The 144,179-nt window shown below is 44.4% G+C and overlaps 4 protein-coding genes and 1 pseudogene across 6 annotated transcripts; 3 read left to right on the top strand and 2 right to left on the bottom strand.

The window, feature by feature from the left end:
* Positions 1 to 19,538: 19,538 nt before the first annotated feature.
* LOC109784130 (putative receptor-like protein kinase At1g80870) lies at positions 19,539 to 21,995 on the top strand. The gene has a single exon (XM_020342726.3). It carries the CDS (start codon positions 19,859 to 19,861, stop codon positions 21,659 to 21,661), a length of 1,803 nt encoding a protein of 600 aa, XP_020198315.1. The 5' UTR covers positions 19,539 to 19,858; the 3' UTR covers positions 21,662 to 21,995.
* An 8,367-nt stretch (positions 21,996 to 30,362) lies between these two features.
* On the bottom strand, positions 30,363 to 31,055 carry LOC109784125 (putative F-box protein At1g47300). Its single transcript, XM_020342722.1, has one exon. The coding sequence runs from the start codon at positions 31,053 to 31,055 to the stop codon at positions 30,363 to 30,365; it is 693 nt and encodes a 230-aa protein (XP_020198311.1).
* Positions 31,056 to 39,283: 8,228 nt separating this feature from the next.
* LOC109784122 (uncharacterized) lies at positions 39,284 to 40,955 on the top strand. The gene has a single exon (XM_020342719.4). The coding sequence runs from the start codon at positions 39,284 to 39,286 to the stop codon at positions 40,655 to 40,657; it is 1,374 nt and encodes a 457-aa protein (XP_020198308.1). The 3' UTR covers positions 40,658 to 40,955.
* A 33,184-nt stretch (positions 40,956 to 74,139) lies between these two features.
* On the top strand, positions 74,140 to 80,916 carry LOC109784120 (uncharacterized). 3 transcript variants are annotated; one of them, XM_073502027.1, is made up of 8 exons: positions 74,140 to 74,539; positions 74,687 to 74,769; positions 76,717 to 76,767; positions 77,168 to 77,560; positions 77,669 to 78,382; positions 78,558 to 78,695; positions 79,687 to 79,791; positions 80,188 to 80,916. In XM_073502027.1, the coding sequence occupies exons 1-4, from the start codon at positions 74,460 to 74,462 to the stop codon at positions 77,179 to 77,181; spliced, it is 228 nt and encodes a 75-aa protein (XP_073358128.1). In that variant the 5' UTR covers positions 74,140 to 74,459; the 3' UTR covers positions 77,182 to 77,560; positions 77,669 to 78,382; positions 78,558 to 78,695; positions 79,687 to 79,791; positions 80,188 to 80,916. The 3 variants fall into 3 exon arrangements, with proteins under 3 accessions (XP_073358128.1, XP_073358121.1, XP_073358125.1); XM_073502020.1 differs by having other exon boundaries at positions 74,687 to 74,736; positions 80,188 to 80,915; XM_073502024.1 differs by lacking the exons at positions 76,717 to 76,767; positions 77,168 to 77,560; positions 77,669 to 78,382; ... (1 more) ...; positions 79,687 to 79,791; positions 80,188 to 80,916 and adding an exon at positions 74,825 to 76,685 and having other exon boundaries at positions 74,687 to 74,736.
* Positions 80,917 to 82,703: 1,787 nt separating this feature from the next.
* Positions 82,704 to 142,837, bottom strand: LOC120972852 (uncharacterized; annotated as a pseudogene).
* Between the last annotated feature and the right edge of the window lie 1,342 nt (positions 142,838 to 144,179).

The following is a 144,179-nucleotide window of genomic DNA, read 5'->3' as shown; positions in this document are numbered from 1 at the left end:
GAAGGCGTGGTGACGATGATGATGTTCTACCGACGCAGGGCTTCGCCTAAGCACCGCTACATTATTATCGAGGTGGACTATGGTGGAGGGGGACACCGCACACGGCTAAAAGATCAAACGATCAATTGTTGTGTCTCTAGGGTGCCCCCTGCCCCCGTATATAAAGGAGCAAGGGGGGAGGTGCGGCCGGCCAGGAGGGGGGCGCCAGGTGGAGTCCTACTCCCACCGGGAGTAGGACTCCTTCCCTTTTCCTAGTTGGATTAGGAGTGGAGGGGGAAAGAGGAGGGAGAGAGGAAGGAAAGGGGGGGCGCCGCCCCCCTCTCCTTGTCCTATTCGGACTAGGGGGGAGGGGCGCGCGGCCCTGCCCTGGCCGCCTCTCCTCTTCTCCACAAAGGCCCACTATGTCCCATTAAGCCCCCGAGGGGTTCCGGTAACCCCTCGGTACTCCAGTAAAATCCCGATTTCACCCGGAACACTTCCGATATCCAAATATAGGCTTCCAATATATCAATCTTCGTGTCTCGACCATTTCAAGGCTCCTTGTCATGTCCGTGATCACATCCGGGACTCCGAACAACCTTCGGTACATCAAAACATATAAACTCATAATATAAGTGTCATCGAAACGTTAAGCGTGCGGACCCTACGGGTTCGAGAACTATGTAGACATGACCAAGATACGTCTCCGGTCAATAACCAATAGTGGAACCTGGATGCTCATATTGGCTCCCACATATTCTATGAAGATCTTTATCGGTCGGACCGCATAACAACATACGTTGTTCCCTTTGTCATCGATATGTTACTTACCCGAGATTCGATCGTCGGTATCTCAATACCTAGTTCAATCTCATTACCGGCAAGTCTCTTTACTCGTTCTGTAATACATCATCCCGCAACTAACTCATTAGTTGCAATGCTTGCAAGGCTTAAGTGATGTGCATTACCGAGTGGGCCCAGAGATACCTCTCCGACAATCGGAGTGACAAATCCTAATCTCGAAATATGCCAACCCAACAAGTACCTTCGGAGACACCTGTAGAGCACCTTTATAATCACCCAGTTACATTGTGACGTTTGGTAGCACACAAAGTGTTCCTCCGGTAAACGGGAGTTGCATAATCTCATAGTCATAGGAACATGTATAAGTCATGAAGAAAGCAATAGCAGAATACTAAACGATCGTGTGCTAAGATAACGGAATGGGTCAAGTCAATCACATGATTCTCCTAATGATGTGATCCCGTTAATCAAATGACAACTCATGTCTATGGCTAGGAAACATAACCATCTTTGATCAACGAGCTAGTTAAGTAGAGGCATACTAGTGACACTCTGTTTGTCTATGTATTCACACATGTATCATGTTTCCGGTTAATACAATTCTAGCATGAATAATAAACATTTATCATGATGTAAGGAAATAAATAATAACTTTATTATTGCCTCTAGGGCATATTTCCTTCAGTCTCCCACTTGCACTAGAGTCAATAATCTAGAGCACATCGCCATGTGATTTAACATCAATAGTTCACATCACCATGTGATTAACACCCATAGGTCACATCGTCATGTGACCAACACCCAAAGGGTTTACTAGAGTCAATAATCTAGTTCACATCGCTATGTGATTAACTCCCAAAGTGTACTAAGGTGTGATCATGTTTTGCTTGTGAGAGAAGTTTAGTCAATGGGTCTGCCATATTCAGATCCGTATGTATTTTGCAAATTTCTATGTCTACAATGCTCTGCACGGAGCTACTTTAGCTAATTGCTCCCACTTTCAATATGTATCCAGATTAAGACTTAGAGTCATTTGGATCGGTGCCAAAGCTTGCATCGACGTAACCCTTTACAAAGAACCTTTTGTCACTTCCATAATCGAGAACCATATCCTTATTCCACTAAGGATAATTTTGACCGCTGTCCAGTGATCTACTCCTAGATCACTATTGTACTCCCTTGCCAAAATCAGTGTAGGGTATACAATAGATCTGGTACACAGCATGGCATACTTTATAGAACCTATGGCTGAGGCATAGTGAATGACTTTCATTCTCTTTCTATCTTCTGCCGTGGTCGGGCTTTGAGTCTTACTCAATTTCACACCTTGTAACATAGGCAAGAACTCTTTCTTTGACTGTTCCATTTTGAACTACTTCAAATTCTTGTCAAGGTATGTACTCATTGAAAAACTTATCAAGCGTCTTGATCTATCTCTATAGATCTTGATGCTCAATATGTAAGCAGCTTCACCGAGGTCTTTCTTTGAAAAACTCCTTTCAAACACTCCTTTATGCTTTGCAGAATAATTCTACATTATCTTCGATCAACAATATGTCATTCACATATACTTATCAGAAATGTTGTAGTGCTCCCACTCCCTTTCTTGTAAATACAGGCTTCAGCGCAAGTCTGTATAAAACTATATGCTTTGATCAACTTATCAAAGTGTATATTCCAACTCCGAGATGCTTGCACCAGTCCATAGATGGATCGCTGGAGCTTGCATATCTTGTTAGCACCTTTAGGATTGACAAAACCTTCTGGTTGCATCATATACAACTCTTCTTTAATAAATCCATTAAGGAATGCAGTTTTGTTTATCCATTTGCCAGATTTCATAAAATGCGGCAATTGCTACCATGATTCGGACAGACTTAAGCATAGATACGAGTGAGAAACTCTCATCGTAGTCAACACCTTGAACTTGTCGAAAACCTTTTGCGACAATTCTAGCTTTGTAGATAGTAACACTACTATCAGCGTCCGTCTTCCTCTTGAAGATCCATTTAATCTCAATGGCTCGCCGATCATTGGGCAAGTCAATCAAAGTCCATACTTTGTTCTCATACATGGATCTCATCTCAGATTTCATGGCCTCAAGCCATTTCGCGGAATCTGGGCTCATCATCGCTTCCTCATAGTTCGTAGGTTCGTCATGGTCAAGTAACATGACCTCCAGAACAGGATTACCGTACCACTCTGGTGCGGATCTCACTCTAGTTTACCTACGAGGTTCGGTAGTAACTTGATCTGAAGTTACATGATCATCATCATTAGCTTCCTCGCTAATTGGTGTAGTAGTCATAGGAACAGATTTCTGTGATGAACTACTTTCCAATAAGGGAGCAGGTACAGTTACCTCATCAAGTTCTACTTTCCTCCCACTCACTTCTTTCTAGAGAAACTCCTTCTCTAGAAAGGATCCATTCTCAGCAACGAATATCTTGCCTTCGGATTTGTGATAGAAGGTGTACCCAACATTTTCTTTTGGGTATCCTATGAAGACACATTTCTCTGATTTGGGTTCGAGCTTATCAGGTTGAATCTTTTTCACATAAGCATCGCAGCCCCAAACTTTAAGAAACGACAGCTTAGGTTTATTGCTAAACCATAGTTCATAGAGTGTCGTCTCAACAGATTTAGATGGTGCCCTATTTAACGTGAATGCAGCTGTCTCTAATGCCCAAAACGATAGTGGTAAATCGGTAAGAGACATCATAGATCGCACCATATCTAATAAAGTACAGTTATGACGTTCGGACACACCATTACACTGTGGTGTTCCAGGTGGCGTGAGTAGTGAAACTATTTCACATTTGTTTTAACTGAAGGCCAAACTCGTAACTCAAATATTTTACCTTTGCGATCATATCATATAAACTTTTATTTTGTTGTTACGATGATTCCCCACTTCACTCTGAAATTCTTTGAACTTTTCAAATGTTTCAGACTTGTGTTTCATCAAGTAGATGTACCCATATCTGCTCAAATCATCAGTGAAGGTCAGAAAATAACGATACTTGCCGCAAGCCTTAACACTCATCGGACCTCATACATCAGTATGTATTATTTCCAACAAGTCAGTTGCTTGCTCCATTGTTCCGGATAACGGAGTCTTAGTCATCTTGCCCATGAGGCATGGTTCGCAAGTATCAAGTGATTCCAAAAGTCCATCAGCATGGAGTTTCTTCATGCGCTTTACACCAATATGACCTAAACGGCAGTGCCACAAATAAGTTGCACTATCATTATTAACTTTGCACCTTTTGGCTTCAATACTATGAATATGTGTATCACTACGATCGAGATCCAACGAACCATTTTCATTGGGTGTATAACCATAGAAGGTTTTATTCATGTAAACAGAACAACAATTATTCTCTAACTTAAATGAATAACCGTATTGCAATAAACATGATCAAATCATATTCATGCTCAACGCAAACACCAAATAACATTTATTTAGGTTCAACACTAATCCCGAAAGTATAGGGAGTGTGCGATGATGATCATATCAATCTTGGAACCACTTCCAACACACATCGTCACTTCACCCTTAACTAGTCTCTGTTTATTTTGCAACTCCCATTTCGAGTTACTACTCTTAGCAACTGAACCAGTATCAAATACTGAGGGGTTACTATAAACACTAGTAAAGTACACATCAATAACATGTATATCAAATATAGCTTTGTTCACTTTGCCATCCTTCTTATCCGCCAAATACTTGGGGCAGTTCCGCTTCCAGTGACCAGTCCCTTTGCAGTAGAAGCACTTAGTCTCAGGCTTAGGTCCAGACTTGGGCTTCTTCACTTGAGCAGCAACTTGCTTGCGGTTCTTTTTGAAGTTCCTCTTTCTTCCCTTTGCCCTTTTCTTGAAACAAGTGGTATTGTCAACCATCAACACTTGATGTTTTTCTTGATTTCTACCTTTGTTTATTTCAGCATCACGAGAGCTTGGGAATCGTTTCCATTATCCCTTGCATATTATAGTTCATCACGAAGTTCTAGTAACTTGGTGATAGTGACTAGAGAATTCTGTCAATTACTATCTTATCTGGAAGATTAACTCCCACTTGATTCAAGCAATTGTAGTACCCAGACAATCTGAGCACATGCTCACTGGTTGAGCTATTCTCCTCCATCTTGTAGGCAAAGTACTGTCAGAGGTCTCATACCTCTTGACACGGGCATGAGTATGAAATACCAATTTCAACTCTTGGAACATCTTATATGCTCCGTGGCGTTCAAAACCTTTTTGAAGTCCCGATTCTAAGCCGTAAAGCATGGTGCACTTAACTATCAAGTAGTCATCATACCGAGCTTTTGTCAAACGTTCATAATGTTTGCATATGCTCCTGCAATAGGTCCGTCACCTAGCGGTGCATCAAGGACATAATTCTTCTGTGCAGCAATGAGGATAATCCTCAGATCACGAATCCAATCTGCATCATTGCTACTAACATCTTTCAACTTAGTTTTCTCTAGGAACATATAAAAATTAAACGGGGAGCAACATCGCGAGCTATTGATCTACAACATAGATATGCTAATACTACCAGGACTAAGTTCATGATAAATTTAAGTTCAATTAATAATATTACTTAAGAACTCCCACTTAGATAGACATCCCTCTAATCCTCTAAGTGATCACATGATCCATATCAACTAAACCATGTCCAATCATCACGTGAGATGGAGTAGTTTCAATGGTGAACATCACTATGTTGATCATATCTACTATATGATTCACGCTCGACCTTTCGGTCTCCGTGTTCCGAGGCCATATCTATTATATGCTAGGCTCGTCAAGTTTAACCTGAGTATTCCGCGTGTGCAACTGTTTTGCACCCGTTGTACTTGAACATAGAGCCTATCACACCCGATCATCACGTGGTGTCTCAGCACGAAGAACTTTCGCAACGGTGCATACTCAGGGAGAACACTTTATACTTTGATAATTTTGTGAGGGATCATCTTATAATGATACCGTCAATCAAAGCAAGATAAGATGCATAAAGATAAACATCACATGCAATCAATATAAGTGATATGATATGGCCATCATCATCTTGTGCTTGTGATCTCCATCTCTGAAGCACCGTCATGATCACCATCGTCACCGGCGCGACACCTTGATCTGCATCGTAGCATCGTTGTCGTCTCGCCAACTTATGCTTCTACGACTATCGCTACCGCTTAGTGATAAAGTAAAGCATTACAGGGCGATTGCATTGCATACAATAAAGCGACAACCATATGGCTCCTGCCAGTTGCCGATAACTCGGTTACAGAACATGATCATCTCATACAATAAAATTTAGCATCATGCCTTGACCATATCACATCACAACATGCCCTGCAAAAACAAGTTAGACGTCCTCTACTTTGTTGTTGCAAATTTTACCTGGCTGCTACGGGCTTAGCAAGAACCGTTCTTACCTACGCATCAAAACCACAACGATAGTTTGTCAAGTTGGTGTTGTTTTAACCTTCGCAAGGACCGGGCGTAGCCACACTCGGTTCAATTAAAGTTGGAGAAACTGACACCCGCCAGCCACCTGTGTGCAAAGCACGTCGGTAGAACCAGTCTCGCGTAAGCGTACGCATAATGTCGGTCCGGGCCGCTTCATCCAACAATACCGCCGAACCAAAGTGTGACATGCTGGTCAGCAGTATGACTTGTATCGCCCACAACTCACTTGTGTTCTACTCGTGCATATAACAACTACGCATAAAACCATGCTCGGATGCCACTGTTGGGTAACGTAGTAATTTCAAAAAAATTCATTCGCACATGCAAGATCATGGTGATGCATAGCAACGAGAGGGGGAGTGTTGTCCACGTACCCTTGTAGACCGAAAGCGGAAGCGTTAGCACAACGCGATTGATGTAGTCGTACGTCTTCACGATCCGACCGATCAAGTACCGAACGCACGGCACCTCCGAGTTCAGCACACGTTCAGCCCGATGACGTCCCTCGAACTCCGATCCAGCCGAGTGTTGAGGGAGAGTTTCATCAGCATGACGGTGTGGTGACGATGATGATGTTCTACTGACGCAGGGCTTCGCCTAAGCACCGCTACAGTATTATCGAGGTGGACTATGGTGGCGGGGGGCACCGCACACGGCTAAAAGATCAAACGACCAATTGTTGTGTCTCTAGGGTGCCCCCCTGCCCCCGTATATAAAGGAGCAAGGGGGGAGGTGCGGCCGGCCAGGAGGGGCGCGCCAGGTGCAGTCCTACTCCCACCGGGAGTAGGACTCCCTCCCTTTTCCTAGTTGGATTAGGAGTGGAGGGGGAAAGAGGAGGGAGAGAGGAAGGAAAGGGGGGCGCTGCCCCCCTCTCCTTGTCCTATTCGGACTAGGGGGGAGGGGCGTGCGGCCCTGCCCTGGCCGCCTCTCCTCTTCTCCACAAAGGCCCACTATGTCCCATTAAGCCCCCGGGGGGTTCCGGTAACCCCTCGGTACTCCGGTAAAATCCTGATTTCACCCGGAACACTTCCGATATCCAAATATAGGCTTCCAATATATCAATCTTCATGTCTCGACCATTTCGAGACTCCTCGTCATGTCCGTGATCACATCCGGGACTCCGAACAACCTTCGGTACATCAAAACATATAAACTCATAATATAACTGTCATCGAAACGTTAAGCGTGCGGACTATACGGGTTCGAGAACTATGTAGACATGACCGAGATACATCTCCGGTCAATAACCAATAGCGGAACCTGGATGCTCATATTGGATCCCACATATTCTACAAAGATCTTTATCGGTCGGACCGCATAACAACATACGTTGTTCCCTTTGTCATCGGTATGTTACTTACCCGAGATTCGATCATCGGTATCTCAATACCTAGTTCAATCTCATTACCGGCAAGTCTCTTTACTCGTTCTGTAATACATCATCCCGCAACTAACTCATTAGTTGCAATGCTTGCAAGGCTTAAGTGATGTGCATTACCGAGTGGGCCCAGAGATACCTCTCCGACAATCGGAGTGACAAGTCCTAATCTCGAAATACGCCAACCCAACAAGTACCTTCGGAGACACCTGTAGAGCACCTTTAATATCACCCAGTTACGTTGTGACGTTTGGTAGCACACAAAGTGTTCCTCCGGTAAACGGGAGTTGCATAATCTCATAGTCATAGGAACATGTATAAGTCATGAAGAAAGCAATAGAAGAATACTAAACGATCGTGTGCTAAGCTAACGGAATGGGTCAGGTCAATCACATGATTCTCCTAATGATGTGATCCCGTTAATCAAATGACAACTCATGTCTATGGCTAGGAAACATAACCATCTTTGATCAACGAGCTAGTTAAGTAGAGGCATACTAGTGACACTCTGTTTGTCTATGTATTCACACATGTATCATGTTTCCGGTTAATACAATTCTAGCATTAATAATAAACATTTATCATGATATAAGGAAATAAATAATAACTTTATTATTGCCTCTAGGGCATATTTCCTTCACGAGGGTCCAGGGCGCGCCCACCCCTACAGGGTGCGCCCCCTGCCTCGTGGGCCCATGGTGGCCCCCCTCCACTTATTCCTGCACCCACACACTTCTTCTTCCTCCCAAAAAAATCACCATCCATCTCAAGCACGAGTTCTAGCTCATTTTGCTGCGATTTTTGATCTCCTTGCTCAAAGCACCTCTCACAAAACTACTTTGGGTGATTGTTCCTTGGTATGTGACTCCTCCATTGGTCCAATTAGTTTTTGTTCTAGTGCTCTATTCATTGCAAATTTGTGCTGCCTAGGTGACCATGTTCTTGAGCTTGCATGTCAAATTTATATGGTTCCAAGTAGTTCTAATGCATGATATAGGCTCTAGGCACTTGTAGGAGCAGTTGCTATCAATTTTGTTGAGCTTGGTTCACTTTTATTTGAAGTTACTAAAAATTTCAGAATTTTTCAGAAAATAATGAAGAGATTTTTGAGGGGCTCATCGAGCCGAAGCTCGAAGGAAAAGCAAAGTGAAGAAGCACGGAGGCCCAAATATAATTTGCCTCGCACCGCGGAGGTCCGGCCGTGTGAATGGCCTTCCAATGATTTCTTGAGAGCAGCCGGGATTTATGATGATTTTTATGAATTGCCCGAGAATGCAGGCCTCACCGACTTCCTCTGCGACCAACGCGAACAGTATCTCTTACTCACCAATACTTTTGTGCAAAACTTCTACTATTATCCTAAGGAATCACCTCCTTCAGTAGAGTTTCATTTATATAATGTGGTTAAGAAGATGTCACTAGATGAATTTTGCAAGGTTTGCAAAATACCTTTCGAGGGTAGTTTAGATGAACCACATCGTAAAGATGTGGACGGGTTTATTGACACTATTACTGTGGGGGAAACCAGGAAGGTTTCCGATGCAAGAACCACTAGCATACATTTTCCTGTTTTACGCTACTTGCCATATTTGCTAGTCGTTACTTAATTGGTCGCGGAAACTGTGGAAACCTTAGTGTTCCTGATATTATCATTTTGTTCCATGGTTTATTCTGTGATAATACTGTTAGTATGGGCGGTATTGTTGCCAAACGGTTAAGTCTGAACCGAACAAAGGGTCCCATCTTTGGAGGTATCTATGCTTCACGCCTAGCAGCACATTTTAACTTACCCATTAGGCACTATGAAAAAGAAGAAAAATTGCTGCCCATTGTTTATTTAGATTATAAGAGTATGGTAGCGCATGACTTTATTGTTAAGAATAGGGAAGGGGCGCTTAAATACAAATTTTTCTTTGATAAACATCACCCTGAGACTATTACCTTGCCTGCTCCTTCCTTGTTTGATTTATCTGCGGGTCCGTATCTCGTTCCACTGGCGGCCATTCACGCCTACCGGAACCCTACATCAGTCACGGAGCCGGGACCACAATTTGAACCTCCACGGCAGTCTAATTACCAGTGGGATCCGGAGATGATTGCCAACCAGTGGCAATCAGAGTCTTCTTCATCTCAGTACGACCCCGGCTACAACTATGGATATCCGCCAGGCCATCCGTGGCAATAAACCAACTTAGGCCAAAAGCCTAAGCTTTGGGGGAGTACGTATTTCTCACCGACATTATATTTATGTTCACACACACTCATTGCTAGATGTCGGTGCTCATACTTCTTCATTGTAATATCCATGCTAGTTTATTTTATTTTTCCTGCTTTCTTCTTGTGTGTTTGAAAAACCTTAAGAAAAAACCAAAAAAATTAGTAGTAGCTTTTAGCTAGTTTACTTTCTTGCTGTAGTAGTAATAATTAAAAAGAAAACCCAAAAAAATTCCCATTCTTCTTTTGCTTGTTGGGAGCTTTCCCGTGTAAATAGTTTTATTTCTTTTCTTTTCTTTGGGGGTCGATTGGAGAAGACCATGATTAAATTGTTGAAGTGGCTCTTATATGCATTGTTGTTGATTTAACCAAGGGCCCATATTGCCTTGTCTTTTCTGGTTTATTGAATGCTCGCAGATTCCAGCTTAGTCCAATGCGTGCACTCTTATTATTTTCACATCGTTCGGTCGTGCAAGTAAAAGGCAATTATGACGATATATGATGGACTGATTGAGATGAGGGAAGCTGGTATGAACTCGACCTCTCTTGTTTTTGTAAATATGATTAGTTCATCATTCCTGATTCAGCCTATTATGAATAAACATGTTTGCAATGACAATTAGAGATCATAGTTTCTTATGCCATGCTTGATTAGCTATGAGTTATAATGGTTTACCTTGCGTGCCAACATGCTATTAAAATGGTTGTGATGTGGTGTAGTGGGGTGGTATCCTCCTTTGAATGATTTAAGTGACTCGACTTGGCACATGTTCACACATGTAGTTGAAACACATCAACATAGCCTTCACGATATTTATGTTCATGGTGGATTATATCCTACTCATGTTTGCACTCAATGTTCATTAATTTTAATGCATGTTCATGACTGTTGTCGCTCTCTAGTTGGTCGCTTCCCAGTCTTTTGCTAGCCTTCACTTGTACTAAGCGGGAATACTGCTTGTGCATCCAATCCCTTAAACCCCAAAGTTATTCCATATGAGTCCACTATATCTTCCTATATGCGGTATCTACCTACCGTTCCAAGTAAATTTGTATGTGCCAAACTCTAAACCTTCAAATGAAATTCTGTTTTGTATGCTCGAATAGCTCATGTATCAACTAGGGTTGTCCATATCTTCCATGCTAGGCGGGTTATTCTCAAGAGGAGTGGACTCCGCTCCTCACTCACGAGAAAATGGCTGGTTACCGGGATGCCCAGTCCCATGCTTTATGCAAATCAAATCAAAATAATTGCAAACAAAACTCCCCCGGGGCTGTTGCTAGTTGGAGGCACTCGTTGTTTCGAGCAAGCCATGGATTGATGCTTGTTGGTGGAGGGGGAGTATAAACTTTACCATTCTGTTTGGGAACTGCCTATAATGTGTGTAGCATGGAAGATATCGCCATCTCTTGGTTGTTATGTTGACAATGAAAGTATGCCGCTCAAAATATTATTGATCTCTGCTTTAAAACCGAGCTCTGGCACCTCTACAAATCCCTGCTTCCCTCTGCGAAGGGCCTATCTATTTACTTTTATGTTGAGTCATCACCCTCTTATTAAAAGCACTAGCTGGAGAGCGCTGCTGTCATTTGCATCCATTACTATTAATCTATGTTGGGTATGACTATGACTGGATCTCTTTTACCATGAATTACAATGTCTAGTCAGTCCTTGATCTTTAAAGGTGCTCTGCATTTATGTTTTGCGGTCTCAGAAAGGGCTAGCGAGATACCATCTTATTATATCATATTGTGATTGTTTTGAGAAAGTGTTGTCATCCGAGATTTATTATTATTGCTCGCTAGTTGATTATGCCATTGATATGAGTAAACATGAGACCTAAGAGTTATTGTGAATGTGTTTAGTCATAATCTTTGCTGAAAACTTGAATGCTGGCTTTACATATTTACAAGAACAAGTGCAAACAGAGTTTGTAAAAGTTTTTCTTTATCACTTTTAGTTTATCAACTGAATTGCTTGAGGACAAGAAAGGGTTTAAGCTTGGGGGAGTTGATACGTCTCCGTCGTATCTACTTTTCCAAACACTTTTGCCCTTGTTTTGGACTCTAACTTGCATGATTTGAATGGAACTAACCCGGACTGACGCTGTTTTCAGCAGACTTTCCATGGTGTTATTTATGTGCAGAAACAAAAGTTCTCGGAATGACCTGAAACTCCACAGAACATATTTTTGGAAAATATTAAAAATACTGGAAGAAGAATCCACGTCAGGGGGCCCACACCCTGTCCACGAGGGTGGGGGCGCGCCTGCCCCCCTGGGTGCGCCCCCCTGCCTCGTGGGCCCCCTGACGCTCCACCGACCTCAACTCCAACTCCATATATTCACTTTCGGGGAGAAAAAAATCAGAGAGAAGGATTCATCGCGTTTTACGATACGGAGCCGCCGCCAAGCCCTAAAACCTCTCGGGGGGCTGATCTGGAGTCTGTTCGGGGCTCCAGAGAGGGGAATCCGTCGTCGTCGTCATCATCAACCATCCTCCATCACCAATTTCATGATGCTCACCGCCGTGCGTGAGTAATTCCATCGTAGGCTTGCTGGACGGTGATGGGTTGGATGAGATCTATCATGTAATCGAGTTAGTTTTGTTAGGGTTTGATCCCTAGTATCCACTATGTTCTGAGATTGATGTTGCTATGACTTTGCTATGCTTAATGCTTGTCACTAGGGCCCGAGTGCCATGATTTCAGATCTGAACCTATTATGTTTTCATGAATATATGTGAGTTCTTGATCCTATCTTGCAAGTCTATAGTCACCTACTATGTGTTATGATCCGGCAACCCCGAAGTGACAATAATCGGGGCCACTCCCGGTGATGACCGTAGTTTGAGGAGTTCATGTATTCACTATGTGTTAATGCTTTGGTCCGGTACTCTATTAAAAGGAGGCCTTAATATCCCTTAGTCTCCGCTAGGACCCCGCTGCCACGGGAGGGTAGGACAAAAGATGCCATGCAAGTTCTTTTCCATAAGCACGTATGACTATATTCGGAATACATGCCTACATTACATTGATGAATTGGAGCTAGTTCTGTGTCACCCTATGTTATGACTGTTACATGATGAACCACATCCGGCATAATTCTCCATCACCGATCCAATGCCTACGAGCTTTTCACATATTGTTCTTCGCTTATTTACTTTTCCGTTGCTACTGTTACAATCACTACAAAACCCAAAAATATTACTTTTGCTACCGTTATCGTTACTTCCATATTACTTTGCTACTAAATACTTTGCTGCAGATACTAAGTTATCCAGGTGTGGTTGAATTAACAACTCAGCTGCTAATACTTGAGAATATTCTTTGGCTCCCCTTGTGTCGAATCAATAAATTTGGGTTGAATACTCTACCCTCGAAAATTGTTGTGATCCCCTATACTTGTGGGTTTTCACCCCTCTTCAGCAATAAAACTCGCCTGTTCCCAACAAGATCGTGCGTAAGGTGTGCTTGGATTACCCAAACCATATTGATGAGAATTCTGTAATGGGCTGGGCACGATCTCTGTTTTGACAAGACGTGCCAATGGAGGCTAAGTCTCGAAACACGAAGCGAGGAGCGTGAAAACGGTTCGAAGTGTTGAAAGGTCAAGTGTGACGCTTCGCCAAAAAAGTTGTCAGTAAAGACATTGTTCCTATTTGAATGCCCCACCTTCTTGGCTAAGGGTTGTATTGATTATGCAGAGCCAGACACTATCCCTTTATGTAGGAAGTCAACCTAAAGTATTCGGAAGAAGGAACCCACGTTGCAATGCAGAAGACAATTCACATGCAAAACACCTCGTCATTGAAGACTGGTTCAGGGGCTACTGAGGGAGTCCTGGACTAGGGGGTCCTCGGGTGTTCGGACTATTTGATATGGGCCGGACTGATGGGCCGTGAAGACAAAGCAGAAGATTATCCCCTGTGTCCGGGTAGGACTCCTATGTGTGTAGAACGGCAAGTTTGGTGTCCAGGTGTAATATTTCCTTCCTCTACAAGTCAACTCTATACAACCCTAGGCCCCTCCGGTGTGTATATAAACCGAAGGGTTTAGTCTGTAGAGGCTATCAGAATAATCATAGGCTAGATGGCTAGGGTTTAGCCATTACGATCTCGAGATAGATCAACTCTTGTAACCCCTATACTCTTCGAATACAATCAAGCAGGACGTAGGATTTTACCTCCTTTAAGAGGGCCCGGACCTCGGTAAACATCGTGTCCCTATTGTCCCTTAAGCTTGTTACCATCGATCCTTAGACGCATAATTTGGGACCCCCTACCCAAGATCTGCCGGTTTTGACACTAACACCCGGCTCTAGTGAGGGAGGGGCGAAGACGGCGCCGCACCTTCGGCTCGCTCCAGTGCTAGTCATAGTCGTCGCTAGGTGGTCTACGGACCTAGATATATATTTTACTTCTGGTGTTCCTTGTACTATGTTCAAAGTTAAGCGAGCCGAAGGCTAAAACTAAGCCATGCATAGCCAATCTTTTAACGACCAATAGCAAGTGCACACAAAACAACACATCGTGAACCAGTAGCAACATCAACTGCCATCGACAATGCAGGTGAAATCATTTCCAAAATCCTAAAAGTATACATCTACTCATTATCAGGAAATCTCCCTATTTATGTGTATTATGTGGGATGACAGACAACAAGAGAAAGCAGCTACATTCTATACTTATTGGGTAGAGAGTTGGATTATGAGAACACGTGTTAGCTCTCTTGAAAACCTTCAGGTTTGCCTAATATACTAGAAGAGTTGGGCGCGCTTTGCTGCGTCATTAATGTCATTGGGTTTTCATTTTTTTTTACTCCATCTATTTCAAAATATATGGTGTATTAGTTTTTTGAAATGTCAAGCCTCTTTAAGTTTAACAACATTTGTGTGGAAATATATCAATATCCATAATATCAAATCAGATTTTTAGATTCATCATGAAATGAATTATCATATTTCATTTACTTAGTATTGTGGATGTTGATATTTTTGGCTCTGAACTTGGTCGAAGTTAAAAGAATTTGACTTTTCCATAAATTAATACTACCTCCGTCCTGTTTTATTGGTTCCCTTTGTATTTTGTGTAAAATTTGACCGTACATTTAACTAACGAAATATGAATGCATGTGACCAAAAATTATATCCTTGGATTCATATTTGTACATAGTTTTCAATGATGCTATTTTTGGTGACATGCATTAACATTCTGTTAGTTAAATCTAAATTCAAAATTTAGCACAAAATGCGTAGGGGGCCAATAAACCAGGACGATGATGGAGTGTGTGTTTTTTTATTCATATGATGTGGTGTTTTGATGATTCTTTTCGTGGTGTGATTTTGTTTGTCTGCTAATCAACTTATATTTATGTGGAGAAATTTTCTGCGTCGATGACTGCATGTACTATATTGATGCTACAGTATCAAATGTTGGCGCTTCTTTTTTCTAATTGGTGAGGGTGCGCGGGATTGTTATGGTTTTATTGCCCTGTTGCTTTAGATTGATTTGAAAATTGTTGACCAAGTCAAAATCATGAACCAAATTCAATATTGAATTTCTCATTTGAATAAGAGAGGTCCAAAATTATAGAGCATTCTCAATTAAAAGAATTGAGTGAGAGATTGTTGACTTGGTCAAAATCAGTGAGCCAATTTCAAATTGATGACCTCAATTTAATGAGAGGCCTCCAACTCTAGGGAGCTTAGTGATATAGTAGATTTGTTGTCTTCTTGCTTCATCTCCAATTATTTTGTAACTCAAGCCACCTCATTTGGACCCATTGCAATTTAGCCGATATAACTAAGATATCAGGTAATGAGCTTTATCCTCCACAACTCATAATACTATCAGAATGTATCTCTATCATTATATACATGTTGTGGCCATTGTGGGGAAATTTTGATTAAGGAAAAAATAAACAACCAAATGTAATGCTGAAATGGTCTTTCATGAGAATATCTAAAATCTAATTATAATATTGTTGCTGAAAATTTATTTTGTCGTGCATCCTCGTAGAAAGAAGCATTATAAAGACCATGACAACAATTGCTAGTACTGCTTTAGGGGGGAATTTCTTTTGTGCTGCATCCTCGTAAAAAGGGCATTCTAAAGACCATGCTAACAATTAGTACTGCTGGTCACAACAAGAAGTCAACATAAACACCTACATGGCCCTAAAATTGATCCAATATGTTGCCTCCATTTGACATGTAACACGATGGCTCTAAAATCTAAGTTTATGGAGCGTCAAATTCTAAAAAAATGAGACCAACCCAAAAGCTAACCCTTGTTGGCATTTTTTTTATAGGAGAAACTCCGCGAGCACCGTGCGTCTATGCCGGGACTCGAACTCGAGTGGGCTGGCAGCAACCTCAGCTGCCCAGCCAACGGGTCGACGCCCCGTCCTCTGGAGCGTCAAATTTTGAATGTGGATAGCCGGAGTAGGCTTCTGACACATGCTCTAGAACCGCCTGAAGAGGGTTTCGGGGACGGGTCTGGAGTGTCGGAGTCCGACGATGGCGGACGTCCGGACTCCTCTAGAGCTCCATTGATTGCGAATGGGTCCGTGGGATTTCAAACGTTCAGACCGATTTAACCTGGTTTGATGATTGTCATTGGGTGGCTAATAGTGTTCGGGCGCCTCAATCCAAACGTTTGTGGGTGCTTTGATGATCCACGTTGAAGGCGCGCTTAGGAGGTTTAGTGGTTTAAAGCTTTTGATCCATGTGCAAGGCAGGTGGCGCGTGGTACGCTGAAGCTTAACGTGGTGGCCTGTAAAGCTGGACGAACTGACCATTTGTCTGAGGCTTTCGGTGCCGAACTCCATGCAGGATGTGGATCTCGCAGAGACGGGCTGGGGACCATTAGAATATGCATCGAGATAGACAGGCTCCCAGCTTTTGCAGATGGCATCTACTCCCACCGTTTCTAAATATAAGTCTTTGTAGAGATTCCATTAGATGAACTACATATAGAGCAAAATGAATGAATCTACACTTAAAATGCATCTATATACATATGTGATTCATAATGAAAGCTTTACAAAGACTTATATTTAGAAACGGAGGAAGTACAAGAGTACTCAAGATATGCCATTGCCATGGGCCTCAAGGATGATTTGGATGTGCAGACGAGACTCTGGTCTTTTAGGCTAACTCCACCGCACGATCCAAATCGACCCCAAATCGTCCGTTTGTGTCCGTTTGGGGTAAAACGAATAAACCGAATGACCCAACGCATGAGAGCATACGGATGTTTTGTCCTGTCTGTGTCCGCTTTTGCCCTATTTCCAGACCAAAGTTGCTCCCGGTTTGGGGCCAAAGCGGACGTCTTCGCGTCCTCGTCGTCCGTTTGTGTCCGCCCTCGACCCCACCTGTCACTCTCTCTTTTGCTGCTGTTGCGACTGCTCGCCGTCTTGCTTGCCTGCGGCGCCAATGCCGGCTCACTGGAGGGCGACATCGCCGCGCTTGCGGACTTCCGGCTCGCCGCGGATCGCTCCGGCGCGCTGGCCACCTGGAACGCGTCCGCCAGCCCGTCCCCTTGCGGCGGCACGACGGCCTGGCCCGACGCGCTCGGCCTGTCCGGCGCCGACGCGCTCCCGGCGCTGGCCCGGCTCGACGGCCTCCGCATGCTCAGCCTCAAGGGGAACCGGCTCTCCGGCGCCGTCCCGGACCTCTCGCCGCTCCAAGGGCTCAAGCTGCTCTTCCTCTCGCGCAACGCGCTCTCTGGCGCCATCCCGCCCTCGCTGGGCAAGCTCTACCGGCTGTACCGCCTCCTCTCGTCCAACGACCTGTCCGGCGTCATGCGGAGATGCTCGGCAAGGGCGGCTGCGGCACGGCAAGGGAGAGTTCGAGCTGGAGGAGCTGTTGTGCGCGTCCGCGGAGAGGAGCTGCTTCACGGCCACCGCATTCGAGCTGGAGGAGCTGCTGCGCGCGTCCGCGGAGAGGAGCTGCTTCACGGCCACCGCGTTCGAGCTGGAGGAGCTGCTGCGCGCGTCCGCGGAGATGCTCGGCAAGGGCGGCTGCGGCACGGCGTACGGCAGCGTCGTGGCCGTGAAGCGCTCAGCGACGCGGCCCCTGTCCGCGGCGGCGTGCATGAGCACGAGCACGAGCGGCCGCGGCGGCGTCAAGTTCTCTATGCCTGCTACCTGTTCGAAGAAATGACGAGGACGGACAGCTGGTGAAATAGGGTGAAATTGGGGTAGCAGCGTTGGCTGCAGTGAGTTTGTCCGGCCTCTGTCCGGCGTTTGTTCTTCCTATTTCCATCCCATACGGACAAAATCCGGACAAAACGGTTATAAAATTAGGGTCGTGCGGTGGAGTTGGCCTTACCCGCCAACGGTGCAGCTCACACGCCTCTTGCGAAGCTTGGGGTACAATTGTAAGAGCACGGACCATGCGCTCTTTGTATGATCTTTTTGTCCGTTTAAGTCAGCCGGTCGTTCCTTGTCCGTCCTCTTTTGTGTTTGGATTGACCTTGCGTCCAACGCGCAACGCGGACTCATTTTAGCCCTCACGGCCGGCATGCTGTGTTTTTCATACATAATTCAGACAAAATGCAAAACATTTTACATAGTTTCACAACCAAACAAATATGTCACACTTCACAAGCTAAATAAATATATCATAATTTACAAGTTAAATAAAACTAAATTGTCTCAAATAAAATTTTAAAAAGACAGATTTATTGGTTGCCAACGTGAACCCACGTATGTTCAACCAAATCATTTTGCAGCTGAATGTCAGTTTCCCCATCAAGCATTTGATGATGAAATTAGGTGAACTGTACGCTCCGACGTTGAAATGGCCGCTGCGACGTTGCGATTCAACGTCGGAGTGTGCCTCGGGATCAAGCCCCGGAACAACGGCCGCTGCCTACTAAGGTGATTATGGACGATCAACACAGCAGTCACCATCTCCTCGTCGTCGGGTGAAGAATCATCCGAGTCGCAAATGAAATTATGGAAAAAGAACTCGTCGGCGGAGTCCATTTGTACCTTGCGGGCAAACCGTCAAACAGTGTGCGGGCGTCGTCGAAGAAGCAGGCCGGCGAAGAGCCGCGCGCCTCCCTTGGACCAGGTAGCTGAACTGGCAGCGTCAGACGAGCGTGGCTTCGTCGTCAAAGGAGCTGGCCGGGGGTGCCGGGGTGAGGTGGTGCTGACGGCGACGTTGGGGGAAGTTGCGGTGGCCCGGCAGCGAGGCGGTGGTGGCGGCGACGTTGGAAGGTGGCGTGCTGCAGGGTGGTATGCTGGCGATTGGGTGGGGCCGGCCGGGTGCTTGCTGTTGATGGGAGGAAGAGAATGACCTTTGTGCCATGGACTGCCCCCCCCCCCCTCGTATCCCGCCTCGACGCAAATGATGCCCAAATTTGGGCATGAAATGGGTCACCTAATGGATGAAAAGTGAAGGCACGTTTATTTGGATCTTATTTGGATCGGAGGCGTTGGGCTGACTTTTGTGTCCGTCTTGACCCAAAATGAACCGGTGAAATGGGGTTGACGCGTTAGAGTCGCTACCACACTGATGATGAATTACGGACCTTCCGTGGGGGGAGCAGAGTGTGCATCATCATCTGCAAAATACTTGCTCTTTATGACTGTATCAAAATATATATAATAGCGTCGAAAAACATCTTATATTTCGATACAGAGTGAGTACATAGTAGGATACGAGTATCAAAACTGGGGTTGACCGGAACGGAATACAACACCGGTCTCAAAAGCAGAGCAAAAGCAAAAGCAATGGAGAATGTTGGATTGTGTGCTGCCTCGTGCCCTTCCCACCGCGCATGGTGGAAAATTCTCCCTCCGTCCACCCATCCAAGAGGAAGAAGAAGAAGGAGAGAGGAAGGAGCAGAGCAAATAGAAAAATGGCGGACAATTCAAGCCAGCAACCACGGGCCCTCGCTGGCTGGCTGTCTGCCTACTAGACGTCGCACGACGGCACCACCCGTGACCCGCCCCGCCCCGACACAAGCCGCCGCTTGCGCCGGCACAGCGCAGCCATGCCCTCCTCCCGCCACCTCCAGGCCCAGCCACCACCCACCCCCCCTCCCCCTCCCCCACCCCTCCACGCCGCCAGCAACCACCGCCACCTCCTCCTCGCAGCCACCGCCACCGCCGCCACGGCAGGGCTGCTCCTGCTCCTCCTCCTCACGCTCCTCCTGGCGCTCCACCTCCGCCGCCGGCGCCGTCGCCCCACGCTGCCCTTCTCCCCGCCCGCGCGCCCGCTGCGCCGCTACTCCCGCCGCGCGCTGAGCCGCGCCACCGGTGGCTTCCACCCGTCCCGCCTCCTCGGCCGCGGCGCCGCCTCCCCCGTCTACCTCGCCACCTTCCCCGACGCCTCCCTCGCCGCCGTCAAGACCTGCTCCTCGCCGCACGAGCTCCACGTGCTCGCCTCCCTCCCGCCCGACTCCCCGCGCCTCGTGTCCCTCCTCGGGTACGCCGGCTCCGGCGCCGACGGCCGGCCCCTGCTGCTCGTCTTCGAGTACCTGCCGCAGGGGTCCCTCCAGGCCGCGCTCTTCGGGGACGGCCGCTGCCTCGACTGGGCGCAGCGGCGAGGAGTCGTCCGCGACGTGGCGCGCGCGCTCGCGTTCCTCCACGCCGAGTGCCAGCCGCCGGTCGTGCACGGGGACCTCAAGCCCAGCAACGTCCTCCTCGACGCCGACTTCCGCGCCAAGGTCGCGGACTTTGGCCTCGCGCGCTTCAAGACTCCCGACGCCGTCGTTGACACTGGACCCGTCGCCGGCGGGGACGACTTCATGAGCCAAGAACTCGGCGAGGCATGCGACCTGGACCTCTCGACCGCTGCCTCCGCCAAGGATGACCCCGGTCCGCCGGCTAGAGCGCCGGGAAATGAGTGGTGGATGAAGGTGAAGCAGGATGACAGCGGCGAGCTCGACCCACGGGACTACGTGGCCGAGTGGATCGGCAGCCAAATCTGCCCGGAGAGGAACCCGGATTGGGCCGACGACGGCGACCTCAAGAACTCACCCTCCGTCGCCGACGAGGACAATAAGAACGCGGGTAATGCCGACAGCAGCGCCAGCAAAGGAGCCGCAGGCGACAAGAAGGAGGCGACCCAGATGCGGGAGTGGTGGAAGGAAGAGTTCTTCGAGGAGATGAGCAAGAAAGCCGGCGGCACCGTCGTCAAGCAGCGCAAGGGCGGCGCCGGCAAGCCGTGGCTGCGGTCGAGCAGCGTGAACACCAGCAATGTCAACGGGGACGGCAACGCCAAACGGAGCGCCCTGGAGGACATGAGCTTCCGGAGGAGCCGGAAGAGGAGCCGGCGGCGCGGCCAGTCCGCGGGCAGCGGCGACGTGCACCACAGCGGCGACCTGTTCAGCCGGGATCTGAGCACGACGACGAGCATGCGCGGCACGGTGTGCTACGTGGCGCCGGAGGGCGACCCGTTGGAGAAGGCTGACGTGTACAGCTTCGGCGTGCTGGTGCTGGTCATCCTGTCGGGCCGGCGGCCGCTCCACATCCTCTCGTCGCCGATGAAGCTGGAGAAGGCCAACCTGGTGAGCTGGTGCCGGCAGCTCGCGCGCGCCGGCAACGTGCTGGAGCTCATGGACGAGCGGCTGGAGGGCGCCTACGACAGGGGCCAGGCCACGCTCTGCGCGCAGCTCGCGCTCATGTGCCTGCAGCGGCAGCCGGAGCACCGGCCGGACAGCACGGACATTGTCAAGATCCTCGCCGGCGAGATGGAGCTGCCGCCGGCGCCCGTGGAGTTCTCGCCGTCGCCCCAACTCCGGCGGCCGTTCCCGCGGTCGTCGCACCGGGCGCAGCAGGACGCCACTGGGTGACGATGGTAACTTTACTCCCTACGAGGTCACTAATTATGCAAGGAGATTTGGGGTGATTTGATTGTTCTTGCACATAATTTAGGGGCAATTCATTCCTGGCTTAATTCCGTAACAAGGGAATTCTTTGTAGCAATTTGATCTTGCTTCTTGCAAGATGCAAGAACACATTTGACAATAGTTCTAAAAGATTGGTAGTAGGAGTACATTGGATTGGATGTCTTGACAATGTACTGTATCTGACTTGGTTAGAGTTATCCCTAATCTCTATCAAAGAGGAGTTGTTTTATGTCAGGAAAAGAATCAATAACAGTAGTACTTTAGTGTTTGAATTGAAGTCTGGTCTCTATCAATCAATCACTTAAGAGACGGAGACATAAACCAGCCGAGCAATCAAGTGGATTAGATATTTTATCGAGGGGTTTAGCCAGCAATACGTGGGCATCATCATCATCGGTGCGAGTAATGCTACACTTACAAACGATTTACAAGGTTTTACAAAAAGGATTAATTTAATTGGTTAATAGGTGGGGAGGCGGCCCACCCCCTGAAAATCAGAGGGGAGGGGGCAAGTTTATGATTGGTTAGTAGTAGATAGAAAGAATCCTAGTCAGTGTGTAATTGCGTGTAACTCTTTGTATATTTAGCTGCATCATCCAGACCCACCAGATGGCATAGAAAAGGAAGCGCATCGCGTACTCTCTTGGTGCTAAAAATACCAAACAAATGGCCAACTATGATTCGTCTCTATCTCTCTTGATCAGAAAATGACTTCTATCCAGACGGTCAGCTGCAAACATTGGATCAAAGAGGAAGATTGGATTGGATTTGTTTCTCTTGATTTGGACCGAGTTTTTTTTTTCAGTTCAGACCTGGTGCTATCAATTTAATTAGAGTTGAGAATTAGAGTAGAGTTCATACGTGAAGCTTCAGTTTCGAAACTGTGTGCTCATGCACGCGAGAAGTTTCAGCATGCTCATACTGACCGGCACACATCTTTTTTTTTTTCTACTTGACGGGAGTGACCGGCACATATCGTTGCTATCTTGGTGACATAGTTGGTTGGTGTTTCCCTCTTCGATCTTTCCTTTTGGTAAAGTTTATGCTTAATTTTCTCAGAACCTCGAAAAATTAGCACAAGTAGGCTGTGTGAAGTCAAAAGAATCTTCTTCTCGGTACCAACTCTGACCCCTTCCGTTCTTCCTCCCCTGAAAATTAAAGGCAAAAATGCATTTTTGGTACTCAAAATTAAAATCAAAACTAATTATTTCCTTCCTCCATCCATATTCATACACATTTGCTCATGAAAGAATACCCGGTTCTTTCCATTTATTAATTCAATTTCTATAACGAGTGGCAAGCGTAATATTCCAATGCTTTTGAAAGGAGCTTATTATGCAACATACATAATTGATTTTGCTGCAAAATTAACGTCTTGTGTCATAGATAATTTTTACTTCATAGATGCAAGAGAATAGGAGAACAGTAGCCTCACAAGCAGTCGATTTGGTCTGATTCAGGTCCCCAATTAGATATAACCGCACTTTTTGAATAAGAAAAACATGTTTTCTTCCACAGATGTTTGGTGGAAACATCACATATCATATTCCTTAAATATATTTTATTGAAACGGTTTCTTTCATATTATGAAATGAACATCTTACATCATAAATGATTTTTAAAGGCTGGAAAATTAATGTCTTACGTCATAGATTTTTTTTACCTCATAGATGCGAGAGAATAGGAGAACAGCGCCTCACCGGCAGTTGATTTGGTCGCTAATCAGATAGAAATAGAACCCTCTCTTGCTGAATAAAAAAAGTGTTTTTTCCACATGTTTAGTGGAAAGGAAAAACGCCATATTCCTTTCATATTTTTTTTTGAAACGGATTCTTTCGTATTATGAACTAAACGGCGTTGGTATGGACATAGAGTTTAGACGGCCTTTTTGCAGTTGACACTCCAGGCTTCAACTCATAGACTCCAAAAGTGCAAAACTTAGCCTCCAAAGCCTTTAACATAGGCTTTCCCCCCCGAAAAAAAATTAGCCTTTAATCTCCAACATCGGTAGTTTATTGTTTACAGGTGGTGTCGGCGATTAGTATGATGACTTGTGAACTCAAAGTGCTTCCATGTGTACATCGCAAAAAAAAGTGCTTCCATGTGTAGTGTGGTCTGTGGTGCGGCGGGGCACCACTCTACCATTTCGTGGCTGTCATCAACAACGTCAGTCTACCTCCGGCATGACCGCATGAGAGTGATGACAGCGCATATCGGCGGATCGATTTGGCGGCGGCAGTGGTCGTTCAGTGGTGCATGGATCTTGGTGTAATTTTTATTATGATTTGGTGCTATCATATTTCTGATGAACTTTTAGAATAGACCTGAGTCTTTTTTTCGCAAGAAAAGAAGAATAAAAGCTCTCTTTCAACAGGAAGTTATTACGTAAAAGGGGAAAAAAATCTTTATGCTACGAAGGATGCGATAAATTCATAACCACCTTTTCTTATTCTAGCAGACAAAATTAATCTATATGTTGTTCAATAGAGTAGCTCGTGTAACACTGCGCCAATGCATTTTAAATGAGTTGATACTCGCTTATCATAATGGGTCTTATTGCAAACCAATGTCCTACTTCACAGATTCGAGAGAACAGAAAAACAGTAGCCTAGTAGCCTGACAGACAGCCGATTCAGGTGCCTAATCGAATAAAACACTCTCTTGATGAATAAGAAAAAAAACATTTTCCCTCACATGTTTAGGAGAAAGATCACACGTAACATTCCTTACATATTCTGAACTGAACGTCGTTGGTGTGAATAAAATCCAACAATAATGTCCTATTTTTTCGCTGTGCTACAAAGATGTGATAACATTGCGCCAATGCATTTTAAATGAGTTGAATACTTGGTTAACATAATGGGTCTTATTGCAAATCAGTGTCAACCGATTCAGGCGCCTAATCAGATAGAACACTCTATTGATGAATAAACAGAAAAAACAATTTTTTTTCCATTTGATGTTTGGCGGAAAGATCACACGCAACATTCATTTCAAAGTCTGAACTGAACAGCGTTGGCATGAACATAATCCATTAATACGGGTAGGAGCGCACCTGAGTTCAGATGTCCTATTTTGCAGTTCATAGCCCATGCTTCAACTCATGGACTCCAAAAATGCAAAACTTGGCCTAAAAAACCATAAATCTGCAGCATCGGTAGATTATTGTTGGCAAATGGTGTTGGTGATTAGTGTGGTGACTTGTGCACTCCATCCATGTGTAGTGTGGTGCGGCAGTGTGGCACTGCCCTACCATTTCCCTGCCAGCGCCAGCCCACATGACTTTTCCAGCTCGTAGTGCTGCCCATCTCCACTATTTTATGGCCTCCCTTTGGTCGGATTAGGCTGTGAAATGTCCCTGCCATGCACTAGACAAATCTCTCGGTTTGGTGAGGCAATAATCCTTTATTATTGTCTACCAATTATTCTACCGGTTGCTCTGTCTGCAAGATATCAGTATATCATCAGCTCTTCGAGATGATGTCCATCTCCCGTATTTGATTGACCAGCTCCTCTGTAGTTGGCGCTGCTCGGACCGTGGTCAGCGGGGTGTACACGACGGTGGGCCAAAATGCATGCTGCAGCGAGAGAAGGAACATCGTAGGGTGCCCACGCTACCTCTCCCCTTCAATACACTTGAGATCTGCGCCCACAACAGGCCATTTGCAATGAGAAATCACCGCAATCATCTTCCCGCTGCAGGACAAATGCGCTGTGCTTGCGGGACCCGCCAGCGGTCGCGTGCACAAAGTTCTTCCTCCACTATATTTGGTTTTAGTTTGGGCATCTTGACGCAGAACTTTAGAGCATCTCTAGTAGACCCCTCGTATCGCGGACCCTTGTATCACTTTTACAATTCACGGAAAACCGGTTTCACGGGCTAGCGTGGGCGGCGGCCAAACAGACCTCATATAATCAACCTGTAAAAAAGAATATTCTCTAAATATACCTCTTCCTCTTCCGCATGGCAGTTTGAAATCGACCGCTGACCGACGTGCGGACGAGGAAGACACAGCCAGAACAGAGGCCGGCGGACAAACGGACAAGGGAGACACGGGACACCCACGACGCGCGGGCGGCGGCCGGGCGCGCGCGGCCGGACTCCTCAGTTCGGTTCGTCGTAGCTAGCTAGCTTGCTCGCATCGATTCAGCTAGCTAGCGCGGCCGGGGCGGACGGGCCGCGGGCGCGGCGGCCGAGCGGCGGCGGTGCGGTCACTGCAGGCGGCGAGCTTCAAGGCGTTGGCGGGAGCTGAGATTCCTCAACTGCCAACGTTGACCGCTATTCAGGGCCCTGGCAAAATTGCCTTCAAAACTGAAGATTTGAGGGTCTCGGGTTTGTGTTCATAGGACCCTGTAAAAACTTTTAAGGTCGGACAATTTTAAGGGGTCTGTTCGGGTCCGTTTTTTCGACTGAAACTGTAAAAAGCGGTTATTTTACGGGTTTGACCACTTATATGAGATTTGCTAGAGATGCTCTTAGAACATCCTCACACTGAGATGTCCTGACCTAGTTTGTCATCCAACTCCAACGTGGATCTCTACTTATCAACAGACACGTCCGAATGTTTTTTTTGAAAACCGGACGCAAACCAGAGGGAGGTTTTGTGGTTGTCTGTACCGTTGCCAGGTACGCATCTGACACCTGGGTCCCACCCAAAAACACCTCCCTTGCCAACGCCCTCGCCCGCGTGACCGCACTTCTACTCCACACGCCTCATTCATGCCAGTTTAGAGAGCACACAACCGGTCACTGGAGCCAGCATTGAACGACGCATCATCTGTATCATTTACTAGTCATGTCTGTTTAATGCCGGAGAGATGAGGAAGCTAGGCCATGCATTTGCATCCTCTTTTTTAACCATAAAACCCATGTGGTATTATCTATAAATTAGACTGAAATTAACATTTTTTAGTGGAGACTGAAATTAACATTGGAATCAAGTAGTAGACTAATTAATAGTCTAGCTTATATTTAAGATAACAGAGTAGGCGACATTACTATTTGAAGAAGCAAAGATTATTATAGAGCAACAATATTTTTTTATTTACACATGACAATCCCAAATAGAGAGGAAAACAAGTCCTCCCGCCGATCCATATTAATTGACGCTGCTTTAGTACTTTATTAGTACATATATCTCATGGATCATCACCAGACTGAAGCAGATCATCCGTCCAAAGCATCATTTAGATAATACATGTTGATAAATGACTCTTCAAATAACTCCTCAGCTGACTCTTCATGGTTAGGAAGAAGGTCATGTTTGCATGGAGTGTAAATGAACGATTCTTGTATGGTTGCCTCTTGAGAACGACGACATCTTGTTGGAGACATTATTGATCCCAAGTACCGCAGCTCACAAGTATCCAAATAGTAAGCAAATCCATCACAACTGTTGATACCCAAAACGGCAATATCTTTGAATGGATGGTACCCCAACAAGTCTATGTGTGTGTAGATATAATAATATCTTTGACCTTCCCTTGCTTTACCTTCTTGCTCTTCTGAATCATGGACGCTGCCACCAATAAATTCCCATTCGCAATCTCCTCTGATGCATGGCTTGTTGGCCTTTTCTCCTTCATAGTACTGTCTATGGTAGTGTCGTTGAATACAAGGCACAAGGTTGGAGTGATGCTTTAACACCCACTCGGGCATTGGACATGATGCTTCGAGCAGTACCCATACTTGGATTTGACACTGATAAATAGTGGTGTAGTAGACTCCCTCTTCGGATTTCCCGAGATATACTCTAGGCTTGCTACTATCCATATAGTACCACTACTAGAAAAAAAGCTGTTAGTGGCGCACCAGTTTTTGCTATTAATGGTGGCGCACCTCTAGTGCGCCATTAGTATCTCAGATAATAGTGGCGCACCACATAGTGCGCCATTACTATCTGACTTAGTGGTGCGCCATTACAAAAAAATTTAGAAATTTTTTTTTCAATTTTTTTTAGAAATTTTTTCTTAATCTTGGGTCAATATGCTTAATCTCAAGTCAAATCGCACTCCATGGTCAAAATCACCCATCCTCACACTACTCCAGCCCGAGCACGCTTAACTTCTCAGTTCTATCCAACCCCAGCACCAGCTCACTTAACAGGCACTTGTTGATATATGTATCATATCAATCCTATTAAACCTTGTTGATGTCTAGGACTTTGTTCATGTTCATGAGTGTGATGAAATTTTGAAAAAATATTTCAAACTTCCCGGTCATATTACGTATCATATTTTGAACATTTTTTCCAAAAAAAGAATTCGAAACCAATTTTTTTTTGTTACTAGTGGCGCACCTAGCAAATGGTGCGCCATTACTAAGTTTGAATTTTTTCTATTTTTCCCCCTCTAGATCTTAAAAGCCCCGTATCTTTTATTCTGTTAGGTTTTTGGGGATTCTAAAAATCTTCAACGGGGTTCCACGCAACTCATCAGCAGCAATGATCAGCAGCAGTCTCTCCATCATGCAGGTCCATCCTGAGCAAGATCAAAAGGACAACAATGATTAGTAAGTAGTATTAGTAGTACCAAGACAGGAAACAAAATTTGATTCCAGGATGACCAAACAAACTGTCACAAAAGAAATGGTTCAGCTATGAAGAACATTTACTCTCTAGCTGCTATATACTCCCTCCGTCCGGAAATACTTGTCGGAAAAATGGATACAAATGGATGTATCTAGAACTAAAATACACCTACATACATCCATTCCTTGGACAAGTATTTCTGGACGGAGGGAGTACATGTTATCATTCACTAGGAGATCTTGTATATTAATGAAAGGAAGGTGTACATAACTAGGAGCAGAGTTATACTTTGTATATAGGAATCGATGATGATACTGATACTGGGATCACAAAAGCAATGCTGTGTATGATTTAAGAAGATTTACTCTCTAGTCTCCTAGCTGTCCCCAAACAGAGTTATACATTTTGTCCTTGACTGTGAGATCTTGTGTGAATCAAGAATATATTTTGTGTCCATATTTAGGCAGGAGTAGTAACTTTGTAAATATGATTTACTGATAATGATACTGATACTGTGATCACAAAAGTGATGCTGTGCATGATGAATAAGATTTACTCTCTAGTTAGCTCTAACGGAGTAATATTTTCTATCCTTGAACAGGAGAAATTGTATGGAACTAGAAATCAAAACTATACTTTCTGCGCAAAATTACAGGCAGTAATGTTGTAAACAGGAATTAACAATGATGCTGACACTGTGGTCAGAAAAGAAGATATTCCTGAATCCTATGATTTGTCAACCCCAAAAATTGCATCGTCAGATAGGTAGTGAGAGGTGTGATGCCCAATTGGTCACATCACAGACTAGAGAGAGCATTTTGCTTGCTAGGGAAAGAGGGAAGATATGTACTGTAGAGAGAGCACAAAGATTCATGGATAGGGAAGAGAGGAAAGTGATGAAGGACCTTTACATTGAACCATTCAACCTATCCCCGGGAATTGAAAAACGAAACAAAGCAAATAGACGATTTTGTTTGCAAGAAGATGCCTAAACAAAAATAAATAAACCAAAGTAAAGGAAAACCCCAAGGTTGAGAAAGACCACGAAATTGCAGTATATTTCAACCTCCAGAAAACGAAAAGAAAATGGGTGTGCATACCATTTCTTTGCAAGCAGTAGCATCATTTGAGGAACTACAAAAATTTACTCAGATAAGAACCAGACAATTAATTACCTTGGATCGAAGTGAGCTCCTGCGGATTTGACAGGATTTGCTGCGGAGAGGAGGATGGGAGAACGAATGGCCGCGGGAGGAGGAGTGGAGGCGGCCCCGGCGGCACTTGTTAAAGTGTGCCGTCTTGCTCCGATAGCACCGCGCCCTGACACCACAGTGCCACTCTCAGCACGCATCTGCAGCACAGTGCGGACGCAACCGTGCGGACGAGGCGGTGCGGGTGCGAGCTGAGGAGTGGCGGGATGGACATGAGGCCAAGAGCCATCCCGGCAATGAGAACCGGGTCGCCGGGGAAGAGCCACGCGACGAGGAGCACTGGGCCGCCTCCCAGTGCAGCTCCTAGGCTTCCGGCGACGCATTTCCCGGCCACGTTGCGGAAAGAGCCGCCGAGGTGAATCGGCGCAGCAAAACACTCTAGTATGGCCAGGAAGAACGCCCCACGGGGCGTCGCGGCGTGCCGGACCATTAAATTTCATGTTAACATCCTTCAAGTAGCGCTCCACTACTTTGGGATGTCCTAAACATGTATTAAAAAAATATAGTTCGTGATGGGAAGGGGGCCAATGCCCCCCTCCCCCAGCCAGCACATTTTTTTGTCCAATTTAGCTATATGTAAGTATGTGATGGGAAGGGGGCCAATGCTTTAACACCCACTCGGGCATTGGAGATGATGCTTCGAGCAGTACCCATACTTGGAATTGACACTGATAAATAGTGGTGTAGTAGACTCCCTCTTCGGATTTCTCGAGATATACTCTAGGCTTGCTGCTATCCATAGAGTACCCATGACTAGTAGGCATCATCGTTATTTCTGGGATTTTGATGACTAGATAAGTCTTCTTGTCCAATGAAAGCCTAAGCATATTATGAAAAATTGTTTATGAACAATGTGTATGGAGGGATAAAAATAGTCATGAACTAATTGTGCTACTGATCGATTTACTTTGTGAGAAGACCGCTGCAACAATGAAGGTAGAGTGCTCCACGCCAGCACACGGCACCACGGCGCTTCGGATCTCCTAGTTGACCCGACACCATGGTGATCGCAGTAGCATCTCCTTCCCGGATAAAAGGCCACTCCTCCCACTGGTCGGTTTTCGACGAGTACACTGGTATCATGTATGTAGATGGTGGGGTGTTACCCTTGCCCGTATTTCGGAAGATGAACACGTCGTAGTGCAGAGACACGACGGGATCAAAGACGAGGTACGCGGCGCTGGACCAACGAGAGGGCATCGGCGGAAGCTCCGCCCACCGGCATGTCGCGGGGTTGCACACGTATATCTTTAGACCGTTCATGTAGAGTAGGAGGCCGTTGCGGTGGTCGAGGATGGTCTCCCTTTGGTAGCCGCGGCACAGGTGGTGCATGAAGTCGAGCGCGCAGGCGTCGAGGGCGACGCTGGGGTTCACCGTCGGCCCGCGGGAGAAGAGGTAGGGGCGGTCGTGGCGGATGCTGGAGAAGTTGACGAAGATGCCACGCATGGGACGCGGCAGGAGGGGCGCCACGGCCAGCAGCAACCCTGCAGCATCAACGGCATCGCGCCACCCCTTGCAGACGGCCCGGCACGCCGCGATTCCCCGCGGCGGGAGGCGGTGGAGGATGTCAGCGAGCAGCTCATCCGGGAGATCCATGGCCCGAGTCTTTCTGTGTCGGCTTCCTCTAGGATTTGAGTATTTGACGGCTACGGCGGCGAACGTGTTGCATAGAGTCAGAAGTCAGAACTCCTTTCCGGTGATCCTAAAAAAAAAAGAACTCCTTTCCGGTTTGGCTGGCAAGGCTTCCAAAACCTACCATCAATCAGGCCTGGCCCAATAGCACGTACGGCTACGAGCACTCGGATACAAATGTCTAATTGCTGTCGATACTCGATATTACCATAGTCCATACATACATGATAGAAAAACAACACTCTCGTCAGCATCGTCAAAAGAAAATGCAACACTTCCAACCAACGTCCAAAATAGAATTTGTTCTGTATTACATCTCGCGAGATACAACCATGTACTCCCTTCGTTTTTATTTACTCTGCATATTAGAATTGACTGAAGTCAAACTTCGTAAAGTTTGACCAAGTTTATAAAAAATAATATAAAAATTTACCATAATAAATGTACATGATGTGAAGGTACATTCAATAATAAATCTAATGGTATTGATTTGTTATTGCATACGTTCATAGTTTTTTTTATAAACTTTGTCAAAGTTTACAAAGCTTGACTTTGACCAAAACTAATATGTGGACTAAATAAACACGGAGGGAATACGATGAACACCGTCTTCTTGTGCTGTGTTCAACAATGCACCGGCTAGGTGTCAATCGACTGAATTCTAATTTGGGTCAGTCACTTTTTCCTCGCAAAGGGATATACGTCACATAGGCTCTGCTAGTTGCTTCACTTAGCTAGCTACTCCCTCCGTTCGGAATTACTTGTCTCGGAATTGGATGTATCTAGAACTAAAATACGTCTAGATACATCCATTTCTACGACAAGTAATTCCGAACAGAGGGAGTAGATAGGAGTAAACTACTCCCTCCGTCCCATAATATAAGAGCGTTTTTTACACACTAGTGTAAAAAACGCTCTTATATTATGGGACGGAGGGAGGTAGTATAGTAGAACAAACTAATGTATTGAGCGGTAGATACAGAACAACGTGCACATGTATGCATCCGCCATTACGACCCATGCATTGCATTTCGCATGCATGCACTGTCCGTGTCACTGTACATCGGCGCATGCACATGTATGTAGCTAGGAGTACGTTATTTAACAATGCATTAGTTTAACATTTTAAGAATAAAGAAAATGAAATAAACAATAGAACAAAAATAAAATAATGAATATTTTAAAGAAGAATGATTAGTGACTTTGGTATTATCATTAAGAAGAGAAAACATAAACAAAGATAAGAAGACAAACAGTGACAAATATCGTATACAATTTACACAAAAAATTATGATTTTCAATATTATGCAGGAATAAGCATATAATAGTAGAATTGTCACAAAAATGAAGGTTTTAGAAGAAGGAATGCATTATTGGCATTGACATTACCCTTAAATAAAACATAAAATAAAAACAAAAATAATGAAGTTTTCTAACAAAGAATGAATTAGCGGCATTGTTATTGCCCCTAAAAAAGAAATAAAATGAAACAGAAACTATGGAAAATCAAAATAAGAAAGTTTCGTAAGTAAGAATCAATTAGTGGCACCGATATTACCCTTTAAAACAAGGAAAAAAAAAATCAAATTATGAACTTTTCAAAGAAAGAAATAAAAGAAAACAAAATCAAAAGAATAAAGTTTTCTAACAAAGAATGAACTGGCATTGATACTACCCTTCAAGAAGAACAAAATGAGAACAAAATCTAAAACAAACAATGAATTTTTTGGCCCACAATATACAAAAATTGTGCTCTTTTAAAATATGCAAGAATAAGCATACAATAGTGTAAATTTTGCAAAGATGAAACTTCATAAAAAGGAATTAATTACCAGCATTGCTATTACCCACAAGGAAGAAGACAAAAATGAAATAGAAACAAAAAATAACAATAAGAAATTTTTCTACGGAAAAATAAAGTGACATTGATATTACCCTTCAAGAAGAAAGACCATGAAAAAAACCGAAACCAAACAATAAATTTTTTTGCTCATAATTTAGAAAAAATATTTTTTTTATGATAAGCAATAATAAGCATATAGTAGCGAAATTTTCATGAAAATGAAGTTTTTTAAGAAGGAATGAATTAATGGCATTGGTTGTATCCTTCCAAAAGAAAGGAAATGAAATTAAACTAATTTTTTATAAGAATAATGAATTACCGCCGTTTCTATTACCCTTTAAAGAAAGAAAAATGAAATAAAAACTAAAACAAAATCAAATTTGAGATTTGCTAGATAGATTGATAAGACTACATGAGAACATGCATGCTGCATACATAGGCAAAAACACGAGAGACCGAATTTTTTTTGGGCCAATCGATTGCCCGAAAACAAATAATAACCAAATTTGCACATAATTTACACATAAATTGCGCATTTTTATAATATGCAATGATACACATATAATAGTCAAATTTTCACAAAAAGAAGTTTTCTAAGCAGGAATGTATTAGTGGCATTGATATTACCCTTAAAAAAGAAAGAAAAGAAAACCGCTAAACCAAATCAAAATAATAAAGTTTTCTATGAATGAATGAATTAGTGGAATTGGTACTACCCTTTCATAAAAGGAAAATCACATAAAAACTAAAACAAAATCAAAATAATGAAGTTTTCTATTAAATAATTAATTAATGTCATTGTATTACCCTTTCAAAAGAAAGAAAATAAAAAACTAAATAAATCAAAATAATGAAGTTTACTAAGGAAGAATAAATACGGGGCATTGGTAGAACCCTTTCAAAAGAAACAAATGATTAAAAACTAAAATAAAATGAAAATAATCAAGTTTTTAAGGAAGACTGAATTTGTTGCATTGATATTACCTTTAAATAGGAAAATAATGATATAAACAACTTAAACAAAATAATGAAAAAGTTTGCACACAATTTACACATAAACTACGCTTTGTTATAATATGCAAGAGTAAACATTTAATAGTGCATTTCTTTGCAAAAATTGATGTTTTCTAAAGAAAGAATGAATTAGTTGCATTGGTATTTAATCCATGGTGTCTCTATTTCTCCGAATCAGAAAAATGAATGTATCGGTATTACCTTTAAGAAGAAAGAAAAGTAAAACAAATGGCAAAAATTGCACGCATTTGCATAAAATTTGTGCTTTTTTATAATGTACAAAAATAAGCACAAATAGCGAAATTTGAGAAAAAATATGTTCCCAAATAAGAATGAATTAGTGGTATTGGCATTACCCTTAAAGAAGAAAGAAAATTAAATAAAAGTTAAAATAATGAAGTTTGCTATGAAAAAAAATTAGTGTCATTGCTTTTCCTTGAAGAGGAGATGAACTGAAAAATTATACATCAAATACGTAATTTTTTGTAAACAATTTACACAGAAGTTGCGTAATATTTTAAATTTTCAAAAAAAGGAAGTTTCCCGAAGAATGAATGTGGCATTGGTACTATCATTAAAAAGGAAATAAAATGAAACTAAAAATGTCAAAATACCAAAGTTTTCAAGAAAGAATGGATTAGTGGCTTCTGTATTACTCTTTAAGAAAAAAAAAGAACAAAAACTAGAAAAAAATCAAAATAATGTAGTTTTCTAAGAAAGAATGAACTATTGACATTTGTATTACCTCCTAAGAAGAAAGAAAATAAAATAAAAACTAAAACGAATTGAAAATAGTGAGGTTTTCTAAGGAAGAATAAATTAGTGTCATTAGTATTACCCTTTAAGAAGAAACAAAAAAGGATATAATAAATAAATAATAACAAAAAAACTTAAAATAACGAACAATGAATTAGTAGCATTACTGTTACCATTTTAAAAAGAAATATAATGATTTTTTTTACAAAACTTGCATACAACTTCGCTCTTAAGTTGCACTTTTTTTAGTACGCAAATAATAATCATATAATAGTGTAATTTTCGGACATATTGCAAAGTATTACATTACACTCGCCCAACATCCCAAAAAATATCAACAAAATAAAAATAAAACCAACTAACAAAGCAAAACAAAAAAATAGAAGCAAAAATATTTAAAAACATAAAAAAAGAAGGGGGAGAGAAGAGGGCTGGATCACCAAGTTAATTGGCTTCGCCCCAGAAGGAAATCGACTGACCCAAATAAGGAGTGGGTCAATAAAATAAACAAGCCCAGGCAACAAACAACACACGCCAGGAAAAAACGTAGCACGAATATGAAAGGGAAATCAACGAAGAAAAAATCGGCTGATCCAAATATAAAATTCAGTTGACTCGCATATAGCTAAAGTGGTTCAACAACTCTATGACTAGCTGGGCAACTACATTGACTATTTTTTCCTCACGGGAGGCAATCAAAAGAATTGAACATTAGCTTCCCCAGGCCCCGGTTGAAGAGTTCGAACTATCTAGAGGGTCCTCTTGATCGGTGATGCAATACTCATCGTGAACCGTCTAGAGACTTAGCTACTGTGACACCACACCGATCAACTCCTTGGTCACCGTTGTATTCTTCCCTTAATAGCAAAAGAAAATGCATGTGGTCAGAGATCTAGTAGTGTATGGCTTATTCATCATATGTGTTTGAAGAACAAAATTCTGAATGCCATAAAAAGGACAGTACCAAGGCAGTGCAAAAGTTTCACCCACCTTTGTTTACCTACTACTATACTTTGTTGCATTTTGAAGAATTGACTAAACTATTTTATTCTGAATATCGATCTACTATTTGATGTTAACACAAACACTATTTTTTTGTTGTGCGTACCGAATAATACAGGAAGTATCGTGCAACAAAGTTGTTGGGTACCAAGGGCATGTTCAGAGGAAGGAGCTCCTTAACCCTGATGGTTGGGTGACTAAGGCTTGACATGTAGATTAAACATTCAAGTGATGACAATGCTAATTGCCGTATAAGCAATGGTAGTCTCGCAGCTGTGTCAGGAATCACAAGTTAGCCCCATACTTGGAGCAGATGGTGTCGTGGTGGAGGGCAGATTCCACCACAACCTGGATCGATGACCTCTTCACGAAATTGTCCACACAGATGTTGTGCGCGTGACTGACTGATGCTGCCACCCCCGCCCATGGTTTGGACCAACCCATGGGAAGAGAAGAAAATTCGTGAAATAGATACTACTGCAACGATGCATAGTTCACCGTGGTGCACATTCTCCGGTACAATGGTGCTTCCAGGTAGGAGGAGTCTGCACTAGCTGCTGTTATATGGTTATACCAACACTACATATGATAACCTTCGCTTGCTGTTAGTTAGACATGACTTTTGATGCTTGTCCAAGCCATTTTACACATACTATAGAAATCCTATCTAGAGAGGGGACACGGCGCACTCTGGTCTTGATAATCTCACCATCCATTTCTCCGAGTCAGAAACAGGCAAATAAATTGGGAAACATTGCCTAGGGTATCAGATCGCGGGCCATGTCATTTAGTGCTCTGTAGCTAGCTGAATTTCTTTGCAGCATTAACCATGGCATGTGGCTGGTGATACTTGGTAGCTAGGACGTAATGAACATTTTTGTAATGTATATCGACCATTTTTTAGTATGTACTGAACCTTTTTCAAATATGCAATCAACTTTTCTTAATGTGCGGTGAACAAATTTTTAGTATACAATGAACTTTTTAAAAACTTATATTGAACATCTTTTAAAAATATTATATATTTTAATAAGGTTTTAAATATCTAGCTCCATAAAAAGCCTGGTTTATAGAGAAAAAACTACTAAAAGAAACGGAAGGAAATAAAAGACCAGTCGCGCCAGAGTAGCCGGCCATTTACCCTTTTTTGCTTTCAGGTTTTGCTTCCCTGGTTGATCACCAGGACTATTTTTTGCCTACTGCGAGAGCCATGGTATCATCGCCTCTGGTGTGAGGCTAGTGGGCTGGCCTAGTATTGTAGCTGCCTCTAGGGTGAGAATTTTTCTATGTGTTTTTCTTTATCAATTTTCACTGTTTTCATCAGTTTTCTTCAGTCTTTCCTTTTCGTTTTTTCTTCTGTTTTCTATGGTTTTCTTTGATTTTTAATTTTACTACTATTTTTTTTAAGTTTTCTTTGTTTCTTTCTTTGGTTTTCACAAGTTATCTTCGGTTTTTTTTGACACATTTCAACCTTTTTCAATACACATTCTACATTGTTTTTATACACGTGTAACGTTTTTTTATACATGTTGAACAATTTTCAAATAGACGATGCACATTATTTGAAATACATGTTAAATATCCTTTTCCAAATACACGTTAAACATTTTTTTAAACTACACCATCATTTTTTACATTGTATAAACATTTTTCTAATGTATAAACAGACTTTTGAAATGTGTTTACATTTTTAAATGTCACACCTATTTTGTTATTTGCGAGAAACATTCTTTTGCATGCATGAATCGAGATATCATACTTGAAACGTTGGATTATCGGATGAAGTGGATGCATACATGTATGTCAAGTGGCATTTTCCTTGTGGTATAATGTGTTCCCATATGCTATATGTAGGTTATAGAACCTTTTCTAAATGCTATCTTCATTTTTTTCAGTTGCACGAACATTTTTCGACATTGTATAAACATTTTTCCGTATATTGTTGCATCACTATAAGAAAAGACACCATGGCATCGACTTATTACTACGTGCGGCAACGATGACGACATCCACAGAGGGGACAACGATGACCTCAACGTGACACAACGCATTCGACCTGTGGATCTTGGCAATGTATATAAACTAGATGTACAGCCAAACGGCGTGCATGGATGAAATATTTGTATACATGGGTGTCCCGATGTACCGTATAAAATATGGTGTACTTTTCAAACAAAAATATCAAAAAAAAATAGTGGTGTGCTACGTTGGATGGCATGCGGAAATTGCAAATGGTGCACAGACACCATGCCAGTTTCAAAAAGTACATTTTCTACGGCGTGAAAAAACTGAATTTTTTCGTGAACACTCATACACATGTACAGTATGTATGTGCAAAATTTCATAACAGTATACATTCACACGTAGCATATACAAAAAAGACAAATACATATTTCCAAAATGGGCTGATTTTTTGGTTGTTGGGCCCAATTTTTTTTTGTACAGTCTACGAATCACAATTTTTTCAAACAAATTTTCACCTCTTCGTGCTAAACATATATAAATTCCCAAGAAATTTTCACCTCTTTGTGCTAAACATATATAAATTTCCACGAATTTTCTTTCAATTCTTCTAAAACTTTTAAATATGCTTTTTGATTTGTTTTTAATATCAGCTTTTTTTAGAGAAAAGGCATCGGCCGAGCCGGAGATAGGGCTCGAGCCTAGCCGGGCTTCACTCGAGCTCGGTCACCAAAAATCTGCACTCGGACGGCATGCCAATAGTATCGACTAGTGTTATTTTTCTTATTAACAAATAGTTACTAGTGATGTGCCAAATTGGAGGCCACACCCCTAGTATCAACTTGTGACATTTTTTTAAAATCAGCAATTTGCTACTGGTGGCGTATAAATTCACTTACATACCACTAATATTCTTATAACTTGCGGCGTGCGTAAAATGTGGCATATCACTAGTAAAACCAGGTTACTAGTGGTGTGTGAATGTCACACAACTAATAGACTTTCACACGTGCTGTATCACCCATATGTCACTAACCAGAGATCCCTTATTAGTGGCATGTCAAAAAGCTTATTAGTGACATGTTTGATCTCCAGCGACTCATGCAGGCCTATGTAGCTTTTCGGTGACTGCTTCCATATCAACGTGGTGGTTTTATGTGCCCTTCAAAATTCCATTTTTCTATCTAAAATATTAGAAAGAATGAACCCTGCTATCCAAATCCAATTTGCATCGATAAAATAAATCCAAGTTCCAGTATGAATAATTGCAAATTTGTGTGTGTACGAGATTAGAATAACTTCAAAATAACTGACATAATTTTGTATTTTTCCTGATCAGAAAAATACATGAGGGATAAGAAAAAAGCGTGGATTAGCTCGCGCAACCCAAGTTCCTTGGGAGGCAAGCTGGCAACCGCCCTTATTGAACCGAAGAAAAAGCAGCTGAAAAGTTTCATGGAGAGGAAGCACGTCGCTCGTTGCCTTCCCTGGAAAGCAATGGAAAAAAGCTCCGTGGGAGGCACGCAACCGCATATGCATGCTCCAAGCCGCGTCACTCACTCAACTCACCTTATATTTAACTATAAATAAAGATCGTCCACTCAACCAACAGCTTATGAGACCGCGGTCGATGGCGACCAAGGGATCATCACATCGCTCTCGCAGCAACCGCCGGCGCAGCAAGAGAGCGCGGCGGCCTTCCAGGGAAGCAGAGCCTACGCCGTCGGGTCCAACGGGCGTGCACCACATCCCCGACCACCTCCTCGAGCTCGTGCTCCTGCGCGTGGGCACGCCCCTCGCCCTACTCCGCGCCGCCTCCACGTGCAAGCGCTGGCGCCGCCTAATCTTCACGGACGATGCCCCGTTCCCGGACCACCGGTTCCGCCGCTCCCTCCGCGCGGCCCGCGTAGCCGGCCACTACCACGTCGACGGGAACAACCACATCTTCGTGCCGGACCCCTCAGCGGCCGATGGCCTCGATAGGCGCCACTTCTCCCTCGACTTCCTCCCGGCCGTCCCCCACGGCTCCCTGCCCTGGGAGCTCGCCGACAGCCGCGGTGGCCTCCTCCTCTTCTACAGGAGGGACGTTGTCTACTACCGGATGGGTCATGTGTGGGAAGGGGACCCCGAGTACCTCCACTTCCCTGACATGGTCGTCTGCGACCCGCTCAACCGGAGGTACCAGGGGATCCTCTACTGGGAGGAGATGTGGCCCTACCAGTGCCTTGGTCTGTTCCTGCTCGACGCCGCCGCCGCCGACGAGCCTGCTGCAGGTGGTAGCTCCATCGGCATGTCCAACTTTCGGGTGGTCGCCGTGGTCTACGAAAGCGATGTTTTCGAGGATGACCGTGGCGCCCCGCGCGCCTGCGTGTTCTCCTCCGGCGGCGACGGCGGCTGGCGGCAGGAGAGCACGGCCGGCGACGACGTCCCCATCCCAGAGTACCGTTCGATCAGTTTCGCAGGACGCGCACGTTCATCCTTCTTCTGGCGGATGGAGCACGAGGGTGCCGTGCTCGCTCTCGACGATGCCACCATCCAGTTCTCGCTCGTCACGTTCCCGTCTACTGTCGTGGGGACGCCGGAGGAATCTTCAGCCTTCTGGGCTATCGGCGGCGGCGACGGCGCGGCGCGCATTGTACGCGTGATGGCCAACAATGACCTCACGGTGTTTCAACAGCTCCAGAGCAGCGGCGAGTGGGTGGTGGAGAAGCTCGTGAGGCTGCCGGAGGCGACTAGCGGGTTGTCGGGGCGTGAGGAGACGTATTTCCAGCAACCAGCAAAGATTGTGGCGACGACTACGAGGCACGTCCTCGTGACGCCGCAGGAGGAGACCTGGATTTTCTCCGTCGACCTTGAGACGCTGGAGGTGGACCGGGCGCATGAGAGGAACCGGTATGCCGGTGCCGCGTACCCATTCGAGCTGCCATGGGCACCGGCCTTGCGAGTTGACCATCGCCGGCATCGTGGCAGGATGGATTTAACGATTTAATTGCCAGCGCAAAATAAATTAGAAACAATTTTGCTAATTCTCATCTTAATAGAAAATAGTTAAGTCTCAGCTAAGCCCCCATCTTTAGATCTAAGATATAACAAAATAGATAAAAACACAACAAAAACTACGAACAATACAGATGAAAAAGAGTGACAAATCAATGGTTTGCTTCATCAGTGTCTTTCAGAACCTGATCAACGGTGGAAGAAGAGCCATCCATGTCTCCACTTCTGTTCACCACCATTGCGGACGGTGGTCATGTTTTTTTTCATCTATGCATAAGAGCATCTAAAAACGGCCGCATAAAAATTCCGCGCCCAATAAACGTTATAGCGCGCCACTGTAGCACTTTTAATGCGTCGGGACCAACTTTGCTTTAGCAGACGCCCAAAAACGCGCGCCCAAAAAGCAGACAGTGCAAATTGTGAAGCACGCGCAATCCGGCGCCCCAATATGCTGCGCGCGATAGCGTTTTTCAGCGCGCGCCCAAAAACTTTTAGCGCTACAGCTTCTGCTGGAGCTGTCCGGCGCCAAAAAAACAAACTTTTAATGTTGCGGAGCTCTTTTTGGACGCCTGTTGGAGATGCTTTAAAGAACGTGATCAATTGCAAGGCAATGAGCTTGGTTATCATACTTTAGCACTCCGTTTGTCGAGCCCAACCCTGTATTGAGTACTGACTTATTACTCCGCGGGACTCGTAATGATGGTGAACGCCACCCGTGTCTCGTCTACACTTGGTGCATGCACAATCCCCAACACCCTTGCCGCCTAATCAAGATCTACCCGTGTCACAGTTCCTCCTCGCCGGTGATGGTCCCTCCCCACACATACTCGTAATCACTTCTAATTTTTTTTAGAAAAGAAGATTAAGACCCCCGGCCTCTTCATCAATCGATGCATACGGCCATCTTTGTTTATTATTTAACATAAGTCTAACAAGAACATACCTCAAGCCACCCGAAGCCACCACCGACACCTACATAACTCGATAATGTGGAGTGCTCTCACTCCCCAAATCTAAAACCGGTGTCGTCGTCGATCCATCCACATAACGTATCGGAACCCACAGCCGGTGCAGTAGACCTAAAGCGTACACCACATGCACACGTTTTAGATGCCGCCATCATCATCGAACCGCTGACCCATCTTCAGGAGAGAGACTGCATCATTCTTGCCAGTTCGTCCATCCGTCGACGCCACCGCCCCGCGCTCGTCCGTCCAGACGCGAAGATTCTGAAAGATCTGTCGTGCGTAGCACCTACCGACCAGGCATGACACAGCATAGCACCTGTCGGCCAGGCATGACTTGACATCTGCACCGAAAGCTCCGTGCAAGACGAAGCCGCTCCACCTCCCGCCTCTGTCTTCCAGCTCTGCTGCACAAACGACGCTCCCAAGAGAGAAAACGACACCGCAGTACCACCATGGTCTGATTTGGAATACCAGATCCTATGGTTTCCCTCAGAGCAGCACGAGTGGGTCGACAGTAGTTACACGACGATGCCTTCATCAAGGTAATGACGCAGAACGCCGCCATCACCTGCCATCAGCTCAGTTTTCACCGTCAACTATGTCTTCCCCACTCGTAGCCGAAACTAGATGGCGGATCTCGAGATCTGACCATCCAGCCTCAGGCAGACCACCCCCGACGGAGGAGATGGCTACCACTGTCAGTGGCACCAGCCAGATCAGATCTGTCCGGAGGCACCGCCGACCAGTCAACCTGAAGGAAATATGCCCTAGAGGCAATAATAAAGTTATTATTTATTTCCTTATTTCATGATAAATGTTTATTATTCATGCTAGAATTGTATTAACCGGAAACTTGATACATGTGTGAATACATAGACAAAACAATATGTCACTAGTATGCCTCTACTTGACTAGCTCGTTGATCAAAGATGGTTATGTTTCCTAGCCATTGACATGAGTTGTCATTTGATTAACGGGATCATATCATTAGGAGAATGATGTGATTGACTTGACCCATTCCGTTAGCTTAGCACTCGATCGTTTAGTATGTTGCTATTGCTTTCTTCATGACTTATACATGTTCCTATGACTATGAGATTATGCAACTCCCGTTTACCGGAGGAACACTTTGTGTGCTACCAAACGTCACAACGTAACTGGGTGATTATAAAGGTGCTCTACAGGTGTCTCCGAAGGTACTTGTTGGGTTGGCATATTTCGAGATTAGGATTTGTCACTCCGATTATCGGAGAAGTATCTCTGGGCCCACTCGGTAATGCACATCACTATAAGCCTTGCAAGCATTGTAACTAATGAGTTAGTTGCGGGATGATGTATTACGGAACGAGTAAAGAGACTTGCCGGTAACGAGATTGAACTAGGTATTGAGATACCGACGATCGAATCTCGGGCAAGTAACATACCGATGACAAAGGGAACAACGTATGTTGTTATGCGGTCTGACCGATAAAGATCTTCGTAGAATATGTAGGAGCCAATATGGGAATCCAGGTCCCGCTATTGGTTATTGACCAGAGAGGTGTCTCGGTCATGTCTACATAGTTCTCGAACCCGTAGGGTCCACACGCTTAACGTTCGTTGACGATATAGTACTATGAGTTATGTATGTTGGTGACCGAATGTTGTTCGGAGTTTTGGATAAGATCACGGATATGACGAGGAACTTCGGAATGGTCCGGAAGTAAAGATTGATATGTGGATAGTAGTGTTTGATCTCCGGAAAGGTTCCGGAATCCATCGGAAGGGGTTCCGGATGTTTCCCGAAATGTTTGGGCACGAGAACACTTTATCTGGGCCAAAGGGGAAAGCCCACGAGGTTTTTGGAAAGCGCAAAAGGAAGTTTTGCGGAGTCCAGGGGCCAGACGCCAGGGTCCCTGGCGTCTGGGTCCAGACGCCGGGAACCCTGGCATCTGCCCCTGGAGTCCGAGAAGGACTCTTTCCTTTCGGGTGAAACCGACTTTGTGGAAGCTTTTACTCCAAGTTTCGACCCCAAGGCTCAACATATAAATAGAGGGGTAGGGCTAGCACCCAAGACACATCAAGAAACACCAAGCCGTGTGCCGGCAAGCCCGTCTTCTCTAGTTTATCCTCCGTCATAGTTTTCGTAGTGCTTAGGCGAAGCCCTGCGAAGATTGTTCTTCACCAACACCGTCACCACGCCGTCGTGCTGCCGGAACTCATCTACTACTTCCTCCCTCTTGCTGGATCGAGAAGGCGAGGACGTCACCGAGCCGAACGTGTGCAGAACTTGGAGGTGCCGTGCTTTCGGTACTTGGATCGGTCGGATCGTGAAGACGTACGACTACATCAACCGCGTTGATATAACGCTTCCGCTTACGGTCTACGAGGGTACGTAGACAACACTCTCCCCTCTCGTTGCTATGCATCACCATGATCTTGCGTGTGCGTAGGATTTTTTTTGAAATTACTACGTTCCCCAACAGTAGCATCCGAGCCAGGTTTTTTGCGTAGATGTCATATGCACGAGTAGAACACAAGTGAGTTGTGGGCGATATAGGGCATACTGCTTACCAGCATGTCATCCTTTGGTTCCGCGGTATTGTTGGATGAAGCGGCATGGACCGACATTACGCGTACGCTTACGCGAGACTGGTTCTACCGACGTGCTTTGCACACAGGTGGCTGGCGGGTGTCAGTTTCTCCAACTTTAATTGAACCGAGTGTGGCTACGCCCGGTCCTTGCGAAGGTTAAAACAACACCAACTTGACAAACTATCGTTGTGGTTTTGATGCGTAGGTAAGAACGGTTCTTGCTAAGCCCGTAGCAGCCAGGTAAAATTTGCAACAACAAAGTAGAGGACGTCTAACTTGTTTTTGCAGGGCATGTTGTGATGTGATATGGTCAAGGCATGATGCTATATTTTATTGTATGAGATGATCATGTTTTGTAACCGAGTTATCGGCAACTAGCAGGAGCCATATAGTTGTCACTTTATTGTATGCAATGCAATCGCCCTGTAATGCTTTACTTTATCACTAAGCGGTAGCGATAGTCGTAGAAGCATAAGATTGGCGAGACAACAACGATACTACGATGGAGATCAAGGTGTCGCGCCAGTGACGATGGTAATCAGGACGGTGCTTCGGAGATGGAGATCACAAGCACAAGATGATGATGGCCATATCATATCACTTATATTGATTGCATGTGATGTTTATCTTTTATGCATCTTATCTTGCTTTGATTGACGGTAGCATTATAAGATGATCTCTCACTAAATTTCAAGATAAAAGTGTTCTCCCTAAGTATGCATCGTTACCAAAGTTCGTCGTGCCCAGACACCACGTGATGATCGGGTGTGATAAGCTCTACGTCCATCTACAACGGGTGCAAGCCAGTTTTGCACACGCAGAATACTCAGGTTAAACTTGAAGAGCCTAGCATATGCAGATATGGCCTCAGAACACTGAGACCGAAAGGTCGAGCGTGAATCATATAGTAGATATGATCAACATAGTGATGTTCACCATTGAAAGCTACTCCATTTCACGTGATGATCCGTTATGGTTTAGTTGATTTGGATCACGTGATCACTTAGAGGATTAGAGGGATGTCTATCTAAGTTGGATTCTTAAGTAATATGATTAATTGAACTTAAATTTATCATGAACTTAGTCCTGGTAGTATTAGCATATCTATGTTGTAGATCAATAGCTCGCGTTGTTGCTTCCCTATGTTTTATATATGTTCCTAGAGAAAACTAAGTTGAAAGATGATAGTAGCAATGATGCGGACTGGGTCCGTGATCTGAGGTTTATCCTCATTGCTGCACAGAAGAATTATGTCCTTGATGCACCGCTAGGTGACAGACCTATTGCAGGAGCAGATGCAGACGTTACGAACGTTTGGCTAGCTCAATATGATGACTACTTGATAGTTTAGTGCACCATGCTTAACGGCTTAGAATCGGGACTTCAAAGACGTTTTGAACGTCATGGACCATATGAGATGTTCCAGGAGTTGAAGTTAATATTTCAAGCAAATACCCGAGTTGAGAGATATGAAGTCTCCAACAAGTTCTATAGCTAAAAGATGGAGGAGAATAGCTCAAGCAGTGAGCATGTGCTCAGATTGTGTGGGTACTACAATAGCTTGAATCAAGTGGGAGTTAATCTTCCAGATAAGTTAGTGATTGACAGAATTCTCTAGTCACCATCACCAAGTTAGTAAAACTTCGTGATGAACTATAATATGCAAGGGATAACAGAAACAATTCCCAAGCTCTTCGTGATGCTGAAATCGACGAAGGTAGAAATCAAGAAAAACATCAAGTGTTGAGGGTTGACGAGACCACTAGTTTCAAGAAAAGGGCAAAGGGAAGAAGAGGAACTTCAAGAAGAATGGCAAGCAAGTTGCTGCTCAAGTGAAGAAGCCCAAGTCTGGACATAAGCCTGAGACTAAGTGCTTCTACTGCAAAGGACTGGTCACTGGAAGCGGAACTACCCCAAGTATTTGGTGGATAAGAAGGATGGCAAAGTGAACAAAATTATATTTGATATACATGTTATTGATGTGTGCTTTACTAGTGTTTATAGCAACCCCTCGGTATTTGATACTGGTTCAGTTGCTAAAAGTAGTAACTCGAAACGGGAGTTGCAGAATGAACAGAGACTAGTTAAGGGTGAAGTGACGATGTGTATTGGAAGTGGTTCCAAGATTGATATGATCATCATCGCACACTCCCTATACTTTCGGGATTAGTGTTGAACCTAAAATAAATGTTATTTAGTGTTTGCGTTGAGCATGAATATGATTTGATCATGTTTATTGCAATACGATTATTCATTTAAGTTAGAGAATAATTGTTATTCTGTTTACATGAATAAAACCTTCTATGGTCATACACCCAATGAAAATGGTTTGTTGGATCTTGATCGTACTGATACACATATTCATAATATTGAAGCCAAAAGATGCAAAGTTAATAATGATAGTGCAACTTATTTATGGCACTGCCGTTTGGGTCATATTGGTGTAAAGCGCATGAAGAAACTCCATACTGATGGACCTTTGGAATCACTTGATTATGAATCACTTGGTACTTGCGAACCATGCCTCATGGGCAAGATGACTAAAACGCCGTTCTCCAGAACTATGGAGCGAGTAACATATTTGTTGGAAATCATACATACAGATGTATGTGGTCCGATGAATGTTGAGGCTCGCGGCGGATATCGTTATTTTCTCACCTTCACAGATGATTTAAGCAGATATGGGTATATCTACTTAATGAAACATAAGTCTGAAACATTTGAAAAGTTCAAAGAATTTCAGAGTGAAGTTGAAAATCATCGTAACAAGAAAATAAAGTTTCTACGATCTGATCGCGGAGACGAATATTTGAGTTACGAGTTTGGTCTTCAATTAAAACAATGTGGAATAGTTTCACAAATTCGTGCCGCCTGGAACACCACAGCATAATGGTGTGTCCGAACATCATAACCGTACTTTATTAGATATGGTGCGATCTATGATGTCTCTTACCGATCTACCACTATCGTTATGGGGTTATGCATTACAGACAACTACATTCACGTTAAATAGGGCACCATCTAAATCCGTTGAGACGACACCGTATGAACTATGGTTTGGCAAAGAAATATCGTTTCTTAAAGTTCGAGGTTGCAATGCTTATGTGAAAAAGTTTCAACCTGATAAGCTCAAACCCAAATCGGAGAAGTGCATCTTCATAGGATACCCAAAATGTTGGGTACACCTTCTATCACAGATCCGAAGGCAAGATCTTTGTTGCTAAGAATGAATCCTTTCTAGAGAAGGAGTTTCTCTCGAAAGAAGTGAGTGGGAGGAAAGTAGAACTTGATGAGGTAACTGTACCTGCTCCCTTATTGGAAAGTAGTTCATCACAGAAATCTGTTCCTGTGACTACTACACCAATTAGTGAGGAAGCTAATGATGATGATCATGTAACTTCAGATCAAGTTAGTACCGAACCTCGTAGGTAAACCAGAGTGAGATCTGCACCAGAGTGGTACGGTAATCCTGTTCTGGAGGTCATGTTACTTGACCATGACGAACCTACGAACTATGAGGAAGCGATGATTAGCCCAGATCCCGCAAAATGGCTTGAGGCCATGAAATCTGAGATGAGATCCATGTATGAGAACAAAGTATGGACTTTGATTGACTTGCCCAATGATCGGCGAGCCATTGATTAAATGGATCTTCAAGAGGAAGACGGACGCTGATAGTAGTATTACTATCTACAAAGCTAGAATTGTCGCAAAAGGTTTTCGACAAGTTCAAGGTGTTGACTGCGATGAGAGTTTCTCACTCGTATCTACGCTTAAGTCTGTCCGAATCATGTTAGCAATTGCCGCATTTTATGAAATCTGGCAAATGGATAAACAAAACTGCATTCCTTAATGGATTTATTAAAGAAGAGTTGTATATGATGCAACCAGAAGGTTTTGTCAATCCTAAAGGTGCTAACAAAATATGCAAGCTCCAGCGATCCATTTATGGACTGGTGCAAGCATCTCAGAGTTGGAATATACGCTTTGATAAGTTGATCAAAGGATATAGTTTTATACAGACTTGCGGTGAAGCCTGTATTTACAAGAAAGTGAGTGGGAGCACTACAACATTTCTGATAAGTATATGTGTATGACATATTGTTGATCGGAAATAATGTAGAATTATTCTGCAAAGCATGAAGGAGTGTTTGAAAAGAGTTTTTCAAAGAAAGACCTCGGAGAAGCTGCTTACATATTGAGCATCAAGATCTATAGAGATAGATCAAGACGCTTGATAAGTTTTTTCAATGAGTACATACCTTGACAAGATTTTGAAGTAGTTCAAAATGGAACAGTCAAAGAAAGAGTTCTTGCCTGTGTTACAAGGTGTGAAATTGAGTAAGACTCAAAGCCCGGCCACGGCAGAAGATAGAAAGAGAATGAAAGTCATTCCCTATGCCTCAGCCATAGGTTCTATAAAGTATGTCATGCTGTGTACCAAATCTATTGTATACCCTACCACTGAGTTTGGCAAGGGAGTACAATAGTGATCTAGGAGTAGATCACTAGACAGCGGTCAAAATTATCCTTAGTGGAATAAGGATATGTTTCTCGATTATGGAGGTGACAAAAAGGTTCGTCGTAAAGGGTTACGTCGATGCAAATTTTGACACTGATCCAGATGACTCTAAGTCTCCATCTGGATACATATTGAAAGTGGGAGCAATTAGCTAGAGTAGCTCCGTGTAGAGCATTGTTGACATAGAAATTTGCAAAAATACATACGGATCTGAATGTGGCAGACCCGTCGACTAAATTTCTCTCACAAGCAAAACATGATCACACCTTAGTACACTTTGGGTGTTAATCACATAGCGATGTAAACTAGATTATTGACTCTAGTAAACCCTTTGGGTGTTGGTCACATGACGATGTGAACTATGGGTGTTAATCACATGGTGATGTGAACTATTGGTGTTAAATCACATGGCGATGTGAACTAGATTATTGACTCTAGTGCAAGTGGGAGACTGAAGGAAATATGCCCTAGAGGCAATAATAAAGTTATTATTTATTTCCTTATTTCATGATAAATGTTTATTATTCATGCTAGAATTGTATTAACCGGAAACTTGATACATGTGTGAATACATAGACAAAACAATATGTCACTAGTATGCCTCTACTTGATTGGAAATGATGTAGAATTTTTGGATAGCATAAAAGGATACTTGAATAAAAGTTTTTCAATGAAAGACCTCGGTGAAGCTACTTATATATTGGGCATCAAGATCTATAGAGATAGATCAAGACGCTTAATAGGACTTTCACACAGCACATACCTTGACAAAGTTTTGAAGAAGTTCAAAATGGATCAGTCAAAGAGAGGTTTCTTGCCTGTGTTGCAAGGTGTGAAATCGAGTCAGACTCAATGCCTGACCACTACAGAAGATAGAGAGAAAATGAAGGAGGTTTTATCATGTATGCTATGATGTGTACCAGACCTGATGTGTGCCTTGCCATAAGTCTGGCAGGGAGGTACCAAAGTAATCCAGGAGTGGATCACTGGACATCGGTCAAGAACATCCTGAAGTACCTGAAAAGGACCAAGGATATGTTTCTCTTTTATGGAGGTGACAAAGAGCTCGTCGTAAATGGTTATGCCGATGCCAGTTTTGACACTGATCCGGATGACTCTAAGTCACAAACCGGATACGTATTTATTTTGAATGGTGGAGCTGTCAGTTGGTGCAGTTCCAAGCAGAGCATCCTGGCGGGATCTACGTGTGAAGCGGAGTACATAGCTGCTTCGGAAGCAGCAAATGAAGGAGTCTGGATGAAGGATTTCATATCCGATCTAGGTGTAATACCTAGTGCATTGGGTCCAATGATTTTTTTTGTGACAATACTGGAGCAATTGCCTTAGCGAAGGAATCCAGATTTCACAAAAGAACCAAAGACATCAAGAGACGCTTCAACTCCATCCGTGATCAAGTCAAGGAGGGAGACATAGAGATTTACAAAATACATACGGATCTGAATGTAGCAGACCCGTTGACTAAGCCTCTTCCACGAGCAAAACATGATCAGCACCAAAACTCATGGGTGTTAGCATCATTACAATGTAATCTAGATTACTGACTCTAGTGCAAGTGGGAGACTGAAGAAAATATGCCCTAGAGGCAATAATAAAGTTGTTATTTTATATTTCCTTATTCATGATAAATGTTTATTATTCATGCTAGAATTGTATTGATCGGAAACCTAAATACATGTGTGAATACATAGACAAACATTGTGTCCCTAGTGAGCCTCTACTTGACTAGCTTGTTGATCAAAAATGATTAAGGTTTCCTAACCATGGACATGAGTTGTCATTTGATAACGGGATCACATCATTAGGAGAATGATGTGATGGACAAGACCCATCCGTTAGCTTAGCATATTGATCATTCAATTTTATTGCTATTGCTTTCTTCATGTCAAATACATATTCCTTTGACTATGAGATTATGCAACTCCCGGATACCGGAGGAATGCCTTGTGTGCTATAAAACGTCACAACGTAACTGGGTGATTATAAAGATGCTCTATAGGTATCTCCGAAGGTGTTTGTTGAGTTGGCACAGATCGAGATGAGGATTTTTCACTCCGAGTATCGGAGAGGTATCTCTGGGCCCTCTCGGTAATACACATCATAAGAAGCCTTGCAAGCAAAGTGACTAATAAGTTAGTTGCAGGATGATGTATTACGGAACGAGTAAAGAGACTTTCCGGTAACGAGATTCAACTAGGTATGAAGATACCGATGATCGAATCTCGGGCAAATAACATACCGATGGACAAAGGGAATTACGTATGTTGTCATAACGGTTCGACGGATAAAGATCTTCGTAGAATATGTAGGAGCCAATATGGGCATCCAGGTTCCGCTATTGGTTGTTGACCGGAGAGGTGTCTCGGTCATGTCTACATAGTTCTCGAACCCGTAGGGTCTGCACGCTTAACGTTCGTTGACGATATAGTATTATATGAGTTATGTGATTTGGTGACCGAATCTTGTTCGGAGTCCCGGATGAGATCACAGACATGATGTGATTTGTATTTGGACACCGGAAGCGTTTTCGGAAGGTATCGGGTATTTATCGGAGTACCAGAGGGGTTACCGGACACCCCCGGGGGAATATATGGACCATATGGGCCATGAGTTGGGAGCACACCAGCCCACAAGGGGTGGTGCGCCCCCCTATGGCAGGAGGCCGATTGGGAGAAGGAAAAGAGGGGGTTCGGCACCACCCTTCCTTCTCTCTTCCCCCTTCCCTTTTTCTCTCCGGTGTTTTATGGAAGAGGGGGGGGGGGCACTTGGGGAAACCCCAAGTAGGATTCGGATCCTACTTGGGGTGCACCCTGGCTGCCTCCCCTCTCCCTCCCACCTATATATATGTGGGGGCGCCCCTAGCACACCCCAGACAATTTCCTAGCCGTGTGCGGCGCCCCCCTCCACCATTTACACCCCCAGTCATATTTTCGTAGTGCTTAGGCGAAGCTCTGCGAGGATCACTTCGCCATCACCGTCACCACGTCGTCGTGCTGACGGAACTCATCTACTACCTCGACGTCTTGCTGGATCAAGAAGGCGAGGGACGTTACCGAGCTGAACGTGTTCAGATCACTCGGAAGTGTCGTACTCCGGTGCTTGATCGGTCGGAGCTAGAAGAAGTTTGACTACATCAACTGCATTGTCAAACGCTTCCGCTTACGGTCTACGAGGGTACGTAGACATACTCTCCCCCTCGTTGCTATGCATCTCCATGGATAGATCATTGCGTGTGCATAGAATTTTTTTTGTTTTCATGCAACGATTCCCAACACCGGATATGTTACCGCCATGCTAGTTGTGGTGTGCTACGCCGATAGCAGGTCGGCCCAATACTTTCCTTTACCGAGTGGCTTTGTGAAGCTTCTATGGACCGGTTTAGATAGGTATAAAGCTTTTGTGCATTTTTTTTTCTTTCTTTATTACTTCTATATCTATTTTTATTGTTCATTGATTTATTTCCAGTTTTCCTATCTTTTTTCCCTCCTTTTTTCCAAGTACATGTCGACATTTTTTTAATACACGTTGTACATTTTTGAATACACGTCAAACAATTTGCATGCTGAATTTTTTTAATACTTGATGAACATTTTTTCAAATATATGTTTGAATATTTCACTGATACAAGCAATTTTTTTCCAATATACGTTGAACTTTTTTATTCAAGCAATTGTTTTTCCAATATAAATTGACCTTTATTTAATGGTACTAAACAATTTTGAGACGATGTGAACATTTTTTATATTGTATAATCAAGATGTCACGAACATAAGAAATACGTGAATATTTTTTTTAATGTCACATTTTTTTAATGATAAAAGAGTTTTTGAATTAGGCAAAAAATTATTACATTGTAGGATTTGTTTCTAAAAATCTGATGAACATATTTTTGAATGCGTGAACATTTTTTTAATGGCACAAATTTTTTTAAAGATCATGTAATTGCTGTCTAACCATTTTTTGAAATGTCACAAACATTTTTTGAAACACGTGAAGTTTTAATGACCTGAATATTACTTGAGCACTATCAACTTTTCTAAAAAGTTGCGCAATTTACACTGCATGACCATTTTTTAAAATGTGAGCCGAACAATTTTGGAAATTTGATGAAATTATTTCTGTATATTTGTAGTTTTAGTATTTTGAAAATATAATAAAAAAATGAAAAAACAAAAACCACCAAGAAACAAAGCGACATGTTCTTACTGAACCGGCCACTAGAGGCTGCCATGAGAGGTGTGAATGTTCTGTCTCGCTGTAGGGCAGACAAAGCACAGCCCGTGCTTTGCTGCAAGTGCCATGGATGATGATATCTCATGACTGTGAACCTGCAGGGAGCTCTACTCATTTTACGTCGTACAGCAACATGGCGTACACAGAATCAACCAACTGGCCAGCCATTTGTACTATAAACAATAAATGCACCGTAGGTACTAGACTGCACAGATATATTTTTTATATATTTTTTCAGTCGGTTTTAGTTTTTAAACATGAACATGTTTAAAAAAATGTGAACGTATTTTTAAATTTTGGATTCTTTAAAAGTTTTGAAACAATTAAAATTCCAAAGAAAATTTAAATTCCAACATTTTATGAAATTGAAGAATAAATTTTGAATGTCCAAAAAACTTTCTAAATCCCTAATAATTTTATGATTTCCCAATAAATTTGAAATTTCTGAATAAATTTAGCAAATCCCTAACATATTTTGAATTTCGAAAAAAAAATATCCTGAATATTTTTTAATATTCCATTTTTTAAAAAACATTCTGAACAAATTTTCTAAATCCCACAAAAGAATTTGACTTCCGAAATTTTTTTGAATACCCCCAAAATTTTCTGAATCCGAATAACTTTTACTTTTTTTAAATAAGTAGAAAGAAACAAAAATACAAAAACCTAAAAAACCAGACCTTGCCCGGAAATAACTGCGTAAGAGTTGGTCCGGCCCATAAGTATGCTGTCCTTTGTGTTTGGGCGCCTATTTGACGCATAGTTTTTTTCCTTTTTAGCAGGCAGCACGCACGTACTGATAAAATGTTGACAATCAGAGCACGTCAATCTACAGATGGGCCACTAGCCTACTACCTTTTGCAGTCTGTGACAAAGATGGGCCATTAGGAAGTACTCACTTTGTAAAGAAACAGAGGAAGTACTATTGTAGGCCCTTGGCAGAGAGCAATGAGCCACATTCTTCCAGAAAAGAATAGCCACATTGCTCGGGAAGTGCTCTGTGCTCACGAAAGTGCTCTTTTGATCGAAAACCCAATTCGGTGCCCAGGCTCATCTGCACCCGGTGAGAAAAAATTCAAAACAAATACTAAAAAAATTCAACAAAATCCAATTTTTTTATGTGATAGACAATTTTATGCGCGAGGTTCGCTCAAATTTCAACTTATTTGGACATCTGAACAGCTCTCAGCAAAAAAAAAAACAAACGGGTCATAACAGTGTGTGAACAGTAAATTTTTTTACAGACCTTGAATTTGTCCTTTTTGCTGAGAGTTTCTCAGATGTCCAAATGAGTTGAAACTTGGAGCGCACATCACGCATAAATTTATCTACCACACAAAAAATTGGAGTTTTTTGAATTTTTTTAGTATTTGTTTCAATTTTTTCGTTGGGGGGGGGGGGGTGCAAATGAGCTCGGAAACAGAAACGCCGCACTCTCTTTTGATCCCCATCTCACATGCTTCCCGATGAAAAGCAAAATCCTCAAATACTGTATTTTTTTGAAAAAACAATATACTTTTTGTTAAACATTGATGAAAGTTTTAACTTTCTGCAAATTTTCCCGATGAAATAATATTCATGGAGGTCTGGACAAAAAAAACCAAAAATAGTGCTCCAAAATGCTTCCAACAATAGTCTTTTTGGAGCATCGATTCTGTTTTTTTGCCAAGACCTACACGAATTTCATTTCATCACAAAAATTTGCAGGAAATTAAAACATTCATCAATGTTTATCAGAAAGAAATTCAGAATTTTTTTGAATTATTTTAATTTTTTTTTCGGATTTTACTGTTCATCCTGGAGCATGTGAGCTCCGGTTCAAATACTCCGCATACGCTCGCGCTCGACACCATTTCTTCGCTTTGACTGTACTTGCTCATTTTTTTCTTCTCAAAAACAAAATTTACTGTACTGCTAACTTTTGCTTCTGCGGGTAACAAACACTCGTACCTAAGAGTAAGAAAAGAACACTCATTGCCCAGCATGGATACTCCAAATTTGACATGCTTGTCTGACTATTCCAGCCACGAATGGTGAAATCAAAAAGCAACGAGAGATCGATGGATCAGTGGGAAGCAGCACCGTAGCCCAATCACTTAACCCCAATCGATGGATCAGTGGATCAGTGGATCAAAAAGCAACGAGAGATCGATGGATCAGTGGAAATCAAAAAGCAACGAGAGATCGATGGATCAGTGGGAATGCTCTTGGTTCCTCTCCGTCAAACCCAATCACTTAACCCCATTTGCACATGCCCCTCTACTTAATCTGATTTCTTCCTTATAAGCTACACGGTAGTAACCGTGGTATCCTTACCATGCCCCCATCGTCGCGTCCCAAAACACGTACGGACGAATTTGACCGTACTGTCGCTACCATGCATGCATCAAAAAAAGTAAAATGCACTACTGGTACTTGAACTTGCGCCGCGAGCTCGGTTTGGTCACCGTACTTAGCAATACGGTCACTTTATAGATGGGACATGATTATACGGTCACTGTTCCCCGTACTGAGCCGGTACGACGCCGTTTTGACCTGTCCACGAACGCCACGTAGGGGGGGGGGGGGGGGGGATGGGGGGAATTACTTATTTCAACAGCACAATTAGGGGGGGGGGGGTATGTGTAAAAATCCATCCAGCTCACAATCCATAGCTCAGTTCCCGTGTTATCCAAAATACCTAGTTTGGTTCCCCTCGCAGCGCTCGTCGCCGCCGCCGCCCACCGCTCGCCGTCGCCATCGCCCACTGCTCGCCGCCGCCCACCGCGAACTTAACAAAAATTGAACCTTTTATGTGAACCTTAAACCCTACAACAAACCCCCAATTCTTCCTTGAAAACCCTAGCACACATTCTGAACCCTAGTACACGAGCGAGTACACAATTTAGGACAAATTATGTACACCAATAAATAACAAACGTAATTGCATGCGGAATCAAACCTATATTCCACTTTTCAAACCGTGGCAAAAACCCTACCGAAAACCCCCCAAATCGGTTAACAAAACCCTAGATTTTCTTCCAATGCGGCAAGTTCAACAGAAAACTTAGACAAACTGAATCAAATCTCTACATAACTCGATTTGATGTCAAATAGACCAGAAATTTGCACTTGCTGTACTCGGGGGCAGGGGCTCCATCAGGGCGACGAATTACAACCATGGCGGCGCGGCCTTGCCTTCACCACGGTCGCGAGACCCTCCTCCGCGGCCGATCCTTCCGACCCGAGACCGAAAATCACCACCGACCCCTACGCCGGCGATCAACTGCTCCCTCCTCGGCCGCGCTGTTGCCTCCACCCACCAAAACGACGAGACAGGGGAAGCAGAGAGACGGGGGTAGTGGAGAGGTGGGAGGGCGACCAGAGATTGAAACGAAGACGAGAGGTTTTTTTTTTGTAAATTGGCCACCGCTTCGCTTCTCCAAACGACACGTGGCGCGGGGTCTGGTCAACAGGTGGTCAGCCGGCGGCGTACCGGCTCAGTACAGGGAACAGTGACCGCATAATCACGTCCCATCGTACAAAGTGACCGTAGTGACCGTATTCCTAAGTACGGTGACCGAACCGAGCTCGCGGCGCAAGTTCAAGTACCTGTAGTGCATTTTACTCCATAAAAAATGCTAGATGTATTCCTAACCAACTAAACATGCCCCCCCCCCCCCACCTGATTTTCAGGTGGGTGGGGCCCCAATCTCCCCTTCGTCCCGACAATGCTACACGCACGGACTACTTTTCACGGATTCAACGGACGGTAAATAGCTGGCACCTGGCAGGTTTTAATTTGGGGGCTAGGAGTGAGGTGGGCCCCACCCTCATGAAATTCAGAGGGGTGAAGATTAATTAGCTTCGAGATGCCCGTATTGGTCCGTGAGTATAGGATTATTGCCTTAGTCTAATCACAATTTGACAGCTGAAACACACCCTGTAAAATCCTGTAGAAGTCCGTCGATGTAGCATCGCTGATGCATGCATGGCTGCGTTTGACCTCACTTCACCTGTCCTACCGCATCGATCAGGCCCGCTTTGATTTCTCTCAAGTTTTAGCAGACTGTTCTGCTGTCTCTTGCAATGCGATGAACCGTTTTTTTTTTCTTCCTTTGGTTTTGGCACCCAACGCATGCATGTGCTTTGACTCTTGAGAGATGGGTCGACAAGATCGGATCGATACATGTTCAGACGTTCTTGTCCTTCAAAATTCAGAGCGAAATTAACGAAGCGATGCCGAGGAGTTAGCGCAAATCACGTGGAAGCTTGCGACTGTTCTGCTGTCTCGTTCTTTGACTCTTGGGATATGGGTCAACAAGACAAGATGCATGTCCAGACGTTCTTGTCTATTGAAAATTCAGAGCTAAATCAACGAAGCAATGCCGAAGGAGTTGGCGCGCGCCCAAACTCGGAGTAGCAGGGACCGACAGACATCTCCTCTCGTTGATCCCGTGACATGCCATGCATGCCCCCACGCATCAATATTTTACGTACTCGGTCCTGCAATGGCTGTTGACTTATTATTGTATGTGATCCACGATCGAGGTATGTTAATCCTCCTGCGAGGCTGTGACTCGCCGTGTACTCACTTGAGAAAAAAGTTTGCAGCCTAGAGTTGACATCATGCGATGCACGGTTGGCTCCGACGGTCGAGGAAGACTGGAGAGGAATCTATTCTAGGCGGAGAGCAATGCTGACTGACGAGCTGCATGCGCATACCGCAACGCGTTTCTGCTGTGTACCCATCTGTAAAAAAATTCGCTGGAGCCAGTTCGTGTGTTCTCGTCTCATGTCTGAATGGTCCTGTTACCAAGCCAGAAACTAAAGATGGATGGATGGATCATGGAGCTGGTTGCGAGTGTGAACCAAACGGCCTTCGTGTAGCCGATGCAGTGCAGGGCTTGACCAGAGCTAGAGTGTGCCAGTGCATTGCCCTGTCACTCTCAGTGCAGCTTGGCTTGGTAGATCAAACAGTGCAGGCTGTAGAGATCGAGTGCAGCACGCGTGCATGTGAGACAGTAATATTCTGAGGTGATATATAGGAACGCCACTCTCTCCACTCACTGAATTTCCTAGCCTCTATATTTTGGTTGGCTCAAGCCATGCTAAATCATTTGGATGCTCCCAGCTAGCAAGATGCAGTGTGAAGTGTGAACCTACACTTGCAGCAATTTCTCTGCATCAGCAAGGCTGCGGTGTGCTGACCCAGAAACGGAGGCGCGTGGTTGGTGCCTACTAAAAAGGTAAAGAACAAGCGGCGGTGTTTGGTGTGCAAGTCAAAAGGGTCCCAGGCGTGGAATGATTATTTGTGAATAAACACCATCCATGCAATGCACAAACTGCTACATATACATACATTTAGAACTCTTGTCTTGTTCTTTGTCTTTGCTTAAACAATCTTAGTCCAAACGGGTAGCTCCCCGGTCCAAGGGTAGGAGATGATCAGCTTAGCTGAAAGGTCTCAATGTGTCACTGGTCCAAACGGCATCTCCTCATAATTGCCACATCCTTTGCACCAGGGTAATCCCTTGACTTCGCACACCAAAGTTCAGCATGCCAGGTACTGATGTACTCCCTCCGTTCACAAATATAAGATGTTCTAACTTTTGTTTTTCTGAATCAAATGTATTGATCATTTACAGTAAGAGAGAAAAATAAGTTCTAAGCATTTGAATGCCACAGTAGATAACATGAGCAACTCTATCTGTATTAATGTGTCCAAGGAAATGCAGCAATTAGGTTCTTAAAATGCCACTACTATTTTAGTAAGTGACATATATCTATACATTAGTTACTACTCACAAGTGACAGTAGCCACTCACTTTACAATTGTTACAATCTTCTCGCAGGAAAAGCATGAGCAATAACCTGGTCCGTGATCCCCAAGATCAAGTCCAAGATAACACCAAATGCAATCCCAATTCACAGAGAACGATAATTCCTCTGACCAGAAAGGAGATCCTTAGACCTTGTCTGTATGTCCGTCAGCACCAACACTTGCTACTCAAATCATTTTCATCACCTCTCAATTTCTCTTATTGCTATCATTGAAATACATCTCTCACCGCTTCAGTTAGCTATATTCTCACCGCCATTAGCCTTAGGTCCAATCTATAGTTTGCTTCCTTTCATGAATCAGAGAGTGACATTGTTTCCTTTAAGGTTAATTTGATTATTCATTTTAGTTTGGACCACTAGCCTGACGTTGCATATTGCAGGGCAGGTTTTTTATATATTGTTCAAACAATGTGCATCCAAAGCAAAGCCCATTGAAGTATTCGACAATAAATTTTGGTTCAACAAAATAGCTGGACCATGAAGTCAGTACAACAATGCTAATTTGCAAAACATGGAAAGCTGGATTCTAGAGCCTGAATAGAATCAATACTGAATGATTAGGCCTGATTATGGAAGTAATCGAGCTGATAGTATAAACAAACACCTGAAGTGAGTTTATGTGTATATTCTTTTGCTCCACAACTTCAGATTAAAAGATTTTAATGTTCACTATACATTTTTTCTAATAACATTTGGCTTAACTTTGCTTTCCTAAATGTCTGCATATTGTTGTGGGCTGGTGTGCTCCCCTCGTTTGGCCCATATGGCCCAATAACCTCCCGGGGCCTCTCGGAACCCCTTCCGGTGATCTGACGACTACCCGATACATTCCGAAACCTTACCGGTGACCAAATAGCATCGTCCTATATATCAATCTTTACCTTCGGACCATTCCGGAGCTCCTCGTCATGTCCGTGATCTCATCCGGGACTTCGAAAAACATTCGGTCACCAAATCACATAACTCATATTATACTATATCGTCAACGAACGTTAAGCGTGCGGACCCTACGGGTTCGAGAATGATGTAGACATGATCGAGACGCCTCTCCGGTCAATAACCAATAGGAGGACTTGGATGCCCATATTGGTTCCTACATATTCTACGAAGATCTTTATCGGTCGAACCTTTATGACAACATACGTAATTCCCTTTGTCTATCGGTATGTTACTTGCCCGAGATTCGATCGTCGGTATCTACATACCTAGTTCAATCTCGTTACCGGCAAGACTCTTTACTCGTTTCGTAATACATCATCTCGTAACTAACTCCTTAGACATTTTGCTTGCAAGCTTCTTATGATGTGTATTACTGAGAGGGCCCAGAGATACCTCTCTGATACAGGAGTGACAAATCCCAATCTCGATCCATGCCAACTCAACAGACACCTTCGGAGATACATGTAGAGCATCTTTATGATCACCCAGTTACGTTGTGACGTTTGATAGCACATAAGGCATTCCTCCGGTATCCGGGAGTTGCATGATCTCATGGTTGAAGGAACACGTCACTAGTAGAAAAAGGGCCATTAGTCCCGGTTCATAAGGGTCGTTACTAAAGCCCCCCCTTTAGTCCCGGTTCTTATACGAACCGGGACTAAAGGCCCTCCACGTGGCCGCTGCCTGGAGCTCCACCTTTAGTCCCGGTTGGTGTAAGGAGATTTTTTTTGAATTTTTTTCCAATTTTTAAAATTTTGAATTATTTTCAATTTAATTTCTAATCACCCCTCATCACTGCTCTATTTAACCTCTAATCTCTAATCACCTCTCATCATTCCAAATTCACTAACTTCCCGGTCGGTCACCCATCCTCTCACTACTCCAGCCTGAGCACGCTTAACTTCCGGGTTCTATTCTCTCTGATTTTCAAGTCTGCACTTGTTGTTTTCCTGACAATAGTAAGATGTCAATACAATTAACCCTCAGGAGTTTAGCTTGAGCATGAAGTCACACGTTTCACTGTTTGAGTTTGAAATTATTATTCTAAAAAACAATAATTATTTAGTAATACTAATATTTCTTGAGTAAGTAGTTTGACCATAGTTTGACCACATTTTGACCAGATTTGACCAAAATTCAAAAAAATTAAAATAATTATTTAGTAACACTAATATTCTTGAATAATTATGTAGTAACACTAATACTTCTTGAATAAGTAGTTTGACCAGATTTAACCAAAATTCAAAAAAACTGAAATTTGAGCATATCTTTTTTTCCTTTTGGAATTTGAGGATTCTAAAAATTTGCAAACAGGCCGTAGGCGGTCAAAATCGGATGCGGATTTTCGTGCTGAACATTTTGATATATTATATTTTTTTTCTGACATCGTATGCAAAAGTTATAGCCGTTTTACATTTTCCCTACACTTTTTGCAAAACATGTCCAAATTTAAGTTTTAAAATTTTCCTAACTAATAGATGTAGTAACATAACTACACTCGAAGGATTTTAATTTTTGAAGTTTTTATCATTTTCTTTTGCTTTTTACAAAACTGGAAAGGCGATCCGCAGGGGGGGGGGGGTAGAGTTTGAAAATGGGACCTTTAGTTCCGGTTTGAGACACGAACCGGGACTAAAGGGCATCACACCCTTTAGTCCCGGTTCGTGTCGCAAACCGGGACTAAAAGGCTCATCTGAACCGGGACTAATGCCTTTAGCCGCACGAACCGGGACCAATGCTCACATTAGTCCCGGTTCGTATAGGAACCGGGACTAATGGGCTTATCTGGCCCGAACGAAAGCCCTGTTTTCTACTAGTGTGTATTTGACATTTAAGAAAGCATTAGCAATAAACTGAACGATCATATGCTAAGCTAACGGATGGGTCTTGTCCATCACATCATTCTCCTAATGATGTGATCCCATTATCAAATGAAAACTCATGTCTATGGTTAGGAAACCTTAACCATCTTTTGATCACCGAGCTAGTCTAGGTAGAGGCTCACTAGGGACACCGTATTTGTTTATGTATTCACACATGTATTTAGTTTCCGGTCAATACAATTCTAGCATGAATAATAAACCTTTATCATGAATAAGGAAATATAATAATAACAACTTTATTATTGCCTCTAGTGCATATTTCCATCACCCATAAGGACATGTGGAGCATAATCAGGAGCAACAACAGTTGCAACACTAAGCTGGCACCGATCCTTGAACAGAAACACTCCATGGTTGAGCATGCGCTCTTAACTTATTGGTTTTCCTGAACAATGATATATATGATATACTTCTGTAGGATTTTGGTTTGATGCAGAAATATAGATACATGGTAAAATTGAATAGAAAATCTATATGTTGTAACTTTTGCATGTTATTACCTCCTTATTAAGAAGTTGTTCAAAGAATAGAGCGAACTGAGCTCTAACTTATATAATATAGTAGTTCTGTATTTGCAGATTAAATCAATAATTTTCTTAGCTTTGTTAGGAGAACATTGCATTATCCTAATGTCAAGAAATGGAAGTCACCTCGCAACATTTCCATATTCATGAGAAGTAGAAACAACTGTCTGCTACATGAGAAACTTACTGCTAAAAACACGTTCACTGATGATAAAGCTTAAATGTTTTAGTTGCACATGATTTGTTTGTTGGATCATCTTATTTAGTCTTTAGTCTACAAAAATACATATTTGTGACTATTCACTGAGATAATTTCCTAGCATGTCTATTGCCCTATCCTGTATGCAGGTTAGCAAGTTCATAACTTCTCTATCGGTCCAGATGTTGCTTCACCTACAATTTATTACTTCTTGTTCAAGTATAATACAATTTTATCAACCATACATTATGAAAAGGCATAATTATATTCGGCAAAAACTAAGTTCTCAACATGATGCACCAAAGTTTATATTCCAATAAATTGTAAGAGGTCCGCAGACTAAATGATCAATAATGTCCTAGGTTATTTTGTGACACACTAAATCAGGATTACCTTTCTAGATTTTCATCGTATATATTTAAAACATAAGGTCAATTTTACAAATCTGATTTATGTTGTATGCACCAATGAGCTAATGTCCATGCCATCCAGGTCACAGTCTGTCAGAGATAAGAATATTTCTTTAGACTACACATGTTCAATTTTTCCGTGTGATTTATATAGCATAGTTTATTATAGTATAATAGATGCATGTTTATGCAAATATATTTTATACGAAACTTTTATACTTCTTAGGAACTTATGTTCATCATAGTGTAATGTTAAGAAGTATAATTTTTTGTAACCTAACTGTCGAGAATTGCTACATCTTTTACAATATTTTTTATCACATAGTTTTATTGTATTACATCATTGAAATTATACTTGTGTCGTACTACAATGAAATTGTATCTATAATAAATTTGTTGCTTGATTTTTTTTATACTTGCATAAATTAAATAATTGTACGCATTTATAGTTGAGATCTTTATAGTATATGGCCTAACAAATATCATAATAGTATTTTTTTTGTGTATGATTAGGTAAGCAGATTTATAGAAACTTCCACATAATTGATATGATTCTTTATCTCTTTTTCGTGGTCAATTGTGTTTGCAAGTTTCAACAATCACTGTTATGTGCCTGACATGATTATTTTTCTGTTTTCAATGTTTAAATAGTAATTTAACAATAAGTGCATGCATTGGGTTCAATATTTAAGTATCATCGCCAAGAGTATTCACCTGCAATGTGATGACTTACTTTATTCTAGACTGAAAATAAAAATTAACTCCAAGTACTCACATATAAAAAATTGACACTCCAGGAACTCACATATAAAAATTATGTGTGTGAAACAAAAGGCCTTCGTGTAGCCGAGGTTGTAGAGATCAAGTGCAGTAGAGCAGAGCATGCAGTTCATGATGCACGCGAGAAATACAACAGAGTAAATAGTTCTTGGTTTGGATGCACGGTTCGAGAGAGAAGAGAGAAAATGTTTTGAAAAAAAATGAATTTAGGAAGAAAAAACACAGACAGAACTCACCCCAGGCTTCCGGTATGTGGGAAGAAATCACATCAAAACTCCTAGATCGCGACACGTGTCGCACATGCAGTGCACCATGTGTCACCACCTAGAGGAAGTGTCACTAACCTTTGCAAACGGTACCCCTTAAATAGTGGTTTTACACTCATTTAGGCTAGAAGAGATTACCTTTAAAAGAACATATTGGGCTATCGGAGACTGGTTTTGGAGTCCAGATCAAGCATGTATTCAGCCATGAACATTTACAGGCCCAATCAAACAAACACCTGCACACCATTCTAGTTGGTGCAGTGAGATGAATTATGAAGCCATCACGTCAGGCCTGGTGTTCTACGTCGACATGGGTAAATCTCGCCCGCAGTGAGATGAACTGCCGTCTCGCCTCTGACATGGGGCTAACGGGCCAACCCAATATTCTAGCTTCATTGAGTGGGTTTGGGAAGCTTCTATAGACCTGTTTCACCAGGTTTAAAAGCATTTGTGTGCCTTATTCTTTCTTTATTTCTATTGGTTTTTATCGCTTTTCATAGATTTTTTTCTTTTTTCAAATACAGGTCAATTATTTTTTAATACACAATGTGCATTTTCATATAAACACGAAACAACTTTTTGATAAATGTCGAACATTTTTACAATATGCGACGAACCTTTTTTTTAAATACATATTTGAACATTCTTTTAGACAAGAAATCGTTTTTCAAATATATGTTGAATTTTTTTATACAAGAAATTGTTTAAAAAAATATACATTCATTTTTTTGAATGGAAAGAAACATGTTTACACTGCATAAATATGTCTTAAAGATACCATTAACATATTTTTGAAATGCATGAACATTTCTTTGAAATGTCCCAAACAGTTATTTTAATGGTACAAAACATTTTTTTGATCTGACAAACATATTCTAGAACGCGTGAATATTTTTTTGAATGGTGCAAACCTTTTTAAAACCTATACAATTTTTCTAACATATTTTGAATGTCACAAACTTCTTTCATAACACGTGAGTCTTTTTAATATTGCACAAACATTACTTTAATAATATCAACATTTTTAGAAAATAGCACGAGCATTATTTTTACACTGCATGCCTATTTTAAATTATTTATATACAAATAAAACTAAAAAAACAAATAAAAACAAACGAACACCAATGAACAAACAAAGTGACGGGTTCCTATTGGACCGGCCCAATAGAGGCTGCCATGAGACGAGCGCATGCTCTGTTTAATTGGAATGAACAGTAAAATCAAACAAAAATGAAAAATATTAAAAATTTCTGATTTTTTTATCAAACCTTGAATTTTTTTTGTATGCTTGAAATATTTCATCACGAAATAAAATTCGTGGAAGTCATGGCAAAAAGAAATCAGCACCCCAAAATGCTTTTGAAAATAGCATTTTTGAGCATCACTTTTGTTTTTTTTTGCCACAACTTCCACGAATGTTATTTTATGGTAAATTTTTTCAAGCACACAAAACATTTGTGAAAGTTTACCAAAAAAATTCAAAATGTTTTAATTTTTTACTATTCATTTTATTTTATTGTTCATCAGGAAGCATTTGAGTTCGCGAGCAGATACTCCACGTCCCGCAACATCGATGGATTTGGAAGCAACACAGTAGCTAGTGCTTGATCTTGGTTCCTCTCGTTCCAACCCAATCAGTCAATCCCATTTCCATATGCGCCTCTACTTAATCTGATATCTTCCTTATTAGGTGCTCCCTTCATTCAGAAATAGGATGTTTTGGATGTTACAATATAGACCGCGTAGGACTGAAAATTTGACCCGTGCTATCAACACCATGCATGGCTGCGTTTGACTGTAGCTGGGCTGCCGCCGTACCTCATCGATCAAAACCGGTTTGATTCACCTCAAGTTTTAGCAGCCTGCTTGAGACTGTTCTGCCGTCTTGTGCAATGCAGTGGAACCATTTTTTCTTCCTTTTGTTTTGGCACGCAGGGCGTGCATGTGTGACTCTTGGGAGATGGGTTAACAAGAACGATGCATGTTGAGATGCTAATGTGCTAAATTAACGAAACAATGCCGAGGAGTTGGCACAAATCTTGCGGGGAGTGACCGACAAACATCTCCTCTCATCCATCCCATAATGCCTATTGTACAAACTCGATCGTGCAACGAACTGTTGACTACTGGGCAGTATACTTTTGTTCTTTTGTGTGATCTGCGAGGTATGTCAACCCTCATGTAACTCGGTGTATGCGTGTTAGTACGGACGTAGTACGTAATTCCAGTTGACATCGGTCGATTCATGCACGGATGGCTCCGACGGTCGAGCAAGACCGGGGAAGAATCTTTCTAGGCGGAGAGCAATGCTGACTGACGAGCAGTCAAGCACGCGCTTGCCTCCATCGTAGGTTTCTGCTGCCCGCTGCGCATACCACAACGCGCTTCTTCTGCTGTGTACCTATCTGTAGCCGTGACCACCAGCAGTACGTACGGTACCGGTAGGGCATGCAGGGATTGGCTGGGCAGTTGGTGAGTTCTTGTCTCATGTCTGAACGGTCCTGATGTTACCTAGCTACAAACTAAAGATGGATGTATCATGGAGCTGGTTGCGAGTGTGAAACAAACGGCCTTCCTGTAGCCGATGCGGTGCAAGGGTGTCTGCTGTGCATGGCCCTGTCACTCTCAATGCAGCTTGGCTTGGTAGATCAAACAGCGGAGGCTGTAGAGATCGGGTGCAACAGAGCAGAGCACGCTGTGCATGCATGCATGCACGCGTGCATGTGAGACAGTAATATTCAGAGGTGATATATACAAAGTTAGAAACGCCACTCTCTCCACTCACTGGATTTCCTAGCCTCCATATTTTCGTTGGCTCAAGCCATGCTAAATCATTTGGATGCAGTGTGAACCTACGTACACTTGCAACAAGATTCGCTGCAACAGCGGTGCGCTGACCCAGAAAAAGAGGCTGATGGTGCCTAATAAAAAGGAAAAGAACAACGGCGGTGTCTGGTGTGCAAGTCAAAAGGGTCCCTGGCATGGCAATGGCATGATTATTTGTGAATAAACACCATCCATGCACCAACTGCTACATATACATACTTACAGAACTCTTGTCTTGTTCTTGGTCTTTGCTTAAACAATCCTAGCTATGGGCAGGAGATGATCAGCTTAGTTGAAAGGTCTCAATGTGGCACTGCTCCAAACGGCATCTCCGCATAATTGCCATCTCCCTTCACTTTGCACACCAAAGTTCAGCATGCCAGGTACTGATGTACTAGTACAAAACATGCACTTTTAGATGTGTTCTGCTGACCAATCGCTTCATCCACCATCAGTATGGTACTTCTCTCTTACTGTATATGGTGAGGAAGAATACACGTTCTCAACATCTGAATGCCTAAGGACGAACATGATCAAGTGTTCTGCACACCCGATTCGTTGCTCGGAGGAGCAAGTGCAGTGGATAGCTGAGGAGCTGGGTTGCCAAGTGACCGGATGGCCTTGCCGGTACCTCGGACTGCCTTTGGGTTTGCGCAAGATATCGGCATCGCAGCTGCAGTACGTGGTGGATAGAATGGCCGGTCGCCTCCCCGCATGGCAAGCAAGACTGCTCTTCCGGGCTGGGCGACTGGAGCTAGTAAAGACCACGCTAGTGTCCATGCCCATACATGCGATGGCGGCGCTGGACCTGCCAGTGAAAACCATCGAAGCTGCAAATAAGATATGTCGTGGTTTCCTGTGGAAGGGACGCCGAGACGTGCATGGCGGTCATTGTCTAGTGGCATGGGATCAGATATGCACGCCAAAGGAATATGGTGGCCTCGGCATTCCGAATTTGTGCATTCTCAACGCCGCACTCCGAGCAAGATGGCCTTGGCTAATGCGAACGGAGCGCGACCGGCCATGGCATGAGTTCAACATTCAAGTTTCGCTGGACTCCTTGAGCATATACAAGGCGGAGACGAAGTGCACGATAGGAAATGGAGAGGTGGCTTTGTTCTGGACAGACTGGTGGCTATGGGATGGAAGAATCCAAGACCTCATGCCAAATCTATTCGCTGCAGTCAAAAGGAGAGCGCAGAAGCGAACAGTGAGACAAGCCATAACCGAAGGCTGGTGGCTAGATGTGTCGCCTAACATGAGTCCCCAAGCCCTCACTGAGTTCCTGCAGCTTGTGGAAAGAACCCAGCACATCCAGCTTGTGGATGGCATGGAAGATAGATTGATCTGGGCTTGGGAACCAAATGGGTCCTTCTCGGCGAGATCGGCCTACAGGGCGTTCTTTGCTGGGAGAGTGGAGGCCGCTGGGGCCGTGCAAATCTGGCGGTCAAGAGCGCCGGGGACCTGCAAATTCTTCGCATGGCTGGCGGCTCGGGAGAGGTGTTGGACGGCTGACAGGCTTGCGCGTCGGCACCTACCGCATCCTCCGGCTTGCCCCTTCTATGATCAGGAGCCGGAGACAATCAACCACATCCTTCTCGGCTGCGTCTTTGCTAGACAAGTGTGGTTCACCATTCTCGACCACTGGGACAAGCTAACTTGGTTGCCAACTGCGGATGACAATCTGGTGGAATGGTGGACCTCCACCAACCCGCAGCCAAAGCTTAGGGAGGAGACTTGGACCGTCATTGCATTGGTGACTTGGATGTTGTGGAAACGCAGAAATGATGTAGTGTTCAATGGAGCGACAGCCTCCACAAGTGAGCTCCTCAGGAAGATTGATCTACAAGGGCAAGACTGGAGGGCAGCAGGGCTACTGCGTGAGGCGGGATCACTCCCGATTAGAGTAGATGAGTGGGTTAGTAGCGAGTAGTCGGCATGTCGAAAACTGGCTTTCATAGCCGTAGCTAAGTTGTAAAATTATCAGCCTTTCTAGGCATCTTCTATCTATGATCTCGATACGTCAGCTTTGACGTATCCTTGAGAAAAAAATGCCACAGTAGCTAGTAGATAACATGGGCAACTCCATCTGTATTAATTTGTCCAATGAAATGCAGCACTTAGGTTCTGACAATGCTACTACTATTTCAGTAAGTGACATATATCCATATATTACTTATTACTTGCTACTTAGTACTCCCTCTATTTCTAAATATAAGTCTTTGTAGAGATTCCACTATGAACCACATACGGATGTATATAGATGCATTAAGTGTAGATTCATTCATTTTGCTCTGTATGTAGTCCACCTAATGGAATCTATACAAAGACTTATATTTAGGAACGGAGGGAGTACAAGTGAAAGTAGCCACTCACTTTAGAATAGCTACAATTTTCTTGGAGAAAAAGCATAAATCCTTATCAGATAACCCAGTCCAAGATCCGCAAGAACAAGTCTAAGAGTACACCAAATGAAATCACAATTCACCGAGAACGATAATTCCTCTGACCATAAAGGGGATTCTTGGACCCTATCTGCATGGCCCCAACACTCGCTACTCAAATCACTTTCAGCATCTATCGACACGACGTGAGCATTCATATTACAAAAACAGGGATTGACGGAGACAAAGCGAGTCCTTCGGATTATATAAAGAGGAAGGCTACACTTTCCAAAGAAAAGAAGTCCAGAAAAAGATTGCTGAAGCCTGCCTTTCTATACCCTGTCTCTCAGTTGAGCGTGATCGTCCCACCCATTATAGTAGCAACTAGCACTTGAAACCTTTGTTAATCAATTATATGTGCGGCTTTGCGACCCGGCCATGATGGTGGTTTAGCCCGGTAAACCAGCGACGGTTGAAAACTTTGGCATTTCTAGCTAGCTTTAGCTTTTGACGGTGATCAGTAACCAGAACGTGCCTGATTTGGACATGTTGTTACAGTGGAATGTATACGGCTCTTGTACTGCACTTCTGCTAGCTGATGGTTCTCTAGTAAGACTGCGGGAGTCTCCGTTTGAACATGGGAAAGATTCCAGCTTTGTCGCCCACTTTTTGTGTGTATCCGGTGCTAATTTGACAGGGCAAGGTAGCAAATGGGATGTTGTTTTCAACATATATATATGCCGGAGCTGTTCAGAGATTCTTGGTTCAGACAAGGAATAGTTTGGAAAATCTCTCTTGGACTATTATTCTTCTGAATGGAACAGTTTTTCGATAAAAAGAGCACTTTTATTGAATTCTGAATGAACCATGTGGTCGAACTAGAAGGGCTAGGATTCTTTCCTCCCCTACATGGTGTGAATTCAAAGATGCTACCAATAAGGGTTCAATATTCTGAATGAACCATGTACTATGAAAATTTTATCCCTTTCTTGGACTGATAAACTAATCAGCGGCTTTGAAGGCAGAGACAAGATGGTCACTGGTCCAAGTTGAACCATGCCGGAGCGCAGTCCAAGGGCTGAACCTTGACTTGGGGTGAGGTTAATTAACTAAGCTAGTAGTCCAACTATTTAACGGGAGGTTAGGCTTTCACAGTGATTGTATCATGATTGCACCATGCCTTGGAAGCATCAACCATCTAGTTTTGAATTTGTGTCTGATATTAGTTCTCCTGCCTTTCTCTCGTCTTCCTATCCTGATCAAAGACTTGTAGTTCTGCGCTGTTGGCCGTGTTTGGCTTTATGATGTAATAGCTAGCGATGTTCCTGGAGTCTAGTTTGCTTTTGGATTTCCTTAGCGTGTTCTTCGTTAGGGGTTTACCAATTATCCTGGCAAGATGATGATGTGGGGGAGACGGAAGGGATGGCTTCCTCTCCAACATATCATCGCCAGGGTGCTGGAGGGGTTCAGTGTGGTTTGTCTGGAGTCTGTGAACGGTTGATTTCTTTATATGAAATCGGAGAGGCAAGCTCTCTTTTATCAAAAAAAAAAAGTTTTGAATTTGTTTTTTCTGCTCCCTGTTTATAGTTCCGATTTGGCAAACTATTCTCTCCTTCCAAAAATACAACACTGCAATAATTTATCTATTTGGAGTTTGATAAGTATTTAAGTGTGTAGAATAATTACACACTTTCTCATTGGGAATCAATTCACTTTATCTCACCTCTCCTCGGTCCCCATCAAGGCGATAAAGTAGAGCCTTCGTTCCTCACCGTCCACTGTCGAGCATATCGGCCCCTGCCCCCTTTGTTTGCCTCTCCGGCGGTGAGTGGTATGGGGAACCCCGGTGCCTCAATGTTGGCTGAGTAGATAGGTTAGGCTTTCACAGTGGCGCGACGTGTAGTTGGTGGTGGGGGCAGCGTGGTTCAACGGATAAGATCCCTTGGAGCCTTCCCATCACAACGGTGTCATGCGCGACAACGTTGATGGCTTGACGATGGGACAAAGAAGACGGTTGGCCATAGAGACTTCGATGTATTTTTTGTATTTTTAGTGGTGTTTCTAGTGCTTGTTTGGTTTATAGCCTTGAGTGCGTTTTTAAGAAAATTATAGAAAAATCAACGTATGCTATTGAAGACCGGATTATACCACTTTTTGGCGGATCCTCTTATGTTTACCAGTCAGTCAAAATTCTGTTTGCCTATGCCCCATGTATTTCAAGGATGAATTGCCGCCACCATGCATGATGAGATGAAATCACTTGAAAAGAATGGCAGTTGGGATTTAGTAAAATTACCTAGAGAGAAGAAATATATTCGTTGCAAGTGGATTTTCAAAAGGAAAGAAGGTATTTCTCCTAATGATGAGGCAAGATATAAAGTAAGGTTAGTTGCTAAAGGTATAGCCAGATTCCAGGTATTGACTATAATGAAGTCTTTTCTCCTGTTGTGAAGCATAGTTTTATTCGCACTTTACTCAGTATTGTTGCTATGAATGATTTTGAGCTTGAACAATTAGATGTTGAAACTGCATTCTTACATGAAGAATTGGAAGAGGATATTTATATGGAACAAACTGAAGGTTTATTATTCTGGAAAAGAAAAGCTTGTCTGTAAGCTAAATAAATCTCTTTATGGATTGAAGCAATCTCCTAGACAGTGGTACAAGAGATTTGACACTTTTATGCTCTCTCAAGGTTTCAAAAGGTCTAATTATGATAGATGTATTTATTTGAAAACTTTCAATGATTCAGCTATTCATTTGCTCTTTTATGTTGATGATATGTTAATTGCTGCAAACACCATGTCAGAGATTACTGATCTAAAGAAGCAATTGAGTAATGAATTTGAGATGAAGGATTTGGGTGCAGCAAAGAAAATACTTGAAAAATATCCAGAGATAGACCATTTGGAAAAGTATATTTAAGTCAGAAGAGATATATTGATAAAGTTCTTCGTTGTTTTAATATGCACAATGCCAAGCAGGTGAGTACTCCGTTAGCTGCACACTTCAAGTTATCATCAACTTTATGTCCTAAATTAGATGTAGATACAGAGTACAAGTCTAGAGTTTCCTATTCGAGTGCAGTTGGTTCACTTATGTATGCCATGGTTATCGTGTTGGACTAGACATAGTACAAACGGTTTGGGCGTTGTGTTGCATTGACGTCGACGCTTACGAGTACAACTCATTTACTTGTCCTCCAAGGACTCTTATGTATTGCCCTCATATATACCATTGTAGTCGCACCTAAAGACGGCATGTCGTCTCGTGCTTGTAACACTTCTCCATCATAGTGAATTGTGCCTTCGTGTATCCGTGGTTCTTCCCGCAAAAATTTTCCACGTTAAATCTATGTCTCTTGTGTCTCGTTGATCTCGTTTTATCTAACAGCTAGGTCAGGAGCGGCGGCCACCGAAGAGGAAGAAAAAACTAATCAATCCGACGAAACAGTTATGCAGTCGGCGGAGGCGTTTCTCCTCGATCCCGGCGACGGCGACAGTGGACGAAGGGCTTGGGCGTCGGGCAGATGGCCGGCGAGGACCAAGGGAGGCAACGCGGTAGCCGGGAGGGGGGAGGGGTGGTCGCTGTCGAAGAGGCAGCAACGAGGGAGAGGCGACAAAGTAGCGCGAGACTTTTGCTCCGAGCCGGCGCGGTGGAGTAAAAATAGGGAGGGGTATGAGACGAAATTAGGGATCGACTAGGTGCGCGTTAGAGGAGAAAAATTGAAATTATCCTCCTCTAACACCGAATAAGGATCGGTTAGAGTTGCCCTTAAGAGTTGGTCAAATTCTGTTTGCGTACGCCCTATCTATTTTGTCGTGATCAAGAATGAATTGCTGCCACCATGCACGGTTGCGTTTGACTTGGTTGGACTTCGTCCAAACTGCTTGATTACTTTCATACTATCACGTCCCTCCGTATCGGTGCATAGTCATCTTATGTTGTACACAGCGATCAAAACGGAGAGGAAATCGATAAAACTTAATGCTTATTTACTAATTAATATTATTTCATGCAATAAACTGGCCCCTACATGCCGTGTTAGGCAGTCTCAAGTCATTAAAAATATATACGTCCCATGTCTTTTATTGGTTGATTCCTTTATTAATGTCAAAAAACAAAAAACAAAGTGAGAGTTAATACATCGCGCCTAAGTATTTTAGAATTATTTAGTTTTCGTAAGATGACTTACGCACTGGCGCGAAGGGAATACTAATTTTTGGAACTATTTTCCTTATTCTTTTTTGCATCCATGCAGGGAATTAACGCGTGGGCTTTGACTTTTGGGAGATTGGCCAGTCGGCATGATGCACGCTCTTGTCCATTAAGACTGGCCACAATGGGTAGTAATATAGACTAGTAACATGCACATGTTACTAGTCTATGTTACTATCTTTATAATGGGGAGTAACATATGTGTGGTAACATGCAACACTTCATTTATTAGGCTATAGACTCATTTTGCCTTGATATGTGTGATGTTACTCATACTTTTTTATTTCATTTCTTCATTTATTACTTGCCACATCATCTATTTTATCTAGATATGTGTGATGTTATTACCTACTATGTTACTTCCATTGTAGGTAGTCTAAAAATTCAGAGTTAAAAAAAAGGCACAAATTACGCGCGCGGGCGCTCAAACTCAGAGGAACGACCGACAGACATCTCCTCGTGATTGTACGTGATCGCTCGTGCAATGACCATTGACTGCCACTTCTTAATGTGATCTACGATGTAACCTATATGCAGTATCTTAATATTCCTCCCGTGGCTCGGTGTAGATGTACTATATTACGCCAGTCCAGTCGCTACTGAGCACTGTCCAATCCAGGAATAAGTATCTAGGGAGCTCCCGAGCTCTCACAGCGATCAGGCACTCTTGGCCGTCGGATCGGTTTGCTTGATGCGATTCTGGGCGTTGGATTGAGAGGTGGAAGGAGCTGGGCCGTCGGAACGAAGATGAGCTCCTGTGGCAATGAATAGTTACCGCCCGCTGTAAAGATCTCGTGCCACCGCCTGTTAATACATCACCCCACTGAGGGCATTTTCGAAATTTCGCTATGTGATATAAAAGCCCAACGCCAGGGTTTGTCCCCAATCGGCTTCCTCTCCTCTCCCCAATCGGCTTCCTCTCCTCCCTGCCGCCTCCACCCAAACCCTAACCCTAGCTGCTCCACGCCGCCGCCATCTCCGTCGCCCAGCCTGCCGGATCCTCGCCGTCTCTCGTCCTCTCCCGTCGCTGCTGCTACCCCTTGCGCCGCCCCCAGCCTCCTCACCCGGACACGGCGACCATGAGCGCCAGCGAGAGCAGGAAGGCTGGCGACTGGGCGCTGCCGTACAAGGGCCTGGCGGCCACCTCTGCGAGTGGGACGACTTGCGCGCGTGCCATCGCCGGGAGGAGCGTCGGCTGCCGAGAACACGGCGGCAATAGGAGGCGACATGAAGATGGCATGTGGAGGATGGCTCTCCGAGATGGCTGCTGCGGCACCGTCGCCGTCGTTCTTTCCATGGACAACCAGGTGAGGTTCCTCCGCCCTTTTTTTCTCTCCCAGTTCTCTTATGTTCTTCCCATCCAATCTCCTTTTGATCCCCACTTTAATGTCTCTAATCGATCCATGTTTTTTCCCTTTCTCCACATCTGAGTTTGATTTCTACAACTGATTCAGATACTCAGGAGTGGCCCGTGCAAACAATGTACAGGAAGCAAGCCAAGCAGGTGACACTGGATCAAGAACCTGTAATTTTTATGGTGTGTTTTGCTTGATCTTATTTTTCCTTTTCTTTTATGTATGTATGATGCTTAGGAAAATGCATTGTATGATATATATTGGAGAAAAAAAGGCATAAAAGCAGCACTACGGGTTCACCTAATAGTACAAGGTTAGATTTCCTATGAAGTTGTTGATTAATGGTAGTTTGAGAACGCTTAAGTACCAATGGTAACTAATTTGCAGTTGCATACATGAAGGTTGGTACATGAGTTTTCGCATCATGTTACTTTTGGTGAAATATCACAACAGCTCAAGATAATTTTGAATTGGATGTGTCCCTTTTATCTATGGTTGCCCATTATAGAAACTGAATTTCAGGTAGTGCTCTGATGAAGCCCCACGAATGCTTATCAACAGAAGGTCCAGAGCATTTTCCACATTTCATGATTGTATTTGAAATATTTCCATGATGCCCCTCTATCGAATAGGCCCTTTCAGTTCTTAAAAGGGTTGCTTTTCAATTGAAAACTAGTGCGGCAGATTTTGTTCATGTCGACATGGTGGCGTTGTAGATGGGGCTACATGCACAACTCCAGTTCCAACATACCTTGCTAGCTAGGACCTTGACGAGGATTAGATGGGCTCTCGGTTGTTGTGTGTTCTATTTCTCATGGGGCAGCAAAGATAAGCCCTGCTGTATAAAATGCCAAAAAAAGTTATACAAGACCTGCTATATAAAATGCCAAAACAGATTCGATTATCCCCTTATAATTGTTGTACACTAATCCTACAGCACAAGCCATCAGATTTTTCTTGCATAGTAGCTTCAAGCTGGCTAACAAACTCAGTATTAAAGGTTAGGTTTTCTCTTTCTTATTCTTTTAATTATAACAAGAGTCCTTAGTTTGTTTATCTGCCATGTCGGTAGTTTGTTTCCAAAAACATGACTGAGATATGAGTCAGATCGTGTCTTCACAAGATGACCAGTGCCTTCAAACTTATATTATGTCCAGTGTATAGTCAAAATCTTCTCTCTTTTTGTCAAAGAAAGCTTCATAGAAAGCTCCATCTACTATTTGTTGCGTATTTGTCGGTGAGAAGAGCAAAGCATATATGTTGCATCTATAGTTTATTTGATGTAAATTGCAGTACATGTCACTCATTTAGTTTCGTTTAATTAGACTGAACTATAATTAACATATCCCCTCTTTATATTGTTCTGTCTCACTAAATGCAATGAACTCTGATGTTTAACTTCTAATGCCAAGACGGATGATAAACAACTAATGCCAATTTTAGCTTTAATGTACCTTTGTTGCGTTGAGGTCTGATGCACTTTCCTACTTAGATATCTGCAAGTGGTTGATTCAACTGCCATGACCTTACCAAAACAGGATAGTGAATCATTTCCTTTGCTGTCAACCCAATTAGCCGACTCATGTGTATATGATCCCAAGTGGAGTCAACGTGGAACTTAGATGGTTCAATTTTATTTGTCTTGTGGTAACGCATACCCTGACGGTGACTGTAATGCTATAGCTGCTTTTATAAGTGTATAAACTGGCATGACATGTACGCAATCAGAGGATTGATTTAGGTTTAATGCTACATTTCTATTCGTAATCAGTGGACAGGAAAACATGTAGAACTCATCTTCCATACCATTTTGCTGTACATAATGACTGAATATAGATGTGTCATGGATGAAGCACATCTTTAAATCAAGCTCGACGCTGTTTTTGACTACCTTGCAGATTTACAACTTTCCTTCACTCGTGGTTAGGCTAGATAAATGCTCTTCTATACTTCTCTTTCCAACTAATGCTACACAACAAAATTAAAATTATGACTTAAGATTGCTCTGTTCACCCATGTTTCTCCATGTTTATGAAGAAAAGATTTGGGTTCAGAGCACCTTTCTGTGTTATTTATTTGATATTTGTGATTTCTGATGTCCACCTTTTGTATGGCCAATCGTTTTGTAGACTTTCAGTATCCGTCATCCGCTGTTGGGTTCATCGAGAGAATACCGAAAGGTAAATGCGGTAACTGAACTGTTATTCCATAGAAGGACAAGATGCTGGAGTTTGACTGAATTTACAGTGTTGCATATGTTTGTGTGTGTCCAACATTTTACTATATAGTGAAATTCAAGTTGTGTCTTCCAGCATTTAATTTTAAATATACTAACTCATGTTGTCGCTGTGTTGTCTAAATTGCCTTCTTGATGCTCTGCCTCTTTGAAATATGATTTTGTACTATTTACTTAACTTAACTCTCTTTTGATTCTAGAAGCCTGATGCTTTGCCTCTTTGAAATAAAACTAATATGTCGTTGCTAGCATGTATATGGTGTTTCTTTGGATTCTTGCGAGCATTTAGGGTTAAAATATATTCTCATTGGAATTGATAAATCAGTGTGCCTTGCATGACACAGCGCTACGGCTATGAAGATGACATGTTGAAGAAGCACCATCGGCGTCAGCTTCACCCTTCTCCTCGGCATGGAGAAGATGTCACTCCCAAGTCGTGTGGAGAGCGGGCTGTCACGCAGCTGCAGCCTCCTCTCGCGCTGCTCCCAGGATGAGGCTGCCGCCTCAATACCCTGCCTAGCCCCCGCTTCGTTACGAGCAGCGAGCCCGGCTTTGACATAGGGTTTGGCGAGCGAGCTCACTGCCAACCCCCTCAGATCTGGTCGACTCGTCGCTGCCCGCCGTCAGATCCGTGGTGCGTGGCATGTTGATGCTAGAAAATGATGTGGGTACAAGAAAATGATGTGAGATATGCCAGGATTAGGCGGAGATGATGAAAGACTTTGTAAAAAAGTCAGGTATAAATTTCGGGCTTCCAGTTCTGAATTATCCTTTTGGTTGCTGGTTGCAGGCCTTCAATATTTTTCTATTATTGCGCGGAGATAATAGTTTATTTTATTCTGCAGATATGTTTTGAGGTTTCCATAGAGCCGGCCAATGAAACAACGCTGGTTTATAGAACACATCGTTTCTTCACAATTTGACTACTATGGTCACCGAATCCTTGGAACAGGTTTCAGCTAAGGGTTGCAGATGTTTTGTTTGGCTTGCATGAATTAAACCATGCTTCCAGTTTTAAAGTACACTTGAGCCACAGTTGCTAATAGTTCCAAGCTGATGTTTGATCCCCTTGCATGAATTGAACATGCTACTCTGAAATCAGAGAGCAGACAACTGTAGGTTTATTTTTTGTTAAAGTATAGTAGCTACTAGCTACTCTATATGCAATGCGAGCAGATTGTAAAATATGCAAACCCCTGATGTATACTAGGAAGTGTTAGTGTCTAGGACCCGCCGGTGAGCTGATCCACCCTTTAGTTTTCCACCTTTTACTTTTAGCGTTTACTTTTCTTGTCCTTTCCTATGGATTTTCATTATTTCTCTTCTTTATATGTTCAAATTGTAAAGGAGGGAAAATGCACATGTATGTCCTTGATGTAGATCTCTGTGATTTATATATGTGCTCACGAGGACATTCCCATTGCATCTGAATTGACAAGTTGAAGAATCTGGTCATTTTGTGCTTGCCTACAGAACTGATATTTGTTAGCCAAACAAAAACGACTGATGGTTGATTATCTCAACCACGAACGAGCATTTCTGGATTGTAGAACAAAGAGGTGCCTTATTTTCCTTTTCTACCATCTACATGTTTGTCTCTACATTTGCACTTTTCCTCGAGCGTATTGGTTTCTAACACCATTTTTAAGCCCCGTGGAACCTTCGACCAGTAAAAAAATAAAGAAACTTGCTCTGAGCTCTGTGTGATCAAGTTTATGCGTTTCTATTGTACAGTGTCCCGGGCAAAAGGATCAAGTTCTGGCGGGTGGGCATCGGGAGTCCAGCTGGTTGGCTTCAGTCTTTGGGGTGCTGCCGGCTAGCGGCGCTGCTTCTGAGTGTCTCCTCATCTCACTCCCGTGGCACCTTCGACCGGTAAGATTTCCCCTTCTCTCTCTCTCTCTCTCTCTCACCATCCGATCGATTTTTGTTTATTAATCTTTCTTATCCATAATGATTATCCCTCTTTGTTTTATTGTATTGTTAGCCAATTAAAAGTATATTATTTTAGGTGTATATTTTCCTGTATGGTATATATTATGCGAGTTATTTCTAACACATCTTGATCATATTTTTAGAATAGCTGCTCTTATGTTTTCTTCAGTGCCTGTTGTACTTTGTTTAAATGTTTCTTCTTGGTAGGATAAGTTGTAAATAGTGGATGAAGAATACCTTTTCGAGCTTAAGCATTTGTTTTCTGGCGATGTGGTGTTTTCTCTTTACAGATGATCCTTCTGCTTTCTTTTTTAATAAATAGACAAGTTGGATCCAGTGTGTATCCATGTGTCCATGTGTGTTGGATCCAGGGTGAATACGCAATGAAACCCGGGAAAGTGGCCTCTATTTGACATTGTCGTGCTGAAAGATTCATTCACATGTCTGTAACTTTGTATCTTGGTTCTGTTTCTATTGTTAGTTCCAAAAGATATATTCACTTCTTGGCGACTTTTAACTTGTAACATATCTACTCTTAGTTTAGATATATTTTTTATTCTAGCTGCATTGCTGTGAATGTACCATATGGTCAAATACGAATAGTTCCCTGAATCTCTCTCATGTACGTCTGGTGTTCCTGTATGTGGGTATGCAACTTGTGCTTGGTCCATGGATCCCTCTCATGTATGTCTGCAAATTAAGTATTTCTTTTAGTTTACAGTAGTATTTGGAGTAGTAGTAATTTTTTTGTTCCTGAATCCCTCTCATGTATGTCTGCAAATTAAGTATTTCTTCAGTACAATAGTAACTGGAGCAGTAGGAGATTTTTTTGTCCCGTGAATCCTTCTCTGTATGTATAAAATTAAGTACTGTATTTCTTTCAGTTTATAGTAGTTATTGGAGCAGTAGTAATTTTTTTTGTTTCCTGTAGGGAAAGGCTGCGTACAATAGACCCAAAGTGGTCGGACCCTTCCCTGGACCCTGCGCAAGCGGGAGCTACATGCACCGGGTTGCCCTTTTTTTGAATACCTCTCATGTATGTCTGCGAATTAATTATTTCTTGCAGTTTACAGTAGTAATTGGAAGATATTTATAGAGTCAGGTACATTTTTGTTGGTTACCAAATGAGCACATATTATTTGGATACATGACGTGATCTGTAGCTATGCAGGTTAATTAGTAATTAGGTTATACCACATCAGTGTATTTTAATCTATAGGGTTGTGAATGATTAAGATTCATTAGAATCTAACTTGTAATCTCGCAGGTCTATCTTATTCCATAAAAGAAGGAAGATAGAAAATTTAATTTAGGTTGGTAGTTACCATTCACTACAATTTAGAGATTACAATATTTTCAAATCTGTACAGTTTAGACATTGTGTACGTTGACTCACTTTAACTGAAACTGAAGACTGTTTTTTTTCATGTAGAGGTCAATAGCTTCTCATGATGGAGCACAAGGCCCTGTTGCAGTTAGCCCTGGAAATGTTAGCTCTGCTAGGAGCCAACATAACAGAAGCATAGAAGATGATGCCTAGAACATTGAGGTGAAGAATGGAAGATGATGCACAGTCGTACATGTGCTTACTTGATGTTGTGCTAAGCCATTTTGTGAGAAATTGAGATTGAGAAATGATGTTATGTTATCGCTATGTCATTCTATGAGGACAGAGAATTGTGTACTTATTTTTATTTGATGTTATGTCATTTTATGGGAATCTGAGAGCTTATTTGGTGATGTGAACTTGTCCTATGTCATTTTGAGAGAATAAGAGCTTATTTGATGTTGTACGCTTTTTCTATGTAATTTTGTGAGAACTTGGGAGCTTATGTGAATGTTGTGCAATGTTTTATGTGTACGCGTTGAGAGAATCCGATGGATATCCATACTTGATAGATATTCACCGGGTTTGGACATGGACATAATTTTTTGCCGATGGATTTTTCCATGGACGGGCACATAATGTCTTCATGGGTTTAATATTGTTCAACCCGAGCCGAACCCGAACCATTGCCATCCTTATTCTTTCCCGTGTGATATAATGTTGTTTTTTCTGCTCAACACCATCTGGACTATGTACCACTGTAACCTGCTTTACGGTTTGGATCTGAGCACCGGAACGTGGTGCTGGACAGGGCAGATGCCCTAAGACCGCTCTCTTTGGAATTCCAATATACTTGGAGATAGAACTGAAAGTTGAGGACCAACAAGTATGTTGTATCGTCGATGCCCACCTTAATAGCATTGTTTTATGAAATGCACTAACGCTCCTAGAAGGTTGTTCTGAGTATATTTGTATTTTTGTTATAACAAGTATGATTTGGTATGTAATTTGCCAATGTTGTGTGATAAACCTTGATATTTAATACTGAATCATTAGTAAGTGTTTAATAACCTCCTTTTTGAGATGTTGCCCTTTGTAGTCAAGTTGTTTTTGGCATAACTTTAGCCTATATTGAGTGGCTGCCTTGCTTATATACGGATGTGCTGCAAACTTAGTTTTAGATTAGGACATTGCTCTCTTATGTTTGTGGTCTTAGTACTGAACTTAGTGATTGCCTTTCGTGGTCTCATGATCGTATTGCCTTATAATCTCACGACGATGTTAAACTCAATGATGTCTTCTATTCGAAGTGAATGTTTCTTCTTTCTTTTATTCTGTTGTCCTATTTCAATACGGACGCTAAATCAGGATTCGTACTAACTTGAGCATTACCTGCTTGACCACGGCGTTGGAACCGGCACCCTCACGCCAAGGCGCGATGCCGATCTAGTGGAGTGTGGTTGACATCGGGGAGCCAGCTACGTCCATGCATGCACGGATGGCCCCGATCGAGGATGACGGGAGAGGTGAGGAATCTAGCCCGATCGACCATGTGGGCGTGTGGTCTGATCTGTGATGCGCCATGCATAATGATCACGACGCACGCCTTCTTGTCTCATCTCGACCCTCAACAGTTCGAAGATGGAACTGGTTGCGAGTGTGAACACATCAAACAATGCAGCAGACAGAGCATGGTACACTTTGAGCACATCAAACAATGCAGCAGACAGAGCATGCACGCGTGCATGCGTGATAAAAACACAATTCAGTGTGTTGGTGACTTGGTGTTCCGTGTCGTCGTGCATATGCATGCGTTTGGGGTTTGTATAGACATGTAACAGATCAATGTAGTACAGTACATTTGAGGCTTTTGATGTACGATGTCTTTTTCTGGAAGATACTACATATAGGAACACCACACCACTCTCCACTCACTGCACTATGCCCCTGCCCCCAGCAAAATGCAGTGTGAACCTAGATGTAAGACCCAGAAAAGGAGGCTTAGAGTCAGATGGTGCAAATAAAAAGAAAAACAATGGTGTGCAAGTCAAAGGGTCCCAGATGTACATAGGCATGATTATTGGTGCAAGCTAGACACCAAGTACATACAAAACTCTCGTCTCGTTCAGCTGCGTACGACCAGGTCGTATATGGTGTGATCAGCCTAGCAAGCTGAAAGGTTAGGCCAACTCCAGCGCACAACCCCAAACGGACGTCCGTTTGATCCGGATTCTGTCCGTTTGGGGCGGGCAACGGGGTCGTGTCCGGGTCATTTCTGGGATGCGGTGGCCGTGCGCCTAACGCACAGATGTATCCTTTGGCCGCCTCCTGTCCGCCTTCTTTTTCAAACGCAAATTTTCGAATAAGCCATGCCCGTAGTTCATGCCAGCGGCCCTAGTTCACGCCGGCAACACAGCCCGCCTACACGTCCTCACCGGCAACACAGCCAGCGGCCGGCAACAGAGCCAGCCTATAAAATGAATAGTTTTGTCACCGGCAACACAGTCTGCTGCCGGCAACACAGCCAGCCTCCAAAATGAATAGGTTTCTCGCCGGCACACAGCCAGCGGCCGGCACCCATGCCATCCTCAGAAAATAACGGCCACGGCCGAACAGACCACCTAGTTCAGGCCGTCGGCGTCGAACATCTCCTTCTGCCTGGCCTTGAACCAGCTCCTCGTTTTCTTGCTCATCTTGGTCAAGTCCACACTCATGATCGCTAGGGCCACCTCCTTTGCTTTGGTTGCGGCATTGGTGGCCTCGATGTCGAGCCGCCTCTGCCTGGCCGTGACATTGGCGGCCTCGATGTCGAGCTGCCTTTGCCGGTATGCCTCCTCCATCTCGATCTTCCTCTTCTTGTCCGCCTCCTCCATCAAAAGCTTCTTCCTTTGAAGCTCTAGGTATTGCTTCATTTGCTCGTCCTCGCTTTGTCGCTTTTTCTCGTCCCTCACATCCTTTTGAGACATCATGCCGTGCAAAGTCTCATGCAAGGCCATGGATGACGCATCACGTATGTCATCCATCTTGGAGTTGGTCTTTCCCCTCGGCCTCTTCAACGCCTCACCATCTCCACCTCTGGCCAACGCGGCCGTTCAGGGAGTCCTGGACTATGGGGTCCTCGGGTGTCCGGGCTATGCGATATGGGTCGGACTGATGGGCTGTGAAGATACAAGGTAGAAGGCCTTTCCCCGTGTCCGGATGGGACTCTCCTTTGCGTGGATGGCAAGCTTGACGCTCGGATGTGTAGTTTCCTTTCTCTGTAAACCGACTCTGTACAACCCTAGGCCCCTCCGTTGTCTATATAAACCGGAGGGTTTAGTCCGTAGAGGCTAAGACAAATCATATAGGCTAGACATCTAGGGTTTAGCCATTATGATCTCGAGGTAGATCAACTCTTGTAACCCCTAGACTCATCAAAGTCAATCAAGCAGGAAGTAGGGTATTACCTCCATTAAGAGGGCCCGAACCTAGGTAAACATCGTGTCTCCCGTCTCCTGTTACCTTCGATCCTCAGACGCGCAGTTTGGGACCCCCTACCCGAGATCGGCCGGTTTTGACACCGACATTGGTGCTTTCATTGAGAGTTCCACTGTGTCATCGGAAGAAGGATCGATGGCTCGTTTGATCATCAACAACGATGCTGTTTCCGGGGAGACCTTCCTCCCCGGTCAACTTTTCGTATTCGGCGGCTTCGCTTTGCGCACCGATTCAGTTGGTCGCCTTGAGCAGATCGACAGCTACGCCCCCGGTCATCAGATCAGATTCGGGAGCCTGAACTACGTCGCTAATATCCGAGGAGACTTAATCTTCGAAGGGCTCACGGTCTCGGCCGCTATTCCTCGTCTCCAAGAAGGCAACCCATCGGATCCGTCATCAGACGCCGCTCAAAGGCCAACTACTATCCCTGCCCTGGCCATAGATCCAGAGCAGGTCACCTCATCCGAAGATAGGATCTTAAATCCCATCGGACCCTCTCCTTCCATGGAGCCCTTTGTCGAAGACCCAGAGGCAACAGTATGTTCGGCGAGCCTGGAATCAAGCAGGACCCTCCTTCTCATCGGAGAGCCGAACTCGCCTCTGGACGCCAACCCCGAACTATTAAGATCTGCGTCTGGTGAACACAACCTGGTAGAATCCACCATGCCCAGCCCCGCAGGTCCTGGGTTCCCTATCCGGCCCGCACTCTTAAGCGAGGCCTTGGACCTAATGCGATCTCTCGCCATCACGGAGGCATTGATACGTCTCCAACGTATCTATAATTTTTGATTGTTCCATGCTATTATATTATCTGTTTTTGATGTTTAATGGGCTTTAATATGCTCTTTTATATTATTTTTGGGACTAACCTATTAACCAAAGGCCCAGTGCCAATTCCTGTTTTTTGCGTATTTCAGTGTTTTGCAGAAAAGGAATACCAAACGAAATCCAAACGGAATGAAACCTTCGCGATGATCTTTCTTGGAACAAACGTAATCCAGAAGACTTGGATTTGAAGTCTGGAACTACGTGAGGCGGTCACGAGGCAGGAGGGCGCGCCCCCACCCTCGTGGGCCCCACAGAGCTCCACCGACCTATTTCTTCCGCCTATATATACTCTTATACCCTAAAAACATCAGGGGGCCACGAAACCACTTTTCCACCACCGCAACCTTCTATACCCGTGAGATCCCATCTTGGGGCCTTTTCCGGCGCTCCGCCGGAGGGGGAATCGATCACGGAGGGCTTCTACATCAACACCATAGCCTCTCCGATGATGTGTGAGTAGTTTACCACAGACCTTCGGGTCCATAGTTATTAGCTAGATGGCTTCTTCTCTCTCTTTGATCCTCAATACAAAGTTCTCCTCGATGTTCTTGGAGATCTATTCGATGTAATACTTTTTGCGGTGTGTTTGCCGAGATCCGATGAATTGTGGGTTTATGGTCAAGTTTATCTATGAATAATATTTGGTTCTTCTCTGAATTCTTATATGCATGATTTGATATCTTTGCAAGTCTCTTTGAATTATCGGTTTAGTTTAGCCTACTAGATTGATCTTTCTTGCAATGGGAGAAGTGCTTAGCTTTGGGTTCAATCTTGCGGTGTCCTTTCCGAGTGACAGCAGGGGCAGCAAGGCACGTATTGTATTGTCTCCATCGAGGATAAAATATGGGTTTATATCATATTGCTTGAGTTTATCCCTCTACATCATGCCATCTTGCTTAATGTGTTACTCCGTTCTTATGAACTTAATACTCTAGATGCATGCTGGATAGCGGTCGATGTGTGGAGTAATAGTAGTAGATGCAGAATCATTTCGATCTACTTGACACAGACGTGATGCCTATATTCATGATCATTGCCTAGATATTCTCAAAAGTATGCGCTTTTCTATCAATTGCTCGGCAGTAATTTGTTCACCCACGGTAATACATGCTATCTCGAGAGAAGCCACTGGTGAAAACTATGGCCCCCGGGTCTCTTTCCTATTATATTACATCTCTTTTATTTACATCGCATCTCGTTTACTATTTTGCAATCTTTACTTTCCAATCTATACAACAAAAATACCAAAAATATTTATCTTATTATCTTTATCAGATCTCACTTCTGCGAGTGACCGTGAAGGGATTGACAACCCCTTTATCGCGTTGGTTGCAAGGTTCTTGATTGTTTGTGTAGGTACTAGGTGACTTGCATGTTAGCTCCTAATGGATTGATACCTTGGTTCTCAAAAACTGAGGGAAATACTTACGCTACTTTGCTGCATCACCCTTTCCTCTTCAAGGGAAAACCAACGCATGGTCACGAGGTAGCAAGAAGGATTTCTGGCGCCGTTGCTGGGGAGATCTACGCCAAGTCAAGACATACCAAGTACCCATCACAAACTCTTCTCCCTCGCATTACATTATTTGCATTCGCCTCTCGTTTTCCTCTCCCCCACTTCTAAAACAATTTTCAAAAACCTTTGCCTTTGCCTTTTCTTCGCCTCTTTCCCGTTCGTCTCTTTTCGCTTGCTTCTTGTGTGCTTGTTTGTTGGATTGATTGCTTGCCACGATGGCTTAAGATAATACTAAATTATGTGACTTTTCCAATACCAACAACAATGATTTTCTTAGCACTCCGATTGCTCCTACTACCGGTGCTGAATCTTGTAAAATTAATACTGCTTTGTTGAATCTTGTTATGAAAGATCAATTTTCTGGCCTTCCTAGTGAAGATGCCGCTACCCATCTAAACAACTTCGTTGATTTGTATGATATGCAAAAGAAGAAAGATGTGGATAATGATATTGTCAAATTGAAGTTATTTCCGTTTTCACTTAGAGATCGTGCTAAAACTTGGTTCTCTTCTTTGCCTAAAAATAGTATTGATTCATGGAATAAGTGCAAAGATGCTTTTTATCTCTAAGTATTTCCTTCCCACTAAGATCATCTCTCTTAGAAACGATATTATGAATTTTAAGCAACTTGATCATGAGCATGTTGCGCAAGCTTGGGAGAGAATGAAATTAATGATACGTAATTGCCCTACACATGGTTTGAATTTATGGATGATTATACAAAAAATTTATGCCGGATTGAATTTTGCTTCTATAAACCTTTTAGATTCGGCCGCGGGAGTCACTTTTATGGAAATCACTTTAGGAGAAGCTACTAAACTCCTAGATAATATTATGGTTAATTATTCTCAATGGCATACCGAAAGATCCACTAGTAAAAAAGTTCATGCGATTGAAGAGATTAATGTTTTGAGTGGAAAGATGGATGAACTTATGAAATTGTTTGCTAATAAGAGTGTTTCTTCTGATCCTAATGATATCCCTTTGTCCACTTTGATTGAGAATAATAATGAATCTATGGATGTGAATTTTGGTGGTAGGAACAATTTTGGTAACAACGCATATAGAGGAAACTTTAATTCAAGACCTTTTCCTAGTAATTCCTCTAATAATTATGGTAATCCCTACAACAACTCTTATGGAAATTTTAATAAGATGCCCTCTGATTTTGATATTAGTGTTCAAGAATTTATGAGTTCGCAAAAGAATTTCAATGCTTTGGTTGAAGAAAAATTGCTTAAGATTGATGAGTTGGCTAGGAACGTGGATAGAATTTCTCTTGATGTTGATTCTTTGAAACTTAGATCTATTCCACCTAAGCATGATATCAATGAGTCTCTCAAGGCCATGAGAATTTCCATTGATGAGTGCAAAGAGAGAACCGCTAGAATGCGTGCTAAAAAAGATTGCTTTGTGAAAGCGTGTTCTTCTAGTTTTCATGATAATAAAGATGAAGATCTAAAAGTGATTGATGTGACTCCTATTAAATCTTTGTTTTCCAATATGAATCTTGATAAATATGGGACTGCAGATGAGTCAACTTTAGTTAAAAGGCGTCCCAATGATTAGGAGTTTTTAGATCTTGATGCTAAAATTAATAAAAGTGGGAATGAAGAGGTCAAACTTTACATAGCAATGAACCCACTATTTTGGATTTCAAGGAATTTAATTATGATAATTGCTCTTTGATAGATTGTATTTCCTTGTTGCAATCCGTGATAAATTCTCCTCATGCTTATAGTCAAAATAAAGCTTTCACTAAACATATCGTTGATACCTTAATGCAATCTTATGAACAAAAGCTTGAACTAGAAGTTTCTATTCATAGAAAACATTATGATGAGTGGGAACCTACTATTAAAATTAAGATTAAAGATTATGAATGCTATGCTTTGTGTGATTTGGGTGCTAGTGTTTCCACGATTCCAAAAACTTTGTGTGATGTGTTAGGTTTCCGTGAATTTGATGATTGTTCTTTAAATTAGTAGCTTGCAGATTCCACCATTAAGAAACCTATGGGAAGGATTAATGATGTTCTTATTGTTGCAAATAGGAATTATGTGCCCGTAGATTTCATCGTTCTTGATATAAATTGCAATCCTACATGTCCTATTATTCTTGGTAGACCTTTCCTTAGAACGATTGGTGCAATTATTGACATGAAAGAACGAAATATTAGTGTAACATCCCAAATTTTCAATTTGGAATGTTATACATAGGTCATCATATGCATCTCATATTTTATTTGCTTTTCGGTTGTGATCCTAAAAATTCTAAGCAACTCAAAGACCCACGGAGAGAGTTGGGATTTCATGTATTTTTTCATATTTGAATTTTCTCAAATATTGAAAATAGGATCATTTTGGTTTTAATCATTTTTCTCTTCAAAATATTTCATATTAAAAATATATGAGAGGAGATAATATGACTTCTCCAAAACAAAAGAAATATTGGAAGAAAAATGTTAAAATCAAATAAATTATTTTATTTGGATTTTATTGCAATTTTATTTAATTACAAAAATATGCATTTTTTAAAATTGCATTTTTAGGCCAAGAAAATGTTCTCCTTGTTCTAAATATTTTATTTAGACGGTAATTGTTTTTGGTTTTATATTTCTTTTGGATTTTTCTTTCGGTGGAATTATATAAAAAAAATCTCCGGACTGACTGGCCCGAAGCCCAGCCGGCCCATCGCGCGCCACCGCCCCCGCGTCGCGAGCCGTGCTCGCGCCGGACTCGCTGGAGTCCAACTCTGCCCTGGCCGCCGTTGCCCCTCCCTCAAGCCGCCAACCCCGCCCCTCCCCTTCTTAAATACCGCCCGCTGCCGCCCCTCCTCACCTAGTCCCGCTCCACCGCCGCACCCCACCGCCGAGTCCGCTCGCCGCCTCGCGCCGCGCGCCGCTTGCCCCGCCGCCCCGTGCAGCCGCGCCGCCGCCCGCCGCCTCGCCGTTCGCCGCCTGCCTCGCCGGAATCCCACCGCCGCCGTCGGATCCGCCGCCGCCAGTTTTTTTCGGTTTAGGTAAAAACCGCCGGTTTTTCTTAAAAACCCTAGTTTGGTTTTTTTATTAGATCGATTCGGTTTTTCTTCGGTTTCGTTATTTAGCGAGCGTCCGCTCGTTAGTTTGTTTTAAACGAACGCGTTCGTCCGTTTGTCTCTGTTAGCGGGCGTTCGTCCGATAGATTTTTCCTTTTATTTTCTTTTTTGGCCAGGGAGCTATCCGCGATTACTTTTATCGCAGATCAGCCCCTGATCTTCAAACCGTCGCAACTTCTAAACCGTTTGTCCAAATCCAGTGAAACCAATGCCAAAATCTTCGTCTCGAGCCCCTCTTTCTGTTTAATCAACTTGAACATTATTTTGACAATTTAAAATTTGGTTTCAATCAGATTTGAATTCGAAGTTCTTTTGACCGTAGTTTCAGTTCCGTAGCTCCGATTCGATTGATTCTTTTTGCAGATCGAATCTCTTCAGTTGAAATTTCAGATTTGATCTTATTATTTGAGTTTTACCCTTGCATCTTTGCTGGAGTGCTTATGTATGCTATTTTTTGTTTGCGATAGAATTCCCGGAGTGCGAAGCGTGCTACTACGAGTCTCTATGGTTTGCGGATCGTCAGCAAGGCAAGAAACTCATTGATCATACTCTTTCCATACCCAGTTTTTATGCATTAGTTACAATCCTCAAACACTGCATGATTAGGATGTGATTAACTTGTGGGTATTGGGAAGTAGATGATGTGGTAGAACCTATTACCTGTTTTATTATCAAACCCTTGGGAGTTACTTCTACGTTATGCTTATATTGCCATGCTATACTCGTAGACGTGGATTGGGTTTGAGTGTATCCATGACAGATGTGAGATTGTTAATTAATGGTTAACTTCAGGTGGCTACTTAAATACACATCTTGGTGGATTGGTTGCGGGCACCTGGAGAATACAGTGTTGTCCTAGGATACCCCGGAGTACCCGTGTGATCATCCTATGGTTCGCCACCCAGGCTCAAAGGGATCATAAGATTATTTATGCTAGAAACTTCCATGTGCAGCCACAAGCTATTATGGGCTCTAGCATAGTTGAGTATGTTGCATGACCTCTTCCAGTGGTAGGCTAGCAGATGTAGGGGATGTAGGTTGGTACTATCTACCCAGGGTTAGAGTTATTGCTTCTGAAAGACTATGTCTCGGTCATCCGTTTCTCAAACACCATGTAGTGCGAGAAATCCAACGGAGGAGATCGAGTCTTGTGGGGAAAAGTGCGCAAACCTCTGCATAGTGTACAAACTAATCATGGTTAACCGTGTCCCCGGTTATGGACATCTTGAGTATCTGGTACTTGAATTATTGATTTGATCTCATCACTCTAAATTAATTTGTTGGGTTATTAATACTGCTTAATTGGGATTGAGTTGGAGGAACCTTCTCAATGCTTCAACCACCATGGTAGTTAAATAAAATATATTCGTTTGTTGTAGGAAAAAATTGGCTTTTCGCAGAACATTATAACCATAGAGCCTCCACCAGTCATATATGCATATAGTGACAGCATTTATCTGTTCATTGCTCTATTGTGTTATATTGCCAGCATATTCCATGTGCTGACCCGTTTCCGGGCTGCAACATATCTTGTTGCAAACTTTTCAGATGAAGAGTAAGGTGCGCTAGGTCATTGTCGTGCACTCAGCTATGCCATTGGAGTTGATGGACTCATTTTATCTTCCAAGCCTTCCGCTGTTATCTTATTTAGATGGCCTTAAGCCATATTATTGTAATAAGATCTCTTTTGAGACATTCGATGTAATAAGTGTGTGATTGCACTCTGTTATAAATCCTTCAAGTACTGTGTGTCAGCATTACCGATCCAGGGATGACACATATACACAGAGATTTGACCGTGTGAGGTCAGATCGCTACAAGATGGTATCAGAGCATACGTTGATTGTAGGACACGACCACTAAGATAAGCCATAGGTCACTCTTCTCTACTCATTTCTGACTCCTCTCCATTTTCCACTCTTTAGGATGGCGGACTCAAGGAACAAGTTTGCACAACCGGATGAAGACACACCCTTTGGTCGACACTTGAAGGAAGTCACTAGGTACCTGAACATCGGAATACCAAGCTTCACCGGGACCTACACCGCCACTTTACCAGAAGAGGAGTGTTGGATGATTCGAGTTCAAGTTCCAGGAAGGACGTTCACGCCAGTTACTGAGCCCATAGAGTTTTCCTTTGATGCACCAACCTGGAGTCTAGGAAAGAGCATGGCAGCCCACATCGCCATGGGATGCATCGGCGAAGTTTATCACAAGGATCTTAAGGAAACTATCTACCAGATATGTGGGCGCCGGGATGAGCAATGGGAGATGATCAGCACCAGGAGGGACAGGTCCATTGCAGCCTTCATCCAGGAGTTAAACCAGGACATTCGTCACCAGGAGAACCAGATGTGCGCAAGCATGATAGATATGAAGAAGGTGATGACCAGGAACATGGAGCTAGAAGAGGAACTCAAGTCTACACGCGACAGATATGAGGAGGAAATCGCAATACTAGTGGAGAAGAATGACGACCTGACGAGGAAGCTAGGAGTATTCATGGGAGACTCCGCGCCAGGAGGAGATGACGACCATCCCGAGGACTACATCATCATCGACGACACCGACTCCGACCCCGACAGTAGTGATGATGATTATGAAGACGAAGCTGGAGCGGATATCATGGAGTCTTCCACCGATCAAAATTTCTAGTAGACCACCATATTATCAGTAGTATTCCCCCATGTATATAGTAGTAGTCCGAGCACTGTAACGATAATTAGATCGATTGTATGCCCTTGCTTGAATTGTTTTGGTGTGATATGATTGTGTTGTCTCATGTGCATATGGGTAGTTCTTTCTCATTAGACCTCATTCTATTCTAATCTCTCCCCTCTAAACCCATCAGATGCCTCTGAGACGTGACACCGGATTTGTCTTTCCACCGGAGCTCACTCAGTTGATCCAACAGCAGAATGCCTTGATGCAGCTACTAGTCCAGAACCAAGGCAACAACAACAACAACAACAACCCACCGCCACCACCTCCAGTTGACAACTTAGCCCGTTTTCTGAGGTTACAGCCGCCGGTGTTTTCCACTAGCACCGAGCCAATAGTTGCCGATGACTGGCTATGCAGGATTGAAAGGGAGTTGACCACCGCAGGTTGCACAGATGCTGAGAAGGTGCGTTTTGCCGCACATCAATTGGATGGACCCGCAGCCTCATGGTGGGAGAATTACACGACCACTTTCCCTATACCCAATATCACTTGGGATCAGTTTCAGCAAGCGTTCCACACCGCACATGTCTCAACTGGAGCTATGAGCATGAAGAAGCATGAGTTTCGCAACTTACGCCAGGGAACCGTACGGTGGGGCAGTACGTGGATGAGTTTAGTAAGTTAGCCCGCTATGCCCAAGATGATGTGGCCACCGATGCCGCGAAACAGGAGAAGTTTATGGAAGGGCTGAATGATGAGATGAGTATGCAGTTAATGGTAGCGACATTCGCTAACTACCAGGAGTTAGTAGATAGGGCTCTTATGATTGAAGGGAAGCAGCAGCAGATTGAGAGCTGCAAAAGGAAGTATGGACAAGGGAAGTACAATTCAGGAGCGCAGCAGAAGCCTCGTTTCACCACGAACTCGGGAGGATTTACCCATAACCATGGAGGCCACACTCATAATGGAGGAAGTTTGCATAACCACAGTGGCCCCAAGAGTGGAAATGGGAATGGAACAAGCAGCAATCAGAACCGCTCTAACCCCTCTACTCCCGCCAAGAAGGATCTAAGTCACATTACTAGTTTCAAGTGCAGGAAGACTGGACATTACGCCACTGAGTGTTCTGAAGCAAAGAATGGTAATGGCAATGGAAGCTCTGGGAAAAAGCCCAACCCTTTCAACAGGGGACAATTGAACCACGTTAACATGGAAGAGGTTGAAGAGCAGCCAGATGCAGTTATAGGTAGTCATTTACTGCAATCGTTCTTTTTGATACTGGTGCATCGCATTCATACATTTCAAGGGGGTTTGTGGACAAGTTCAAGTTACCCACCTTAGCCCTTAGGTCACTCATGTTAGTAGGCTCACCAGGAGCAGAGTATATGGCCAGCCGATGGTGCGATCGGATACCCCTAACCATTGGTAGCCATGTTTTCCCCTCATACCTAATAATTTTGGAGTCACAAGGATTGGATGTGATACTTGGTATGGATTGGCTATCGAAGTATGGAGGAAACATTGACTGTGCTAGTAGGTCAATTCTGCTCACCACCCCGGAGGGAAAAAGGATCAAGTATGTATCCAGGCATGCGCCAAGGAGGATCCAAGTAAATTCTCTCACGGGAGTTGTTCAGGTGGAAGTGCTTGTAGTGGAGGATTACCCAGATGTATTTCCAGAGGAGCTACCAGGCATGCCGCCGGATCGAGACATTGAGTTTTTGATAGAGCTATTGTCAGGCACCGGGCCGATATCGAAGAGACCATACCGGATGCCCGCGAATGATCTGGAGGAGGTTAAGAAGCAGGTCAAGGAGTTATTGGAGAAAGGTTACATTCGACGAAGTTCGTCACCGTGGGGAGCCCCAGTGCTCTTGGTTGAAAAGAAGGATGGATCTTTGAGAATGGTTGTTGATTATCGTGCATTGAACGAAGTGACGATCAAGAACAAGTACCCACTGCCGATGATCAATGATTGTATTGATCAGTTGCAAGGAGCATTTGCGTTTAGTTCTCGAGAAGCTCAGGGAACATCAGTTGTATGCCAAGTTCAGCAAATGTGAGTTTTTGTTGAAGGAAGTTGGATTCCTTGGACATGTTATAACAGGAGAAGGTATGGCAGTAGACCCCACCAAGGTTCAGTCAGTCACTGAGTGGTTGGCACCCACCTCAGTAGGAGAGATCCGTAGTTTTCTAGGACTCGCGGGATATTATCGGAGATTCATTGAGAATTTTTCCAAGATTGCGAAGCCTATGACGGAGTTGTTGAAGAAGGACACCAAGTTTAAATGGACAGATGAATGTGAGGCAAGTTTTCAGGAGCTGAAGAAACGTTTGGTTAGAGCCCCAGTGCTGATTTTGCCGGATATACGCAAGGATTTCCAAGTGTATTGCGACGCTTCTCGCTTAGGACTTGGAGGTGTACTTATGCAAGACGGAAGAGTTGTTTCATATGCCTCACGTCAACTTTGACCGCATGCGTTGAATTATGCTATGCATGATTTGGAGTTAGCAGCTGTAGTTCATGCACTCAAGACGTGGAGACATTTTCTTATTGGAAAAAGTTGTGATGTGTACACGGATCATAAAAGTTTGAAGTACATTTTCACACAGAAGGAGCTGAATCTCAGGCAGAGGAGATGGTTGGAGCTTATTAAGGATTATGATATGAAGTTGCATTATCATCCAGGAAAGGCCAATGTCGTAGCAAACGCTTTGAGCCGGAAGAGTTATGTCAATACCCTCGTAAGCGGAGTATTGCCAAAGGAGTTAGCCGAGGATTTCAGGGAGCTTCGTTTGGAGATAGTCCCTAGAGGTTTTTTTTGCAGTAATGGAGGTTCAGTCGACATTATTGGGAAAGATTCGTGAAGCTCAGAAGGATGACAAAGAGATTGCCGAGATAAAGGAGAAAATGAGTTTTTATGCATTAGTTACAATCCTCAAACACTGCATGATTAGGATGTGATTGACTTGTGGGTATTGGGAAGTAGATGATGAGGTAGAACCTATTACCTGTTTTATTATCAAACCCTTGGGAGTTACTTCTACGTTATGCTTATATTGCCATGCTATGCTCGTAGACGTGGATTGGGTTTGAGTGTATCCATGAGAGATGTGAGATTGTTAATTAATGGTTAACTTAAGGTGGCTAAAATTAGATTCCAATTTCCGTTAAGGAAAGGCATGGAACACTTTCCTAGAAAAAAATCAAATTAGCTTATGAATCTATTATGAGAGCCACTTATGGATTGCATGCCAAAGATGACAATACCTAGATCTATTCTTGTTTTTATGCCTAGCTAGGGGCGTTAAACGATAGCGCTTGTTGGGAGGCAACCCAATTTTATTTTTGTTCTTTGTTTTTTGTTCCTTTTTAGTAATAAATAATTCATCTAGCCTCTGGTTAGATGTGGTTTTGTGTTTTAATTAGTGTTTGTGCCAAGTAGAACCTTTAGGATAACCTACGGTGATAGTTAATTTGATCTTGCTGAAAAATAGAAACTTTTGCGCGCACGAGAATAATTTTCATAAATCACAGGAACGTGCTTTTTAGTTGATTATTTTTTCAGAAGATTAATAAACAAATTTCTTAGGACTTCCTAATTTCTCAGGATTTTTGGAGTGACATAAGTATTCGAAAGTTACAAATTGCTATAGACTGTTCTGCTTTTGACATATTCTGTTTTTCGTGTGTTGTTTGCTTGTTTTGATGAATCTATGAGTAGTATCGGGGGGTATGAATCATAGAGAAGTTGGAATACAGTAGGTTTAACACCAATACAAATAAAGAATGAGTTCATTACAGTACCTTAAAGTGGTGGTTTGTTTTCTTATACTAACGGAGCTCACGAGATTTTCTGTTAAGTTTTGTGTTGTGAAGTTTTCAAGTTTTTGGGTAAAGATTTGATGGATTTTGGAATAAGGAGTGGCAAGAGCCTAAGCTTGGGGATGCCCAGGGCAACCCAAGATAAAATTAAAGGACAACCAAAAGCCTAAGCTTGGGGATGCCTCGGAAGGCATCCCCTCTTTCGTCTTCGTCTATCGGTAACTTTGCTTGAGGCTATATTTTTATTCACCACATGATATGTGTTTTGCTTGGAGCGTCTTGTATGATTTGATTCTTTCCTTTTAGTTTACCATAATCATCCTTGCTGTACACACCTTTTGGGAGAGACACACATGAATCGGAATTTATTAGAATACTCTATGTGCTTCATTATATCTTTTGAGCTAGATAATTTTGCTCTAGTGCTTCACTTATATATTTTTAAAGCACGGAGGTGGTTTTATTTTATAGAAATTATTGATCTCTCGTGCTTCACTTATATTATTTTGACAGTCTTTTAGAACAGCATGGTAATTTGCTTTGGTTATAAAATTAGTCCTAATATGATGGGCATTCAAGACGGGTATAATAAAAACTTTCATATAGAGTGCATTGAATATTTGATGATTGTTTTGAGATATGAAGATGGTGATATTAGAGTTGTGCTAGTTGAGTAATTGTGAAATTGAGAAATACTTGTGTTGAGGTTTGCAAGTCCCGTAGCATGCACGTATGGTAAATGTGGTGTGACAAATTTGAAGCATGAGGTGTTTCGTTGATTGCCTTCCTTATGTGTGGAAGTCGGGATCACGCGATGGTTAACTCCTACCAACCCTTCCCCTAGGAGCATGCGCGTAGTGCTTGGTTTTGATGACTTGTAGATTTTTGCAATAAGTATGTGAGTTCTTTATGACTAATGTTGAGTCCATGGATTATACGCACTCTCACCCTTCCGCCATTGCTGGCCTCTCTTGTGCCACGCAACTTTTGCCGGTGCCATAAACCCATCATTTACCTTCCTCAAAACAGCCACCATACCTACCTATTATGGCATTTCCATAGCCATTCCGAGATATATTGCCATGCAACTTTCCACCGTTCTATTTATTATGACACGCTTCATCATAGTCATATTGCTTTACATGATCATGTAGTTGACATCGTATTTGTGGCATGGCCACCATTCATAATTTTTTCATACATGTCACTCTTGATTCATTGCACATCCCGGTACGCCGCCGGAGGCATTCATACAGAATCGTATTTTGTTCTAAGTATCGAGTTGTAATTCTTGAGTTGTAAGTAAATAAAAGTGTGATGATCTTCATTATTAGAGCATTGTCCCATGTGAGGAAAGGATGATGGAGACTATGATTCCCCCACAAGTCGGGATGAGACTTCGGACTTCATGAAAAATAAAAGAGGCCAAAGAGCCCAAATAAAAAAAGGCCAAAGAAGCCCAAATAAAAAAGGCCAAAGAAGCCCACCAAAAATAAAAATAAAAATGAGAGAAAAAGAGAGAAGGGACAATGTTACTATACTTTTTCCACACTTGTGCTTCAAAGTAGCACCATGATCTTCATGATAGAGAGTCTCTTATGTTGTCACTTTCATATACTAGTGGGAATTTTTCATTATAGAACTTGGCTTGTATATTGCAATGATGGGCTTCCTTAAATTTCCCTAGGTCTTCGTGAGCAAGCAAGTTGGATGCACACCCACTTAGTTTATTTTGTTCAGCTTTCATATACTTATAGCTCTAGTGCATCCGTTGCATGGCAATCCCTACTCACTCACATTGATATCTATTGATGGGCATCTCCATAGCCCATTGATACGCCTAGTTGATGTGAGACTATCTTCTCCTTTTTGTCTTCTCGACAACCACCATTCTATTCCACCTATAGTGCTATGTCCATGGCTCGCGCTCATATATTGCGTGAAAGTGGAAAAAGTTTGAGAATACTAAAGTATGAAACAATTGCTTGGCTGAAACCGAGGTTGTGCATGATTAGAGCATTTTATGTGACGAAGGTGGAGCATAGCCAAACTATATGATTTGGTAGGGATGAGCTTTCTTTGGCTATGTTATTTTGAGAAGACATAATTGCTTGGTTAGTATGCTTGAAGTATTATTATTTTTATGTCAATATTAAACTTTTGTCTTGAATCTTTCGGATCTGAACATTCAAGCCACAATAAAGGAAATTACATTGAAAAATATGTTAGGTAGCATTCCACATCAAAAATTCTGTTTTTATCATTTACCTACTCGAGGACAAGCAGGAATTAAGCTTGGGGATGCTTGATACGTCTCCAACGTATCTATAATTTTTTATTGTTCCATGCTATTATATTATCTGTTTTGGATGTTTAATGGGCTTTAATATGCTCTTTTATATTTTTTGGGACTAACCTATTAACCGAAGGCCCAGTGCCAATTCCTGTTTTTTTGCGTATTTCTGTGTTTTGCAGAAAAGGAATACCAAACGGAATCCAAACGGAATGAAACCTTCGCGATGATCTTTCTTGGAACAAACGCAATCCAGAAGACTTAGAGTTGAAGTCTGGAACTCCGCGAGGCGGTCACGAGGCAGGAGGGCGCGCCCAGGGGGTAGGCGCGCCCCCGACCCTCGTGGGCCCCATGGAGCTCCACCGACCTATTTCTTCCGCCTATATATACTCTTATAACCTAAAAACATCAGGGGAAGCCACGAAACCACTTTTCCACCGCCGCAACCTTCTGTACCCGTGAGATCCCATCTTGGGGCCTTTTCTGGCGCTCCGCCGGAGGGGGAATCGATCACGGAGGGCTTCTACATCAACACCATAGCCTCTCCGATGATGTGTGAGTAGTTTACCACAGACCTTCGTGTCCATAGTTATTAGCTAGATGGCTTCTTCTCTCTCTTTGATTCTCAATACAAAGTTCTCCTCGATGTTCTTGGAGATCTATTAGATGTAATACTTTTTGTGGTGTGTTTGTCGAGATCCGATGAATTGTGGGTTTATGATCAAGTTTATCTATGAATAATATTTGGTTCTTCTCTGAATTCTTATATGCATGATTTGATATCTTTGCAAGTCTCTTCGAATTATTGGTTCAGTTTGGCCTACTAGATTGATCTTTCTTGCAATGGGATAAGTGCTTAGCTTTGGGTTCAATCTTGCGGTGTCCTTTCCCAGTGACAGCAGGGGCAGCAAGGCACGTATTGTATTGTTGCCATCGAGGATAAAAATATGGGGTTTATATCATGTTGCTTGAGTTTATCCCTCTACATCATGTTATCTTGCTTAATGCGTTACTCCGTTCTTATGAACTTAATACTCTAGATGCATGCTGGATAGCGGTCGATGTGTGGAGTAATAGTAGTAGATGCAGAATCGTTTCGGTCTACTTGACACACACGTGATTCCTATATTCATGATCATTGCCTAGATATTCTCATAACTATGCGCTTTTCTATCAATTGCTCGACAGTAATTTGTTCACCCACTGTTATAGATGCTATCTCGAGAGAAGCCACTAGTGAAACCTATGGCCCCCGGGTCTCTTTCCTATTATATTACATCTCTTTTATTTACATCGCATCTCGTTTACAATTTTGCAATCTTTACTTTCCAATCTATACAACAAAAAATACCAAAAATATTTATCTTATTATCTTTATCAGATCTCACTTTTGCGAGTGACCGTGAAGGGATTGACAACCCCTTTATCGCATTGGTTGCAAGGTTCTTGATTGTTTGTGCAGGTACTAGGTGACTTGCGTGTTATCTCTTACTGGATTGATACCTTGGTTCTCAAAAACCAAGGGAAATACTTACGCTACTTTTGCTGCATCACCCTTTCCTCTTCAAGGGAAAACCAACGCATGCTGAAGAGGTAGCATGCATCACATCCGAATCACTCACAGCCCGAACTAGAGGCTGGGTGCGGGGAATTTTACGCCCCACCCACCACCCACTTGATAGCCACTATCGAGGATTTAATCGACATGCTTGACTACGCCTCCGAAGACATCGACGGTATGGACGATGATGCCGGAGCCGAACCAGGCCAAAACCCGCCTATCACCGGATGGTGGACGGCCACTTCAACATACAATGTGTACATGGTGGACACACCCAAAGAGGACGACGACGACAATCAGGATCCGATCGAGGACAAGCCCATTGAGGTACCACCGAAACGTCGACGCCAGCGGCACCGCTCAAAATCACGTCGCAAAAAGACAGCAATACCGGCACCGGAGACAGTAAACTGTGGAGAACGCCGAAGACCCCGAAGCCCCCGTCGAGCTCACATCCGAACATGACGATTGGGAGGAGGGGCAAGTTAACCCCGACGATCCAGTCGGGAATGAGGACTCAGAGGATAGTAACTATCTACCAATCTCTGAGGATGATGTGAGCCTCGGCGACGAAGACTTCATCGTGCCAGAGGAACCCCTCGAGCAAGAGCGCTTTAAGCGCCAGCTAATCGCAACAACGAGAAGCCTAAAAAAGAAGCGGCAGCAGCTTCAAGCCGAACAGGATACGCTCAATGACAGATGGAATAAAGTCCTAGCAGCCGAAGAATACGGCCTTGAACGCCCAACAAAGAGCTACCCGAAGGGCAAGCTACTACCACAATTTGACGACAAGGCCCTTGAGCCAATACCGCCAAAGTATAAAGCTGTTGACGAACCTGACCAACCACCACGTGGGCGGGACAGAGCAGCTACTTACGCCGAACACCAGCCCGCACCACCCCGCCGTAGAGGCAAGGAGGTAGCAGCTCCGGGCTACACCTACGACCTACGCAAGGACCTGGACAATAGAGCTGGTCAAACCAGATCAATTTAAGGATCAAGGGGGCGCGCTCCAACACCGAGAGGTCGGCCATCAGGCCCGGCGCGACCATCATAACCTTACCCGGGCTGAAAACCGAATACGGATGTCGTCCGAACTCCGTCGTGACGTCGCCCAATACAGAGGCGCCGCACACCCTTTATGCTTCACCGATGAAGTAATGGAGCACCAGTTCCTAGAAGGGTTTAAACCCGTTAACATTGAATCATACGATGGAACGACAGATCCCGCAGTATGGATTGAAGATTTTCTTCTCCATATTCACATGGCTCGCGGTGATGATCTCCATGCCATCAAGTACCTCCCATTAAAACTAAAGGGACCAGCTCGGCACTGGCTAAACAGCCTCCCAGAAAACTCCATTGGCTGCTGGGAAGATTTGGAGGATGCCTTTCGAGAGAACTTCCAAGGTACCTATGTCCGGCCTCCGGACGCCGATGACCTAAGTCACATAGTCCAGCAACCCGGAGAGTCAGCCTGCAAGCTATGGACTAGATTCTTAATTAAAAAGAACCAAATCCTCGATTGTCCGGATGCCGAAGCCCTCGCGGCCTTTAAACATAGCGTAGGCGACGAATGGCTTGCCCGACACCTCGGCCAAGAAAAGCCGAAGTCCATGGCAGCCCTTACCGCACTCATGACCCGCTTTTGCGCGGGGGAGGATAGCTGGTTAGCTCGTAGAAGCAACAGTACCAGCGACCCTGGCACCTCCGTAGCCAGAGATGGCAATGGTAGGCCACGACGCAACAAACACAAGCGTCGAAGCAACAATGATGATACCAAAGACAAGGCAGTCAACGCCGGATTCAGCGGCTCTAGATCCGGACAGCGGAAGAAGCCATTCAAAGGAAACAAAGATGGCCCATCCAGTTTGGACAAAATACTCGATCGGCCTTGCCAGATTCATGGCACCCCTGACAGGCCTGCCAATCATTCCAACAGAAATTGTTGGGTCTTTAAACAGGCCGGTAAGTTAAACACCGAACACAAGGGGAAAGGGCCGCCAAACGAGGACGACGAAGAACCTCGCCCACCGAACACAGGGGGACGGAAGAAATTTCCCCCGGAGGTAAAAGCAGTGAATATGATATACGCTACATATATCCCCAAGAGGGAGCGCAAGCGTGCGCTAAGGGACGTCTACGTCGTAGAGCAGGTCGCCCCAAAATTCGGCCTGTCCGATCACCCTTGATCGTAAGGATCACCCGACCAGTATCCGTCCTGGAGGTTCGACAGCCTTGGTCCTTGATCCAATCATCGACGGATTTCATCTGACCCGAGTCCTTATGGACGGCGGCAGCAGTCTTAACTTGATTTATCAAGACACGATCCGCAAAATGGGTATTGACCCATCAAGAATTAAGCCTACTAATACTACCTTTAAATGAGTAATAGCTGGTGTAGAAGCCCACTGCACGGGCTCAATAACATTGGAAGTGGTCTTCGGTTTGCCGGACAACTTCCGGAGCGAAGACTTGATCTTCGACATCGTCCCCTTCCGCAGTGGTTATCACGCACTGCTCAGATGAACCGCCTTCGCTCGCTTAAAAGCGATCCCGCATTATGCTTACTTAAAGATCAAAATGCCCGGACCCCGCGGCGTTAATACAGTTAATGGAAACATGGAGCGCTCCCTCCGTACCGAGCAGCACACCGTGGCCCTCGCGGCCGAGGTACAGAGCGGCCCTGTCAAGACGCACACTTCATCAGCCATCAAGCCCTAGGACAATGCTAAACGAGTCCAGCCCACTCTGCATGATGACAGCTCGGCGACTCCCGAGCTAGACTAGCAGTTTTGCCTTCGTCGATCGCCACACACATCCGCGGCACTTGTACCGCGTCTGCAAAATTACGCACTCAAAATACCTTGGGCAATGACGGAGGCACAATACGGATAGGTCTATAGTATGGTTCAACCCTATATGACCTTGACCTTTTTTCTTTGATCATTTTCTCCTTTTCTTCTTCAATACCATAGGTGCATTAAAACCTAGCTACTCCACGGTCGTACAAGGACTCTTTCCGAGCCCGGTTTCATACGGACAACCGTGGGCCGTTCCTCTCAAGGAATCTCTCCCTCAAAGGCGAAAGCGACGCTAACATGCGGCAGGGTATCGAAAGGATCTTCAAGACCACCTTTTCTTTTTAGGACCCGTATACAGCTTTCCCTTGTTCACAAATTCTCGGCATGTAAAATAGCCTTGACGCTTATGGCATCCTCTGTAAGAACACATTTTGACGTCTCAATCAGTCTATAATGGAAACAGTTTCGCCCAACCCTATTTGGTATTGGCTTATTTCCTAATTTGTATTCCCTCTTCACGTCAGATTGGCATATACACTTCACAATGGCTTACAATGCCAGGGGCTCTATTCGGCCTCATATATTTTTTCAAAAAGTCCAAACACTTTTATAGTATACTTCGGCATCTCAAATATGGCATTATATGCATCAGCTCCGAATCATGTCTTTGGTCAATAGTTGGGTTGCCCGGCTCCTGTGGTTACCACCTTATGTTCCACTTGTTCGGCTAAGGTAGTAAAGGGAGAACTATTGCGATTGTGTTTCTGGCTCGTCCGGTCAAACACCTCAGTAGAGAAAGCCGAAAACTGACTGTCATGATATGGCGAGAGCTGGTCAGCTATTCAGCGACTTAATATAAATCTCTTGCGATTTCTTCCGTATTATACGAAGGACTGACTTCGGTTCAGTCACGCGCTCAAGGCATCCCAGTACGGACAGCCGCATACGCACCAGGGGCTAGTACTTAGCTCCACTGTCAAACTCCTATGGCTAAGTGAAAGTGCTAAAGCCGCATAGTCTGATTGCCTGGTTCGCTACGTAGTCACCTCCTTTACGGACCAAGACGTTGGGTCAAGAGTGATTATACGTTATTCCGAACACCCCCTAGCATCCACGTGGGGGCTGAAGCCGACGACTGGCAAACTTTTAGAATAATACAATACGGCCGCACAGGAGGTAAGTAGTTTAGATAAAGCCATAAGTATATCACAAGGCCTTGGTTCATAATACAACGTCTGAACAGCTCGGATACATTCACTCAAATATGACATCCTTTGAGCATTGGCCCTCTATTAATCGGGCACCCTCCAGGACGTCTTCAAAATACCGCTCCGGCTTGCGGTGGTCCTTGCCTTCGGGTGGGCCCTCTACCACCACGACGGCGGCCTTCATCTTCGCCCAGTGCATCTTGACACGGGCAAAGGCCATCCACGCACCTTCTATGCATGCTGAGCGCTTGACAGAGTCAATGCGGGGCAGTGCGTCAGCGAGTCACTTCACCAGGCCGAAGTAACTGCTAGGAATGGGTTTGGCCGGCCAGAGCCGGACTATGAAGTCCTTCATGGCTAGACCGGACATCCTATGCAGCTTCGCCAGCTGCATCATCTGGTCGTTCAACAGCGCTGGACGCTCTGATGCCAGGTACTATGACCAGAAGAGCTTCTCCGTCGTGTTCCCCTCTTGGGCCCGGAAATACTGTGCGGCGTCGGCAGCGCTCCTCGGGAGATCAGCAAAGGCATATGGAGAACTCCATAGTCGAGTGAGCAAGGATACCTCTGACCGCCGAATTTACTCTGCAAAAGAAAGGGCTTACCAGCCGCTATCTGTCCAGCCTACTTGATCTCCTAGCGAGCCGCCCGGGACTCAGTCCGCGCCTCCTTGGCCCCCTGGAGAGCCCTAGCGAGATCGGCCTCTTGGGCCTTGTTCTTCTCTTCCAAGGCCTCGCACTTGCCGGCGGCATCCTTGAGCACTTGCTCGACTTCGGTCACCCACTCCTAGTATCGGTGGCGGGCAACCTGCTCGGCCTTCAAATCTGCGGCCGCTTGGCTCACCCATGCCTGCTCCTTGGCTCGAGCGAGGTCGCCTTTCAGGGTCTCGACCTCGGCCGCACTACCTGCAATAATGACCAGGGCAACACAGGGGCTTAGACTCCGCATGGGCATATTACTTCAGGTGTGTAAACAATTTTTCCAAACATACCTTGCGCCTGATCGAACCACTTTTTGATGCGGACGAGATCCTCATTGGCCAACTCCAACTTCCGCTTGAGCTCAGATACTTCGGCGGCCTGGACGGTCGCCGCTAACAGTGAAGCCTGTTTCTCAAAATAGAGCAGTACATTATCTCCTGCGAATATTATCGATCCTCTGTTCCTTTTTTTCAAAAGCCGAACAGAGTCTCAGGGGCTACTATCTATACACAGGCATGTTTTCATATGAAAAGCGGCTAAAAATATTACATCGCATACCTCAAAGCCTATTAGTAGGCTGGTGAAGGCTTCGTTCAGCCCGCTTTTGGCGGACTGGACCTTCTCAATCACCGTACCCATCAGGGTACGGTGCTCCTCCACGACGAAAGCACGTTGCAGTGCATCCATCAGAGGGCTCGGCGCCTCCGGATTAGTGGAGACCGCCGTCGGAGTAGGCGCTCGCCCTTCCTTTGAAGGGGGTTGCTCGCTCAATTCCGGAGCCACATTGGTCTCCGGAATGGTGTTCAGTTGGGGGGCGGACTGGTCAGGGCCCCCGTCGTCGGTCTCCATGGGGGTTGCGCCCCCATGTTCTCGGCAGCCGAGGCATTACCCTCTGGTGCTGCCTTGTCGGCCTCCCGCACCTCTTCGTGGCCCGGAGAGGTCCTTTGGGATAACACCTCGGTGTCATCTGCGGTGGGTTGTGGAGAGGTTCCCGGGGGCGTCTCGCTCTGCACCATCTCCGGCGCTAGAGAGTTCCCCGAAGATGACGATTGCTGGGGGAGACCACGGGCTGAACTGAAACACGTAACCAACATGTTATCCTACAACTTGTAAGAGATCGGATGTATGTAAAGCATTCTTAGATACTTACGATTCGGCCAGGGGCTTTGCCCTAGGACGCCGCTTGGGGATGGCTTCAGCATCCGAATCCGAGCCATCCGAGAGGGATATCTTTCCTCTTTTAGACGCCTACGCCTCTGGATCTGCGGAGGCCGCCCTTTTCTTCTTCCTCCCCTTAGGGGGAGAATTGCTTTCTTCCTCCTCCTCCTCCTCCTCGCCTTCATCTCCCTCGTGGGAGGAGTGAGCCTCGGTCTCTTCGGACATAGCGTCCGAAGTACCTTTACGGCGGAGGCCACTTTTGGCCTCCTTGCCCTTCTTCTTTGCCTTCTTCTCCGGCGCCTGGTTCGGCACCGGTGTTGGGGAACGTAGTAATTTCAAAAAAATTCCTACGAACGCGCAAGATCATGGTGATGCATAGCAACGAGAGGGGAGAGTGTGTCCATGTACCCTGGTAGACCGAACGCGGAAGCGTTAGAACAACGCGGTTGATGTAGTCGTATGTCTTCATGATCCGACCGGTCCAAGTACCGAACGCACGGCACCTCCGAGTTCAGCACACGTTCAGCTCGATGACGTCCCACGAACTCCGATCCAGCAGAGCTTCGAGGGAGAGTTCTGTCAGCACGATGGCGTGAAGATGGTGATGATGATGCTACCGACGCAGGGCTTCGTTTAAGCACCGCTACGATATGACCGAGGTGGATTATGGTGGAGGGGGGTACCGCACACGGCTAAAAGATCAATGATCAATTGTTGTGTCTCCAAGGGGTGCCCCATCCTCCGTATATAAAGGAGTAGAGGGGGAGGCGGCCGGTGATGCGTCTCCGTCGTATCTACTTTTCCAAACACTTTTGCCCTTGTTTTGGACTCTAACTTGCATGATTTGAATGGAACTAACCCGGACTGACGTTGTTTTCAGCAGACTTTCCATGGTGTTATTTATGTGTAGAAACAAAAGTTCTTGGAATGACCTGAAACTCCACGGAACGTCTATTTGGAAATAATAAAAAATCCTTGCAAAAGATGAAGACCAGGGGGCCCACACCCTAGCCACGAGGGTGGGGGGGGGGCGCCCTCCCCCCTAGGGCGCGCCCCCTACCTCGTGGCCCCCCTGGAGCTCCTCCGACCTCAACTCCAACTCTATATATTTGCTTTCGGGGAGAAAAAAATCAGAAAGAAGAATTCATCGCGTTTTACGATACGGAGCCGTCGCCAAGCCCTAAAACCTCTCGGGAGGGCTGATCTGGAGTCCGTTCGGGGCTCCGGAGAGGGGGATCCGTCGCCATTGTCATCATCAACCATTCTCCATCACCAATTTCATGATGCTCACCGTCGTGCGTGAGTAATTCCATCGTAGGCTTGCTGGACGGTGATGGGTTGGATGAGATCTATCATGTAATCGAGTTAGTTTTGTTAGGGTTTGATCCCTAGTATCCACTATGTTCTGAGATTGATGTTGCTATGACTTTGCTATGCTTAATGCTTGTCACTAGGGCCCGAGTGCCATGATTTCAGACCTGAACCTATTATGTTTTCATGAATATATGTGAGTTCTTGATCCTATCTTGCAAGTCTATAGTCACCTACTATGTGTTATGATCCGACAACCCCGAAGTGACAATAATCGGGACCACTCCCGCTGATGACCATAGTTTGAGGAGTTCATGTATTCACTATGTGCTAATGCTTTGTTCCGGTACTCTATTAAAAGGAGGCCTTAATATCCCTTAGTTTCCATTAGGACCCCGCTGCCACGGGAGGGTAGGACAAAAGATGTCATGCAAGTTCTTTTCGATAAGCACGTATGACTATATTCGGAATACATGCCTACATTACATTGATGAATTGGAGCTAGTTCTGTGTCACCCTATGTTATGATTGTTACATGATGAACCACATCCGGCATAATTCTCCATCACCGATCCAATGCTTACGAGCTTTTCACATATTGTTCTTCGCTTATTTACTGTTCCGTTGCTACTGTTACAATCACTACAAAACACCAAAAATATTACTTTTGGTACCGTTACTTTTGTTACCGTTACCACTACTATCATATTACTTTGCTACTAAATACTTTGCTGCAGATATTAAGTTATCCAGGAGTGGTTGAATTGACAACTCAACTGCTAATACTTGAGAATATTCTTTGGCTCCCCTTGTGTCGAATCAATAAATTTGGGTTGAATACTCTACCCTCGAAAACTGTTGCGATCCCCTATACTTGTGGGTTATCATCCGGCCAGGAGGAGGGCGCGCCAAGGGGAGTCCTACTCCCACCGGGAGTAGGATTCCCCCCCTTCCAAGTTGGAGTAGGAAAGGGAAAGGAAGGGAAGGAGGGAGGAAGGTAAGGTGGGGCCGGCCCCCCTCCCAATTCGGATTGGGCTTGGGGGGGGGGGCGCCCCCTCCTTTGCTCCTCTTCCCTCTTTTCCACTAAGGCACAATAAGGCCCATATACCTCCCGGGGGGTTCCGGTAACCTCCCGATGCTCTGGTATTTTCCCGATCTCACTCGGAACCATTCCGACGTCCAAATATAGTCATCCAATATATCGATCTTTACGTCTCGACCATTTCGAGACTCCTCGTCATGTCCGTGATCATATCTGGGACTCCGAACTAACTCGGTACATCAAAACATATAAATTCATAATACCGATCGTCACAGAACTTTAAGCGTGCGGACCCTACGGGTTCGAGAACTCTATAGACATGACCGAGACACGTCTCCGGTCAATAACCAATAGCGGAACCTGGATGCTCATATTGGTTCCTACATATTCTACGAAGATCTTTATCGGTCAAACCGCATAACAACATACGTTGTTCCCTTTGTCATCGGTATGTTACTTGCCTGAGATTCGCTCGTTGCTATCTCAATACCGAGCTCAATCTCGTTACCGGCAAGTCTCTTTACTCGTTCTGTAGTGCATCATCCCGTAACTAACTCATTAGTCACATTGCTTGCAAGGCTTATAGTGATGTGCATTACCGAGAGGGCCCAGAGATACCTCTCCGACAATCGGAGTGACAAATCCTAATCTCGATCTATGCCAACTCAACAAGTACCATCGGAGACACCTATAGAGCACCTTTATAATCACCCAATTACGTTGTGACGTTTGGTAGCACACAAAGTGTTCCTTCGATAATCGGGAGTTGCATAATCTCATAGTCATAGGAACATGTATAAGTCATGAAGAAAGCAATAGCAGTAAACTAAACGATCAAGTGCTAAGCTAACGGAATGGGTCAAGTCAATCACATCATTCTTCTAATGATGTGATCCCGTTTATCAAATGACAACTCATGTCTATGGTTAGGAAACATAACCATCTTTGATCAACGAGCTAGTCAAGTAGAGGCATACTAGTGACACTCTGTTTGTCTATGTATTCACACATGTATTATGTTTCCGGTTAATACAATTCTAGCATGAATAATACACATTTATCATGAAATAAGGAAATAAATAATAACTTTATTATTGCCTCTGGGGCATATTTCCTTCAATCTCCCACTTGCACTAGAGTCAATAATCTAGATTACACAGTAATGATTCTAACACCCATGGAGTCTTGGTGCTGATCATGTTTTGCTCGTGGAAGAGGCTTAGTCAATGGGTCTGCAACATTTAGATCCGTATGTATCTTGCAAATCTCTATGTCTCCCACCTAGACTTGATCCCGGATGGAATTGAAGCGTCTCTTGATGTGCTTGGTTCTCTTGTAAAATCTGGATTCCTTTGCCAAGGCAATTGCACCAGTATTGTCAGAAAAGATTTTCATTGGACCCGATGCACTAGGTATGACACCTAGATCGGATATGAACTCCTTCATCCAGATTCCTTCATTTGTTGCTTCCGAAGCAACTATGTACACTCCGCTTCACACGTAGATCCTCCCATGATGCTTTGTTTAGAACTGCACCACCTGACAGCTCCACCGTTCAATATAAACACGTATCCGGTTTGCGATTTAGAATCGTCCGGATCAGTGTTAAAGCTTGCATCGACGTAACCATTTACGACGAGCTCTTTGTCACCTCCATAAATGAGAAACATATCCTTAGTCCTTTTCAGGTATTTCAGGATGTTCTTGACCGCTGTCCAGTGATCCACTCCTGGATTACTTTGGTACCTCCCTGCTAAACTAATAGCAAGGCACACATCAGGTCTGGTACATAGCATTGCATACATGATAAAGCCTATGGATGAAGCATACGGAACATCTTTCATTTTCTATCTATCTTCTGCAGTGGTCGGGCATTGAGTCTGACTCAACTTCACACCTTGTAACACATGCAAGAACCCTTTCTTTGCTTGATCCATTTTGAACTTTTTCAAAACTTTATCAAGGTATGTGCTTTGTGAAAGTCCAATTAAGCGTCTTGATCTAACTCTATAGATCTTGATGCCCAATATATAAGCAGCTTCACCGAGGTCTTTCATTGAAAAACTCTTATTCAAGTATCCTTTTGTGCTATCCAGAAATTCTATATCATTTCCAATCAACAATATGTCATCCACATATAATATTAGAAATGCTACAGAGCTCCCACTCACTTTCTTGTAAACACAGGCTTCTCCAAAAGTCTGTATAAAACCATATGCTTTGATCACACTATCAAAACGTTTATTCCAACTCCGAGAGGCTTGCACCAGTCCATAAATGGATCGCTGGAGCTTGCACACTTTGTTAGCTCCCTTTGGATCGACAAAACCTTCTGGATGTATCATATACAACTCTTCTTCCAGAAATCCATTCAGGAATGCAGTTTTGACATCCATTTGCCAAATTTCATAATCATAAAATGCGGCAATTGCTAAGATGATTCAGACAGACTTAAGCATCACTACGGGTGAGAAAGTCTCGTCGTAGTCAACCCCTTGAACTTGTCGAAAACCTTTCGCAACAAGTCAAGCTTTGTAGACAGTAACATTACCGTCAGCATTAGTCTTCTTCTTGAAGATCCATTTATTCTCTATGGCTTGCCGATCATTGGGCAAGTCAACCAAAGTCCACACTTTGTTCTCATACATGGATCCCATCTCAGATTTCATGGCCTCAAGCCATTTTGCGGAATCTGGGCTCACCATCGCTTCTTCATAGTTCGTAGGTTCGCCTTGGTCAAGTAACATGACCTCCAGAATAGGATTACCGTACCACTCTGGTACGGATCTTACTCTGGTTGACCTACGAGGTTCGGTAGTAACTTGATCTGAAGTTTCATGATCAATATCATTATCTTCCTCACTAATTGGTGTAGGTGTCACAGGAACCGGTTTCTGTGATGAACTACTTTCCAATAAGGGAGCAGGTACAGTTACCTCATCAAGTTCTACTTTCCTCCCACTCACTTCTTTCGAGAGAAACTCCTTCTCTAGAAAGGATCCATTCTTAGCAACAAATGTCTTGCCTTTGGATCTGTGATAGAAGGTGTACCCAACAGTTTCCTTTGGGTATCCTATGAAAACACATTTCTCCGATTTGGGTTCGAGCTTATCAGGTTGAAGCTTTTTTCACATAAGCACCGCAGCCCCAAACTTTAAGAAACGACAACTTTGGTTTCTTGCCAAACCACGGTTCATAAGGCATCGTCTCAACGGATTTCGATGGTGCCCTATTTAACGTGAATGCAGCCGTCTCTAAAGCATAACCCCAAAACGATAGCGGTAAATCAGTAAGAGACATCATAGATCGCACCATATCTAGAAAAGTACGATTACGACGTTCGGACACACCATTACGCTGTGGTGTTCCGGGTGGCGTGAGTTGCGAAACTATTCCGCATTGTTTCAAATGTAGACCAAACTCGTAACTCAAATATTCTCCTCCACAATCAGATCGTAGAAACTTTATTTTCTTGTTACAATGATTTTCCACTTCACTCTGAAATTCTTTGAACTTTTCAAATGTTTCAGACTTATGTTTCATTAAGTAGATATACCCATATCTGCTCAAATCATCTGTGAAGGTGAGAAAATAATGATACCCGCCGCGAGCCTCAATATTCACCTGTTGCTCGCTCCATTGTTCCGGAGAACGGCGTTTTAGTCATCTTGCCCATGAGGCATGGTTTGCAGGTACCAAGAGATTCATAATCAAGTGATTCCAGAAGTCCATCAGTATGGAGTTTCTTCATGCGTTTTACACCAATATGACCTAAACGGCAGTGCCACAAATAAGTTGCACTATCATTATCAACTCTACATCTTTTGGCTTCAATATTATGAATATGTGTATCACTACTATCGAGATTCAACACAAATAGACCACTCTTCAAGGGTGCATGACCATAAAAGATATTACTCATATAAATAGAACAACCATTATTCTCATATTTAAATGAATAACCGTCTCACATCAATCAAGATCCAGATATAATGTTCATGCTTAACGCTGGCACCAAATAACAATTATTCAGGTCTAAAACTAATCCCGAAGGTAGATGTAGAGGTAGCATGCCGACGGCGATCACATCGACTTTGGAACCATTTCCCACGCGCATCGTCACCTCGTCCTTAGCCAGTCCTCGCTTAATCTGTAGTCCCTGTTTCGAGTTGCAAATATTAGCAACAGAACCAGTATCAAATACCCAGGTGCTACTGCGAGCTCTAGTAAGTTACACATCAATAACATGTATATCACATATACCTTTGTTCACCTTGCCATCCTTCTTATCCGCCAAATACTTGGGGCAGTTCCGCTTCGAGTGACCAGTCTGTTTGCAGTAGAAGCACTCAGTCTCAGGCTTAGGTCCAGACTTAGGTTTCTTCTCTTGAGCAGCAACTTGTTTGCCGTTCTTCTTGAAGTTCCCCTTCTTCTTCCCTTTACCATTTTTCTTGAAACTGGTGGTGTTGTTGACCATCAACTTGATGCTCCTTCTTGATTTCTACCTCCGCAGCCTTTAGCATTGCGAAGAGCTCGGGAATTGTCTTATCCATCCCTTGCATATTATAGTTCATCACGAAGCTCTTATAGCTTGGTGGCAGTGATTGCAGAATTCTGTCAATGACACTATCATCCGGAAGATTAACTCCCAGTTGAATCAAGTGATTGTTATCCCCAGACATTTTGAGTATATGTTCACTGACAGAACTATTCTCCTCCATCTTGCAGGTGTAGAACTTATTGGAGGCTTCATATCTCTCAATCCGGGCATTTGCTTGAAATATTAACTTCAACTCCTGGAACATCTCATATGCTCCATGACGTTCAAAACATCGTTGAAGTCCCGGTTCTAAGCCGTAAAGCATGGCACACTGAACTATCGAGTAGTCATCAGCTTTGCTCTGCCAGACGTTCTTAACGTCGTCAGTTGCATCTGCAGCAGGCCTGGCACCTAGCGGTGCTTCCAGGACATAATTTTTCTGTGCAGCAATGAGGATAATCCTCAAGTTACGGACCCAGTCCGTGTAATTGCTATCATCATCTTTCAACTTTGCTTTCTCAAGGAACGCATTAAAATTCAATGGAACAACAGCATGAGCCATCTATATACAACAACATAGACAAGCAAAATACTATCAGGTACTAAGTTCATGATAAATTTAAGTTCAATTAATCATATTACTTAAGAACTCCCACTTAGATAGACATCTCTCTAATCATCTAAGTGATCACGTGATCCATATCAACTAAACCATAACCGATCATCACGTGAGATGGAGTAGTTTTCAATGGTGAACATCACTATGTTGATCATATCTACTATATGATTCATGCTCGACCTTTCGGTCTCAGTGTTCTGAGGGCATATCTGCATATGCTAGGCTCGTCAAGTTTAACCCGAGTATTCTGTGTGTGCAAAACTGTCTTACACCTGTTGTAGATGAACGTTGAGCTTATCACACCCGATCCTCACGTGGTGTCTCGGCACGACAAACTTTGGCAACGGTGCATACTCAGGGAGAACACTTTTACCTTGAAATTTAGCAAGAGATCATCTTATAATGCTACCATCAATCAAAGCAGAATAAGATGCATAAAGGATAAACATCACATGCAATCAATATAAGTGATATGATATGGCCATCACCATCTTGTGCCTTTGATCTCCATCTCCAAAGCACCGTCATGATCACCATCGTCACCGGCGCGACACCTTGATCTCCATCGTAGTATCGTTGTCGTCTCGCCAACTATTGCTTCTACGACTATCGCTGCCGCTTAGTGATAAAGTAAAGCAATTACAGGGTGATTGCATTGCATACAATAAAGCGACAACCATATGGCTCCTGCCAGTTGCCGATAACTCCGTTACAAAAGATGATCATCTCATACAATAGAATATAGCATCATGCCTTGACCATATCACATCACAGCATGCCCTGCAAAAACAAGTTAGACGTCCTCTACTCTGTTCTTGCAAATTTTACGTGGCTGCTACGGGCTGAGCAAGAACCGTTCTTACCTACGCATCAAAAACACAACGATATTTCATCAAGTTAGTGCTATTTAAACCTTCACAAGGACCGGGCGTAGCCACATTCGGTTCAACTAAAGTTGGAGAAACAGACACCCGCCAGATACCTGTGTGCAAAGCACGTCGGTAGAACCAGTCTCGCGTAAACGTACGCGTAATGTCGGTCCGGGCCGCTTCATCCAACAATACCGCTGAACCAAAGTATGACAAGCTGGTAAGCAGTATGACTTGTATCGCCCACAACTCACTTGTGTTCTACTCGTGCATATAACATCTACGCATAAACCTGGTTCTGATACCACTGTTGGGGAACGTAGGAATTTCAAAAAAAATCCTACGAACGCGCAAGATCATGGTGATGCATAGAAACGAGAAGGGAGAGTGTGTCCACGTACCCTCGTAGACCGAAGGCGTTAGAACAACGCGGTTGATGTAGTCGTATGTCTTCACGATCCGACCGATCCAAGTACCGAACGCACGGCAGCTCGGAGTTCAGCACACGTTCAGCTCGATGACGTCCCACGAACTCTGATCCAGCAGAGCTTCGAGTGAGAGTTCCGTCAGCACGACGGCGTGAGGACGGTGATGATGATGCTACCGGCGTAGGGCTTCGCTTAAGCACTGCTACGATATGACCGAGGTGGATTATGGTGGAGGGGGCACCGCACACGGCTAAAAGATTAATGATCAATTGTTGTGTCTCCAAGGGGTGCCCCTTCCTCCGTATATAAAGGAGTAGAGGAGGGGGAGGCAGCCGGCCCGGAGGAGGGCGCGCCAAGGGGAGTCCTACTCCCATCGGGAGTAGGATTCCCCCCTTCCAAGTTGGAGTAGGAAAGGGAAAGGAAGGGAAGGAGGGAGGAAGGAAAGGGGGGTGTGGGCGCCCCACCTCCCAATTCGGATTGGGCATGGGGGGCGCGCCCCCTCCTTTGCTCCTCTTCCCTCTTTTCCACCAAGGCCCAATAAGGCCCATATACCTCCCGGGGGGTTCCGGTAACCTCCCGGTGCTCCAGTATTTTCCCGATCTCACTCGGAACCATTCCGACGTCCAAATATAGTCGTCCAATATATCGATCTTTACGTCTCGAACATTTCGAGACTCCTCGTCATGTTCGTGGTCATATCTGGGACTCCGAACTAACTTCGGTACAACAAAACATATAAACTCATAAAACCGATCGTCACAGAACTTTAAGCGTGCGGACCCTACGGGTTCGAGAACTATGTAGACATGACCGAGACACGTCTCCGGTCAATAACTAATAGCGGAACCTGGATGCTCATATTGGTTCCTACATATTCTACGAAGATCTTTATCGGTCAAACCGCATAACAACATACGTTGTTCCCTTTGTCATCGGTATGTTACTTGCCTGAGATTCGCTCGTTGGTATTTCAATACCTAGCTCAATCACGTTACCGGCAAGTCTCTTTACTCGTTCTATAGTGCATCAACCCATAACTAACTCATTAGTCACATTGCTTGCAAGGCTTATAGTGATGTGCATTACCGAGAGGGCCCAGAGATACCTCTCCGACAATCGGAATGACAAATCCTAATCTCAATCTATGCCAACTCAACAAGTACCATCGGAGACACCTGTAGAGCACCTTTATAATCACCCAGTTACATTGTGACGTTTGGTAGCACACAAAGTATTCCTCCGGTAATCAGGAGTTGCATAATCTCATAGTCATAGGAACATGTATAAGTCATGAAGAAAGCAATAGCAGTAAACTAAACGATCAAGTGCTAAGCTAACGGAATGGGTCAAGTCAATCACATCGTTCTTCTAATGATGTGATCCCGTTTATCAAATGACAACTCATGTCTATGGTTAGGAAACATAACCATCTTTGATCAACGAGCTAGTCAAGTAGAGGCATACTAGTGACACTCTGTTTGTCTATGTATTCACACATGTATTATGTTTCCGGTTAATACAATTCTAGCATGAATAATAAACATTTATAATGAAATAAGGAAATAAATAATAACTTTATTATTGCCTCTAGGGCATATTTCCTTCAGCCGGGACCAGCATCCTCGTGAGCAGAGGATCAGCTGGGTCTTCGGGCAGCGGAGCCAGACACTTGATCCGCTCCGCCTTCTTTGTCCAGCCCTGATTAAAGGATGGAAGTTTCAGCATACCCCTTTGATTTGTGAACTGAGTTATGTTCGGAAACTGAACACTTACCTTGGTGGCTGGATGATTGCAGTCGAGGCCGATGTCATCGGTATTCTTTGGCCACGAATTCTGGGCCTTGAAGAGCAGCTTCCAGATCTCTCCGTGCATCGTGCTGAAGAATCGCTGCAGGGTCCGTGGTCCTTCCGGATTGAACTCCCACATGTGGAGAGGCCGACGCTGGCAGGGAAGGATCCAGCGGAACAGCATCACTTGGATCACGTTAGTGAGGCTGGTGTTCTTTTCAATAATATTCTTGATGCGCTTTTGCAGCATCATCACTTCGTCAGTTGACCCCCAGTCCAGACCCTTGTTGGTCCACGACTCGAGCCGCATTGGGGGTCCGGACCTAAACTTAGGAGTGGCCGCCCAGTTGGCGCCACGAGGTTCGGTGATGTAGAACCACTCCTGCTGCCATATCTTGACCGTCTCCACAAAGACCCCTTTGGGCCAGGTGACGTTGGGGAGCTTGCTCACCACGGCGCCGCCGCAGTCCGCGTGCTGCCTGTCGACCACCTTCGGCTTCACGTTGAAGACCTTGAGCCATAGGCCGTAGTGTGGGGGGATGCTGAGGAGCGCCTCGCACAAGACGATGAATGCCGAGATGTGGAGAAAGGAATTCGGGGCTAGATTCTGGAAATCTAGCCCGTAATAGAACATGAGACCTCGAACAAAGGGATGGAGGGGAAACCCTAGTACGCGGAGGAAGTGGGGGATAAAAACCACCCTTTTGCCAGGCTTCGGGATGGGGATGACCTGCTTCTTGACAGGGATCCTGTGCGCGACGTCCGTGCTCAGGTACCCCGCCCCCCGGAGCTCCTTGATGTCCTTCTGCGTCATAGAGGAGGCCACCCACTTGCCTTGAGAACCAGATCCGAACATGACTGAAAAGGTTGGTGGCGGTGGGGAAGATCGAAACTTGGGCGCTGGAGCTCGAGGATGGAGAGGCTGGGGAAGGGAGAAGGCGTGGGCTGAAAAGAAGGGATTTTTATCCATTTATATAGGCCGTGAATATCAAGCGACTCCCCCCCTCAAGACATAAAACTCGCCTGTTCCCAAGGGGTCGTGTGAATGTCACAGTTGGATTACCCAAACTGAAAGTGCTAGTTATCGACTAGAGGGGGGTGAATAGGCGATTTTTATGAAAGTCTTCAAAACATGAGAGTTTCGAAGACAAACAATAGAAATGAACCTATTGATATGCAGCGGAAGGTAGACTACACTAAGCAAGCCATAGTCAAGTATTCAATGAAGTGAAAGCAAGAAGACTAATAGCAGCTAGGTAGTAAAGATCAGGATGGAAGATAGTATGAAGCCAAACAACGAAAGTAGTCACACATTGAATTCAAATAGGTAGTGCAAGCAGGCAATGACTTCACGAAGACAAACTGTAAGTAAAGATAGGGAGAGGATAGAACCAGTCACTTGGTGAGGACAAAGGATTTTTTGGACCAGTTCCAGTTGCTGTGACAACTCTATGTCTGGTTAGGGAGGCTGAGATTCAACTCAGAAGACCGTGTCTTCACCTTATTCCCCTTGAGCTAAAGACACCCAGTCCTTGCCCAATCACTCTGGTAAGTCTTCAAGGTAGACTTACAAACCTTCACAGACTTCGTTCACCGGCGATCCACAATGACTCTTGGATGCTCAGAACGCAACGCCTAACCGGCTGGAGGATTCACAGTCCTCAAGTGTAACAAGTCTTTAGGTCACACGGACAAGTCTTTAGGTCAAAAGCTCCGGAGGTGGGTTGCTCTCAAACGACAAAAGCCGTGCACTAACTCTGAGCTGCCACCAATTTATGGTGTAGGGGGTGGGCTATTTATAGCCACTAGGCAACCCGACCTGATTTGTCTGAAATGACCCTAGGTCACTAAGGAATTGACACGTGTTCCAACGGTCAGATTTCAAACACACGCGGCAGCTTGACTTGGGCTACAAGTAAAGCTAACTCATCCAGCTCTGGATAAGATTTGCTCTCATTGTCTTCGCTCGAAGACATAGGATTTTGGTTGAGCAACACTTCAGTCACTCTGACTTTGTTCACTGGGACCCCACTTAACAGTACGGTGGTTCCTATGACTCAACAAAGAAGAAAAGGAAACAACGAAACAACTAAGTCTTCGCGCTCCATAGTCTTCACACGATGTCTTCTTATGTCATAGTCTTCAATGTGAATATCTTCACATACCACCATTGTCTTCAATGTCTTCATACATTTTTAGGGGTCATCTCCGGTAGGTAAACCAAATCAATGAGGGACTACTACCTGTGTTATCCTGCAATTCTCACAAACACATTAGTCCCTCATCCAGGTTTGTCATTAATACTCCAAAACCAACTAGGGGTGGCACTAGATGCACTTACAATCTCCCCCTTTTTGGTGATTGATGACAAACTGGTTGAAGTTTTCAATGGGGATAAATATGTGGAATTGTAAAGGATAAAGGTATCATCTTCATAAGTAGCAAAAGGCTCCCCCTGAAGATGTGCATATAAGTAATTTGCTTTTGGAATGCAAATGCACATGGCAGGTTGTACTTATGGAGATCCTCTTCAACTTATGAAGAAAATTCATCATGCATGATTTGATATAACGAGGATAATGACAAGCATAATGAAAAATGGACGTCTGCAATATGACTTAGTGCGGGATTTATCATCGCAGCGGAATTTATCATCGCATCACAGAATAGCAGAAAACGTAGCAGACGACCATCAAGTTTAAGTGTTACATCTCAAAGAACCAAATGTATCAAAAGCGAGAGTTGTAAACAGTAGGCAAAATATAAAGCAACCGCCCATATGGACCCGCTTGAAGACTATCAACTCATATGCTTCTCCCCCTTTTGTCAGTAAGGACCAAAAAGGGTTGAAGACATAGAGCCTCTACTCATTCCCAGAAGGAGTAGGTGAAGCAGCAGGGACGTCGTTGGCGTTTGGCGGTGCAGAAGAACTTGGTGCAGTGTCTACACGCGCTGAGGTTGGAGGTGGTGAAGTAGCATCATCTTGGTCATCTATGACTCTGGCATACACCGTTGCAGCCGAGGAGGAATAGTCAGAGTCTTCAAGAGAGGGAGTTCGACGCAAGACAACATTCCTTGGAGGAGTGGAGTCAAACTTGAATCTTTCAGCGAAGCCATCGTCTTGAAGATCTGCTTCAGCACTTAGCAATGTCAAACTCTTCCATGACCTCCGAGAGGTTTCATGAGTGACAAAGGCATTCTTGGTGGCAAGGTTGCGAATGCGATTGACATCCACCAAGAGGCTTTGCATCTGTCGCTTCAGCCAGTAGTGATGCTTATCCTGTTCCTGATGCAGGGCGACGAGAAGCTCTCGGTCATTGAGAACACGAGATCGCTTTCGAGGCCACGTGTATTGCCAGCCAAAGGATAAACACGAGTGACTGCCTGGCTCCTGCAATGGGCTGTGTGAAGCTTTGGTGATCAGCATTGTGAAGATAAATGGGCTCCTTGGCAGGCTCTGGGTATATGGCTTCAACTGACATATCAACCTCTGGCAAAAATATCAGATGGTTGCGAGCAGAAAGCTGATAGTTGATAGTTGAGTGAAGCTTGATAAGGCGCATAACCCATGGAGCGTAGAACTTCAGACCAAAGAGATCAGAGCCTGATGCAGCCAATTGCCTGATAAAGAAGTCTTGAGCATTGAAGCTGATGCCATTGAAGATATAGAAGACCAATGTCTTCATCGCTCCTTCAAGCTTCGCTGCAGAAGAATGTCCCTTGATGAGCCATAGAGTTCGCCTTATGATATGATAGATTGTTTGGGGCAGATACTCTAGGTCTTCAACAAAGAACTCTCTTGGGTATTCAGTGTCGCGTCGCAGAGGCTTCATCATGCTTAGCATTTGGCTCATGTTGGGCTCGGGCTTCTGAAAAATGCTCTCCAATGCATAGCGGTGAAGCTGACAACCAATCTCGAAGAGTTCACCTGGAGTGGGCAGGCCAGTTAGCTCAATGATATCAAGAGCTTTGGCTTCATGATGGACATTGCCTGCCATCCACTCAATGACCCAAGTCTTCGGATCCCTGTTGTAGTCGCGAATGTGGTGGGTAGCATAAAATTGTAGCAGAAGCTCTTCATTCCAATGCTCCTTATCAGTCACAAAGTTCAGAAGACCAGCATCACGGAAGCAGTCTAGGGCTTCTTCTAGGCAGGGCAGTCCAGCAATGGCTTCACAGTCTAGACGCATATGTGGGAAGATGCGCCCTTGGTCATAGAGAACACAAGAATAGTAATTGCGCTGCTGATAGCTCCAGAACCGATCAGATGAGATCCTTGGCTTGGAATAGGGGTTCTTGGCACTATCGAAGAAAGTGTTGTGCGTAATGAAGCCATTAGCATTTAACGACCCTGGTGAAGTTGTAGTACCTGGAAACCTTGGCGGTCTTGGCTTAGGCTTCTGGACCTGAGGCCTGTTCTCGACATGATAGTCAAATTGTGGACCGGCAGCAGGTGGAGGAACCAGAATGGGCCATCTGACAGTAACCAACTGACCACGATCAAATGCTTGCTCGATGGTGTGTGGCCTTGGAGGCGGTCCAGGAGCAGTGGCAGTGGTTGTGGTAGTGACTTCAGACTGCAGATTTGCATCAGGTGCAGCATTGACTTCAGGTGCAATCACTTCGGGCACCACATTAACTTCAGGAGCCACATGAGCGTCAGCCATGACAACGTTATTGGCTTCAGTGTTGGTGTTGGTGGTCGCCTCAATGTTATCAACCTCCACTCGAGTAGCTGGAGGGTCGAACACGTTCTCCTCGAGAACAACTTCAGGGTTGGTTGGCGGTGTAGCAACATGTTCTTCTTCAATTCTTGGCTCTTCTTGTTCATCGGCTGATGCAGCCGGAATGTCTTCAGCCGCTTTGGCTTCAGACGTGGAGATGTTCGCAGTAGGAGAGGCTTCAGGAAAAACTTGGCGTGATACTGATTGGTGCTCTTCTCCTTCTGGAACACTCGACAGAGTGACTTGTGGCCTTGGTCCTTTACGAAGCCTGCGGAATGCTAGCGACGCTTGTGGAGATGGAGTAGGTTGGGCCTCAAAGTCATCATCTTGAAGCACCGGAGTGGTGACTTGAGTTGGGGGAGTAGCTGGTGTTTCTTCTTGTCGGGAGGAGTCTTGAGGGTGATCAGCCCATGAATCATCCTGAGCGATTGGCGTCAAAGGACGACCAATGCTGATGAGTTTGCTGTTCGTGAGAACAGGCGATGATACCACATTGTGCTCGATCTGAGGAAGGACTTCATCATCTTGTACATTGTCTTGGGGACCAATGTCTTCAGCTGCGATGGGGTTGACAGCTGGAATGTCTTCAGCTTCAGGAGCCTCTGGGAAGCAGGCTCATGAACTATCAAACGACGCTCTTGTTGTGCAGATGTAGGACGAGCAACAAAAATTGGCTCGACGACAAGGGGCTCTGTGGGAGCAGCCCGATCTTTCTTCTTGGTTTTACGCTTCTTGGCAGGTGGAGCCTCGTTAGTGGTGTTCTTGGTCTTGCGTTTTCTGGCTTTGGCTTCAGCTGCCCTTGTTTTCTGAAGCTCTGAAGCCACTGTGGGGACCTTAGGCTTCACGCCTGTCATACTAGCAGGGAAGACAATGCGAGGTTCTTCCCACCTGGATGTATCAGCTTGGTCCACAGCAGGCTTCTTCTGCTTGGCAGCCATCTTGGGGTCGATGCCAGGACGCCCAAGTGCCTTGCGCTTCTCAGCTTCATTGTAAGCTTGAACACACTTTGCCGCCAGATGCTTCATTCTCTCTCGAGAACCTTTGGCTTCGTTACGTTTCTTGTGAAATGCCTCCTTGAGCTCATGCAGCATTGTCTTGAAGTTTTGGACGTCTGTCACACTGAGCTTGGCCATATGCTTCTTGAACTGAGCCTTTTCATAGTCGATCTTGTGCTTCATTTCAACAATTTTCTGAGCTAGAGCCAGCTCAGGAGCAATGGCTCCATGGAAGGAGACGCTGAAGCCAATGGGGAGTTGCAGATCATCAAAGCTGAGATTGGGGGTGTCAAACCACTCGTCAATGAAATTGTTCAACACATCCACGTCAAAGAGAGGCAAATCATTGAAGATTTCCGCCTCTTGCGTGCTCTTTATCAGCAGTTCAAGAGCATCATTAGCAAGATCGTCATCACTCGACAGATCAATGGCGTCGTTCTCATTTCTTAGAACAGCAGCAGGGGTCAGTGCTTGACCAGTGGTGTGCATGGGCTTTTTCTTCTTCTTCTCAGACTTGGAGATGCGTGAGAGATCTTCAGACTGCACACTCGGTAAAGGAGGAGCAGTGGCCAGAGGCTTCGCTCGTGAAGCTTTTGGTGCAGTGGAAGGCTTCGAAGCCTTGGGTTTCTTCAGCTTCTTAAGCTTCGGTGGTGCAGGCGCTTCGTCAGAATCAGCGTCATCTGCGGAGTGATCCACGGCAGTCCCTTGAACCATAATGTGAGTGATGAGACCTTCTAGGTTGTAGAAGGGCCCAACAAGATTGTGTTGGAAATATGCCCTAGAGGCAATAATAAAAATGGTTATTATTATATTTCCTTGTTCATGATAATTGTCTATTGTTCATGCTATAATTGTGTTATCCGGAAATCGTAATACATGTGTGAACAAATAGACCATAACATGTCCCTAGTGAGCCTCTAGTTGACTAGCTCGTTGATCAATAGATGGTTACTGTTTCCTGAGCATGGACATTGGATGTCATTGATAACGGGATCACATCATTAGGAGAATGATGTGATGGACAAGACCCAATCCTAAGCATAGCACTAGATCGTGTAGTTCGTTTGCTGAGGCTTTTCTAATGTCAAGTATCATTTCCTTAGACCATGAGATCGTGCAACTCCCGGATACCGTAGGAATGCTTTGGGTGTACCAAACGTCACAACGTAACTGGGTGACCATAAAGGTGCACTACAGGTATCTCCGAAAGTGTCTGTTGGGTTGGCACAGATCGAGACTTGGATTTGTCTCTGGGCCCACTCGGTAATGCATCATCATAATGAGCTCAATGTGACCAAGTGATTGGTCATGGGATCATGCATTACGGTACGAGTAAAGTGACTTGTCGGTAACGAGATTGAACGAGGTATTGGGATACCGACGATCGAATCTCGGGCAAGTAACGTACCGATTGACAAAGGGAATTGTATACGGGATTACTTGAATCCTCGACATCGTGGTTCATCCGATGAGATCATCGAGGAGCATGTGGGAGCCAACATGGGTATCCAGATCCCGCTGTTGGTTATTGACCGGAGAGTCGTCTCGGTCATGTCTGCGTGTCTCCCGAACCCGTAGGGTCTACACAATTAAGGTTCGGTGACGCTAGGGTTGTAGAGATATTAGTATGCGGTGACCCGAAAGTTGTTCGGAGTCCCGGATGAGATCTCGGACATCACGAGGAGTTCCAGAATGGTCCGGAGGTAAAGATTTGTATATAGGAAGTCCAGTTTCGGCCACCGGGAAAGTTTCGGGGGTCACCGATATTGTACCGGGACCACCGGAAGGGTCCCGGGGGTCCACAGGGTGGGGCCACCTATCCCAGAGGGCCCCATGGGCTGAAGTGGGAAGGGAACCAGCCCCTGGTGGGCTGGTGCGCACCCCATGGGCCTCCCCTTGCGCCTAGGGTTGGAAACCCTGGGGGTGGGGGGTGCCCCACCTGACTTGGGGGGCAAGTCCCCCCCTTGGCCGCCGCCCCCCCTTGAGATGGGATCTCCAGGGGCCGGCGCCCCCCCAGGGCCCCTATATAAAGGGGGGAGGGAGGGCTGCGCACCCAAGCCCCTGGCGCCTCCCTCTCCCCCCGTAACACCTCTCCCTCTCGCTGAGCTTGGCGAAGCCCTGCCGAGATCCCCGCTGCTTCCACCACCACGCCGTTGTGCTGCTGGATCTCCATCAACCTCTCCTTCCCCCTTGCTGGATCAAGAAGGAGGAGACGTCTCTCCCAACCGTACGTGTGTTGAACGCGGAGGTGCCGTCCGTTCGGCGCTAGGATCATCGGTGATTTGGATCACGACGAGTACGACTCCATCAACCCCGTTCTCTTGAACGCTTCCGCTCGCGATCTACAAGGGTATGTAGATGCACTCCTTCCCTCTCTTTGCTAGTAAACTCCATAGATTGATCTTGGTGATGCGTAGAAAATTTTAAATTTCTGCTACGATCCCCAACACTGGCATCATGAGCTAGGTCTATGCGTAGTTTCTATGCACGAGTAGAACACAAGTTGTTGTGGGCGTTGATTTTGTCAATTTACTTGCCGTTAATAGTCTTATCTTGATTCGGCGGCATCGTGGGATGAAGCGGCCCGAACCGACCTTACACGTACGCTTACGTGAGACAGGTTCCACCGACTGACATGCACTAGTTGCATAAGGTGGCTAGCGGGTGTCTGTCTCTCCCACTTTAGTCGGATCGGATTCGATGAAAAGGGTCCTTATGAAGGGTAAATAGAAATTGGCATATCACGTTGTGGTTTTGGCGTACGTAAGAATCGTTCTTGCTAGAAACCTATAGCAGCCACGTAAAAGTTTGCAACAACAATTAGAGGACGTCTAACTTGTTTTTGCAGCAAGTGTCATGTGATGTGATATGGCCAGAAGGATGTGATGAATGATATATGTGATGTATGAGATTGATCATGTTCTTGTAATAGGAATCACGATTTGCATGTCGATGAGTATGACAACCGGCAGGAGCCTAGGAGTTGTCTTAATTTATTTATGACCTGCGTGTCAACTGAAACGTCATGTAATTACTTTACTTTATTGCTAACCGTTAGCCATAGTAGTAGCAGTAATAATTGGCGAGACAACTTCATGAAGACACGATGATGGAGATCATGATGATGGAGATCATGGTGTCATGCCGGTGACGATGATGAACATGGCGCCCCGAAGATGGAGATCAAAAGGAGCAAAATGATATTGGCCATATCATGTCACTATTTGATTGCATGTGATGTTTATCATGTTTTACATCTTATTTGCTTAGAACGACGGTAGCATAAATAAGATGATCCCTCGCTAAAATTTCAAGAAAGTGTTCCCCCTAACTGTGCACCGTTGCGAAGGTTCGTTGTTCCGAAGCACCACGTGATGATCGGGTGTGATAGGTTCTAACGTTCGCATACAACGGGTGTAAGCCAGATTTACACACGCAATACACTTAGGTTGACTTGACGAGCCTAGCATGTACAGACATGGCCTCGGAACACAAGAGACCAAAAGGTCGAACATGAGTCGTATAGCAGATACGATCAACATAAAGATGTTCACCGATGATGACTAGTCCGTCTCACGTGATGATCGGACACGGCCTAGTTGACTCGGATCATGTAACACTTAGATGACTAGAGGGATGTCTATCTGAGTGGGAGTTCGTTAATAATTTTATTAGATGAACTTTATTATCATGAACTTAGTCTAAAAATCTTAACAATATGTCTTGTAGATCAAATGTCCCACGCTAATGTTGCCCTCAACTTCAACGCGTTCCTAGAGAAAACCAAGCTGAAAGACGATGGTAGCAACTACACGGACTGGGTCCGTAACCTGAGGATTATCCTCATAGTTGCCAAGAAAGCATATGTCCTTGAAGCACCGCTAGGTGATGCACCTGTTTTCCCAGCAACTCAAGACGTTCTGAACGCCTGGCAGTCGCGTAGTGATGATTACTCCCTGGTTCAGTGCGGCATGCTTTACAGCTTAGAACCGGGGCTCCAAAAGCGTTTTGAGCAGCACGGAGCATATGAGATGTTCCAAGAGCTGAAAATGGTTTTCCAAGCTCATGCCCGGGTCGAGAGATATGAAGTCTCCAACAAGTTCTACAGTTGTAAGATGGAGGAGAATAGTTCCGTCAGCGAACACATACTCCAAATGTCTGGGTTGCACAACCGCTTGTCTCAGCTGGGAGTTAATCTCCCGGATGACGCGGTCGTTGAAAGAATCCTTCAGTCGCTCCCACCTAGCTACAAGAGCTTTGTGATGAACTTAATATGCAGGGGATGGAAAGACCATTCCTGAGGTATATTCAATGCTGAAATCAGCGGAGGTGGAGATCAAAAAGGAACATCAAGTGTTGATGGTGAATAAAACCACTAAGTTCAAGAAAGGCGAGGATAAGAAGAACTTCAAGAAAGACGGCAAGGGAGTTGCCGCGCCCGGTAAGCAAGCTGCCGGGAAGAAGACAAAGAATGGACCTAAGCCTGAGACTGAGTGCTTTTATTGCAAGGGAAACGGTCACTGGAAGCGGAACTGCCCAAGTACTTAGCGGATAAGAAGGCCGGCAATACCGAAGGTATATGTGATATACATGTTATTGATGTGTACCTAACTAGCGCTCGTAGTAGCTCCTGGGTATTTGATACCGGTGCGGTTGCTCATATTTTTAACTCAAAGCAGGAGCTGCGGAATAAGCGGAGACTGGCGAAGGACGAGGTGACGATGCGCGTCGGGAATGGTTCCATGGTCGATGTGATCGCCGTCGGCACGCTACCTCTACATTTACCTACGGGATTAGTTTTAAACCTCAATAATTGTTATTTAGTGCCAGCTTTGAGCATGAACATTGTATCTGGATCTCGTTTAATGCGAGATGGCTACTCATTTAAATCCGAGAATAATGGTTGTTCTATTTATATGAGAGATATGTTTTATGGTCATGCCCCGCTGGTCAATGGTTTATTCTTAATGAATCTCGAACGTGATGTTACACATATTCATAGTGTGAATGCCAAGAAATGTAAGGTTGATAATGATAGTCCCACATACTTGTGGCACTGCCGCCTTGGTCACATTGGTGTCAAACGCATGAAGAAACTCCATGCAGATGGACTTTTGGAGTCTCTTGATTATGAATCATTTGACACGTGCGAACCATGCCTCATGGGTAAAATGACCAAGACTCCATTCTCCGGAACAATGGAGCGAGCAACCAACTTATTGGAAATCATACATACTAATGTGTGCGGTCCAATGAGCGTCGAGGCTCGCGGTGGCTATCGTTATGTTCTCACCCTCACTGATGACTTGAGTAGATATGGGTATGTCTACTTAATGAAACACAAGTCTGAGACCTTTGAAAAGTTCAAGGAAATTCAGAGTGAGGTTGAGAATCAACGTGACAAAAAAATAAAGTTCTTACGATCAGATCGTGGAGGGGAATATTTGAGTCACGAATTTGGCACACACTTAAGGAAATGTGGAATTGTTTCACAACTCACGCCGCCTGGAACACCTTAGCATAATGGTGTGTCCGAACGTCGTAATCGCACTTTATTGGATATGGTGCGATCTATGATGTCTCTTACCGATCTACCGCTATCATTCTGGGGTTATGCTTTAGAGACTGCCGCATTCACTTTAAATAGGGCTCCGTCGAAATCCGTTGAGACGACACCGTATGAATTATGGTTTGGAAAGAAACCTAAGCTGTCGTTTCTTAAAGTTTGGGGATGCGATGCTTATGTCAAGAAACTTCAACCTGAAAAGCTCAAACCCAAGTCGGAAAAATGCGTCTTCATAGGATACCCTAAGGAAACCATTGGGTATACCTTCTACCTCAGATCCGAAGGCAAGATCTTCGTTGCCAAGAACGGGTCCTTTCTGGAGAAAGAGTTTCTCTCGAAAGAAGTAAGTGGGAGGAAAGTGGAACTTGATGAGATGACCCCTCTTGAACCGGAAAGTAGCGCAGCACAAGAAAATGTTTCTGTGGTGCCTGCACCGACTAGAGAGGAAGTTAATGATGACGATCATGATCAAGTTACCACTGAACTTCGTAGGTCCACAAGGACACGTTCCGCACCAGAGTGGTACGGCAACCCTGTCTTGGAAATCATGTTGTTGGACAACGATGAACCTTCGAACTATGAAGAAGCAATGGCGGGTCCAGATTCCAACAAATGGCTTGAAGCCATGCAATCCGAGATAGGATCCATGTATGAAAACAAAGTGTGGACTTTGACAGACTTGCCCGATGATCGGCAAGCGATAGAAAATAAATGGATCTTTTAGAAGAAGACGTACGCGAATGGAAATGTTACCATCTATAAAGCTCGACTTGTCGCTAAGGGTTATCGACAAGTTCAAGGAGTTGACTACGATGAGACCTTCTCACCCGTAGCGAAGCTGAAGTCCGTCCGAATCATGTTAGCAATTGCCGCATTCTACGATTATGAAATATGGCAAATGGACGTCAAAACGGCATTCCTTAACGGCTTCCTTAAGGAAGAATTGTATATGATGCAGCCGGAAGGTTTTGTCGATCCTAAGAATGCTAACAAAGTATGCAAGCTCCAGCGCTCAATCTATGGGCTGGTGCAGGCATCTCGGAGTTGGAACATTCGCTTTGATGAGACGATCAAAGCGTTTGGGTTTACACAGACTTATGGAGAAGCCTGTGTTTACAAGAAAGTGAGTGGGAGCTCTGTAGCATTTCTCATATTATATGTGGATGACATACTATTGATGGGAAATGATATAGAATTCTTGGAAAGTATAAAGGCCTACTTGAATAAGTGTTTTTCAATGAAGGACCTTGGAGAAGCTGCTTACATATTAGGCATCAAGATCTATAGAGATAGATCGAAATGCCTCATAGGTCTTTCACAAAGCACATACCTTGACAAGATATTGAAGAAGTTCAATATGGATCAGTCCAAGAAGGGGTTCTTGCCTGTATTGCAAGGTGTGAGATTGAGCACGGCTCAATGCCCGACCACGGCAGAAGATAGAGAAAAGATGAGTGTCATCCCCTATGCCTCGGCCATAGGGTCTATTATGTATGCCATGCTGTGTACCAGACCTGATGTAAACCTTGCCGTGAGTTTGGTAGGAAGGTACCAAAGTAATCCCGGCATGGAACACTGGACAGCGGTCAAGAACATCCTGAAGTACCTGAAAAGGACTAAGGATATGTTTCTCGTTTATGGAGGTGACGAAGAGCTCGTCGTAAAGGGTTACGTCGATGCTAGCTTCGACACAGATCTGGATGACTCTAAGTCACAAACCGGATACGTGTATATTTTGAATGGTGGGGCAGTCAGCTGGTGCAGTTGCAAGCAAAGCGTCATAACGGGATCTACATGTGAAGCGGAGTACATGGCAGCCTCGGAGGCAGCACATGAAGCAATCTGGATGAAGGAGTTCATTGCCGACCTAGGAGTCATTCCCAATGCATCGGGGCCGATGACTCTCTTCTGTGACAACACTGGAGCTATTGCCCTTGCCAAGGAGCCCAGGTTTCACAAGAAGACCAGGCACATCAAGCGTCGCTTCAACTCCATTCGTGAAAATGTTCAAAATGGAGACATAGATATTTGTAAAGTACACACGGATTTGAATGTCGCAGATCCGTTGACTAAACCTCTTCCACGGGCAAAACATGATCAACACTAGAACTCTATGGGTGTACGATTCATCACAATGTAACTAGATTACTGACTCTAGTGCAACTGGGAGACTGTTGGAAATATGCCCTAGAGGCAATAATAAAAATGGTTATTATTATATTTCCTTGTTCATGATAATTGTCTATTGTTCATGCTATAATTGTGTTATCCGGAAATCGTAATACATGTGTGAACACATAGACCATAACATGTCCCTAGTGAGCCTCTAGTTGCTTAGCTCGTTGATCAATAGATGGTTACTGTTTCCTGACCATGGACATTGGATGTCACTGATAACGGGATCACATCATTAGGAGAATGATGTGATGGACAAGACCCAATCCTATGCATAGCACTAGATCGTGTAATTCGTTTGCTGAGGCTTTTCTAATGTCAAGTACCATTTCCTTAGACCATGAGATCGTGCAACTCCCGGATACCGTAGGAATGCTTTGGGTGTACCAAACGTCACAACGTAACTGGGTGACCATAAAGGTGCACTACAGGTATCTCCGAAAGTGTCTGTTGGGTTGGCACAGATCGAGACTGGGATTTATCACTCCGTATGACGGAGAGGTATCTCTGGGCCCACTCGGTAATGCATCATCATAATGAGCTCAATGTGACCAAGTGATTGGTCACGGGATCATGCATTACGGTACGAGTAAAGTGACTTGTCGGTAACGAGATTGAACGAGGTACTGGGATACCGACGATAGAATCTCGGGCAAGTAACGTACCGATTGACAAAGGGAATTGTATACAGGATTACTTGAATCCTCGACATCGTGGTTCATCCGATGAGATCATCGAGGAGCATGTGGGAGCCAACATGGGTATCCAGATCCCGCTGTTGGTTATTGACCGGAGAGTCGTCTCGGTCATGTCTGCGTGTCTCCCGAACCCGTAGGGTCTACACACTTAAGGTTCGGTGACGCTAGGGTTGTAGAGATTCTAGTATGCGGTAACCCGAAAGTTGTTCGGAGTCCCGGATGAGATCCCGGACATCACGAGGAGTTCCGGAATGGTCCGGAGGTAAAGATTTGTATATATGAAGTCCAGTTTCAGCCACCGGGAAAGTTTCGGGGGTCACCGGTATTGTACCGGGACCATCGGAAGGGTCCCGGGGGTCCACCGGGTGGGGCCACCTATCCCGGAGGGCCCCATGGGCTGAAGTGGGAAGGGAACCAGCCCCTGGTGGGCTGGTGCGCCCCCCATGGGCCTCCCCCTGCGCCTAGGGTTGGAAACCCTGGGGGTGGGGGGCGCCCCACCTGACTTGGGGGGAAAGTCCCCCCCTTGGCCGCCACCCCCCCTTGAGATGGGATCTCCAGGGGCCAGCACCCCCCCAGGGCCCCTATATAAAGGGGGGAGGGAGGGCTGCGCACCCAAGCCCCTGGCGCCTCCCTCTCCCCCCCCCCCCCCCCCCGCCGTAACAACCCTCCCTCTCGTTGAGCTTGGCGAAGCCCTGCCGAGATCCCCGCTACTTCCACCACCACGCCGTCGTGCTGCTGGATCTCCATCAACCTCTCCTTCCCCCTTGCTGGATCAAGAAGGAGGAGACATCTCTCCCAACCATACGTGTGTTGAACGCGGAGGTGCCGTCTGTTCGGCGCTAGGATCTTCGGTGATTTGGATCACGACGAGTACGACTCCATCAACCCCGTTCTTTTGAACGCTTCCGCTCGCGATCTACAAGGGTATGTAGATGCACTCCTTCCCTCTCGTTGCTAGTAAACTCCATAGATTGATCTTGGTGATGCGTAGAAAATTTTAAATTTCTGCTACGATCCCCAACAGATTGGGTTCAGCTTCGCGTGTGCCATCGGCACGAGGAGCAGAGGGACCTGGGTTGAAATCTAATCCCTGTGACTTCTTGTTCTCTTTGGCCGAGTTCTTGGCAAACTGAAAGTTGCGCTTGAACAGATTGTCGTCACGACACCAGAGCAACGAAGAAGGGTCAGCATCAGCAGGCTGTGGTCCACGGACCATGCAAGGGTAGAAGCCTTGATCAATGGCTTCAGCTCTGGACCTGGGTGGAAGATTTTTGTGCAAGATGTCTCCCCAGGGTCGCTTGATGGCATTCTTTTCAGCATATTCCCGGGTCACGAACCTGTACTTGTACTATTGTTCTGCCCAATATCTTCGAATCCATTGGATTCGTGTTTTGCGCTGATTGTAGTCCTCCTCTGGATCTGTCTTGTATAGCTCATAGAGGTCAGGTGGAAAATCTCTTTATGTTCCCCCACGGCACTGTTTGCCTCCCTTCCTTGCTGACTTATCTGTGGCCATGTAGTTCAGACTGAATGGCTTCAACACTGTCAAAGGCTTCCGTCTGCTGGTCAGACAGGAACTGGCTTCGGGAGAGTTGATATGATGCTGTAAGAATTCTGCAAATGAATGCAGACTATGAGACCAAGGGATTCTCCCACGGACATGTACCTGTGACAGCATTAGAGATGCGAGGGAAGGGGAAGAGGTCATATGCATTCTCATAAGATTTTGAAGATAAATGAGTTTTGAAGACATTGACCTCATAGCGCGAAGACATTCACTTATATGTTGAGAGTTGGTTCCAGATTTGTACGAATCCAAGAATAGGTACAAGTGAGGAATCTAACTTTGTGCGAAGCATAAGTGAATATTCTAGGCATCATATGAGATGCAAAACAGGATAGATCCAAATTTGTGCAGGCAGAAACCACTTTTGGTAGGAAGACTGAATCTATCGGATCAAAAAGACAGTAAAAAGAGAGTTTTAGTTTACCACACGATGAACTGCTAGAAGGAGTAGAAGATGAGGCCGAGCAGTTCAATCTTCCGTGCCCTAACTTGGCGACGGAGGACACCTACGGCGGCGGCGGAGAAGACGATGTCCGCGGCCGGCGTGAGGACGGCGTCGGTGAGGTCACGGCAGCTAAGCGCTTCGTCACCGGCGTCGTCGAGAGCTAGCGGTGGCGCTAGGGTTTGTCAAGGTGGAGAGGTGGAAGAAGGATTTTTGACCGCGATGGGATGTGCATTTATCAGGAAAGGGACGGCACAGCGCAATTACGCAGGTGCCCCTGGCGGTTCACATCTGAGGGACACGTGGCGAACATGCAACACATTGGGAGTTGTTCCATGTTCCCACTCATGCCTGGACTGTCGGATGGTCGTTCCGGCTTCTCCGGGTTTCAGGCAATAAGAATTGAGCATTTAAAACAGATTTAATGTTTGTCTCTGTATCTTCTGCTGACAAGGACGCAGAGAAGACATTCGACGGCTTTCAACAGAATGCATATGATTTGGATAGATAGAGTTTGAGGTTGAAGCATAGAGAGGTTAGGGTCCGATCACATTCACTTAGTTCAAAAGATTCAAACGAGAAGACATAGCTATAAGTGAATGCTGTAGAGGACAGAACACTAATATATGTATATATCAGAATAAGACCAAATCAACATTTTGAAGATAAACATGGAGTCATGTTAATATTGAAGACAAACTAAATGCGAAGACTTAGCAAATGTAACGCCATGAGAAAAACACTTCAGAAGAAGAATTTGGTGGTGGCTTTACCCACCGTATAGGAAGTATTAGACCCAGACACGGCGCACAATTATCGTGGAGCTCCGAAGTCAAATTCCGCATTAATGTATTCACACTCAGAGTGTAAGTCTTCATTGATTGAAGACATACATTACTTCGTGTGTTGCACATCTAAGTCATCAACATGCATAAGTGTTAGGATGTGTGCCTGATCACAGGACATTCGAGGATTCCAAGATATTTAGCTCACACCGCAACTTGCAAAACCTTTTCTCGTCCAAGGGCTTTGTGAAGATATCTGCCAGTTGCTCTTCAATGTTGACGTGTATGATATCAATATCTTCCTTCATGACATGATCTCTGAGAAAGTGATGACGAATTTCAATGTGCTTTGTCTTCAAGTGCTGAACTGGGTTGTTGGCAATCTTGATGGCGCTTTCGTTGTCGCAGTAGAGTGGTACTTGTTTCAGATGGATGCCATAGTCCTTGAGTGTTTGCTTCATCCATAGAAGCTAAGCGCAGCAAGATCCAGCAGCAATGTATTCAGATTCAGCAATGGAGAGTGATACACAGTTCTGCTTCTTTGAAGACCAACAGACAAGTGATCGTCCCAGAAAGTGACATGTGCCTGATGTAGACTTGTGATCCACCTTGTCGCCAGCATAATTAGCATCCGAGAATCCAACGAGATCAAACTCTGAGCCCTTTGGATACCATAGTCCTAATGTTGGGGTGTAAGCCAAATATCGAAGAATTTGCTTCACAGCTAAGTGATGCGATTCCTTTGGTGTCGCTTGGAATGGAGCACACATGCAAATACTAAGCATAATATCTAGCCTAGATGCACATAAATAAAGTAAAGAACCAATCATGGAGCGGTATACCTTTTGATCGAAATCTTTACCATTGGCGTCAGGACACAGATGACTTTTGGTTGGCATTGGCGTCGTGTAACCTTTGCAGTCTTGCATTCCAAACTTCTTCAGGCAATCTTTGAGATATTTCTCTTGAGATATGAAGATGACATTGCTTTGTTGACAAATTTGAAGACCAAGGAAGAACTTCAGCTCACCCATCATGGACATCTGATATTGCTCTTGCATCATGTGTCCAAACTCATCACTGTATTTCTGGTTGGTGCAGCCGAAGATAATGTCATCCACATATATTTGGCACACAAACAGTTCACCATCATATGTCTTTGTGAAGAGTGTAGGATCTAGGGAACTAGGTTTGAAGCCTTTGCTCTTAAGAAAGTCTTTGAGTGAATCATACCAAGCACGAGGGGCTTGTTTGAGGCCATACAGTGCCTTGTTAAGCTTGTATACCATGTCAGGATGTTTTGGATCTTCAAAGCCAGGAGGTTGTGCAACATACACTTCTTTAATTTTGCCGTTGAGAAATGCACTCTTTACATCCATTTGATACAGAAGGATGTTGTGATGATTTGCATAGGCTAGCAGTATGCGAATGGCTTCAAGCCTCACCACAGGAGCAAATGTTTCATCGAAGTCAATCCCTTCAACTTGAGTGTATCCTTGAGCAACGAGGCGGGCCTTGTTTCTAATGACTTGGCCATGCTCATCTTGCTTGTTGCGATATATCCATTTTGTGCCTATTATGTTGTGCTTGTGAGGGTGAGGACGCTTGACAAGTTCCCAGACATTGTTCAGCTTGAACTGTTGAAGCTCTTCTTGCATAGCTTGAATCCATTCAGGTTCCATGAAGGCTTCAGCAACTTTCTTGGGCTCAGATATTGAGACAAATGCAAAGTTCCCACAGAAATTTGCTAGCTGTGTTGCTCTTGAACGAGTGAGTGGACCTGGCACATTGATGCTATCAATTATCTTCTCAATATGTACTTCATTTGCAACACGAGAATGAACTGGACGATGATTTAGTTCTTGCTGATCATTATCAACGTCAGGAGGATTGTCTTCAGGCTGAGCATTGTCTTCAGGTTGATTGGGTGCAGAAATGATAAGTTCCTCTTCAGGCTGTGCTTCAGACGGTATGATTTCTCCAGTTCCCATTAGCTTGATGGATTCACTAGGTGGAACTTCATCTAGCACATTTGGCAGGTGCTCTCTTTGCGAGCCGTTAGTCTCATCGAACCGCACATCCACAGTTTCAACCACTTTATAGTGAAAGAGGTTGAAGACTCTGTAGGAGTGCGAATCCTTTCTGTAACCAAGCATAAAACCTTCATGTTCTTTCGGTGCAAATTTTGAAGTGTGATGTGGATCCTTGATCCAGCACCTAGCACCAAATACTCTGAAGTAACTGACATTTGGCTTCTTACCAGTGAGGAGTTCATAGGATGTCTTCTTCAGAAGCTTGTGAAGATAAACACGGTTGATGACATGGCATGCAGTATCAATAGCTTCAGGCCAGAACTTTCTTGGAGTCGTGTATTCATCGAGCATCGTCCGTGCCATCTCAATGAGCGTTCTGTTCTTTCGCTCCATGATGCCATTCTGCTGAGGTGTGTACGGAGCTGAGAACTCATGAGTGATGCCCAACGTATCCAGGTAAAGGTCGAGGCCGGTGTTCTTGAACTCTGTGCCGTTGTCACTTCTGATATGCTTGATCTTGACGCCATAGTTGTTCATGGCACGGTTGGCAAAGCGTCTGAAGACATCCTTCACTTCAGTCTTGTAGAGAATTATATGCACCCACGTATATCTTGAATAATCATCAACAATGACGAAGCCATAGAGACAAGCAGTAATAGTGAGAGTAGAGTAGTGAGTAGGGCCAAATAAGTCCATGTGTAGCAGCTCGAAGGGTTGAGATGTCGTCATGATTGTCTTCGAGGGATGCTTGGCCCTTGTCATCTTTCCAGCTTCGCAGGCACCGCACAAGTGATCCTTCTTGAACTTGACGCCCTCGATGCCTATGACATGCTTCTTCTTTGCGAGAGTGTGCAAGTTCCTCATGCCAGCATGCCCTAGCCTTCGATGCCAGAGCCAGCACTCTGAAGCTTTTGCTAGAAGACATACGGCAAGTTGTGGTCCTGCTGAGAAATCTACCATGTACAGATCATCTTTCCGATACCCTTCAAAGACTAGAGACTTGTCAGATTCCATTAGTACAAGGCAATGATATTTTCCAAATATCACAATCATGTTCAAGTCACAAAGCATTGAGACAGATTAAGTTGAAACCAAGGGATTCAACAAGTATCACTTTATCCATGTGCTGATCCTTTGAGATTGCAACTCTACCTAGACCCAATACCTTGCTTTTACCAGTGTCAGCAAATGTGATGTGACTCTTGTCAGATGGACGTAAAGTTGAGTCCATGAGAAGACTTCGATCACCAGTCATATGATTAGTGCATCCGTTGTCCATAATCCATTCTGAAGCATGAGGTGTCATACCCTACAGTACAGTTAGGGGGATAGGCATCACCAAGAGTATTGTGAAGCATAAACATTTGACGCACAAGAGGATTATCAAAGCTCAGATCAAGATTAGGACTGATAGGATGATTGGCAAGCGATTCAGGAACAAAATACATAGTGAGACCATTTGGGCATTTGATCTTGCGCCAAGATGTTTTAGGTCCCCAGCATTAGCATCAGACGCCTTTGATTTTCGGCTGGAGACCTTTCCCTGCAAAAGAAAGTTAATTCTTCTTACCACCCACATCTTCAGGGGTGGCTTAGAAGCAATGAGTCTAAGTGCAGCATCTGAGAACTTCGGCTTTGAAGCCCTAGCAAATAGCCTTGCAGGAGGTGAATAGTACTCATATGAATAAGCAGAAAAGTTCGTAGTTTTATGAACATAGCGGTTTGAAGAAACACGCTCATATTCATAAGTCTGAGTATGATTTCCCTACAAAACATTCGCGTTAGGGTGACTCAGGTGAGTCCTCTGTCTGTATGAAGCCTTTGGACCATATGAAGCCTTTGGTCTGGGATTTGTCTTCTTCCTAGGTGGTGTCATGATGACATTCACAGGAAGATTCTCAAGACAACTTTTGGGAACCCAGATCTTCTTCATAGGTGGCCCATTCCTGCAGTTAGTACCAATATACCTGGCAAACACTTCACCATTCTGATTCTTAAACAGTTTATAGTTTGCATCAAAGGATTCATCAATGATAATAGGGTTAGCACAAGTGAAGCCAGATAAGGTGGATGGATCCACTGAAGGTCCCTTTGCAGCAACCCATGTGGTTTTGGGGTACTGCTCAGGCTTCCAGTAGGAGCCATCAACATTCATTTTCCTCTCGAACCCAACACCCTCTTTCCTAGGGTTTCGGTTCAGAATCTGCTTTTTGAGGACATCGCACAGTATCGGATGCCCTTTGAGACTTTTGTACATCCTTGTTTCAAGCAATGTCTTCAACCTAGCATTTTCATCAGCAATAGTAGTGGTATCCTCAGTAGAGGGGTTAGTTACCACATCAACAGTTGAAGATATTGCAACAGTGGCAGCTGTAGAACATTTAGCAACAGAAGTAGCGTTATCACGCTCAAGGCATTTTAGACATGGTGGTTCAAATCCTTCCTGAGCGGGACTGATTTGTTGAGCGCGAAGTGACTCATTCTCCTTTTGAAGATCTTCATGAGCCGCTCTCAATTTCTCAAGCTCTTGCTTCCTTTGAAGATAATAATAGGAAAGCTTTCATGAGTGGTTGAGAGCGTTTCATGACGACTTTCAAGTTCCTGGTACTTAACATGAAGATTTTTTATGTCTTCAATTAAGGACTGAGAACAGGTCATTTCCGCGTCCAACAGGTCATCGCTTTTGTCTAACAGTTTTTGAGTATGTTCCATAGCTTTCTGTTGTTCAGTTGCAATTTTAGCAAGTGTTTTGTAGCTGGGTTTGGATTCACAATCAGAGTCATCTTCACTTGATGTTTGAAAGTAAGCATCGCGTGATTTTACCTTGGCACCTCGTGCCATGAAGCAGTAGGTGGGAGCAGAGTCGTCCTTGTCATTAGCATCGGCATTGGTGACGGGGCCATTGTCTTCAGTGTTGAAGATGGACTTGGCAACGTAGGCTGTAGCTAGAGCCAGACTTGCAACGCCAGGGTCGGACTCCTCCTCAGACTCCACCTCCGCCTCCTCAGAAGCAGACTCCTCCTCTGAATCCATCTCCTTGCCAACAAAAGCACAAGCCTTTGCCAGATGAGCTCTTCTTATGTGATGAAGACTTGGACGAGGACTTGGAAGAAGACTTTGAGGATTTCTTCTTCTTCTTGTTCTCATTGTCCCACTGTGGACACTCAGAGATGTAGTGTCCAGGTTTCTTGCACTTGTGACATGTTCTCTTCTTGTAGTCATGAGTGGAAGCTTCATCATTTCTTGAGCTGGATCGTGAAGACTTTCTGAAGCCCTTCTTCTTAGTGAACTTCTGGAACTTCTTCACAAGCATAGAAAGATCCTTTCCAACGTCTTCAGGATCACCAGAACTGCAGTCAGATTCTTCTTCAGATGAGGAAACAGCTTTTGCCTTCAAAGCATGAGTTCGGCCATAGTGCGGACCATAGATATCTCTTTTCTCAGATAGTTGGAACTCATGTGTGTTGAGCCTCTCAAGTATGTCAGACGGGTCGAGGTCTTGAAGTCAGGGCGTTCTTGTATCATCAAGGCAAGGGTGTCGAACAAGCTGTCAAGTGATCTCAGGAGTGTCTTGACGATTTCATGCTTGGTGATCTCAGTGGCGCGGCCACCCAGTGGCGGCAGAAAACGAAAAAGGGTGGGTTGTCTAGTCTCGCCATGGGGGTGAGTTTATCCCGAGAGCACGAAGCTCATTTGTGATGTCAGTGAGGCGATCAAACGTGAGCTGGACATTCTCATTGTCGTTTCTCTTGAAGCGGTTGAAGAGGTTGCGAAGAACACTGATCCTTTGATCTCTCTGGGTTGAGACGCCTTCGTTGACCTTGGAGAGCTAGTCCCAGACTAGCTTTGACGTTTCCAGAGCACTCACACGGCCATACTGTCCTTTGGTCAGATGACCACAGATGATGTTCTTGGCGGTAGAATCCAGTTTAATGAACTTCTTGACATCAGCAGGGGTGACACCTTCACCAGTCTTGGGAACACCATTCTTGACGACATACCAGAGGTCGACATCAATGGCTTCAAGATGCATGCGCATCTTATTCTTCCAGTAGGGATATTCAGTTCCATCGAAGATGGGGCAAGCAGCGGAGACTTTGATTATCCCTGCAGTCGACATAGCTAAAACTCCAGGTGGTTAAACCGAATCACACAGAACAAGGGAGTACCTTGCTCTGATACCAATTGAAAGTGCTAGTTATCGACTAGAGGGGGGTGAATAGGCGATTTTTATGAAAGTCTTCAAAACATGAGAGTTTCGAAGACAAACAATAGAAATGAACCTATTGATATGCGGCGGAAGGTAGACTACACTAAGCAAGCCATAGTCAAGTATTCAATGAAGTGAAAGCAAGAAGACTAATAGCAGGTATGTAGTAAAGATCAGGATGGAAGATAGTATGAAGCCAAACAACGATAGTAGTCACATAGTGAATTCAAACAGGTAGTGCAAGCAGGCAATGACTTCACGAAGACAAACTGTAAGTAAAGAGAGGGAGAGGATAGAACCAGTCACTTGGTGAGGACAAAGGATTTGTTGGATCAGTTCCAGTTGCCGTGACAACTGTACGTCTGGTTAGGGAGGCTGAGATTCAACTCAGAAGACCGTGTCTTCACCTTATTCCCCTTGAGCTAAAGACACCCAGTCCTCGCCCAATCACTCTGGTAAGTATTCAAGGTAGACTTCCAAACCTTCACAGACTTCGTTCACCGGCGATCCACAATGACTCTTGGATGCTCAGAACGCGACGCCTAACCAGCTGGAGGATTCACAGTCCTTAAGTGTAACAAGTCTTCATGTCACGCGGACAGAAAGACTTCAGTGATGCCTAAGACTCTTTGGCTCTGGGTGTTTGGGCTTTGTCCTCGCAAGGATTTCTCTCTCTCAAAAGCTCCGGAGGTGGGTTGCTCTCAAACGACAAAAGCCGTGCACTAACTCTGAGCAACCACCAATTTATGGTGTAGGGGTGGGCTATTTATAGCCACTAGGCAACCCGACCTGATTTGTCCGAAATGACCCTGGGTCACTAAGGAACTGACACGTGTTCCAACGGTCAGATTTCAAACACACGTGGCAGCTTGACTTGGGCTACAAGTAAAGCTGACTCATCCAGCTCTGGATAAGATTTGCTCTCATTGTCTTCGCTCGAAGACATAGGATTTTGGTTGAGCATCACTTCAGTCACTCTGACTTTGTTCACTGGGACCCCACTTAACAGTACGGTGGTTCCTATGACTCAACAAAGAAGAAAAGGAAACAATGAAATAACTAAGTCTTCGCGCTCCATAGTCTTCACACGATGTCTTCTTATGTCATAGTCTTCAATGTGAATATCTTCACATACCACCATTGTCTTCAATGTCTTCATACATTTTTAGGGGTCATCTCAGGTAGGTAAACCGAATCAATGAGGGACTACTACCTGTGTTATCCTGCAATTCTCACAAACACATTAGACCCTCAACCAGGTTTGTCGTCAATACTCCAAAACCAACTAGGGGTGGCACTAGATGCACTTACACAAACCCGCATTGATGAGAATCCCGCAATAAAAGGACACGATCGCTGCTTTGACAAGACTTGTCACTAGAGGCTGCGTCTCGAAACGTGAAGCGGGTGGCCGAAAAACGTTTGAAATAATAAAGGGGCCAACGTAACGTTTCGCCGAAAAACTATCAGTAGACATGCCTTATTTTGATTAAGTATGTGCCCTTGTGGTTGAGGGTTGTAACTGTTATACACAGCCAGGTACAGTTCTCGTGTTCAGAAGACTGCTTTGAAGTATTCAGAGGAGGAACCCGCCTTGCAATGTTGAAGACAATCTGCGTCTCGAACACATCGTCATCGAAAGACTGGTTCAGGGGCTACTGAGGGAGTCCTCGATTATGGGGTCCTCGGGTGTCCGGGCTATGCGATATGGGCCGGACTGATGGGCTGTGAAGATACAAGGTAGAAGTCTTTCCCCGTGTCCAGATGGGACTCTCCTTTGCGTGGATGGCAAGATTGACGCTCGGATGTGTAGTTTCCTTTCTCTGTAAACCGACTCTGTACAACCCTAGGCCCCTCCTGTATCTATATAAACCGGAGGGTTTAGTCCGTAGAGGCTAAGACAAATCATATAGGCTAGACATCTAGGGTTTAGCCATTATGATCTCGAGGTAGATCAACTCTTGTAACCCCTATACTCATCAAAGTCAATCAAGCAGGAAGTAGGATATTACCTCCATTAAGAGGGCCCAAACCTGGGTAAACATCGTGTCCCCTGTCTCCTGTTACCTTCGATCCTCAGACGCACAGTTCGGGACCCCCTACCCGAGATCGACCGCTTTTGACACCGACAGCCGTCTTCTTGCCTCTCTTCCTTTGAAGTTCACGGTATTGATCTTTGAACTTAGGGAAATTGTTGATGAGCGTCCAAGAATGCGTGAGAGTGAATGGCTTGTCATTGTGTCGGGCCTTGAATGCTTCCAAAGATTGAAATGCCTACACGATCAACAACAATTGAACATGCAAACATATGGAAGGCCAAAGTCTCATGGCCATAGCAATGAAAGATAAGAGAGCATAACATGGCCCCAATGCTGAGACCACTCACGGGACGTGCTTCAACGCTCTCAAGTGCGGCACAATACTTGTTGCATTCTTGTTGGATGAACAACCACCTCTTTTGAATCGAGGTGATGCCATGGTCGCTCGTAAATTGGTAGGGCGCAAACAACTTTCTTTCATGGAATGTTTTGTGAACTCTTGTCCAAAAAACAAGTCCCTTTTGTTGCGCACTGGTCCTCAGATCTTTGGCAAATCAACTTGTCCTCCTCTTGTGAGTATGATCCCGTACGAATGCTCTTCTTCCTCTTTTGTGCTTCCGCTCTTTGGGTGAGCTCGTCGATGAACAATGGCTCACCCCCAATATCAATGCATTCCTCTTCATCACCATCACCTTCGCAATAGATGTCATCATCTTCATGCCACGAGTCACCATGGTCGTAGTCAGCATGGTCGTGGGCCTCAATGTCTTCATCAGCACCGTACTGGGCGCGGCCATCCTGACTTTGGGTCTCATCGGGATCGTAGGCACCGCCATGCCCACCCTCCTAGATGACATTCTCCATGAACTGGTTGTAGAAGGGATCGTCGACCGTTGGCGTTGGTGTTGGCATTTCGTCAAACAGGACACGGGGCGACAGCATGGTGCCCGTAGACGGCGTCCGTGCTTGCTTTCTTTGCATCTCGACGGACGGCCAGCCACCGCTGCTGGACCCCGGTGTGACGTTGAGGTCGATGACGACCGAGGGGCGCGGGGTGGATGGCACGATCACGCCAATGTCCGCCGACCCCAAGAAACGGGTCTGGCCTTCGTACCTTGGCGGAGGAAAACCGGGCGACAAAGGCGTGGTCCGCGACGTCGGCGAGGGGCACTGCGGAGGCTGGGCGACCGAAGAGCCTGTGCTCGTCGGGCCAACTGGCGCTGCCGAGAAACTCGCTGGACAACAAATTTCAAGCATGGGGAGGACGTGCGCTTTGTTGACGATGTCCTCCTTCTCGTCGACCTCGGCCTTGCGCCGCGCGGCCTCCAACGCAGCGCGCTCGACAGCGAACTTGGCCGCGGCGTTCTTGCCCTTGACGACCGCCCTCCGGTTCCTCCTCTTCGCCGATTCCGCGTCCATCTTTGCGAGCTCCGCCGGCGTGAGTTCCGACCACGGCTTCTTCGGACCCTTGGCCGCCTTCTTCTTCACCTTTCCGGGTGGGTCGACGTCCTGGCCGCCGGAATTCGGTGGGGCATCGGCCATGGGCGGGGAAGGCGGTGGGGGGGACGTGTGAGGGTTTGTGGGGAAATGACGCGAGATGGGGCGCCGGGCTGGTGCTTTGTGCCACCGACGGGCGGGCCAGGGGAGGACAAGCGCGCGCGTCCCGCCTTTCCACGCGCTGTCCGTTTCACCTCAAAAGCGGCCCAAACTTGGGCCCGGGATGGGTCGAAAGAGAACATAAAACGGACAAAAGTCCGTTTGCGTCCGCGCGCTGGGCTGTCTGGTTTGTCCATTTTACCTCAAACGGGCGCACCCGGACATGATGGGGTCGCGCGCTGGAGTTGGCCTTACAATGTGGCACTGGTCCAAATAGGGTCTTCGCAGAATTGCTCTCTCCTTTGCAACAGGGTCATCTCATCCCTTGACTTTGCGCACCAAAGCTCAGCATGCCAATGTACTAATGCACGGAAACACATTACTTTTATATCTGACCAATCTCATATGTAGCAGTTGATCTACGGATTCTCTCTTACTGTAAACGGTGAGAGACAAGACATGTTCTGATCATCTGAATGAATGCCACATCAAATAACATTAGCATGTCTATCTGCATTAATCTGGCCAAAGAAATACAGTACGATTTCAGTAAGTGGCACATGACCACTTTAGAATCGTTGCAATTTTCTCGGAGAAAAAGAATAAATCCTCATCAGATCAATCCAACATCCGCAAGAATAAGTCTAAGATAACACCGCATGCAAAATCACTTTCAGCATCTAACAACAGGACATGAGGTTTCATACTACAAAAGCAGAATGAGTTCTTCAGATTACAGAAATCCCACACTTTTCGAAGAAAAGAAGTGCAGAGAAGTATTATAGAAGCTACCTTTCTACAGCATGTCTCTTAGTAGGGGTAATATAAGAGGATTTTGGAATGTTAAAATAGAGATCTTCCCACTCATTACCAAGCAACTAGCACCTGAAAGCTGCATAATTTTTCTGAAGCTTTCTTATATATGCGGCTTTCAGGCTTTGCGACCGGGTCATGGTGATGTCTTAGCCAGGTAAACCAGCAAAACTCTGGCGTTTGTTTCTAGCTCGCCTTTTGACAGGATTAGTAGTGATCAGTGACCAGATCGTGCTTGATTTGGACGTGCTGTTACAGTGGAATGTATACGGCTGTTGTACTGCACTACTGCTCGCTGCTGCTTTTCTGGTAAGACTGCAGGAGTCTCCGTTTGAACATGGAAAAGATTCCAGCCCATGGCAAGGTAGCAAATGGGGCGTCGTTTTCATCATATATATGTAGGAGCTCTTCAGAGATTCTTTTTTTATTAACCTTTAGATATTCTTAGTTAGGGCAAGGAATAGTTTGGAAAATCTGTCATTTGAGGAATTCAGGGTGTTATTCTGGACGAACCATGCGGTAGAACTAGAAGGGTTCATGGTTCTTCCCTTCCCTACAAGCAGTGATTTCAAAGATGCATGCGAAAGATTTAATCCCTTTCTTGGACAGGTAAATTAATCAATCATCAGAGCTGGCTCGGTATTTGAAGACAGAAACAAGATGGTCACTGGTCCAAGTTGAACCATGCTTTTGATCGCAGTCCAAGGGCAGAACTTGACTTGGGGT

Source organism: Aegilops tauschii, chromosome 1, assembly GCF_002575655.3.
Source record: "Aegilops tauschii subsp. strangulata cultivar AL8/78 chromosome 1, Aet v6.0, whole genome shotgun sequence".
NCBI classification, from domain to species: domain Eukaryota; kingdom Viridiplantae; phylum Streptophyta; class Magnoliopsida; order Poales; family Poaceae; genus Aegilops; species Aegilops tauschii.
This window is presented reverse-complemented; position numbering and strand designations above follow the sequence as displayed.

Excerpts from the sequence above, each read along its gene's own strand:
- LOC109784122 (XM_020342719.4), top strand. The coding sequence starts at position 39,284 with ATGAGACCGCGGTCGATGGCGACCAAGGGATCATCACATCGCTCTCGC.
- LOC109784130 (XM_020342726.3), top strand. The coding sequence starts at position 19,859 with ATGCCCTCCTCCCGCCACCTCCAGGCCCAGCCACCACCCACCCCCCCT.
- LOC109784125 (XM_020342722.1), bottom strand. The coding sequence starts at position 31,055 with ATGGATCTCCCGGATGAGCTGCTCGCTGACATCCTCCACCGCCTCCCG.
- LOC109784120 (XM_073502020.1), top strand. The coding sequence starts at position 74,312 with ATGAGCGCCAGCGAGAGCAGGAAGGCTGGCGACTGGGCGCTGCCGTAC. Across the intron at positions 74,540-74,686 it reads TTCTTTCCATGGACAACCAG|ATACTCAGGAGTGGCCCGTG; the intron begins GTGAGGTTCCTC and ends CAACTGATTCAG. Across the intron at positions 76,768-77,167 it reads CATCGAGAGAATACCGAAAG|CGCTACGGCTATGAAGATGA; the intron begins GTAAATGCGGTA and ends TGCATGACACAG.